Source organism: Mesocricetus auratus, unplaced genomic scaffold (genome assembly GCF_017639785.1).
Source record: "Mesocricetus auratus isolate SY011 unplaced genomic scaffold, BCM_Maur_2.0 Super-Scaffold_4256, whole genome shotgun sequence".
In the NCBI taxonomy this organism is placed as follows: Eukaryota; Metazoa; Chordata; class Mammalia; order Rodentia; family Cricetidae; genus Mesocricetus; species Mesocricetus auratus.
In genome coordinates, this window is record NW_024429182.1 from 51,765,151 (window position 1) to 51,904,275 (window position 139,125).

The 139,125-nt window shown below is 48.9% G+C and overlaps 6 protein-coding genes, 1 long non-coding RNA gene and 1 other non-coding gene across 11 annotated transcripts; 3 read left to right on the forward strand and 5 right to left on the reverse strand.

Moving 5' to 3' along the window:
• The first annotated feature begins 211 nt into the window (after positions 1–211).
• On the forward strand, positions 212–318 carry LOC121135737. The gene has a single exon (XR_005872845.1). It is a non-coding gene; the product is annotated as a U6 spliceosomal RNA (small nuclear RNA).
• Positions 319–2,445: 2,127 nt separating this feature from the next.
• LOC121141376 lies at positions 2,446–5,446 on the forward strand. The gene is made up of 2 exons (XR_005878269.1): positions 2,446–3,711; positions 5,269–5,446. It is a non-coding gene; the product is annotated as an uncharacterized LOC121141376 (long non-coding RNA).
• Ehd1 (EH domain containing 1) lies at positions 5,422–29,167 on the reverse strand. Of its 2 annotated transcripts, XM_040748934.1 has the most exons (6): positions 29,062–29,167; positions 27,609–28,035; positions 23,561–23,658; positions 10,473–10,885; positions 7,929–8,093; positions 5,422–7,517 (listed from the first exon to the last, which is right to left on the reverse strand). In XM_040748934.1, the coding sequence occupies exons 2-6, from the start codon at positions 28,010–28,012 to the stop codon at positions 6,993–6,995; spliced, it is 1,605 nt and encodes a 534-aa protein (XP_040604868.1). In that variant the 5' UTR covers positions 28,013–28,035; positions 29,062–29,167; the 3' UTR covers positions 5,422–6,992. The 2 variants fall into 2 exon arrangements, with proteins under 2 accessions (XP_040604868.1, XP_005064005.1); XM_005063948.4 differs by lacking the exon at positions 29,062–29,167 and having other exon boundaries at positions 27,609–28,163.
• Positions 29,168–37,149: 7,982 nt separating this feature from the next.
• Positions 37,150–63,550, reverse strand: Atg2a (autophagy related 2A). Its single transcript, XM_013114020.3, is given in 42 exon segments — positions 37,150–38,036; positions 41,393–43,279; positions 43,349–43,501; positions 44,734–44,888; positions 45,620–45,741; positions 45,993–46,075; positions 46,193–46,265; positions 46,357–46,489; positions 46,580–46,664; positions 46,747–46,848; positions 46,956–47,159; positions 47,933–48,068; positions 48,291–48,499; positions 48,908–49,122; positions 49,204–49,333; positions 49,468–49,506; positions 49,508–49,639; positions 50,086–50,162; positions 50,390–50,460; positions 51,468–51,560; positions 51,646–51,752; positions 52,007–52,087; positions 52,201–52,394; positions 52,508–52,658; positions 53,017–53,174; positions 53,276–53,391; positions 53,476–53,618; positions 54,089–54,248; positions 54,336–54,432; positions 54,641–54,884; positions 54,981–55,136; positions 55,852–55,944; positions 56,025–56,172; positions 56,258–56,495; positions 57,879–58,019; positions 58,122–58,283; positions 58,374–58,470; positions 59,227–59,461; positions 59,713–59,815; positions 59,967–60,119; positions 60,212–60,374; positions 63,084–63,550. Coding segments are annotated over 41 exon segments (5,760 nt in total). The 5' UTR covers positions 63,255–63,550; the 3' UTR covers positions 37,150–38,036; positions 41,393–43,042.
• Positions 63,551–69,280: 5,730 nt separating this feature from the next.
• On the forward strand, positions 69,281–77,350 carry Ppp2r5b (protein phosphatase 2 regulatory subunit B'beta). Its single transcript, XM_005063953.4, has 14 exons — positions 69,281–69,608; positions 70,015–70,468; positions 71,144–71,340; positions 72,010–72,111; positions 72,266–72,358; positions 72,487–72,617; positions 74,067–74,126; positions 74,225–74,333; positions 74,636–74,689; positions 74,755–74,805; positions 74,916–75,035; positions 75,835–75,962; positions 76,159–76,260; positions 76,564–77,350. The coding sequence occupies exons 2-14, from the start codon at positions 70,270–70,272 to the stop codon at positions 76,709–76,711; spliced, it is 1,494 nt and encodes a 497-aa protein (XP_005064010.1). The 5' UTR covers positions 69,281–69,608; positions 70,015–70,269; the 3' UTR covers positions 76,712–77,350.
• Gpha2 (glycoprotein hormone subunit alpha 2) lies at positions 77,349–79,767 on the reverse strand. 2 transcript variants are annotated; one of them, XM_005063952.4, is made up of 4 exons: positions 78,401–79,767; positions 78,011–78,110; positions 77,720–77,904; positions 77,349–77,645 (listed from the first exon to the last, which is right to left on the reverse strand). In XM_005063952.4, exons 2-4 carry the CDS (start codon positions 78,108–78,110, stop codon positions 77,544–77,546), a joined length of 387 nt encoding a protein of 128 aa, XP_005064009.1. In that variant the 5' UTR covers positions 78,401–79,767; the 3' UTR covers positions 77,349–77,543. The 2 variants fall into 2 exon arrangements, with proteins under 2 accessions (XP_005064009.1, XP_040604889.1); XM_040748955.1 differs by lacking the exon at positions 78,401–79,767 and having other exon boundaries at positions 77,720–78,250.
• Positions 79,768–81,669: 1,902 nt separating this feature from the next.
• Positions 81,670–115,957, reverse strand: Majin (membrane anchored junction protein). The gene is made up of 11 exons (XM_040748947.1): positions 115,766–115,957; positions 102,248–102,365; positions 100,066–100,111; positions 94,096–94,171; positions 93,459–93,584; positions 92,401–92,432; positions 91,852–91,943; positions 89,819–89,882; positions 83,800–83,872; positions 82,796–82,904; positions 81,670–81,989 (listed from the first exon to the last, which is right to left on the reverse strand). Exons 2-11 carry the CDS (start codon positions 102,346–102,348, stop codon positions 81,944–81,946), a joined length of 765 nt encoding a protein of 254 aa, XP_040604881.1. The 5' UTR covers positions 102,349–102,365; positions 115,766–115,957; the 3' UTR covers positions 81,670–81,943.
• A 12,325-nt stretch (positions 115,958–128,282) lies between these two features.
• On the reverse strand, positions 128,283–136,053 carry Batf2 (basic leucine zipper ATF-like transcription factor 2). 2 transcript variants are annotated; one of them, XM_040748966.1, is made up of 3 exons: positions 135,882–136,053; positions 133,373–133,477; positions 128,283–129,540 (listed from the first exon to the last, which is right to left on the reverse strand). In XM_040748966.1, exons 2-3 carry the CDS (start codon positions 133,384–133,386, stop codon positions 128,787–128,789), a joined length of 768 nt encoding a protein of 255 aa, XP_040604900.1. In that variant the 5' UTR covers positions 133,387–133,477; positions 135,882–136,053; the 3' UTR covers positions 128,283–128,786. The 2 variants fall into 2 exon arrangements, with proteins under 2 accessions (XP_040604900.1, XP_040604892.1); XM_040748958.1 differs by having other exon boundaries at positions 128,283–129,476; positions 135,882–136,045.
• Between the last annotated feature and the right edge of the window lie 3,072 nt (positions 136,054–139,125).

Here is a 139,125-nt window from a genome sequence, read left to right on the forward strand (position 1 = left end):
CCAGAAACAGAGGCATGCAGATCTCTGAGTCTGAAGCCAGCCTGGTCTACATTCTAGGACAGCCAGGGTTATATGGAAAGACCAGGTGGTAGAGGCACTCAGGAGGCAGAGGCAGGTGAATCTCTGTGAGTTTGAGGCCAACGGGGTCTACAAATCTAGTATTGAGTTCCAGGACAGCCAGAGATGTTACACCAAGAAACCCAGCAAACAAGTGTTCACTTCGGCAGCACATATACTAAAAATGGAACAATACAGAGGAGATTAGCATGGCCCCTGCAAAAGGATGACATGCAAATTCCTGGAGCATTCCAGATTTTTCAAGATTTTTAATAGTGACAAATAAAAAGAATTATTTGTGGGAAAAAATAAAAACAACAAACAAAACAAACAACAATAAAATACCCTGTCTCCAGCCTGGTCTACAGAGCGAGTTCCAGGACAGCCTCCAAAGCCACAGTGAAACCCTGTCTTGAAAAACCAAAAAAAAAAAAAAAAATACCCTGTCTCAATAAGTAAATAAATAACTGAGCACTCAGACCTCTCAGGAACTCAATTCTTTTAGGTTCTGTATTAATTTTTTGTTTGATGGTTTTGAAACTCAGTTGTATATATCCTGGGTTGGACTTCAGTTCTCCACACTATCTAGCAGAAGTTGACTTTGAACTTATTCTCCTGCCTCCACCTCCTCCTGTGTGCCTGTCTCATGAAGTTTCAGAGAAGCAAACTCATGTCCTTACCATGCTAGGGAAGCCCTCAACCAGCTGAGCTGCACCCTGGGCCCCTGTATTAGTGGGGTTTTTTTGTTTTGTTTTGTTTTTTTGTCTCGTCATTGTTGCAAGCTGCTGCTTCCTTGTTTGTGTAAGTGGTACCTGCTGCTCACTTCACTGTAGCCTCAGAAAGTCCTTACAGGTTCACTCTCCGCAGGACTCTGCTCTGGCTTCAACAGATAGCCCGACTTCTAGCCCTAAAACTCACAAACACTCCTACATGTGGCACCCTCCATCCTACTGTTCTGTTCTCTGATCTCCAGTGGACTTGGCTCCACAGACCAGAGACCTTGCTCACAATGGAGCACTGCACTTGGCTCATGGTTCAGCCCAGCCATGAGAGAATCTGTCAGCTCAGAGCCTCAGCTCCAGCCAGTCTGAGCAGTCTAGCCATTGTCATTCTGTCTCTTCAAAAGGCTTACTCTGTATCATTGCATCCTGGAGGCTCAACCAGGCCTGCAGGAAGGACCTGATACTCCACAGCCTTCCCTGGCCTCCCAAACTTCCTTGGTGTGGAGGTGTTGGCACCAGCTTTCGTGAGAGGCCCTGGCAGTAGATAACACTCTCTTAAGAAGATCCTTGGTGTTTCAAAGTGGTCACAGGTGTCTTATCTCCAGAGACAGGCATATTATTATCCACCCCCTTCACAGATCGACACAGGGAGGCCAGAAGGCAGTGACAAACAGCTCTAGTTTCTTCCTGTAGTCCACACCCTGAGTGCCTGGCTTGCCCATTGCCAGCAGCAGAAGGGTACCATGGGCTATGGGGCATAAAGAACAATGCATAGCCCTACCTAGATGGATTGGGTAAATGCTCCTGTAAAAGGACTTGGATATAGGAAAAGAAGCTGTCAACTCAAGAGTCCCAGGCTTAGGAGAAACAGAAAGTTCCTAGAGGGGGAGATCCAGAAGGGGAAGGTATTTGGAGCAGGAAGCCTAGGTGTTTCTGACACCCTCTGAGTCTGGAAAGAACCCAGATTCAAGATGGGCTGAGAGAAGGGTGCCTGTAATTTTTGTGGCCACATTTCTGGCTTCCTGAGCCCAGACTTGCAGTTTCCCCTTCTAAAATCCAGACTCAGCTCCATGGGGGTGGCTGAGTCTCCTAACCCTAGTTTCAGAAGTAGTGCAAAATCTCTGGTTCTGCATTCCAAGAATGGCTGCCTGCCAGGTTGCATAGGTCTGCTTGCTGTGGCCCGGGTATAACACCTTGGGCAAGTCTTTACCCTCTCTCTGATGACTTTTTATATATAATGGAGAGGGGCACCTGCTTGTATACTAGGGAAAATGAGGTGTCATGGAGCTCCTCGTGGGGCTCTTGTTGGCCTGTCCGACATTTCTATCTAGGAATAGCTATGGTGTGGGGACCTCAATAGCCCAGCCGGCTTGTTTGAAGGTTTCTGTTGGATCAGTGGAGACCCCTCATATATATATATATATTTTTTTTTTTGTTGTTTTTTTTGAGACAGGCTTTGGAGACTGTCCTGAAACTAGCTCTTGTAGACCAGGCTGGCCTTGAACTCACAGAGATCCACCTCTGCCTCCCAAGTGCTGGGATTAAAGGCGTGCGCCACCAACACCCGGCTGACCCCTCATATTTTTTTTGAAAGATTTTTATTTATTTATTAATATGTATACAATGTTCTGTCTGCACGCCAGAAGAGGGCACCAGATCTCATTACAGATGGTTGTGAGCCACCATATGGTTGCTGGGAATTGAACTCAGGACCTCTGGAAGAGCAGCCAGTGCTCTTAACCTCTGAGCCATCTCTCCAGCCCCGACCCCTCATATTTTAACCTGTGTCAACTCCCATACCACTTCCCTGTCGGCCACACTATGGGTATTTCCTGTGGAATGTCCAGTGTTCCAAATGGGTGGACATATGGTGATTTCATCATCCTGACTTTTCTTTCCAAATCCTCCCCTGTGCTGCTCCAGCTCACCACAGGGGCTCCCACGCTCTGCTCAGCTGCAGCTCATGTGGTTTTGCAATTACCCGTCTCTCTGGGTGCACAGGAAGCCAGGCCAGAGCCCCCTTACCTTGCACCCCTGCAGCTCATTGGCGCCACCCTGTCTGAGCTGCTTCAGGGAAGGGTGGGTCCCTCTGTTTTATTCTGCGTGTTGGGTGGGATACCATGTTCCCCACATCCCCTACCCCCCTGAGTAGCCCTACCCAAGGTGCTCAGGGGAGGAAGCTGAGCACAGGTTTTTTTGGAGCCCAAAGAATAGGCTTAGAAAGCAAAAGTCAGGCTCCACTCCAGCAAGTAGCAGAGTTAGAATTTAAACATACAGCTGCTTGGTCAATTCTACTGTTTGAACGCTGACAGTTGACAACTGATTCATTTATTTTTTTATTTGCAGTGTTGGGGGATTAAATCCAGTGTCTCATGAGCGCTGTATATACAGCTTTAAAGCATGCATATGTGCAGATTATTTATGTATAAGTACAAGTATATGCCAGTGTTCTTCCTCATATACCATTCACCTTGTTTTCAGACAGGGTCTCTCATGGGCTTGGCTGGCTGGCTGGCTGACCAGCCACGGAGTCTGCACGTCTCTGCCTCCCCAGTACAGGAATCCCAAGCATGCACGGCCACATTGGCTTTTAGGAGGGTTCTGGGGATTGAACTCACGTTTTCACACTTGCCATTACCCCAGCCTAGCTTGGAAGCTTTGATTTTGAAAGCAGAGAACAGGAATGGTGGTTGGTTGTCCTCCTTTATTATTATTTTAGGTGTGTGGGTGGTTTGCCTGCATGTCTGTGTACCACATTTGAAGCCTGAACTGGAGTTATAGACAGCTGTGAGCCTCCATGTGAGTGTTGGTGATCTGACCTGGGGCCTTTAGAAGAGCAGCCAGCGCTCCAGACTGCCAAACCCTCTCTCCAGCCCTCCATCCCCATCGTCCTCTTACCATCCCACTGGCCTTGGGCATATCCTATGACCAGGTAAGAATGACCCTGCAAGAAACCTCATTACACTAAAGAGCTGGCATGTGCCCCGTGCCTCATTGGTCTCAAGATTTGTGTGGTGCTGTAGGCTGACAGACAAGTCTTGAAGGCCTCTTATCCTAGGGTTTGGGAGCAGGGTAGAATTTGCTTCTGGATAGATTTTGGCTTCTAGGAAACTAGAAGGGAGCAAGGGAGCAAGGGGACAAGGGACAAGGCAGCAAAGTGGTAAGGACCAGCCCTCCAGGCGGACCTCTCTCCTTCAATTCCATATGGCCCAGAGGAGTTCAAGTTGTGGAACCAAAACACTCTACCTGAGTTCAGGGCAGCAGGCAGGCGTTGCCTGCCTTTGCTCTCCTTCAAACTTTTTTTTTTTATTAATTTTTATTTTGAGACAGAGTTTCACTGTGTAACTGGTTATTCTGGAACTCTGTAGACCAGGCTGGACTCGAGCTCACAGAGATCTGCCTGCCTCTGCCTCCCGAGTGCTAGGAGTAAAGGCATGTGCCACCAATGCCTGGCTCCCTCAAACTTCTGTTCAGTGGGCACCATCTGGGTATCCTTTGGGGGAAATCACTTGAGAGGAATGGGGCTGAGTGGACAGAATACCACAAGTCCCACAGCTGGGATGAAGGTGGGTCCTACTGCATTCCAGGGAGCTGCTTGGACCCATTTTCTTTGGTGCTGACAGCTTGAGCAAGGGCAGGGCATTTCTGCAAGCTGACAGATAGTCCCAAGCATCGAAAACCTCAGGTGGAGTGGCCTTGAAAGAGTGGCTTGAGAGTGAGCGGGGCTGGGAATCCAGACACCATCTTTGCTTTAAAAGTTGTTTCCATGAGAACTGCCTCAAGAACAGGGCCAGAGTTGGTAGACTTGAGTTTGGATCCCCTTGGCCACCACTGCTGCACATGTTGCCTTGTTCTGGGTCCTTCCATCCGTGACTAGAGCACAGATGCAAACCTAACACAAGGAAGGACCACACTACCTAGTGTCAAGTCTGTGGCGCCTGGGCTATCCGGCCTGCCTTAGCCACAGCAGGACCCTGGAGGCAGCTCTGGCTCAGAGATAAACACCTGTTTCTCCCAACTTCTGTCCCAACCTTGCCTAGAGCAGTCTCTCCCAGCCCTACTTCCCATCTGTGACCTTCCGGGCATGTCACTCCCAATTTGTCACCCTTTCCTCTCTTGTCATAAACAGGTCCCCTATCTGTGATATCAGCTGGCTGTAACCAACCCCACCCAGAACTGTGGATTTTGTCTGCTTTGTCTGTCTTCAGAGCTGGCTGGGCTGTCTCCAAACCTGCCTTGGGGCAAGTGAGGAGCCAGGTGGCTTAGGAGCCCTGGAACCTTTGTTATAAGATCCCTCCCAAATCCTGAACATATTAACCGCAGAGCCCGGTCCCCAGTCTGCGGCTGAAGTGTTTGAGTGGAGGTGATACGTGGAGATGGCAGAAGTGGGCCCAGCTTAACTCTGCTGTCAGTCTCTGTTGGTGTTTTGATTTTTTGACAATCCCTCATATATCCCAAGCTGATCTTGAACTCTTGGTCCTCCCTCCAGGTGCCAAGTGCTGGGACTATGACTGTGCACATCAAGTTCCGTTTCCAGATAGTCTTGCCACTGCACAGCAGGTGTGAGGTCATGGGCTCCTTGGGGGACCCCTTGCAAAGGCTCCAGGGCCAGGGAAAGACAATGGAGCATGAAAAGCTTTGGCACAATTAAACTTTCTTTAATGCAAGGAACAAAGTCTTCGCTCAGCCACTCTCCCCACAGGTGAGGACCAAGCTAGCTGGACTTTACATAATGGACCTGTGAGGACATCTCCCCTCCCCTCAGCCAACGGCAGGAGTGGAAGGCTGAGGCAGGGAGCTAACAGGCCGGGCTGGAGCTCAGCCCCAGCAAGGCCCAGAGCAGGGCTGGGTGATGGCAGGCAGTTCCCTGAAGCCTACCGGCAGTGTCAGATAAGCGAGCTGTAGCTGCTCCACCACTTCAGCATAAGGCCCACCCTGACAGCCAATCACTGGCCATAGGATGTGTCCAGGTCCCCGAGGCTGCAGTGAGGTGGCTAAAGTGGTCATTTGCTAGCTCTGGCTTCTTATTGCTCAGTCTGGGGATCTCAGGACACCCAGACCTCCTTGGCTCAGCACGGGAGGAGGGGAGGAAGGAAATAAGAGGGTGAGGGAAGGGGTTGGGTTTTCCCTTGTCCTGCTGCTTGGACACTACACCCAGGCCAGAGCCACAGGCTTCCTCTTACCAGCACACCACCCCAGGTCACAGGGCCCACTGCCCACCCCAAGGTAGCCAGGGGCTCCAGGAAGCTGCCATGAAGCTTGACGTTAAGTGAGTACATTTCAGACCCCTCAGAGCAGGAGCTGGGATGACCTCCCCTCAGCCAGAAAGCAACTCAAGCCCAAGGGGTCTGCTCTGAGGTGGAACTGACCCAAGGCTGGAGTATAGGAAAGGGGAGACAAAAATCACAGCTTTAAACAAGTGTTGTGGAAGTTACTGGAAAATTTGGTCAAGTATAAAGTGTCACAGAACAATACCTAGCTTATGTATTTTCCTGGAAGACATTGTCTCTCACCTCTCCAATCTCCATAAAAGTTAACAGTGGCCAGGTCTTCTACCTGTGGCTGCTATGATGGCTGGGATGTCAGAGACAGGGTGTGGAAGCAAAGGAGGGTGTGCACCCCAGACCACAGCAGAGGCATGGGACAGCTTACCCGAGCACTAGGAGAAAGAAAGCCACTGCCCCATGAATAAACCTCAGTCTGAAAACAAACTGAGGGAGCTGGGGGACAGAGGGCGGGAGCTCTCCTGTCTACATAGTCCTGAGGCAGATGCCACAAGGGTGTGCCAGGGTTGTGAGAGGAGTTCCCCAGAGTCCCTGTTGCTGCCTGGCCAGGGCAAGGCACAAGGAAAGGCTGGGGTAGGGAGAGGCTGAGTGTGGGGCTGTCAGACAGAGGAAGAGGCAAGAAAGAAGGCTGCCCCTAACATTATATATTAAAAATATCCATGGTTCTGGTGCACAAAATCCCACTGTTCACATCCAAGCATAACCCATGCCTCCCACTGAACCCCAGACAGCCTTAAAAGAAAGATGGTGGTTTTCCTATTCAAGAGCTGAGGAAACACCGCTCAGTCTTTATGGACCTTGAAAAATGGTGACCCTTTCCCTCCCCCTATCTCTGCCCCTCCAGGCCCAGGCCCACATGGGCAGGCAAGGAGCTGGCGGGTAGAAAGTGCCAGCAGCCCTGGGGGTTGGGGTATGTCAGGCATGGCGGTCACTCATGCCTCCGTTTGGAGGGTGGGATGAGATGCGGAGGAAGGTCAGAGGGTAGCTCATGACCCTCTAATTTGACCTTGATAAGGTGGTTGGCCAGAGCAAACTCCTCATCATCCAGCAGGCCATCCTTGTCCACATCAGCCAGCTTCCAGATCTTCCCCAGCACCGTGTTGGGCAGCTTGGACTTCACCATCTCCTTCTTGGCATTGGCGCCAGTGATCTTGCCATTGACAGGAGACAGTGTATAGAAGATCTCATCATAGGTGGGCTTGTCCTTGCCAACCACCCACTCCACATCATCGATGCCCTCGCCAGCCCCCTCGCCGTAGCCATGCCCAAAGGGCCCATTCATGGTGCCATCAAAAGCACCACCCTTCACAGCCTGTGAGGGCATCAGGGACTCCTCTTGGCGCACCATCACCATCAGCCGGGCTATGTCGTTGGCCAGCATATCATCCACTGTATCTAGCAGCTTGGGCTTCAAAGCCTGGAACTTGCTGAAGTCCTGGGTCTGCAGGAGTTCCTGTGAGTGGAGAGAAAGGAAAGCCTGGTGGGGCAGCCTCCTAGACTCCAGGCACAGTGGACTGAGCCAGGCTACCCAAGTAGGGAGAGCAGAGCTCCCTCTTACCAGCTCAGGCAACTAGGCTAGTGCTGTAGGCCTAGGCTCCTCACTCTGTGATGAGGTCACAGTGGCACCCATCCTCGCCAGGCTGCAGTGAAGATTCACCGACAGCCATACTACACCCCTAAGCTGAGTCACCACATTCCCCTCATTTGAGTCAGTGTCTCGACCTAGGTCAACTCTGATTCGGGTGGGGAACTGATGACTAACCCAGCTGCTTCCTTTTGTGGTTCCCTCCAGAGCCACTGCCCACCACCCTGGGCCTGCCTCAGCCCTACACAGAACACTCAGAATCTGGCCTGGTGACTGTACCTGCATCTTGCGCAGGCTCGGGAAGTCGCCAGGGGAGATCTGGTGCTCCCGCTCGATTTTCTGGTAGATCTCTCCCAGGTTGTTCACCAGCTCTTTCTTCTTGCTCTCTTTCCCAAAGACATTGGGCATCTCCTTCTTGAGGGAACTGATGATGTAGGCATGGACCTGAAGGGACAGGAAGCAGGGGGCATCAGGGACTAGCTTGGCACACTGCCCTCAGGGTCTTCAAGGCCTCTAGTGCCTGAAGTTCATTGCTTGGGTAGAGGGAAGCAGAAAGGTCAAAGTCAAGCTAAAAGTTGAAGCCACTGTCATAAGAACCCAAAGGTCTAAGAGTGGCACACAATTCCGACAAGGGTGTGACAGGTCAATGCCATGGGAATGGAAGCGAGGAAAGGCACTTCAAGCAGAGAAGGGATGATACTCTTGTACAGAATTACAATTCAGTTCTGCCTGCTTTTCTCCCTGTGTTCTCCCTGCATGTAACAGCCACATCCCAGCATGCACCTGTGCAGTGCTCAGGAGTCCCAAGCTGAATCCCACTTGAGCAATAAGCTCAAAACCAGAAAATTCCACAAAAGCTCTCCTCAACTGCCCCCAGCACATCGACTGCTACCTACTCAGTCCAGGGAACAGCCTGGCCCAAAACCATCCAAGAGGAGCAGCCTTTCCCGGATCCTGGAAATGGTGTCTAGCTAGGCCTTCCCAAGAAAGCTGTGGTAGGCAGGTCACCCAAAGCCAGTCACAGCTCTGCCTGCACAAGCCAAGGAGTCACTTTCACTCCAGGAAACACAAGCAGTGGTATTCGACCTGTGTGGAGCAGCACTGGAGACAGTAGGATTTCCAGTTGTGGCCACTGTAGTCTACAGTGTTGTGTACTACCTGGTAGCTCCTTTAGGAGCCTGGGCAGTCACATGAATATTCTCATTAATTCCTTTCTAAGAACTGCTCAGCTCAACTCATAAGGAGGTCCTACATACACAGATATTTGGAGATACTGGAAAAAAAAACAAAAAAACCCACCCCTGTACCCTGTAAAGAGGATGGGAAATGCCATACCCTGCTACTTTGCCAGATGGGGTCCTTGAGTGACAATAGCAGATACTTGGCAGTAATGAAGGATAAAGTATCAGCCTAGGTTGCCCTGGCCAGGGAACTCCCAAATATCACATGACTGGCCCTGAGGCAGAGGTCAGTGCTTGGTACCTAGTATGCAGACACCAGTCTTGGCAGTGCAACAGCAATGGAACAGGGATGGCTGGAAGCCCTTCTCAGGTCCTGAGGTGACTGTCTCAATGGTCACAGGCACTTGGTGCCTACCTTTCTTCTCCATGTGCCCCAGTCAGCTGTAAACACCCTGCCTCTGAGATGTCTCCCTGGAGACTGGGTGGCTCACAGGACAGGTCTCTTGAGTCAAGTCCTTTCAAGGGAGGGACCAGGCAGAAACCCACTTTTGTGTTTTCAGAGTGTCTTGCTATATTGTTCAGGCTATTTTCAAGCCAAATGTTCAAGGTATGCTTCTGCCTCAGCCTCCAGACTAGTCTGACAATGGGAACCCTGCTAACAGGAGCCCTGTTAACAGTGTCTGGACAGAGTCACTACCCCCAACACCCACTCTTGATCAAAGGGTCACCTGAGCCATCACTGAACAGCCCGCCCCACGGGCACCCCACGATACAGAGCCTTGGACACCCTTAAGACCCACAGGTGGCACTGATCTTCATTTCCTAGCTCAGGCCATTCTGGGTTCTTACATAGGCTCAGCTGCCATTAAGGTTCCAGGGCTCAACACCTCAGAAGGCCTCAGAAGGCAGTACTGCACCTGGGCATGGCCCACGTTACCACCGAGGAGAAAGGGTATTTATATGGCCTGTGCAAAAAGCAGCCACCAGGGGTCTGGACTGTAGTATCCAGCACTGTTTGGGCCACAGGTTGGCATCCATCTTTTTTTCTAGCTACTTCTTGTCCCAGCTTACACAGCAGTCCCATGGAGGCCTCCCGGGTCCCTTTATTATATCAGGATGGCTCTCCAGTCCTCCACTCATATAGAACCTTGTACCTAACCAGCAACACCAAATCACCAATGTTTCTCCTTCATATGTGCATTGTTCTCCCACTAAGGCTTGAATGGTGCTGTGTGTCACTCCCTATCCTTGTCACTGTTCAGTGCCAAGCTGAGCAGACTAGTGTGCGCGCTCGTGCACACGTGAGCACACACACACACACACAAAACCAGGCCAGCAGATTCCACTTCCTGGTGGCCTCCTTTGTTCTGTAGTAACTTCCTGTTTGACATTTCTAAGGCGAATGCATGTTCTTTGCATTTTCTGATCTAGGGGGGCATAAGACTCAGAGAGAACAGGCTGAGATGACACGGGCTAAAGACCATAGTCAAGAGCAGGCCGCACAGTGCATACACAAGGCAGTGGTTCCCACACACAGGGAAAGTGAGATATGCTTGTCAAAAACTGAGCCACAAGTGCCAGTCCCAGAGCCCCTGGGCCTATCTGGCAGCAGCCAATCCCCTCACCCAGCCACAGGGTCTACCTTGGCCAGCCTGGCCCGCTTGATCAGGTCATTGAGCTTCCTAAGGGCAGCATTTCTGGGTAGAGACTGGATGTCTTTGAAGAGATCCTGCTCCTCTGCCTCGAAGAGCTTGCGGTTGTCAGGGATGAGCAATGGGTGTGACCAGAAGGAGCCAATGTAGACCCGGACTACCTCGGGGGTGTTGATGATCTTCCCCAGAGACCACATGAGAGCTCCATACACTCTCATCAGCTGCTGGGTCTCGATCTGGTCAGCCTTGTTTAGCACCACACGGATCTTGTCCTCGTGGTTCTTGAGAGCCTTGATAACTTCTGAGAACTCGTCTGAGATGTCCAGCTTGTGGGCGTCAAAGAGCAGGATGATGCGGTCCACGCGCTCAGCAAACCACTCCAGGACAGCCGCAAAGTCATAACCTGAGGGAGGAGAGGACTGAGCATGGCCCCAAGGCTTCCCTAATGCTTCTGAGCACTGATGTGGCCTGGAATTTCTAGGCCGGAGGTTATTTTGTAAATTCCTAAAATGTTCTGATCTGAACAGTACAGCAGCCCAAAGGCAGACTCATTGATCTCTCCTGCCGCAAGGGGTACTTTTTTGTTTTGTTTTGTTTTTCGAGAGACAGGGTTTCTCTGTGTAGCTTTGGAGCCTGTCCTGGAACTCACTTTGTACACTCACATCTGTAACTGCTATCTATCCTGTGTGCAAGCCTCACTTATTATTTTTTAAGATTTATTTATTTATTTAATTTGTTATGTACACAGTGTTCTATCTGTATGTATGCTTGCAGGCCAGAAGAGGGCAGCAGATCTCATTACAGATGGTTGTGAACCACCATGTGGTTGCTGGGAATTGAACTCAGGACCTATAGAAGAACAGACAGTGGTCTTAACCTCTGAGCCATTTCTTCAGCCCCGCTTCACTTATTTTTTACAACAGGGGCTGGCAAGCTCAGGGACTAAATAAAAGTGGCTCACCACTTGCCTGTATGAATAAAGTGTTTTTGAAACAAAGGTATTCATTTACATGTCCATGCCAACTTTTATCTGTAATAGCTGAGTTCAATTGTTGCAACAGAAACTAAAAGGTCTACATAGCTGACCTCTGTTTTCCAACAAGCCCTCAAAAGTACCACAGACCACTTCCTTTTTCTGTGGGTCTTAAATGCTTCTCTAAATCAAGTTGCTGACCTGGGCAGACTCTAGGCCTAAATCGTACTCTACTCTGTTTCCCACTCCAATTAAAGTGATCTGAGGCCTAGTAGTGGTGGCACACACCTTTAATCCCAGCACTCAGGAGGCAGAGGTAGATAAATCTGAGCTCGAGACCAGTCTGGTCTACAGAGCAAGTTCCAGAACAGACAGGGCTACACAAAGAAACTCTGTCTCGAGAAAAAAAAAAAAAAAAAGTGACCTGAGTCATCTATGACAGAGACCTAACTGGAACATCCCCATTAATAACAGTACTATTAGCCAGGCATGGTGGTTACTGCATGCTGGAAACCTTGGAAGGCAAAAGCAGGAAGATCAAGGTTCTTACCCTTAGCTACAGAACAAATTTGAGGTCAGTCTAGGAGACACCCAACTGTTTCGAACAAAACAAAGCAACCAAAAACAGCATGACTTAGGGCCAACAAGATGGTTCAGTGGGTTCACCTGCCACGCAGCCTGCTGCCATAGTCCTGGGACCCAGAGAGGAAGGAAGAACAGCAGCTGTGGAAAGCTGTGTTCTTCACCTCCACAGCTGCACTGTGGCGTGTGTTCATGCACACACAAATAAAGTTTAAATTAAAAAGTGAGTGTGAAAAAGTGCACGAGCCTTTGCGATTTTCTGGGGACTGTACATCCTGACTGTGATGTAGACATAGGTCCTGGAGTCACAGCCTGGGATTCAAAAAGAAAGCTGCATGTTTGACACAGCCCAAGCCTGTCATTTTCCATATAAACTTAGATCAGTGGCTTCTGAACTCCAATAGCATTTTAACTTTCATCCCAATTATGCTTCCTTAAACATTTTTCCACTGCTCCAAGAAGTGAGGAGTCCTCACCTTTTAGGAACAGTAAGGAGAGCTGGGAAGACTGGGAACAGCGTAGACCCTCAAGAACAGCCTGACCTCTCCGTTGAAACTCACCATGACCCTGGGCTCAATCTCTGCACTCACCTAATATGCACAGGTTCCAGGTTACCCCAGATGTAGGTCAGCCCTCTAAGAACCACTAAGTATTCCCCAGAGAGTTGCCAAGACCCCGGAAGATGAGCCAGAGAAACCATTCAGACAGATGACAGTCCAGGACACTGACCCTGGCAGACTCTTGTCCCACAGCCTGCTCCAGCATTCTCTGGGAAAAACCACTCCACCAAGCCCAATCTTGGGAGGGCTGACATGCAATCTCCAGATGTAGAAGCAGGAAGATTGCAAGGGGAAGGATACTGGCACACATCACCAAACCATCCCATTCACAAAGGCCTATTGATACTGCATCATACAGCCAGGGAGGCGGCACAGGACCCTGGCCTGGCCACTGCTCCCCATCCTGTGTGTAAAGCCCCTAGGCTCTGGGATGATGGCATTTTGGAGGTGCTAGGCTAGACAGACTAAGCAGAAATGAAGCTCTGCAAAGTCAAACAACACTGCTGCTACCAGTCTCTTTGGGGTCATTGACTAGACAGCAGCCAAGGCCACAGAGAAGTTGAGTCTCTCTCCCACAATGAGGTATCCAGAAAGAACACAGGCTTTGAAACATGGCAGCATATTTGCATAGCATGAGGAAGGCTCTGGATTCAATCCCAGGCAATGCCAGAAAACAAGTAACAAAAACTAAGCCAGCCCAATAAGATGTCTCAGCAGATAAAGGCACTTGCCACAGTAACCTGGAAGTCTGCGTTTGATCCCTGGGACCCATGTGACAGTGGAAGGAGAGAGGCTTCTCTACAAGGTTGTCTTCTGACCTCCACAAGCCCAGCACACAGGGATTTGGGGCAGAGTGGTCAGCAGGCCGGGGTTTCCTCCCAGGTGGAGGTACACTAAGCTGCAGTCTGGGCAGAGAAGGGACTCTCCTGTGGGTGGCTGGTTAGGTGTCAGAGCTTCAGGTTTCTATGCACAGCTCCAGCAAGTGCAAGGTCACTGAGTGTCAGCAGGCAGCTACTAGCACAGGCGGTCAGTTCCAAAGTACAAGGCCCAAGGCACCCCTGCTCCCTGCAGCTGGCTCTTAGGGCAGGGAGGGGACACCTAAGGAGTGAAATGTCAGCAGAAAGCCGGAAGGGAAGGTCTAGAGCAGCAGAATAGTGGGGAAGCAGAGGCTAGGAGAGGTAGCTATTGTCCAGGGCTCTCTAGATTGCACCCCAGCTAACTCCCAGGGTCTGCCTGGGGCCCTGAAGCCTCCTATGAGTTCTAGGAACACAGCACAGTGCTAAAGAAGCGCTGACTCAGAAACTACGACTCCTGTTCAACAAAGTGAAGCCTCCGCCCTTCCCAGTCACACATCTGGCTAATTCACACAGCTGGGGCAGCAGCAAGGCCAAATTCTAGTTCCTGAGAACAGGGGCACCCTGGGCCAAGCACCACTGGTCCTATTGGCTTTGGCTAGGCAGCCAGAACTACAGCAGGGAAGCCGAGGTCACCTTCCCAAGCCCTACCCAGTATGGCCTCAATCCCTTTCCCTCTGGCTGGGAGAAGGGAACACAGAAATGACAGAAACGGGAGGAGGCTCTTTGCCTGCTCCTTTTCCACAAGCCTGTGTCTTGGTCATCACCTCAAGTTGGTTGTCTTTCTGTTTTGTTTTTCTTCCATTACTGGGAGGGCAAGGTCTCACTATATAGCCCTAGCTGGCCTGGAACTCACTATGAGAGCAGGCTGGCATAAAATTCAGAGATCACCTGCCTCTGCCTCTCAAGTACAGGAATTAAAGGCACAAGCCACCATGTCCATCATCATTTAAGTTCTTTTCCTTTCTTTTTCCCCCCTCCCCCAGGTGAAGGAGATTTTCTATTTATTTATTTTTGGAGTTTTTTTTTTCTTGCTTTGTTTTCTTTTTCCAGGATAGGGTTTCTCTGTGTAGCTCTGGCTGTCCTGGAACTCACTCTGTAAACCAGGTTGGCCTTGAACTCACTGAGATCCACCTGCCTCTGCCTCCAGAGTGCTGGGATTAAAGATGTGTGCCACCACCACCTGGCTATTTTTGGAGTTTTAACACAGGCTATTACTCCATAGCCCAGGCTGGCCTCTTTAAATTTATTTATATTTTATGTGCATTGGTGTTTTGCTTGCATGTGTGTCTGTGTGAGACTGTCAGAACTTGGATTTACAGACAGTTGTGAGCTGCCATGTGGGTGCTGGGAACTGAACCTATGTCCTCTAGAAGAGCAGTCAGTGCCCTTAACCACTGAGCCATCTCTCCAGCCACCCCCCACCCCTTGAACCCAGTGTTCTTAAAGGTGTGAAGTTTAGATCCACACAGTGCCCCAAGCCTCACAGCACACTGTCTAACATTGAGATCAGGGAGGTGACAAGGGTAAGCAAAGCAATAGGCCTCAGACTCTTTAGACACACCATGTAGGGTCACATGTCTGTGCCACACACAAAAAAGCAAGGCCACAGCATAAAGGGAACCGTGTGCACACTAAGAGGAAAAGAAGATGCTACATGGGTACACTGCCCCCCTCCTGACTAGGGAGAGTGGACACCAGTTTCCACCAAAGACACAAAGCATACACACAGTTGGGGAGGATAGGCTAGGCAGAGGAGCAAAGCTGCAGGCAGAGACTTCAGTAGAAACCAAAACCGCCTCAGATAAGGGACAAGCAGCCACGTCAATAAGTGAAATAAACCAGCCTACGAGGGCAAACCCCAACAACCACAGATCCACTTATGTGGAAGCCATGGCAGTCACACTCACAGGGTGGTGGAGCCTGTGCTGGGGCGGAGGGCAGGGGATCAGTGTTCACTGACAAGCTTTTGAGAAAGGAAGAGTTCTAAGATAGACAGGGTGACAACTGCACAACAATGTGAAGGTAACAAACCCCTCAACTGTACCCAAGACTGTATAAAACAGCGTACCTTATATATTAGGTACATTTGCAACAATTAAAACATAAAAGAAATTCAGGTGTGATAAACCCCTCAACTGCACCCAAGACTGTATAAACAGTGCACCTTATATATTAGGTAACAAACCCCTCAACTGTACCCAAGACTGTATAAAACAGCGCACCTTATATATTAGGTACATTTACAACAATTAAAACATAAAAGAAATTCAGGTGTGATAAAACATGCCTATAATTCCAGCACTTGGAAGGTAGAGGTAGGGAACCAGGCATTCAAGGTCATCCTTGGGGAAATAAGGAGTTAGGGCCAACCCAGGCTATATGATATTCTACTTATGTGTTTGCATGCTTGTTTTTTAAGAGAGGGTCTTAATATATAGCCACCCTGGAACTCTACTATGTAGACCAGGCTGGCCTTGAACAGAGATCCTCCTGCCTCTGCCTCTTGAGTGCTGAAATTAAAAGTCTAAGGCACTGCCAGGTAATGGTGGCGCACGCCTTTAATCCCAAGCACTTGGGAGGCAGAGGCAGGTGGATCCCAGTGAGTTCCAGGCCAGCCTGGTCTACAGAGCAAGTTCCAGGACAGCCTCCAAAGCAATACAGGGAAACCCTGTCTCGAGAAAACAACAAAAAAACAAAGACAAGACAGGCACAGTGGTACATATCATACAATCCTAGCACTCAGGAGGCTGAATAGGAACACAACAAGTTTGATACCATCTAGGGGTGTCTCAAAAAGTTAAAACCCAAGCTCAGCAGTAGAGCGCACTGGTTGCTCTTACGGAAGATCCAGGTTCAATCCCCAGCACCCACATAGCAGTTTTTAACCATATGAAACTCTAGTTCCAATAGATCCAACACCTTCTTCTGGCCTTCGAGGGCCCCAGACAGGTATGTTTGCACAAATATACATACACACAACACATACACAAAATAATATGTGTATATACATTTTTTTTGAGACAGCCCTAGCCATGCTAGAACTAGCTCTGTAGACCAGCCTGGCTTTGAACTCAGAGATCAGCTGTCTCTGCCTCCAGAGTGCTGGGATTAAAGGCATGTGCTACCATTACCTGGCTCCAAAATAATAATTTTTAAAAATTAATAACCAGGTGCTAGGGAAGTAGTAGGAATAGAGGAAGAGTAGCACAGCAGAGCTTCAAGTATTATGGCTGCTGAGAAGGTGACAGGAGCCAAAGGCCAGCACAAGAATGGTCCCCAGCAAGCTTCCATAGGTCCACAGTGTGCAGGAAGGCCAAGTCGCCCCAGGTGCTACTGGTGCAGCTACACATTAGTTGACCTTTCTGACAAGAGGGGGTCAGAGGTGGGGACCCAGGCTGTGATGAAGCACCCCACCCTTCAGCAGTACTCTTCCAAACACAGGTAGTTCCAGCAGCCAGGGAAAGTTGCTTCATACATTCCAAAAATTTCTAGAACATAAAACAATAGAGTGTTTTTCTCTCATACACTCTTACTTCCTGTCATTCAAACTGCGTGGGCCTCATTTCTCACCAAAGAACTACATCACAGTTTCCAACTGGCCTGACCCTGGAGACAGGAGCCCAAAGCTGGGACAAGAGGCACAAAGAGGACTCCTCCTCATGCTCAACTTAAGAAAGGTACACTCCAAATAGCACAGAGGTTAAGCAAGGGAGTTCTGTACCTAAGCATTTGCCCCAGGGAAACAAAAGCTCAGGTCCATATTAAGTCCTCTACAAAGATATGTCTGGTAGCTTCAACAGGTGGTGGTGATGCAAGACTTTAATCTCAGCACTCAAGAGGCATAGGTGGATCTCCGTGAGTTCAAGGCCAGCCTGGTCTACAGAGCAAGTTCCAGGACAGCCAGGACTACACAGAGAAACTCTGTCTCGAAAAACCAAAACACTGTCTCAAAACAGGGGTGGCCCACAACTCCTTCTAGAGTGAAAGGACAGTGGTAAAGAGGGGAACCACCCCTCTCCAGAAGGAACAACCCAAGGGCTGGGATGTGGCTCAGCCAGGACAGGACTTTTCGAGGAACATGAGGCTCTAGGATCTGACTCCATCTCTAGAAACAATCGTTTTGTAAAGGCACAAACCCTTGATCCTATACAAATGGATAAATGTCAAGAGTGCCAGGCTCCATTAGGGAGAGAGGGACTGCACAGGGAAGTTTTCCAGTTCAGGGGATGTTCTCTATCCTGGTAGCAGGGGGATATGGCTGTTGCCAAAAAGGGTTGATCCAATACATGCAATATGGCCCTAAATACATCTGACCTGAAAATAAGTGACAGCACAGGGTTGGAAGGGGCAGACAGACTCTAGTTGGACCCACATTTCAACCCTGAGTCCCTTAGACTCAGGAGGCAGCTAGGCCACTGAAGCAGGCCACTTGCCCTCTCTGAATCTCCAGGCCCTTCTCTAACTTGACAGTAAGTTCCCGCCTGAGACTGCGGGGTGCAGTGTGTGGCTGGCAGGAAGCCAGTACCCTTAAATGTTTGCTCCCACTTCAGGCATTTGCACTGGGCCTAAGAAACACAGATCTGATGGATGAGTAGGCAAGGGCAGCTTCTAAGGTGCAAAGAATGCTGCGTACCCCAAATATAAACCCAACATTTGCAGGCACTTGGGCCAGCTGCTCCCTAGCCCACCGCTGACTGGCAGCCTAGGGAACAGGTGCCTAGGCCAGCACAGCCTGGTACGACGCCTCCACATGCAGAGCCGGCGCACCCACATCAGAAAGCGAGGCCAAAACAGCATGTTTGCCTAGAGAGGAGAAGACAGGGAGGGATGGGGGTTGAAGGCTTTGGGCCCAGTCAGGTTGTGGAGTCTCAGAAGCCCAGCCGAAGCAGTATTGCCTAGGGTTCCTCTCTGAGACATTACTCAGAACACAGCAAAGTCTGGGAAACCCTGGGGTTTTCAGTCTCATTATTAACTGGCTGACATTTGCACATTTAACTGTGTGCCAGGCATTAGGTAAGAACCCAGCATACAGAAGTCCCTATCACGGTTACCAACAACCCTAAGAGGCCCATGTGTTTGTTATAGCCACTTGGCTCCTGCAGTACTAACCTAGGAGCTAAACCTTATTATACTGTGTGGTAGGCACTGTGAAACCAAGAGGGGTGCAGCACTGAACCTGTCCCCAGGTTTCTGAGCAACGCCTGAAAATATTCTCTGGTCTACAAAACATCGTGAGACTGTGCTGGAGGGTGTCGGTGGCAAGCATCTCAGGGGATGGCCAAAAGGGCAGAAGAACTAACTACCCAAGGTGTAGTTGTCACTAGGCTCCAGGACGAATGGATGGGAGTCTGGGCCAAAGATCCTATCCAACTTCCAGAAACAGAATAATTGAGGTGGAACCTGGGGACCACGACAGCAGCAGGAAGGCAAGTGAAAACTCAGGAGAAGAGCTAAATAAGCCTTGAGTTCTGCAAGCCTTCCATGGATAGAGTATGAGGTGGTTTCTGGCTAGAGGCAGGGCACAGAGGGAAAACAGAAGACATTATAGCTACTCTAGGGTCTGACCGTGGTGGTCTACGTTTCCAGGAAGCCCAGCCCAGCAACAGCTTCAGCAGGGTCTGACCCTACTCAGAGTCCATGCTGACACAGTTTCTCTGCAGTAGGCACAGAGCTCCTTCCAGGTTTGAGTCTTGTGCAGACACTAGCCTTCTGTGTATCCCCAGACTCATCTCTCAGTGCTCCTAGGAGGGAGCTCCTCATCAGAAAAGCAACAGCTTCCTCCTATGTATAGCTGCAGAGATAAAGGGGAGGAACACACAGACAAGGCAATGCTAGCTAACAAGAAGGCAGACACTAGGTCAGACAGGACACCACTTGGTAACCCAAGCTGAAGCCATACTCCCTTTGCTGATATAGTTTTTCTGGGGTCAAGCAAGGCACCAAAGTTATAGCAAAGCTCACAGTCACATGGGAAGACCCCAGCCCTAGGCACAGTGTGATGACTATGTAGTGGTAATGGACCCTGGAAGCACAGGGCGCCAGCCCCATACATCCTGGATGCCCTTTGAATCCCTTTATCAGTCACACGAGTGGCATTTAGGAATAAATGGTGCTCCCAAAGGCCACCTTACTCTGCTGACAGGAGAGAATGTTATCTTTCAAGCTGTAGCAGATAAGCAACGTCAGGGAAGTTGAGCCTGGGACCCCAAAGGGACACAATTATCAGCGGTCAGCGGTCCCTAGCAGAGCCAAGGGCAGCTTCATCACTTTGGTCTATGCCAGCCCTACTTGTCTTTCTTGATTAAATTTCCGGCACATATGAGGGACCATAAGGAAAAGGGCAAAAAGTTAGGAGGGGATAGCCAATGGGGTGGAGATGGACCCAAAGGGAATAGGCAATGCTCCAGTGTAAGGGACCTCTACAGGGATGTTGTGTTTTCCAAGGAACTACTACTGACTGCAGCAAGGCCTGTCGCTCGAGTCACCTGCTCCTCAGGACCTCTCTTTCTGAGGGGAGACACCTGCTTTCTACGTAAACACACTCCCCAGTTGGCCTCCGCTGTGCACAAGGAAGACTGCTGGGTGGGGTCTTTGAGAGGGGGCCTCCCACATCCATAAACTTGTGACCACCTTGGAGCCCACACTGAGCACCTCTGATGGGCCACATGGCCATCTTACTCATCACCATAAAACGTTCACGCTCAAACCCTAACTGGGTAACACTTAAATGGGGACTGCTAGGACTAAGGAGGGAAAAATGGTTTAGAAAAATTGGTCACCTACACAGGCTACTTGAGTATGTCCTGTCTGGGTATACTAGTATCCTCTTTAGTGCCAACCAAAATGCTGCTGGGGGTGTGGTGTGGCTCAGTGGTAAGAACACTAGTCTAGCATGCTGGAGGCTTTGGGTTCCATCTCCAGCACAGGAAAAAAATAAAAATCACACTCTCAAAGCATCACTTTGGTGGTTTTCCCCAAGACGCAAGCAAGTTTAGATCCTAACAGGAAAGCAACAGGAAAGGACTATCCCAGTGACCCCAGGCTGGGATCCCAGGGCATAAAGTCCAAGATGCTCTGCCTGGAAAACACTGAGAACACAGACAACAGCGTGGATGAACATCACCATGCCTAGTACTGGCGGCCTCTGAGCTCATTTTCAGGAGCTCACATAGGCTACAAGAACCTCACACCCTAGCCATTTCGTCTCTTCCTCCAAGTTTGAAGGCCTCACCTCCTTACCAGTCCCAGCATTCTGGCAAGATAAGCCTTTGAGGGTGAGCTATTGTCACTTATCTGAAGCTATGCTCTCACCACACAGCTAGCCTGCTGGAGTCTGGCTCAGCCAAAAGATAAGTCTGTGGGCCTCAAACAATGGCCAGCATGCCTCAGCCTAGTGCAGGCTGGAACAGGCTCATACTGCAGCTCTTCTCTTATTTAACAGTGGCTTGGATTTTCCAGCTTTACTCTGGCTTTGTTGAAAGAGTTACTTCTGTGTTCCTTTTATGAGTCTACAAGGACAAGAGTACCAAACCCCCAATGCCTTCACTTCAGCCCTGAAAGTCCATGAGCAGTGGCGTTCTAGCAAGAAAAGTGTAATGCATGTCAAACATGGCGGTGCACACCTTTAATCCCAACACTGGGGAGGCGTAGGCAGGCAGTTCTGAGTTCAAGGCTAGCCTGGTCTACAGAGTGAGTTCCAGGAAAAACAAGAGAGTTACACAGTGAGACTCTATCTCAATATGCCCACACACCAAAAAAAAAAAAAAAAAAAAAAGTACTTTACCAACTGAGTCATCTCCCCAACCCCCCTTCTTTTTATTCTGAAACAAGATCTCTAATTTGCCCTGAGCTTACTCTGTAGCCCAGGCAGGCCTTAAGCTGTGATGTTTTTGTCCCATCCCCAAGTAGCTGGGTTCACAGGTTTGTGCCACCTGCTTAGCAGATGTCCTCTTAAAACAGGCTGAATAGTAGTAGCAGTGAGAAGAAGAAAGAAATGTGGCCCCTGCCTTTTTGCAAAGGGTCTCAAAATCTGTTCCCTTGAACTTCCAAAAGAGTCATTCTCATAAGAGTGAGTGAGGCTGAAAGCTTAACCAGTATCAGGCAAGAGGCCCACTTATGGTTTTTTAGTTTTTGTTTTTTTGAGACAGGGTTTCTCTGTATTGTTTTGGAGGCTGTCCTGGAACTCACAGAGATCCACCTGCCTCTGCCTCCCGAGTGCTGGGATTAAAGGTGTGCGCCACCAACGCCCAGCATGGAGACTCACTTGTAATCCTGGCATTTGGGATGCTGAGACAGAGAGAAAAATAGTTGGAGTTTAGCCTGGGCTATATGATGAGACCCTGTCTCAAAAACAAAACAAAACTGCATTGGCAGCTTCTAACCTGATTAGAGACAGCCAGCTCACTGCTCTGTAGTCTGTACACAACCCCCACCCATGCTGACTGGGGCCACTACAGCTTCAACGTCCCCCACCCCAGGGCAAGGGTCAAAGGAAAGAGTGAGTTAATGAAAACAAATTTAACCACTGGTGCTTGTAGAATTTGAGAATAGATATAACCTTCCTGCCTCAGCCTCAAGAATGTTGGGATTAGAGCTACATCAGGCTCTTGTATTTCGCTTTTCAACTTTTTTTTTTTTTGAGACAGGGTTTCTCTGTGGAACTTTGGAGGCTGTCCTGGAACTAGTTCTGTAGACCAGGCTGGCCTCAAACTCAGAAATCCACCTGCCTCTGCCTCCTGAGTGCTGGGATTAAAGGTGTGCACCACCACCACCACCACCACTGGGCCCTTCTGAACTTTTAAACTTTGTGTGTGTGTGTGTGTGTGTGTGTGTGTGTTGTGTGTGTGTGTGTGTGTGTGTGTGTGTGTGTGTATACAGTATGCATACGTAGGTCAGAGGATAACTAGCTGGAAATGGTTCATGCCTTCCATGATATGGGCTCCAGGGATCCTTCCCTCTTTGCCATGCTGGGGATTGAGCCCAGAGCCCTCCCACTGAGGTATGTCTCCAGTGAGGGTATTTAATTTCCTCCTCTGAAGTGGCTAAATCCACTTCGGGCCAGCCCTTAGTCTCCTCCTAGAAGGTTCCAACCCAATGGCTAGTGCCTACCAAAGAGCCAGGGATGAAACAAAGTTGGGCTTGACCTGAAGAAGGACCTCAAAGCAACATGACAGACAGCCTCTGTATTCAGAAATACATCATGGAGAGTTTTCCTTGAGCTCCAGCCCCTCTTTGAGATCTGTGTTTTAAGACAGGGCTTCATGTAACCTAGGCCAGCCTCAAACTTGCTATGTAGCCAAGAATGACCCTTGAATTACTGACCTCCTTGCCTTTATGCTAGAATATAGGCATGTGCCACTACGTTCTGTTCATGCTGTACTGGGGACTAAACCCACAGCTTCTATTCACTGAGCCACATCCCCAGCCTCCCACCCTCTGTTTTTTAACTAATTTGGAAAAGGTGTTACCTTTATGTCTATAGAAATAAAGTTCTATTTCATAAAGCAAACAAAGAAAGCCTAAAATATTTTAAAAAGCATGGAATAAGTTGGCCAGAGTTGACATAACTGGACTGGCCAAGGCACCTGATCCCAACAGGAAACCCCCTGCACTAGCAGACAGCCCCTGGGAGGCTGCTGACCAGCAAGGACTATGCAAATGTAAGCAAATTTCCTCCAATACTCAGGCAGGCTGCACACAAGTTTCTCCTTCTGCCTGGCTAGCTGAACTAACTGGGAACTGACATGACATGGAGAGACACAGTGTTCCCATGCAAAAGGGGCAAGGAGTCCAGGGGTCAACTGATGCTGGCTGGGACACCTGGGCACACGTATCAGTAAACTTCCTGCCACTCTGCTTCACAGCCCAAGGCCCAAGCTTCAAGGAGCTCAAAAGCAGCTGGCTACCCAGCATGAACCAGACTGTGATCTCAGCTGGACTACTCTGGTCACCTGAGCATAGGAGGCAACTGTGGCCCCTCAGGTCATAACTTCATAGATGAGGTAAGAAGTCTGTCACCTGAATACACTTTTTTAAAGCCTGAGGCTGGAAGAAAAAAACCTAGAAGGCAGCATGGGGAGTAGCTCTTCAGCACAGAGCCTGGTTACCTCGGCTGATGCGCTGCTTCTCTCCGGACAGGATCCCAGGAGTGTCAATGATGCTGATGCTATCCAGAACTGGGTTGGGCAGCTGTGCACACATGAACCTGCAGGAACGCAAAGCCAGGGAGACATCAGAGTGGGGCTGACACTGATCCAGGTAGGATGGGAGGGCTTTTTGGCCTCCCCTCCCTCTGGACAAACTAACTGGAAATGCTATCAGAAGGTTCAACTTTAGAACATCAGTACTTCCCTCCTTGTCATTCTCTTCCCCCCAGAGTTCATGAGTTCAGCTTCCCAGTTGCTGACTTGTTAGTGAAAGCTGAATAAGCCCAGGTCGTGCTTCAGTTCTGAAGGGAAACAGAAGTATGACACTGAGCTTTTGCAATTCCATCTTAAAATTTTCACCCAGGTATGGTGATGCATACCTATAATCCTAGCACTTAGAAAGCAGAGGCAGGAGGATCGAGGCTAATTAAATTCCAGGCCAGCATGGTCTACATGGGAAGGCCCTGATTCAGTGGGTAGGGACACTTGCCACCAAGCCTGATAGCCTTGGTTCAATCCTCAGCACCCACACAGTGCAAGGAGAAGGCTGACCCACACTGTCTACTGATCTCTACAGTCTGTGGCATACAATGCGACACAGAATACATAAGTGTAAAGAATAATAACACAGCTGGGCATGGTTGTGCACACCTTAAATCCCAGCACTCAGAAGGCAGAAGCAGGCAGTCTCTGTAAATTCAAGGCCAGCATGGTCTACAAAGCAAGTTACAGGATAGCCAGGACTACACAAAGAAACCCTGACTCAAAGAAACCAAAATAACAACAAAAAGAAAAACCAACTACTTAGCTGAATTCCCACGCACTAAAAAGGATTGGTCTCTTTCTGTGTATGTGTACAAATGTGCACGTGTGTAAATGTGTATGTGTATGCGCACAGGATCCACTTTAGTGTCTACTGCTTGCCTACCCCCAACCTGCCTGTAATGCGACCCTGTACCCAGTGTTTACAGTGGTCCTGGAGCTCTGAACTCAGGCCTTCGCCTTACTCACTGTGCCATCCCTCAGCCTTGGGATGGTCACTTTCTGCTGTTGCTGGAGCCAGCTGCCTGTGAAGGGACTGCAATGGGCCACCAGTACTCAGTGGTGTGGGAGGAGTATAGACACCATTCTTTGAAAATCAAAACCAGCGTCACAAGAGGAAGCCACAACAGAGTGTGGAAGCCCTTGATGAGGGTTGAGCTATGGACCTGTGCTCCATGCTGAGCTAAGAGTTTACCATAGCATCTATCATCTGTCTCAAAGGGTGGGGTTCTTTAGTAGACAAGGAAAGGCTCCTTTAAAAACCTCTCTATTAGCTGGGCGTTGGTGGTGCATGTCTTTAGTCCCGACACTCAAGAGGCAGAGGCAGGCGGATCTCTGTGAGTTTGAGGCCAGCCTGGTCTACAGAGGGAGTGCCAGAACACCCTCCAAAGCTACACAGAGAAATTGTGTCTTGAAAAACAAAACAACAACATCCTCTCTGTTATGAGCAAAGAAAATACAGACCCATTGTCTGCCAGAGACAGGCTCCAAGCTGCCCTTCCAACAGTGGGGAGCACTCAGGCAGATGGAGTGTCTCCTGTGGTCCCACACCCCCAAATGATGTGATGACCTGTGTACCCACTGGCTGGAGGACATTATGAAAGGTACTGTCTCCAAATGCAGCAGATTCTACTGCTATGAGTCACTGCATACCAGTCCTGTGTTTCTTTGTGCTTGGGATAAACTCCTAGACTCAATGGAGAGAGAGTGACAAGAAAAGTTAAATTTTAAAAAAGGTGGTGGCGCATGCCTTTAATCCCAGCACTCGGGAGGGAGAGGCAGGCTGATCTCTGGACTGACAGCCTCCAAAACAACAGAGAAACCCTGTCTCGTAAAACCAAAAAAAAAAAAAAAAAAAAAAAAGGAGCGGAAGTGGAGCTGCCCGGAGAAGTAACACACACAAAAAGAGCATCTGCAGAGCCTAGTAAGCGTGCGGCAAGAAAGGCAGGGGGCAGCACAAATGCTTCCCTTGGCAACCAGGACGGAGAATTCAATTCTGAGGACAAGTGGGTGGGTCCAGTTATGCAAGGAGGAGCATTCACAAACCACTCAGGATTCCTTCATGCCTGCCTCCATCTGTTCCTCTCACTATCTCTGAGGAGCACTCAGGAGAAAAAGGCTAGCAAGTCAAGTTCTTGACTCAATGGGCCCCTTTAAGAGTGCCAGTCAGGGAAAAGCCCCCTTTGTTGTGTCCTCCCCGGCCAGAGGCACCATGGTCTGAACATCCTGACACGGCTCCAGTCTTGGACCACACCAACATTTCAGAGACCTCTGGGATTGGGGTGGTGTCAAGAAGGAAATGTAAGTATAGTTCTCGGATCCCCTGGACCCCGTGTTATCAAAGTGCCTGTCCTTTGCCAAGGACCCCTCAGTTGTCCCCGTGGGGGCAGTTGTAGTGAGTGCGAAAAGACAACGAACAGGCGACCAGCACAGCCTTAGCCCAGCTCAGCAGGGCCTGGGTTCATGAGTTCATGAGCTGGGGGTGGAAGGTGTGTAAGATCCTTCTGGCTCTTCAGCTCTGCATTTCCAAAGGTGGGAAACTGAGCAGGTGCCAAGTTCCTTGTTTCAAAAGATCTGCCGTCACAATGAGGTAAAGACATAGGCCAGCACTGGTTGGAACAGTGAAGGCTCACAGACGGAAGGCTCCTATCACTCCTGAAGCAGAGACGTAACGCATGAATGAACTCCTTGGCCCAGTAGCCAAACTTCTCACCAGACCAATGGAGTCTGAGCCAATGGCCTACCCACAGGTGCAGCAAAGCCCTAGGGAAAGACTCCATCCAGGCTAAGGGGACCAGAGCATTGTACTCAACCAGGCCTGTCAAGCAAACCCCATCATCAAAAACAAAAAAAAGACAGACTGAAATTGCCTAGAAGGGACAAATAGACAACATTAAAGGTCAGTCCCGCGCAGGAGGCAGGCCTGGCAGCGAGCCTGCTCTAGAACAAGCTGGCCCGCCCTGTACTGCTGGACAGTGTCTGTAGAGGAATGTGCTCATATAGGGCGGAGACCTGGAAAGCAGAATTCAGATTCTTTCCTAGGCTGTTCCCCCAGGCTGAATGCAGACTTCGAAAGGCATGTAGAGTCACTCCTTGAAAGAGGGAGCACAGAGGGCAGGCTCTGTGAGTCCTGTCATGCCTTCTGGGGGTGGAGGCTAGGATGCCAGACTACCTTTACACAAGTGATCCTGGGTGTTAAAGCCCCTCAGATAGGCAGGCCACTGTGATCCATTCATAGCATCCTAAGGAGCTGAATCCTGCTTCACCCCTTCAGCTGGTTAAATCGAGACTCAAGTGAAGTACATAAACACCAGTCAGTTCTATAGTAAAATGTAGGAGTCTGTCACTTCAGGGTCTCAGGGTTACCACCCCCTGAAATCTCTTGAGACAACACTGACTCATTAAATCGTCTCATGTAGCCCTGGCTGGCCTGGAATTCACTTCAGTGCTACTTTTGGAAGGGATGTGGAGACTCTGTCATCCCCTGCCCTCAGTGGGGACTGCCTCCCACCAGTCCTTGGGGATAGGAAGCAGGGGAGAGACACACCAGTGAAGGGAACATCTAAGTCTCAGGTTCTCCCATGATACTTAAAAAGCAGACTCCAGCAAAAGAGAGAGATTGATGAGAATGAATTAGGTGCCTCCAGAATGAGGAAGAAGAAAGGGAGGACAGCAGGGGTTCATCTTCCTACGGCGGCCCCTGGCTCTATGAGAAGGTCTGGGATCTGTGGCGGGAAGGGGAAAGAGTTAAATTGATAACCTGGAAGATTCTGGGGTTGACAGAAGCCAGAAGAGTGGACGCTGCCTATTACCTGACACCTGGGTAGTCACTGGGTCGCAACAAGGCCTCTGTCCCTGGGAGTGGTCGCCTGGGGTCTGGCGGGGGCTCTTGGAGACAAAGGCCGGCAGGGGCAAAAGCTGCGGGGGCCCAAGGTGGTCCTCGCGCCTGGAAAGAAGGGGTAGGTACCTGTTGAGGAAGGCGTTGCCGAAGGCGTTGAGCTTGCGGAAGGGGCGCCGCGGGTCGACGACGAGCGCGTTGCCCGGCACCACGCCCTCGGTGGGGCCGTGCATGACCGCGATGAAGGAGTCGGTGGTGGGCTCCGGCCCGATGCGCATCCCCGGGAAGTCCTGCTCGATCAGGTGGCGGATGAAGGTGGTCTTGCCGGTGCTGTACTGGCCGACCAGGAGCACCATGGGCTTGTTGTCGAAGTCAGCGTCCTCCAGCGCGGGCGAGTGGAACTCGTGGAAGCGATAGTGCTCCTCCAGAGGCAGCAGCTTCTGCGCGTACAGCTGCCGCAGCCCCTCGGCCACCGTCTGGAAGAGCTCCGGCTCCTTCTTGCGGCGGGCATCCTTGCTCACCCAGCTGAACATGCTGCCGGAGACTGAGCTGGCTGCTGAGGGACGGAGCGGCGGCTGAGCGGGACGAGGGCTCGCGGCCGAGAAGGGGCCGGCCGGCCGGCGGAGGGCAGCAGGGCAGGGGGCGGGGCGCGGCCCACACTGCGCAGGCGCAGGCTCGCAGACCAGCGCGCAGATCACGAGAGCGCCCTCTGCTGAGAGCCGCGTGAGCCTCGCCGAGCGGCCCCTTTATAGGCCGGAGCCCGGCGTTCCGGCCGCCTCAGGGCCGGCCGGAGAGGGGGCGGGGAAAAGAGTCCTCCAGGCCCTGCCCCATTCGCGTGCCACGTCTTCCCCTGCTTCCCATTGGCTGATTTCAAATCTCGCGAGCCCGTGGCTGCGGTGCCCTGGCAACCGCACCTGTTTTGCTCCGCCCCTCGAGGAGTGGCTCGCGGAAGTCGTGCAGTTGGCGGAGCTAGAGTCTAGCGCCAAGATGTACTTAGCCTCAGCACCCTCCGGCATAGGTGGACTCCTGGACACCCCACACGCCTCGACTGTGCTCCCCAACCATACTGCTCCCACCGATCGGAACCCCAAAAGCATCGGGAGCCCGGGCGCTGGCTCGTCTCCCGCTCCCCACCACACACACACTCCTCACCCCTTAGTCTTTTAGCGGCTCTGGGGAGAGAGAGACAGGACAGCGGGAATAGGGAAAGCTGAGACAGTTGAGGACAACGGGAAGAGAAAAATCGGTAAGGAAGGAGACCGAGTGCGGTGGGACTCCACTCAGGCAGATGGGAGAGGGCCACAGCAAAGGACACAGTGATAGGACACGGCGGGGAGAGGCCAAGGTCTCACCCAAGAGGTTTCACCCTCGGAATGGGGTAAAGAAGTTGAGGCTTTCTAGCTTCTTGAGTTTTGAGGAAGTGAAATCGGAAATTCCCCTTGTGAGGAAGAGGGGAAATGTTGGGCAACAATGAAATGTTGTGGGAACTTAGGGGAAATCAAAAGCCCAAAAACTTCCGCTTTCCTGTCAGGGACACCACCAGTCCCATCTTTTGTTCCGTTCCGAATCCCAACCTTCTTACCAGTGGTGGCTGTTCCACGGGGCTCATGCCCCCGCCATCATCCCTGGTCACACCTGGGCCCCCTTGGCTGTCTCTGCTGGTGAGGATTTTCAGTGGGTGATGTCAGAGATTTGGGGACTGTGATTGTTAGGTAACCAGTATCAGCTCACCTAGGTGGAAGGAAGATCTAAGGGCTGTAGGAGAAGTCTAAAATGAACCTGGGAGTCAGTACTGGTTGACACACCTCTGGTCACAGCTGGAGAGCTGAGGTTGGAGGATTACTTGAACTCAACAATATGAGACCAGCCTGGGCAACAGACATTGTCTCAAAAAAAAAAAAAAAAAGACAAAACATTGACCGATGGGATTAGACTCAGCTTAATGGTAGAACACTTGCCTAGCATGCACAAGCCCACGGGACTATCCCCAGCACCACGACAATCAAAAGCCCTGGGAACTTGAAAGCCTTGGGTCCAACTGCATGGCTTTGAGAGACTTGGAAGCCTGGGGGCTGACAGGGAAGACATCAGGATGGGAGAAAAGAGCACCAGAAGCCCCCGGAAGACAGAGATAGTGTGTTGAGGATCTGAGTTGGATGGGATCCAGAGAACGCAAGGTGGGTAAGTCTGGTTGTCCACTTTGGCGATCATTGCCAGAGGATCAAATTCCAACCGGTGTGCAGGCCCAGGGTCCTGACCTCCGGCTTTGATTGGGAGTTTCTCTTTTTGGGGTAGGGGTGTTAGTGTGCCACGGACAAGTCAGAAGACAGCTTTCACAAGTTCTCACTCTCTCTCCACCATGTGGGTCCTGGGAACCGCACTTAGGCCATCATGCTCTTTGACAAGCGTTTTTCCCCATTGAGCCATCTCGACAACCATCATTTCTTTAGCATTTTTCCATCCATCACTGTAAAACATAGAAGCCATGGACCTTTTTTAGAAAGAAACTCTTGGGCAGGGGCTGTCACCATAGGTTGTGTGCCAACTGGTGACCAGGAGCCTCAGGCAAGCTAAGTCCAGACTTCCTCAGCCAGCCTTAGAAGCTGAATGATTTTGCCTCCTACACAGCCTAGATGAGGGGTCCACCCCGGAGATGTAATTTAGGGCTGGTCCAGAGAAGAGCTGGAGGCTGGGGATCCTAAATGAGGTGGTTGTTTAGACATCTGAATAGCTTCGTGGCGCTCTGTCTTCAGCAATACTTACATGACTGGCCATGGTTTCCATGTCTCCCTAGAGCCCTGTGTACTGAGAAAACCCAGCCCCAGAAAACTGAAAACAAAATGTTCCTGAGTTATTTATAAGTGAAACGAGATGTGTGTGTGTTCACTCGACTTTGTTCAAGGAACTGAGAGGGTAGAAGGGGTCCTCACCCTTCCTCTCTGTTTCCCTGCCTTTTTAGAGGCTTCCCCAGATCCAGACGACCTTCCTATCTTGTAATGTGAAACTTCTACTTTTCCTCCCAGTTTAGGGCACTTTCTGTTTGGTGGGAAGGTGTAGAAAATGAACAAGCAAATTTCGCTTTTGGTTTCTCTGTTGTTTGGCCTTCTGCTGTCTGCCTGGGTCCAGGATAGTTGGGCAAGATTCAAATATTTCCTTTTACCTCACTGCCAGTCACACACACACACACACACACACACACACACACACACACACACACACACATAAACTGAAAGAGCAGGCATTGACCCCAGCAGAAATCTCCCACTTCCTTGCCCTCAGTCTCCTTGGTCCTCTATTGGTTGACCTGGTCTAAGAAAGTGATTGCAATATCCCTAAAGGCAGATTTTTGAAAGGGGGGCTGGAGGGTGATTTTTCTTTTTTTGGGGGGGGTTGAGACAGGGTTTCTCTGTATTGTTTTGAAGGCTGCTCTGTAGACCAGGCTGGTATCGAATTTACAGAGATCCGCCTGCCTCTGCCTCCCGAGTGCTGGGATTAAAGGCATGCGCCACCAATGCCCGGCTTGGAGGGTGATTTTTCAAAACAGAGTTCTCTGTGTAGTCCTGGCTGTCCTAGGACTCACTCTGTAGACCATGCTAGCCTTGAACTCACAGAGATTCACCTGCTTCTGCCTCCCCAGTGCCGGAATTAAAGGCATGTACCACTATGCCTGACTAAACAAATTTTATTTTTAAAAGAATTTGTGTATGTGTGTTTTCTCTGCTTGTATATCTGCACAATACATACATGTCTGGTTCCATTGGAAGCCAGAAGAGAGTATCAGATCCCCTAGGACTGGAATTAAAGGCACTTATGAGCTATCATGTGAGTGCTAGGAATCAAACCCAGGTTCTCTTGGGAGTAGTCAGTAATCAACTTCAGATCCACCCCTCCCTTTTTTTTTGAGACATAGTCTCACTATGTAGTCCTGGCTGGCCTGGCACTCATTATGTAGACCAGGTTAGCCCCCAATTCAGAGATTAACCTATCTCTGCTTCCTGAGTGCTGAGATTGAAGCTGTATACCACCATATCAGGTTTCTTAAAGACAACTTTTGGGTGAAAAAAAGTGGGGAGCTGCCGGGCGTTGGTGGCACACGCCTTTAATCCCAGCACTCGGGAGGCAGAGGCAGGCACTCACTACAAAGTGAGTTCCAGGACAGCCTCCAAAAACAATACAGAGAAACCCTGTCTCGAAAAAACCAAAAAAAAAAAAAAGTGTGGAGCTTTTCTCCATATATAGCAAAAGAACTGGACTGGGAAAAGCCCAAAACACTGGTTTCCCTCTGGCTGAGCAGTGGCTCATTCTTTCCACTGAGGAAGTCTGCACATAAGCACAGACTTTTGCTCCTGCAGCTAACACTAGATTTGGCAGCAGACCAGTTCTATGAAAAAGTAAACAGAGCTGGAGAAATGACTTAGTGGCTAAGAGCACTTGCTATGTCAGCATGAGGACATAAGTTCAGATCCCAGCATCCACATAAAAAGCCTAAGCAGCAGCCCTTCCAAAAAACCAGGGTTCAATTCCCAGCACCCACGTGGAAGCTCACACCTGTATGTAACTCCAGTTCCAGGGACTCTTGACATCCTCATGCAGACATATGTGCAGACAAAACATCAATGAAATAATAAAAATAGCTGGGCAGACATGGCACATGCCTTTAATCTCGGCACTCAGGAGACAGAGACACTACACAGTGAGTTCCAGGACAGCTATGTAGCTACATGGTGAAACCCTGGGGCAGAGGGTGGGAGGTGGGGGCTGTAATGTGATCCCAGTGCTGTGATGGCAAAAACAGATGGATCTCTGGGACTGACTGGCTATGGAGTCTTGCTCAAAGTTCAACCAGAGTTCCTGCCTCAAGGGAATAAGATGGGGAACAGGATACCTGAAAGGAACCCTGGTCTCTCTAGGTGCACAGGAACTCGTGTGTGCCCGTAAACACAAACAAACAAAAAAGCCCAGCTAGTGGCACACACCTTTAATTCCAGTACTCAGGAGGCAGAGGCAGGATCTCTGAGTTCAAGTCTAGCTTGATCTATAGAGTGAGTTCCAGGACAGCCAGAACTGCACAGGGAAACCCAGTCTCAAAACAAAACAAAACGTGGGTCTAATCCCATTCCAGGCTGAGGCAGGTGGATTTCTATGAGTTCAAGTCCAGCCATAGTTTTTTTGTTTGTTTTGTTTTTCGAGACAGGGTTTCTCTGTGGTTTTGGAGGCTGTCCTGGAACTAGCTCTTGTAGACCAGGCTAAGACCAGCCAAAGTTAAAAGTTAAAAAAAAAAAGAGAGAGAGAGAGAGAGAGGGAGAGTGAGTTTGTATCCCGAATTTTCCAGTGCTGGCTGGAATCTTGGTTGCTCTCATATAGCACTCAGGAAAAAGTCTGAGGACCCAGGCTATCAGGTGACTTGCCTGAAGAAACACAGGCTAAAGAGAAGCTAGACCTTTGGAATCTGAACTGCCTACACGCTGACCCATCCCACCTGCAAGTCCAGCAGTCAGAAAATCAGGGGTGGTTTCGGAGCCTCTTGGTAAAGTACAGGTGGGTGGGGATTCTGCCCTGGAGCTCACCTGTCCTCTGCTCCTATGCATCTTATACGTCAGGCATGCCCCTGCACCAGTAACTCACACATGCAGCCAACCTCACAGAGCTTTGCAGAGCTGCGGTCTAGACACCTCTAAACACTTGTACTCAAGCCATAGTTCAGGATGGGGTAGCTTAGTGGAGTGCTGACAAAGCACTAGCCCCTGTACCCAGCACAGTGTAAACCAGGCACAGTGATGCACTCGGAAGTAGGAGGATTATCCTTAGCAACCTAGGAAATTGAAAGCCAGAAATCATTCATTTAGATAGGATCATGAGATCCTAAAAAAGAAAGAAAAACAAATCAACCCCAAAAAACACTTTAGTTAACTATCAGGCTAAAGAAGACACTTGTTACTAGCACCAGATATTAGGCCGATGGCTCCTGAAGCAGGAGTAACAGCTGAGTCACTGCAGGGTGCAGCATGAACTACCCACCCTAAGGGCACTGGCCAGCCTGGCTACCCTCCTGGTATTTCTGCAGGACCCCCAGGAAGTGGTTTATCATTCTGCCTTCTATAATAGAGTGGTGTCAGATAACATAGGAGGATCCCTTTCAGGATATGGGGTTCCTTTTAATAGGGGTGTCGTTGTCCCTGCAGACTGATAAGACTTACATTAGTTAGGGCTTTTGTTTATTTAATAGCCCTAGCTGGCCTGAAACTCATTCTATAATCCAAGCCAGCCTCAAACTCAAAGATCCCCTTGTCTCTGCCTCCCTAGTACAGGGATTAAAGGCATGTACCACCACCCAGCTGTTTTTATATTATGTGTGCATTGGTATTTTGCCTGCATGTATGTCTGTGTGATGGTGGCAGAACCCCTAGAACTGAAGTTATAGACAAGTGTGAGCTGCCATATGGGTATTGGGAATTGAATTTGGGTCCTCTGGAAGTTCTCTATTTTTTTTTCTTTTTGAAAGAAGATCTTGGGAGGTGGTGGTACAGGCCTTGAATCCCAACATTTGGGAGGCAGAGGCAGGCCAGTCTTTGAGTTTGAGGGTCTACAGAGCAAGTTTCAGGACAGTCAGGGCTACATAGTGAGACCCTGTCTCAAAAACAAAACAAACAAAAGAAAAAAGTCTCACTATGTAGCTAAACTGGCTTAGAATTCAGTGACCCTCCTGACATTGTGGAATTACAACTATGTATCACCACATCCAGCTGTTCTTGAAGTCTTTTAACAGTCTTACAAACCCTGTGTGTGTGTGTGTGTGTGTGTGTGTGTGTGTGTGTGTGTGTGTGTGTGTGTGTAACAAAAACAAAAAAACCAATAAGGGCTGGAGAGATGGCTCAGTGGCTAAGAGCACTTGTTATGTGAGAACCAAAGTTAGATTTTAATTACTATGCCTAAGAGATCCATGAAACAAAAATGCCTTTGATCTGCAAGCTCCTTGCCCAAGGACAGATAGTTCTTGAAATGCTGGAGGCTATTGTTTATGGGAGATAACAAGTCACATGTTTTTCACTCCCCTAAATAAGTTTGTTTGACCCATCTGCACCTGTGCTTGATCACATGTGGGCGGGAGGTTCACAGGTTGGAGGTACATCAGGGTGTATTCTTGCCTATTCTTGACAAGGAGCTGGATTGACTCCCAGTGCCCACATGGCAGCTAAAACCCATCAGTAATTCCATTTTCCAGGGTACCAGGAGTACCCTTTCTGGCCTCCTAGGGCCCTGCATATGCATGATACACAGCATACATGCAAGCAAAATACACATACATATACATTAGTAATTTTTAAACAAAAGTAAGCAACTAAAAGGTAAAAAGTGAGCCAGGAATGTTGCTTCATGACTGAATCCTCATCTAGTATGCAGGAGGCCTTAGGTTAAATCCCTAATACAGCAAAATTAATAAGATAATTTGTTCTTGTTAATTTAAAGATGGAGAATGCCTAGAAAGAAATGTAAAGTTTCAAGGAGCTGAGAGGGGCACCCAGTAGCCATCAGACAAGGAAATGGAGCTGCTATGTCATTGCCACAGAGGCAAGGAAACAACTTGGGGGGCTAGAGAGATGGCTCAGCAGTTAAGAGCACTGCCTGCTCTTACAGGGGTCCTGAGTTCAATTCTCAGCAGCCACATAGTGGCTCACAACCACCTGTAATGAGATTTGGTGCCCTCTTCTGGCATAACACAAAATAAATATTTAATAAATCTTTAAAAAGAAGAAGGATGAACTTGGAAGTAGATTGTGAAAGTTCTCATTTCTATATCCAGCACCATTAAAAAAAAAAGTACCAAGCCGGATGTGGTGGTGTATGCCTTTAATCCTAGCACTCGGGAGGCAGAGGCAGGTGGATCTTTGTGAGTTCGAGACCAGCCTGGTCTATAAGAGCTAGTTCCAGGACAGGTTCCAAAGCCACAGAGAAATCCTGCCTCGAACCCCTTCCCCCCCAAAAAGTACCAAGATGTTGAAAAACCAAAAAGCTTATGGTTCCATATTAAAGGATAGCGGAGTGCTGAGGAGAAAGCCCAAACAGGGCCCCAACTGGCCAGGGCCCTCCATGCAGACATCTAGAAGAGGACTGTGAATTGAAGAACAGGGTTGCATCAGTAGGGTGGACCTAAATTTGGCAACTTTGTGGTTGTGTAAGGGTATCCTTTTTTTCTTAGGAGATACATGTTGAAAGATTTCATGGTGAAGGGTCATGACCTGTATGCTGGTCTCCAGGAGTTTAGGAAAAAATGTGTGTGAGAGAGCAAGAGAGGAGAAGCAGATGTAAGTTACCTTAGAGTACCAGCTGTCCGTGGTTCAAATAAAGGGTCTGTGCGTGAGAGAGCAAGAGAGGAGAAGCAGATTTAAGTTACCTTAGAGTACCAGCTGTCCGTGGGTTCAAATAAAGGGTCTGTGCGTGTTGATTGTTCTGTTCTTGCAGCATTTTGGAAGGTTTCACAATTGTTGAAAAGAAAAAGCACAGTGGCCTGCACCCAGGTACCCCTCCCCCTACCATGGAGACCCAATTCTGAATCCCCATTGCTCCTAGCTTAAGGAGGACAGGTACCAAGTCCATTTATAGTAAAATGAAAAAAAATTCCCATTCATATAACAGAATACTGTTCAGCTGTAAAAGAATAAGCCAGACCCTAGCAGCGGTGGTACACGCCTTCAATCCCAGCACTCAGGAGGTAGAGACAGGCGGGTTTCTGTGAGTTCAAAGCCATTCTGGTCTACAAAGGGAGTTTCAGGACAGGCTCCAAAGCTACACAGAAATTGTGTCTCAAAAAACAAACAAACAAACAAAAAAAGAACTAGGGTTCCAGAAACCTCAGGGGAACTCGGCCAGGCCCAGCCCCTCCCTGTGTATAAACAGTGACAACCCATTATGTGGTTATTAAAAGAGGACCCATTTTCTCTTCCTTTTCCTTTTCGAGACAGGGTTTCTCTGTGTAGCTTTGGAGCCTGTCCTGGAACTTGCTCTGTAGACCAGGCTGGCCTTGAACTCACAGAGATTCACCTGTCTCTGCCTCCCCAGTGCTGGAATTAAGGGCATGTGCCACCAACACCCAGCTAACGAGGATCCATTTTCAGACCTGCTCAGTGGAGGATGGAATTGTGGTTGGGTACAGTTCAGAGGCGCCAGGAGGGACCCTAAGGAGATGCTGAGCTTGGCTTAGGAAACAGCAGAAGTACAGAAGCAGATTGCCTTGGAGTACTGAACAGGCTCAGCTGAGTACTAGCGTCCCTGGCGGCCCCTGGTGGTGGTTCCAGGGAGTGAGACTTGCAGAAGAGCAAGCTGCCTCCTCCCGGGCGGCCTAGTGTTTGTTCTCAAGGAGCTTTCTCCCCTTTGTGTACGTTTGTGCTCCTGGCCAATTGCCACCCTTCACTGCAGCAAAAGCTGAACTCAAATTCACCTCTCAGGAATCCTTCCTGGTTACGTTCGCCCAATTCTGACTTCCTTCCATACTGGCCAATTCTTTGCTGTGGGAATGTGAGTTACTTGCACATGCTTCTGGGATGCTTGGTTAGCATGATGGTTCCATGTGTGCCATACTGGAAGACAACTGCTGGCACCTAAGGATCTCCTGTCCCCAGGCACTGCCAACCCCACCTCATAATGTCCCTCCCTAAGAATCTCTACTAACACAAAATGAGCATTTATTTATTAAGCAATTCTGTGTTAGTCTCCGAGGCTACAGGAAACAGTCAGTGACTGTCATTTCCAGGGGTCCACAGGTTGTAAAGGAAATAAATGCTGGTGATGAGGTCGGCAGGATCACTAATAAGCCACCTGCACCAGGGAAGTAGGTGGGGCAAGTGACTCAGGCAAGTTTCAGGGGCTCATGCAGGTGTCCTAGAGGCAATCAGGGTTCTGGGAGAGCGGGAGGAGCCAGCAAGAAAAGATGTTCATAGGTTCAGGGTCTGCTGGGGAAAGACACTGGACCAGAGGGAGCTGGGTGTGCTCTGGGTTGAGAAAGTTCCCCAAAGCATTAGAGGCTTTTATGAGCTTGGTACAGACAGATGGAGGAAACCCAGGCCAGGGGCCACCTGCCATCCCTTCCACCGTAAGCCTGGGATGAAGTAAGGGATGGTCTAGTGCCATCTGTTCAGACAGGGCATCTCCAGTACCTCCCATGCCAGTGGGTGTGGAACCAGCCCTGGAAGATGAGTAAACCGAGGACTTTGTTCTCTGGAGGCCTGGACCAGCCAAGGATTAGATAAGCATTCAGATAAGAGTGGGGGGAGAGACAGACACTGCAGGAGCCAGGGAAGGTCCCAGAGCCCGGCCTTAGCCGTGCTGGATGGGAATCCAGGAAAGCTGAGACAATGGGATCAAAGCCACTCAGGTACAGAAAGGGGTGAGAGATGACGTTGGGACTTGGGTCATCCATTTTGTTGTTGCACAGGTCCTCAGAGAAGGTCTTGCGTGGCTTTGGCCAATTCTCATCTTCCTGGAGGCTGCATCTTCATTTCTGAGACAGGCTCAGGAGTGACCTCACCAGGCAGCTGGACCCTTGGTGAGGTTTGTGAATGCCTGGTACACAGAAAGAGGTCTCTTGCCGACTGCTTCATGTCGTTAAACCATTTGACTTTATTCCTGGGTGTGTGTTTCTAAGTTTTTAAGTTTTATTCTTCTAGCTGGCTAGGTGCTAGTATACACATAATCCTAGCATCCAGGCAAAGGCAAAAGGGTAGCTTCAAGTTCCAAGCTAGCATGGGATATACAAAGAGGCCCTGTCCCCACCCCCAAAGATGGGGTGGGGACAGGAAGATGGCTGTGTTTAAGAGAGCACTTGCTGCCCTTCCAAAGGCAGCATGCTTGTCAAGTGGCTCACAGCCATGTGCAGCACTGGCTCCAAGTGACATTCTCTTCTGGTGGCACTGCTTATATGTGATGTGCAGACATAAAAATCTTTTTAAAAGTACTTTATTAACTTTATGTACATTGGTGTGAGTATGCCAGATGCCCTGGAACTGGAGTTACAGACAGGTGTGAACTGTGGGTGCTGGAATAGAACTTGGGACCTCTGGAAGAGCAGCCAGTGCTCTTAATCACTGAGCCCCACAAATCTTTTTAATATATTGTTTTTTTCTGTGTAGCTCTAGCTATCCTGGAAATTGGTCTGTTGACTCGGCTCAAACTCAGAGATCCGCCTGCCAAGCACTTGAATTAAAGGCATGAATACCACTGCCCAACTTAATATATTCATTTTAAATTATATTATTTATTTTTCTCTGTGTGTAGCATGTATGTAGAAGTCAGAGGACAATATATAAAAGAGTCTGTTCTCTCCTTCCACTATGTGGGTACCAGGGATTGAACTCAGGCCTTCAGACTTGGTAGTAAGTGCCTTTATTTACTTGGTTTCTCTGTGAAGCCCTGGCTGTCCTGGAACTCACTCTGTAGGCCATGCTGACCCCTATTTCAGAGATTCACCCATTTCTACTGGCTCAGGGAGGTGAAATTTGCAAGAGAAAGCAAGCGGAGTGAGCTCTGCCCCTACCTTAGAGCTTCTGGCAGAGCAAAATGGAGTCCGTGATGTTTGGCAGGACTTATTGCTGTGTATCTGGGCTTGGGGCTGAATTCATGGGTGGAGTGGATGGACGCACAGCACAAATTGGTAGTGGGAGTCAGTGAATACAGTGCTTTGGGGGAGCCTGGGGGAGGAATGGGAGGTCTTGGAGGCCCAGGTGACACTTAGAATCAGTCAGTTTAAGAAGAACCCTAGCTGAGAATGTACTGGGGTTGGCAGAGTGCCAGCCTAGCATGTCCAGGGCTCAGGCATCAGCACCATGAATAAGCAGGCCTGTGGTTCATGCTTATAATCTTAGCACTTAGGAGGTAGAGGCAGGAAGATTAGAAGTTCCAGGTCACCCTAAACTACATGAGACCCTGTCTGAACTGTTTTCGCACGAGGGCCTGACCCCACCCCTAGCGCCTCAAGGACAAGGCAGCAAATGCTTGGGCTATGCCTGGATAGGGATCAATAGGTGTGGGCCTGGTGCTGTGCACAATAGCACATGCCTATATACCTATAATTCTGGCACTCTGCAAGCAGAGACAGGTTCAAGGCCAGCCTGGTCTACACAGCCAGTTCCCACCAGCAACCAAAAAAAAGAACCTGGCAAATAAGCTGGGGAGAGAACAGCATGCAGAACACACAGGCATGCCATGGTCAGGCAGGCAGTGTTTCAAAGGTGCAAGCAGATGACTGTGGCCTGGAAGGAGTTGGGGCCTTGACATCTTCCTCCCCACACCCACCCTGCTCCTTCAGGTCCTTGTGGCTGGCATTGAGGCGAACATACCTGTGACCTATGGAATTGGCAGCCAGAGAAGAGGCCAGAGCACTGGCTGTCAATTCATAGGTCAGAGCCCTGTGCACTCCATCTTGGCAGCCTGCTGGCGCCCACCCACCCTTTCCTTCCCAGGCCTGAGGATCGCTGCGTCTCTGCTGGTGTGCTGGGTGGCTGTGGCTCCTCTTCCTCCGTGGGTACCAGCCTCCACCCCAGATAACAGCAGCCCCACTGGAACCAGTGGGCACTTCCACATGGAGTTGCTGTTACAGGGGGTGGCAGCCACTGGGGTCAGAGCTCGGTTGCAGGCATCTCCTCTGGCAGGGTCCTGGGATAAGTCCCACAGCTGCGCACCCATCATCCTAGGTCCTCTTGGCTCCATGCCCACACATTTTTATTGAGGCTTCTTATCATTCATCCAAGGCCCACACCTGGCACCCCATAGGACGACAACCTTCTTCCTGGGCGAAGTCCAGGCTCAACCCCAGAGCCTCCTCATCAGACCGGGAGTGGCTCAGATTTACAACTCTCCTGCAGCCTTTGCTCAGAGACACCCACACCCTTTGCCCCCAAGGCCCCTTGTTTCCTCCTAAACCTGAGGCCCAGTTGCAACTTCTGCCCTCCCTCAGGGCTGCAGCCATGGGGCAGAGGGACAGCAAAGGTCAACTGGACTGTAACCTACAAGGGTGGCCCTATCCAGGGAGCTGGGGACGAGGGAAGGAGCGGGAGGAATGAGAGAGGGAATGCGAGGCTGAGGGGCCAAGAGGAAAAGGTGGGAACAGGGAACAAAGCAGACAGGGGAGGAGGCAGGGAAGGACAGGGACCCAGGCTGACACTCAATGGTGGAGTGCTTGGCTTGAGGCCTTAGTTCAATCATCAGCACAGAAAAACAAGGGGACGGGACGTGGTGCTGAGAGCAGGACTATGTGCAGCCAGGCACTGCAAGAATTCAGTACTTTTGCGGTCTAAGCCTGCAAGGGCCTGGGAGCTGTGTGACCTCAGACAAGTAGCTAAACTTCTCTGAAGTACTACAGGCTCCACCTATGAAACCAGGGCTTGGGAGGCCATCTTGCACACTGGTCTGAACTGGCAGGAAGCTGCCTACCCTTCTACCACCCTCCCTGCTGTGACCCAGAGGTCCAGGAACTCATCTACGTTCTCATCCTCAAAAGGATCCAGTGACCGGGGCTGGCGTCTGTCCTGTTGGGACTCAGTGTTCTGGAAAAGGAAGCTTCTAGAGCACCCCATTGTGGCAGTGGTAGCAAAAAGCCCAGAGAAGCAGAGGATGCTATTGCTGGGCAGCTGGCATGGGCCCTGCCCTGTCCTTTGCAGGAATCCCCACTGGGAGGACATTCCTACAAAGGAAGATGCCAGAGTGGACACTCAACCATCTCCCCAGAGCCCGGCAGCCCATCCCAAGGCCTAGGGGAGTCCAGCTTCCTGCTGCATGGCATAAAGCACCAGCAGACAGATATAGGAGCCATTTGGGAATCCTGTCTCCTCAGGGCTGGGATGCTCCAGCCCCCTCACCCAAAGGTATGAGTAAAACTGAGGCCACAGAGCAGAAATGGGTTTCCCAAAAGTCCCCACGCCCACCTTTCTTTTCTTGTTCAGAAGGCTGATGGCCCTGCAGGAAGGCTTGGAGTTGGAGACATCCATGCACAAGCAGCGGGAGTAGCTGGGAGCTCTTACCTTGCACCTAGCTGGCCTTCAGGGCACAAGGAGGAAGTGGGGCCACCCTGGGCCCAGAGGCTTTTGAGCCGTTGGCCCAGCCCTGGTAGTGTTAATGATTAGCCCACTGCCATCAATACTGATCACAAGTGGGGTCCGAAGGGCAGCAGACCTGGACTGTGCCCCAGCTGGTGGGGCGGGTCCAGGAAGTGCCAGACAGGACCTTCAATTACCCAGTGGCAGACCCTGACCACCCATGGGCTTGATCTCTTGACTAGTCTGTGAGTCCCAGCTAACTACATGCAGGCAAAGTGGGGGAAGGGGGGAGTAAGGGACAGGGACAAGTCTCTGTTCAATATTTAGATCTACAATGTGGACCAAAAGACCACAGCTAATTTCATAGGTCATCAGAGATGCCTAGCAAAGTGAGAGACCTCTGGTTCCTAACTTACCCTCAGCCTCCCCACAGACCCACCCAATTCCTGGCAGTACCACCGAGGGTGGAGTCCGTGGGTGGCTTCCTTGTGAACAAGGTATGTGGGATGGGGGCAATGGGCATCAGAATGCCACAGCATTGTCCCAACATGTCTCCCCTTCAAGACCTAGGCACCCCAACAGCCTCTTTGAAGATGGTGGGAACAGCCTCCATAGGGCCTAGGAATCAGCCTTCTACAGAGGGACAGTCCTGAATGCTGTCTCAGCTGGCAGACTAATAGGTGCAGCCTTAGGCCACAATCCAGGGCTTCACAGGAGTAGCCTGAAACTGCTTTGCTCTAACCCAAGAATAAGGCTGGACCTTGGGATCCTACAGGGATAGAAATCAAGAAATGTAGCTTTGATGTGGGCTCCTGGAGCCATTCCTCCTCTGTGACCACCAGGAGACTCCCCCACCAGCTTCACTCAGCAACTGTCACTCAGAAGTAGTGCCAGGGTAATAGGCCCAAGCTAGGTTGGGCCCAAAGTGGAAGAGGTAGGCTGGTTTGCATCAGAAGGCTGAGGGTGGGGTGGGGTGCCCCCTGGTGGCAACAGGAGAGTACTGCGTGCAGAGGTGGGAACTGGTATATAGGCTGGGGCAGGGCAGGCTGGGGCCTCACAGGTACACAGGACCTGGAAGAGGGGCTGGCGGTGGGCAAGTTTATTCCACTTCATGCAGACACTGACCCACACGCTCAGGGATCTTAAAAATACACTGACCCACATGGCATCTGTCCCCCACCTCCCCATGAAACACGGAGAGACACTTGGCTGAGTGGGGTCCAAGGGTCCAAAAGCCTCCATCCTCATTCTGGAACAAGGCAGCAGTGTGGGCCCAGGTAGCAGGGAGGAGCAGCGTCCTTTCTCCCCAGACGAAAGTGCACAGACAGGGCAGAGGTCCCAACGCCGGAGGCCCCACTCTCACGGCTTATTGGCAACAGGCAGGCTGGGCAGGCATCCCTCATAGAGGCCATCCCTTGACGGGCCTGGTGGCCTCGCTGTGGGTCTCAGCTCTCAGAAAACCGGGGAGCTGGTGGCACCACGGTGGCTGCTGGACATGGTGAGCATGTTGGACAGTGGGTAGATCTCGGGTGCCTGCAGTCAGTCCTGGGTCTCCTCCAAGCGCCACTTGAGAGCATGGTCCTTGTGCGCATCTGGTAGGATCTGGTTTCGCATGCCCCCAAGCACATTGGATGTGGCCTCTGTTGCTAGGATTATTGGTTTTACCACTGTTGGGGGCAGCTGTCGGATCACACCCCCTACAGCACCCGTCAGTCCCTTCTGCTCACGGCCCCTTGATGCCACATCACAGATGGTCTGAGCTGTATCCAGGATGCCCTGTGGAGGTCAGAGGTCAGTGAGAGAGTGGGGGTGAGGAGCTGGGAGTGGGACTAGGGTGGTTCTCACCTCTCGGACAGCATCATAAGCCTTGGCCACGCCCTCCCGGAGGTCGGCAGGTTGTTGGCCTCTGCGCAGTTTCCGTGAAGACCGCTTGTCTTGGAGGGAGCGGGAGATGGGAGACGCCGGGGACAGGATGTCATATACTGTCTCAGCTGTAGCCTGAAGGACACCAGAGTTGGAAGATAACAGATGGCCTTTGCCTGGCAGGCAGCCTGGGAGACCTCCTTCAGGGTAACTGTTCCCTGTCCTATTCACTTCACTCCCTGACCTTCCTTTTCCCTGCAGTGGTTCCGATCACTTACCTCAGAGAACTTCCTTCTTAAATTTTCCTTTTATTATTCATTTATTTTTATTTATGTGTGATACCCTGTGAACACAGTGCCTCTAGAGGCCAAAAGAAGACCCAGGATCCTTTGAAGGAACCAAACTCAGGTCTTCTGCAAGAGTAGCAAGCAGCCTTAACTGCTGAGTCATCCCTCTAGCTCTTCAAACCGCTTTCTTATTTAAGGAGGCATTAACAAACCTTTCTTGGGCTGACAATATGGCCCTGAAGGTTAAATTATTTGCTTTGAGGTGGCCTGAATTCAATCCCCCCAGCTCAGAGACCCATATGATAGAGGGAACCGATTCCTCAAAATTGTTCGAATACAAGTCAGGGCACACAAGAGAATAAGGAAATTAAAGAGAAAAAGAAACCTAGGCTCGATGAGCTAGCTCTGTGGGTGAAGGTACTTGCTGCTGGAGAGAACTTTCCTGCTGGCCTCACACCGATGGCTGAGACCTGCCTGAACTGTCTAGTCCCCCAGCTAGAGGGCGGCCCCTATACAGACAGACCATGTACAAGCGCCACCAAACAAGCCCACTGCCAAACCCGATTCTGCCACCCACCCTCTGGCTCCTGTGTTCTGCCCACTCCGTCTTTCCCATCCAAAAGAACCTGTCCACTGCAGACCCCTGGAACTCTGCCCTTCCCTCTCTGGGCTGAGTTCAAAGGTCTCCTGACACAGTGTTCCCACATGCCTAAAGGCTCACCCAGCCCCACCCCACCCTACCCCAAAGGTCAGTAACTTCCCAGAAGACCAGGGCTTTGGTGTGATGGTGGTATGTGCTGGGGAGGCGGGCAGCTCTGGAGCCCAGTAAAATGCGAAACTGGATGGACCAGGGCCAGTTTCTGCGTCTGCTCCTTGTACAGTCACAAATAGTTGTGAGCATGGAAACATGGTGGGCTCTGGTGGCCCAGAACATACTTTTGGCCCCACCCATGGGAGCCAATTGTCATGTGGGCTCTATCTGTGTCCAGCCCTTTCAAGTTCAGCGTTCAGCAGAACTGTGAGGATGGCATCAGGAGCCTGGGGATGAGAGTGTTCTTTCCTGTCCAGCCCTACACTCACCTGGATGGCCTGGACCAGACGGTTGCTCAGTTCCAGAGCAGCAGAGGCTGTGGACGACCCAAAGGAGGCAGCTCCACGCTGCAGCCCCCGAATGAGGCGCCCATCTTTCCTGTACTGCTCAATGGGTAGCCACAGGAGGTCCCGGAACCCTTGGACTAGAGGACAGGATTATCAGAGAGGCCAAGATTGCCCTGGCCTCTCTTCCCTAGCCCTTTCCTAACCCAGTTTCTTTTTTCCTTTTTTAAAAGACAGAATATTGTTAAGTAGCTGTCCCTAGTCTGGCCTAGCCCTCATTTGGGCTGATCTTAAGCTAACAAGCAATCCTCCTGCCTCAGCCTCCCCAGTGCTTGAATTATACAGGTATATGACATAACTCAAGTTCAGGAGTTCTTAGGTTTGATGGCACAAGTCAGGTGTGGTGTCACATGCTACATGAGACTCTGTCTCAAAAAATAAAATAGGGGCCAGTGTCCTTTAACCCAGCACTTGGAAGGCAGAGGCAAGAGGATCTCTGTGAGTTTGAAAACAGCCTGGTTTACATAGTGAGTTCCAGGACAGCCAGGGCTACATAGTGAGACTGCCTCAAAAACGCAATAAAATAAAACCGAAGGGCCAGCAGGTAGAGGTGCTTGCTACCAGGTCTGCTGACCTGAGTTCAACATCCAGGACTTATAGGGTGGAGGGAGAACGGATTTCTGTAAGTACTCTGTGGTGTGCATACATGCAACTGCCCATATACACACACAAAATAAACGCAATTGTTTTAAAAGTATGGTTTTCCCTTGGAACCCCCTCCCACTTTGGGGGAGTTTTCCTTACTTCCCTTCATCTATATTTGTCTGTAAAAAAGCAAACAAGAACAGAGTTCTCAAAGCCAGACACTCACAGAGCTGCACAACTGAGTGCATGGGACCCACGCCTCCCAGCAGGCCAGGCAGCTGATTCTTGCGGATGTCCTGCAGCCACTCATTGAGGGCATAGCCCAGCACCTTGTCCACACCCAGGAGACTGGAAGGGAGAGGCAACAAGGATGAGATAGAGGCAAGTCACACACTGAGAGCCCAGGGACAAGAACTGTGAGCACCCTACCTGTCCCATTGTCTTACCCAGTCATGTGGGGCAACAACAGCCTATGACAAATGAGACACTAAGGCCTGAGAAGAGTAAAGATTTGGCCAAGGCCATGCAACCCATAAGAAATAGCAGAGTGAAGCCTGTAGACCCCACAAGGGGGGTGGGGGTAAGGGCCAGGGCCTCACCCATGCCGGCAGCAAAGCCGCTTGAGCTTCAACTCGGAGCAGTTGAGCTGGGCCAGGCCGATGAGGAGTCCTGTGAAAGTGCCCTATTGGGAGGGGACACAGGGTGTGTGGTTATGCTTGGGATACACACTGTGAATCTTGGTCCCAACCCTGGACTCACAGAGAGTGGCTCACACAGCCTGTCTGATGGTATCACTCACCACCTGGTCTACGGTGACATGCTTGCCATGGTAATCCAGGCAGATGGGCACCTCAGATGTGAAGCGGAACTCTCTGAGAGTGGAAGACAGGAGAGAACCCGTGGTCACCGACCTGGTCACTGACTTAGTTGGCAGACAGCCTGGCCCAGACCCCTCTTCCCTACCTGAAGTAGATGGGCTGTGGGTCAGAGGAGCTGTGGCCACTGCCTGGAGTCTCACGGGGACGACTTGCTGTCTCTGTGCCCTCAGACTTCCCTTCCTGGGGGCTGCTGGGCCGGCTGTGGGTTTCTCGGTGAGCTGGAGGAAGAGAGGTCACAGACCTAGGATGGAACTGGGATGGCTGGGGTGGCCAGTATCTACATTCCCCTCCCTGGCCTGGCCTCTCACCCTCAGCAGAAGCATCTCCTAGGACCATGGGGTTGATGCCAGCTGCTAGGCTGGTAAAAAAGTCCTTGAGGAAGAAGAGGGCATCCTGCAGGAAGAGTTCTGGGTCAGATCCAGGGCTGGAGATGGGGAGGAGCCACGCTGGGTTCTGCCCTTGCCCACCTACTCACCTGGTCCACATTGAGCCTTAGAGGCATCATGGAGACCCGAAGACAGCACTCTGGCCCTCCCAAGCTGCTGGTAGGAGCAACATGCAGCGCTTTGATGGTAAGCTGATGGCAGAGGATAAACTGGGTATCTGCTGGACTCTGTCCTCCAGACACACACAGGCTCAGGAAGGTCTATGGGAACGAGGCTGCCCACACCCAGGCACATTTACCATATTAGAGTGTGAGCGCCTTGGCAGTCGCTCGCTCGTGTGCAAATGAAGGAATTTGTTGATCTTGGAGGTGGCCAGCCGGTCTCGGATCTCTAGCTCTTGAACAATGAGCACCTGGCGGGACAGTGGCCGCTCTTCCAGCTCCTGGCCAGGGCCCCCACCTGTGGCTGACTCTTCTGGGTATACTTCATGTTGGAAGCTCACCTGTGGTGGATGGGGACTGAGTCCGGCCCTGGGGCCCAAGAGGGAAGGGGTCTGGCTGAGCCCTTTTCCTTCCCAGAAACCCTTCCTAATCTTGTCCCACCTCAGGCCCATACTTGGCTGCTAATGCAGCTGAATTACTGCCACCAACCTAGCCACACTAAACTTGACCTGCCCCAATCCATCCAACCTTCCCACAGCCTTTGCTCCACTTGAAGTGGAACACCCACCTTGTCAGACACTCCTGAGGCCCATTCTGAACCTCACTGGTCTCTAAATGTTTTCCTTCTGCCCAGCATGGTCCCTTGTCTCTAAGCCATGTTCCTCACGCAGGGTGCACGCTCTGCTTCCTGTCCTACGGGACCTTGACTCCCCTCCACACTGTCCTTGCTCTTGCTCACTGTGCAGCTGACTGACTCCACGCTCCAGGCCCAGACCTGTCTCATCTTTGAACCTCTGTTATAAAGCCTTTTTTTCTTTCTGGATGCTTCTGGCTCCTACCAGGTCTTCTAGATACAGCCAGGATGCTGTATCCTGAGCCCTCCTAGCTACCAACAGCTTTATACTCTGTCATCTATCACAATGCTTGCTCAGCAAAAAAAGGTTGCTCTAAGAAAACTGGACCCCCTAACACCCTTACGGGCTCTTCCTCATATAACCCGTGGCTCCTGATATCCAATCCTTCTGGAATCCATTATCACATGCCACTATCTGACAGGGTCTCGCTCCCCAGAGCCTCACTTCTGGGTTCACCCCCCACTCAGCCTTGCACTCACTTTGCTGAGCTGGATCTCCATGAGGGCCTGGTGCTGCCGTCCGATGCCACCTTGGGTACGCCAGGAGTTCTGAGGTCGGTTGGGACCAGAGGAACGGGAAGGGGAGACTCTGGGGCCTGTGAAGCCAACTCTTGCTCTGGGAAAAGATATATGAGGACAAGCTAACTCTGAGGAAATATCTGCTCTCCTCAACCTCAGCAGTTCTTTAAGCCTGGGGGAGGAAATCCTCAGCGTCAGGCCAGGGCAAGGAAAAACTCAAGGTCAGATGCATGAGGCTCGAGGCTGCCAGCTGCTGGAGGTCACAGTGAGGCTATGCCCAGATCATAATCCCACCAACTGCTACCCACACGGCTCTAACCTGTGAGTGGGGTGAAGGCCAAAGTCTCTACCCCCATAGAGGTGCCAGATGAAGGAGACCTCCCGTAGTACCACACGGCTGCTGGGCACTGGGAAGTGGGCGGGCGCTCGCAGCAGGTCAGTGCTTCCCAGTGGCTGGGAGAAGTGTCCGTCCCGCACAATGATGGGGCCTGGGTGCAGCTGTGTCACAATGGGCTCCCCATCTCGGGGCTGCCAGGAAATAGTCAACCAAACATGTTGTGACAAGGAGGTGGTCACCACCAGCACCTGCCTCTTTGTCTCCCTTTCCTCTCCCTCTATTTTTAACAATAACAACAACAAAAAATGACCTCCTGAATTCCCAGTCCAGTGCCTGTGTCTGGGTGGTCTGCCCAGAAGAAGCTTTGCTTCTGTTGGCCCTGTTACCTGGAGCTCAGTGAGCTTGGCCATCCCACTAGTCCTTGCAGGCACATGGTGCTCCCTTCTGCTAACTGCCCTTCTTCTTCTATCCCGTCTGTAGAGGATATTTTGTCTCCTCCTCTGGACTTCCATCTGTTCCTTCAAGCCCGGAACCAGGCTGCTTCCCCTACCTAAGAGTTCTAGAAGGGCTGGGCAACCATAACCCCCATCCCAACACACCGCGATGCCTAGGCCAGGGGCGTCAAGGATGCAGAACTCATCACTGTCCAGGGCGTCTCCGTCCCCTTCCTCTTCTTTCTCATATTCCTTTGCCTTAGAACAGGACTCCAAGGTATGAGAAGTGCCCCCAGGAGGAGGCAAAGGGGCCTGGGCCGCACTCCGTTCACCGGGGAAGAGATAGACAGAGACAGGAGAGGCCTGAGGAAGGGGGCCTCCTATGGGAGAGAAGAGGCCATTATGAGGACATGAGACTGAGGGTGCCTGAGGTCTGCTGTCCCCAGGGCACCCTGACCAACCTGATGACTGGGCCAGCTCCCGCAGGCTACGCCGTTCAGTATCCAGAAGGGCATCAGTCAGGTCTCGCTGGTTGATGAGGGCTGTCTCCACTGGAGGGCATGAGGGTAGGGAGGCAGGGCTCTCCGAGAGCTGGGCCAGAAAAGACAAAGGGCAGGAGTGAGCACCAGGAGGGGTAGCACCAGGGCTCCTCCAATCCAGGCCTTGTGTCTGTATAAAGAGAGGGGCCTGGCCGAGCTCTGGTAGCCTGTATGGCCAGGCCTCACCTGTACCTTCTGGCCAGCGATCTCCGTGGGGCTGGGGGGGCCGGGGTGGGGGGTGCAGGTCACCAGAGCTGGTTACGTACTGGAGCAGGTTGACCAGTAGGGCACAGGAGTCGGCACAGCTGTGCACGTGTACCACATTGTTGGAACAGCGCAGCTCGAACAGTGGCTGGCTCTGTGGGTGGTGGACCAGGCATTGGTACAGGAGCTATCACAGGCCAGGCTCCCTATCCCACACCACAGGCTTCTCAGCTCTTCTCCCACACAGACGGAGAGCAAGGGGGAATCTTCTCTTGTCAGCAGAGGCAGTACCTCATTGCCCAAATATGTAGACATCCCAGACAACTGATAAAGGTACCCAGCCACCCACCCCTGCCCCTGACTTCAGCCTAGTGATACAGGAACTGTTATCTCACCATGAAGATGAGAAAAACTGGGACCTACAGTGGATGTCTCCCTGGGTCCCACCTCTGTCCTGCCTGTAGGTGTCCTCTGGTGCCCTCGGTGAGTTGGAAGGACACTCACAGGGACCTGGCCCTTCCCTGAAGGAACACTGTCAAGGCAAGGGCACAATCTATGACCCTCCTGAGGCCTCCTGGACCCCTGGTGCCAGTCACTTACCAGTCTTCCCTCGGTGCTGCCCTTCCAGGTTTTGATCACAAGCTCTAGGAGGTCGATGTCCAGGACACAGACGTAATCTGAGCAGAGGGCAGAAGGTTCTCATGGTCTCCATCCGCCCTGCCCCTGCACTGCCCACCACCAGGGGAAGAATCCAGTGTATCTAGTACAGCTGAGTGCGTGTGTGCATGTACACGCACACATGTGTGGCTAAGAAAGGCGGGGAGCTGTGACACCTGGTTGCTCTCAGTGGATGGGGGCTTGTCCCCTCAGTATTGGAGAGCCCAACTCAGGCTGCCCTGCCTACCTCGCCGAAGATCCAGGGCCTCCACCTCACACTTGTCGGACAGGTACAAAGCAGAGTCATCAAGGATGAACCTGGTGGGGAACAGGGCTGAGAAGGGCCCGGGAGCCACTGCAGGTGGCAGCTCAGCGGCAGCTGGGCAGAGGGGCAGGAGGGGTCCTGGAGATGATGGGCAAAGAGGTTCAAGTGCCTAAGAACCTACAGTGATGAAACCCTGACAGCCTCAGCATTGTCCCTTGATGGTCACAGAGGGCCTGGGAAGACCCTGCAGGTACTTACTCTAATGGGACTTAAGATACTCGAAAACATTTCTAAATCTGCATTAGACTTGGTTCTCAGTGTGTGGAGGGTGCCTCCCTCCTACCCCCCATCATCTGTTCATCCGTCTATCCATCTACTACTAGGGACTGAACACATGGCCTGACCCACATGGGGTCATGGTCTAACCTGAGCTACATACATCTCTTTCTCACTAAGTTGTACAGGCAAGATTCTCCAGCTTCAAAAGGAGCTGGAATCACACACTTACTCCATTAGTATCAGCTTTAAATTTTCTTTTCTTTTTCTTTGTGACAATGGCTTGTGTATGAACCCATTCCTTCCTCTTTGCTAGCTCCTGCTGGGATCACAGGCTTGTGCTACTATGCCCATCCAGCATACTTTTTAAGATATGTAGGCTGGCAACGTAGCTTATTTGGTAGAGCTTTTGGTAGAACACGCATGAAGACCTGGGTTAAATTGCCATCCCCACTAAAATAAAACTTTTTAAAGCTTCCTGTCTGGTGCCTGTGTGGGGCTGCACCTCATGCTGGCTGCATTTGCTCCTGCACTACGTTCTAGCTAGCTTTCCATTCTTCTGTGCGCTTTCAGAACTCCCAGAGTCAAATCCAGGACACGGAGGTTCAAGTCTGAACTTGGGTAGACGTGGAAACAACTCACACTCCTGAGGACATGTGAGAATACAGGGTCCCATCAGTCCAAATACAGATGGCCCCAAGAAGCTCTGAGTAGACAGGCAGCTGGAAGCTAGCCACAGCCCAGCTCGGAGTGGGATGACCCAGGTCTGGGGCAGCCTGCATACCTGAGTAGGAAGGTAGAGGTGTCCATGACAATGTTGCTGGAGAGGGTGAAGGTCTCAGCAGTGATGAGGACTCGCACCGGGAGGTAGAGGGGCCTGAGGGGCAGATTTGGGCTGGAGCAGATTCCTTACATCTGAGCTGGCCCCTGACCCTGTATCCCTAGCCCCCCAATCTGGGTACCTGTAGTCCACAGCACAGGAGAATAGGTGTGTGTGTAGAACAGTGATGACCGTTGGGGGCAGATAGCCCAGCACAGGGTCATCCAGGACATCCAAGAAGTCCAGTAGCTACACAGGCCAGGGTGAGAGATGGGGGAGGACAACAGTGAGGACAAAATGACCTCTTCCTCTAACACTGGCCTCACCCTGCCCATTGTCCATCAGGTGTCCACCACACCCCTTGTCAGGAGCTCTGACCAAGGTCAGCTCCAGTTCAGTCTGTACTTTTCACACTGGCCTTCTCAGCCCGTGTTTGACCTGCTTGCCCAAATCACAAGTCCAGAGCCGCAGGGCCATGTGATTTCCTAGGCACTTTTGCTCACCTGGGAGTGCCAGCTTTGCTCAGGTGGGGCCATGTAGTGGCGCAGGGTGGCTTTGTGTAGCCTTATTGTCACCAAAAACTCCTGGGGAAGGAGGTGCAGTCAGTCAAGAGGGAGGTGGGGGTCCAGCACTAGCGTACACCAAGGAGGCAGTTGCCCAAGTCAAGTGTGCAGGGGAGCAGCAGAAGAATCCATACCTTGACATTCTTGTGGGGGTCCAGGTGGATTCGGACAGCTGCAGACAGCATGGGGGAGCCCTGGCCCTTGCGGCCTAAGGTTCCCCGCTCAGTCACCCCTTCCTCTGATGGGTAGATGGTTAGAGCCAGCTGGGCCGGGGGAGCAAAGCTGGGTAGTTCCAGGTGAGTGGGCAGCAGGTAGTCCTCAACGGCCGCTGAGGAGGAATCCTGTGAGCCCTGTTGAGGCTGCTGACCACCCCACTCACAGCCCACAGCCCTCCTGAAACTTCCCTAGCCCTGCCCCATATGTACTGCAGTAGCCCCACACCTTTATGGTAGAGTGTGGCCTTTTCAGCTTCCAGGCAGAAGTAGCCAAGCCCGGGTTTGCCACAGTACTGGGCGACACTGAAGATGGTTCCCTGCTCCACATCTAGTACCAGTTCCCCGTGAGTGACATCCAGCCGCTTCCCTGACTCATCCTGCAGAAGAGCAAACACATGCTTAGCTTCACTGCTGCACCCAACAGCTAATACCCAGAGACAGGGCCTCCTGGGGTCTACTTCAAGAGTCCACTTCCAGTCTGCGCCATGTGCAGCTAGCTGAAGGAGAAGGACGTGCCCCACCCTGCTGGCATTGGGACCCCCATTCTTACATGGAGGAAAGGCTGGGCAGTGGCTGACATCTGTGAGGGTTGATGGGTGGTACGGGTGGGTACGCAGACTGTGGCAATGGGTGCCACTGGCCCGCTAAGCTTTCTGCTGTCTCGGTTCCTAACTTGAAGTTGGCAGGCTTGTCTGGCTCTATAAGAACTCTAGATCTAGAGTGGGGCTGCCTCACCTTAGCCTCACAGAGCGCAGTGACCCGACCCTTCAGCACTGTCACAAGTGTGGAGAAGGTGCTCTGGGCCTGACGATGGGAAGGCTCGGGGGCAGGAGTATGGGGGGCACCTGATGCCATCGAGAAGAACTGGGTATCTTCTTCATCCGAGTCTGAGTCTGAATGAAGAGGTTGGCCAGGTGGGAAGGAGATATGGAGGGCTGGCCCAGCCCTGCCCGTACCTGGACTCCTCCCCGTCTATCCAGCATTCCTCTCGTACCCAGCTTGAAGGCCGACTTGCACATCCTGAACCCTAATGAGCCAGGCAGCCGAGCGGCAGTGGTGGACTTGGGAAGCAGATCTGCAGGCTCCCACATGAGCAAGTCATTGTTGATCCTGACGTGGGAGCAGCAGCAGAGGTAAGAGAGGACAGGGCCCTCAGCCTAGCCCAGCCCAGCCCGGCCCGGCCCATGTCTCCACCTGTTGTAGATGCTTTCGTAGACCTCCTTGCTTGGCAGGAAGATGTGGGCACTGGGCATGATCACATCCAGGGTACAGCGGGACATCGCCAACGTTCGGCTCTGGAATGTCCTCATCTCCTCGGGATCTCCAGGGATCACCATCTAGGCAGGTGAGGAAAGTCAGCCAGGAGACCTGCCCCAGGGCTGACTCTGGCTTCAGAATTGGAGACTCTAGCATCCATCCATGCCCCCATCCCCTGGTGCCCTCTCTCCCAAGGTGGAGGACGTTCACTGGGACACAGTGGCCAAGCATTCCCTCATGAATGTGAATCTTGGCAGTCCTCACTCACAATAGCCTTCAAGACAATTCCAGAGGAAACACACAAGCCACCAAGGAGCAGGGCCTGTCCAGGTGGTCCTGCCTGGCTCTCCACCGCCTCACACTAGTACTGTCCCCACCAACTTCAGAAGAGGATGCTGAGGCCCAAGCGCACCACTGGTGTTAGACCCGGGCAAGGGTGGATGCTTCAGAGTCCCTTGTTAGCCAACAGGAGATGCTGCTCAGTAGTGGGCCCCGGCTATGTACGGCCCAGTCCCGGTGGCATCCCCTGTGGAGAAGTCGGGAGCCTCACCTCCTCAGTCTCATACATGGTCCGCTTGGAGGAGAAAGGTGAGGGCTCAGGCTGCCGCAGTTCGCAGGGACTCTCAGTGGACAGTTCTAGGTCCTGACCTTTCTCAGAGGCTGTCTCCCACTGTGTGCCGCTGGACTGGGGGTTCAGGGTCACCACTACCCTGCCAGGACACAGGCCTGTTAGTGGCCTGCCACTAAAACCAGCAGACCCCCTCCTCTCCAGCTGCCCCTTCCAGAACTCCTCTTACTGAGGTAGAAAGTACTTGGTCCCAGTGCTCCTGGGATCCAGAGCTTTAGAGACTCGCAGGCAGGGGACAGGTGGCTTCTCTCCATCTTCGTAGAACCCTGGAGGGGACGGAGAGGACAGGGTCTCACTGCTGCCTCTTTTCTTCCTCCCCATTGCTGGGTCAGGTCAGTGTCCCTGGCATAAATGGGTCTCTCTGCCTGTGCTGGGGTCTGCTCCAACTGTAACCCAGACCCTTCTGTAGTAACCTCAAACCCACCTCCCCAAGAGGCTCAGACCTCTGCCCCAGCTGTTCCTGGCCACTCTTACCTTGCAGATCTGAGCAGGTAAGTTCTAGGCGGGTGGGAGCTGGGGGGCCAGGTCCACTGTTGAGCTCTGAATGGAACTGGGGCTCACTCAGTTCCAATCGCAGCTGCTCAGCCCTCACAGCCTGGCCGGCCCAGGGATCCCGCTCAGGCCGTAAATCTGGGATGGGGAAGCGTAGCCTCAGGGTAGCCCGGGGTGCTGAGAGCCGAAACACTGTCTGCTGCTCGGTGGCCTGTGGGGGCTCTGTCTGTGGAAGGGCTGGGGGTCAGAGCTGTCACAGGGGACTGAATGGAGCTTAAGTGCCAGCTTCCCACCCCAGCCCAGAACCAGCAGGGCAGCTCACTAGCAGGCCAGCAGGTGGCTCAGAGGGTGTGGTGGTTTGACGAAGCAAGGCAGCAAGTCGGTCCAGGGACCCCAGCTCCACGTCAGCTTGGAAGTCAGCTAGGTTCAGGGACAGTTCTGAATGGCAATGGCAGGCAACTGATCGCCGGGACCGGCTCTAGTTGGGGGTAAGGTGATTAGGACAGCTGTGGTTAAGTGAGGTCAGGGTAGGAAGGGGCTCCCACAAACTGAAACAAAGTTCCGAGGCTTCTCAAGGGTGGGAGAGGAATTGGGATAAGAGCCACAGCAGTGAGCCGGGTGTAGGTGGCACACGCCTTTAATCCCAGCACTCAGGAGGCAGAGGCAGGTGGATCTCTGCGAGTTCGAGGCCAGCCTGGTCTACCGAGTGAGTTCCAGGACAGCCTCCAAAACAATACAGAGAAACCCTGTCTCGAAAAACCAAAACCAAAAAAAAGAGAGCCACAGCAGTGGACAGAAGGGGCTTTAAACACCTGCAAACAAACAAACAAACAAACCATGGAACACTTTATAACTTTGCATGTGATCTTTGTATGGGGCACCCCAGCTCCTTTTTAATGTTGAGACAGGACCTCATTAAGTTGACTGGACTGGCCTTGAATTGTAGCTCAGGCAGGTCTCCAACTTGTCACCTTCTGCCTTAGCTTTCCAAATGCTGGGAAGACAAGTCTGTGCCATTACACCCAGATCATGCTAGCTTATACAAAAGCTACCAGCACTCTTTGTCAACCTTGAGGTTCAACATAGGCAGGGAAGGGGAAATCAGGCCAGAGTAATAGCAAGGTCAGAACGAGAACAGATCTACAAGAGCCCCTGAAGAGAGAGGTAGTGTGGCTGGGGCAGGGAGTGCTTACCTTGAGCACCCGGCGCAGGGTCTGTGTGTGGCGCAGGTGGGCACAGGGTCGAGCTGAGGTTTGGGAGCCCGAGTGACTGGGGAAGCTCAGGATCTACGAGGGGACACACAGGGCAAACAAGGTCAGGCTGGCCTAATGCCCGTCTGACCCCCAGGCCCTTCGTCTGCCCTCACCTCTGTGTACTCTGGCTCTGAGGTGGCCCTGGGCCACAGGCACTCCAGCACCTCCAGCTGCCCGAAGTGCACTTCTGTGCTGCCTGTCCTCCGACTGTGCCCACCAGTCCGCAGCTCCCAGGACAGCTGCACAGCTGTGCCTGTTAGTCTGTGGGCAAGAATTCAAGCTTCAGGGGTGAGTTGTGGGCCCTGGGTGTTCCCTGAAGGTCCCTGACTCAGACTGTGGCGTGTACCGGACATGGCTACAAGGGCAGGCCCTTTGGAAGCGTGGCCGGAGGTGGTGGAAGTCTCTCGAGCCGAAGGGCCCATCTTTGGCAGCATCAAACTCGGCAAAAAAGTGGGTGGCGAGGTCAGGTGGTCCTGAAGATGGGGCAGCTGTCTGAAGCAAGGTCAGGGTCACACCTCCCAAGGTCATCTTCAGCAGTGAGTCAGGGCGCATGGTGTCTGGAAGAGGAGCTGGGGCCGTCTTGCCTGGGGAAATAGAGGCTCCAATAGGGACTGCCCCTGAGTATCTTAAATGGAGTCACAGGTTGCCACTGAGCAGAGGGTTGGGGAAATCCTGGCTAGGCTGGGCATCATGGCACACACCTGTAATCCCAGCACTCAGAAGGCAAAGTCAGGCAATCAGGCAGATCTCTGTGATTTCAAGTTCAGCCTGGTCTATATAGGGAATTCCAGGCCAACCAGGGCTATATAAGTGAGACCTTGTCTAGAATGAGGAGGAGGAGGAGGAACAGGAAGAAGGGGAGGAGGAAGATGAGGAGGAGGAGGAGGAGGAGGAGGAAGAAAAACTGGCTAAACTAGACTATAGGAGGCCAAATCTGTTGTATCACGTGTGTCTGGAAGGGCTGACACCTGATTTGTCTTGTATGCCAGGCCCTCTTACCAGGCTCAATCTAATCCTCTGAAGGTGCTAGAAGGAGCAGTTGATGTGAAGACCTATAGCAGTCTTTGACCTACACACTCAACTACCAGCTAAAACACACAGCCTGATCTTCACTATGCCCTTGTGTAGAAAGGGGAACTGAGTCCAAAGAGCTGGAGTTCCTGGCCAAAGCACTCACTAAGAAACAGACTACGGGCTAGAGAGATGGCTCAGCAGTTAAGAACACTGGCTGCTGGGGCTGGAAAGATGGCTCAGAGGTTAGGTCCTGAGTTCAATTCCCAGCAACCACATGGTGGCTCACAACCATCTGTAATGAGACCTGGTGCCCTCTTCTGGCCAGCAGACATAGAACTCTGTATACATAATAAATAAATTTATAAAAAAAAAAAAAAGAACATTGGCTGCTTTTCCAGAGGTCGTGAGTTCAATTCCCAGCAACCACATGGTAGCTCACAGTCATCTATAATAAGATCTGATGTCCTCTTCTGGCATGCAGGCATACATGCAGACAGAGCATTCACATACAAAATACAAACTAAGTAAATTTAAAAGAAAAGAAGATGACCAGGTGTTGGTGGCGCATGCCTTTAATCCCAGTACTCAGGAGGCAGAGGCAGGGGGATCTCTGTGAGTTCGAGACTAGCCTGGTCTACAAGAGCTAGTTCCAGGACAGCCTCCAAAGCCACAGAGAAACCCTGTCTCAGGAAAAAAAAATTAAAGAAAGAGAGAGAGAGAGAGAGAGAGAAAGGAAGGAAGGAAGGAAGGAAGGAAGGAAGGAAGGAAGGAAGGAAGAAACTTAAGATTGTGCATATTATGTCACTTGTTTCCACTAAGTTAGGAGCCTGGGGAGCCGCACTGATGGGTGAATCTATAGGCATCATTGAGACCTCTTGCATAAATCTGACACCCCACCATCCTGAGGCTCCTCCTGCCCCATCTTGACCATGGAACCTAATGGGTCGACTTACCACCTGAATGTGTTGGGGTAGAGGGCCGGTGGAAGGCCATGTTACTGTGAGCAGAGGAGCCCAGGTCTACGCTGTACATGGAGAGCTCAGAGACAGCCGAGGTCACACTGCTTGTGAGGCCAGCCATGGAGAAGAAGAGGTCTGGGGGTAAGGTGAGGGGCAGTCAGGAATAGATAGCCTGGGCCCCCTGGCTCTTACACTGACACAAACTGCCCCTTCAATCTGCAAGAGCCTGGCACCCACCAGTGCTGTCCACAGTGAGGGGATTGGAGATGGGGTGTAGGCTGAGGGACTCAGCCACGGCACCCGCCTGCAGCTGCTGGCTCAGATCCTGCTCAATGAGCCACAGGTCTTCAGCGCCCAGTGGACGGCTCTTGCTTAGCTTGTCAGCCAGGCCTCCTGTGTCTGTAGGAAAGATATTTCAATATAGCCTACAAGGTTATCCTTAGCCCAGCCCACTGCCCCCCCATGCCACCCAGTGCCCAGCAGCCTCACCTGCAAAGTGGATGGCACTGAGTAGTTCTTGAAGCTGCTGGAGCTGGCGTGGGGTCAAGAGCAGGTGCAGGGAGCCCAGCTGTCCTGATACCTCCAACTGGGGACCAAATGGACAGCTGTGGAGCCCTTACATGCCACCTAGCCCAAGAACAGCAACCTACCTACCCATACCCCGGGGAGGTGGGATACCAGCTGCAATTCCAAACTTGCTATCAAGCAGCTGCATCGATTAGGCCAACCTGATCTTTCAGAGTCTCTGTTTTTTCAGTTGCCAAGAAGACAGCAACACTTTCCCCCATCCTCACAACAAGAACTGAAATTAAGTTGGGTGGTGGTGGCACACACCTTTGATCCCAGTACTCAGGAGGCAAAGGCAGACAGATCTCTGTGAGTTCGAGATCAGCCTGGTCTACAAGAGCTAGTTCCAGGACAGTCTCCAAAGTTAGAGAAACCCTGTCTCGAAAACCCCCCCTCCAAAAAAAAGAGGGGCTGGAGAGATGGTTCAGTAGTTAAGATCACTGGCTGCTCTTCCAGAGGACCTGGGTTCAAATCCCAGCACCCACATGGTAGCCCAGAACCGTCCATAATGAGATCTGATGCTTTTGTCTGTCTGGCCTGCAGGCATGCATGCAGACAGAACACTGTATATATCATAAATAAAAAAATAAATCTTAAAAAAAAAAGAAAAACAAAACAGAAAACCTGGAATTATTCTGTAGTTGAGGCTGGGTTAGCCTTGTGTCAGGTTCTCAAATGTTGGGATTACAGGTATGAACCACGCACTATACCTGGCTCCTCCTCCTGGCCTGGGAATGGATCTAGGATGGGTCAAACTCTTAGGCCTAGGACTCACCTTGGGGCCCGGGAAGGCATCGTTCTGCTTCAGCTTCACCATTAGCTCCATGTACCCTGTGCAGCTGCCAATCTGCAAAGGGGGTTTAGGCGGGTCCACCTGGGAGGGCAGCTCCTCAAAGTGCAGGCGAACCCCTGTCAGCTGCAGGAGCTTGTGCAGAAAGGCTGGCGGCTGGTGCACGTCCACAGGCGGTGCCTGGCTTGGGTCCCGAACGGCTTCATCACAGTACTCCAGTCTGGGGAGTGAAGGGTCTGCCTCGCCTAGATACCCCAGGCCAGAAGCCCCTCTTAAAAATGTTCTGGGGACATGCTGCTTCAGAGCGACTCACTTTAGGCTGTACCTCCTGGCCCTAGGTACCAGTGCAGGCTCCCAGCAGCACCCATTCCCCAGTCTCACCAAGCCTGCCCTAACCTGCCACTTCTTCGGAGCCTGGCTAGGAAAGAGGGTAGAGGCATTTATCCTCCCCCATTTCCCTGTATTCCTTACCTCTGCACCCGGATCTCCACAGCCACACCGTGTTCCACATCACCCACTGAATGCTCCACCCTCACAACAGTGTTCAGAAAGGTCACCTTGATCCTCCGAAGCACTGTGGGAGTGTTTAGAGTTAGGTGGCGAAGCGGGAAGCAAGACATGTCCCTGCCACTCTGGGAAGCAAGGTGGCCCTTGCTACTGTCTAGGACCCTGAGCTACAGACTGTGGAGGGCCCAGGAACAGACTAGCAGCAGGGGCCTGCTCACCAGTCTCAATGGTTTGTGCAAACATTTCCAGCCCCTCCAGGGGCTGAGGTGGTTCTGAGGGTTCAGGCGGCCCTTCACGCAGGCACTCTTGGGCCAGCTGCAGGCTCGTGGTCATGCACGAGGACCAGCTCTGGGAATCAGCAGCCCCTGGTCCTGAGGGAAGGAACAGGGCTCAGGGTAGAAAGGCCCAGGCCGGTCCCAGGCCATTCCCAGACTTTCCACCCTTGGGGTTGCCCTGCCCTCACCTGGTCCCTGGCGGGGCTGCAAGATCAGCTGGAGGCCTGACACACATACAGTACAGTGGTCAGTGAGGAGCGCCGCCCAGGGGACAGCCACCTCGATGGAACTCACGAAGCCTTCCACCAGTTCCAGTGGTGACTCCATCGACCTCAGGACTTCGTTCACAGACTGGGCAAAAGGCAAGGAAAGTCAGCTCACTGAAACTCCAGATATGGTTACCTGCCACAGTCTTGTAAGCCATTGTCTTGAAGAACACCTTGGCATGATCACCCTTGGCATGACCTGTTATCATCTCACCATCAAACTGCTCAACCCTTTGGGCCAGCTAAAAAGTTTCCTTCTGTTAGGTACAAAATTCCATTTACTGCTGGGCATGGTGGCCGGCATGCCCTTTTCTGTTTGTTTTTCTTTTTTGGTTTTTTCCAGACAGGATTTCTCTGTGGCTTTGGAGGCTGTCCTGGAACTTGCTCTGTAGACCAGGCTGGCCTCGAACTCAGAGAGCCACCTGCCTCTGCCTCCTAAGTGCTGGGATTAAAGGCATGCACCACCAACGACCAGCTTTTGTTTGTTTTTTGAAACAGGGTTTTTTTTTTTCAAGTGAGAAGTTTTATTACAAAGGGAAAGTGAGGGCGGAAAAGTCCTGTCTGCCCCCGGGGAACCACGTGGGAAAGAGAAAGGGAGGGGAAGAGCATAAGAAGAGAGCAGGAAAGAGCGAAAGAGGGTTTTTCTGCAGGTTTGGAGACTATCCTGGGACTCTCTGAAGACCGGGTTGGCCTTGAACTCACAGTGATCCGACTACCTCTTCCTCCCAAGCGCTGGGATTAAAGGCATGCACCACCAACGACCAGTGGCCAGTATGCCTTTAATCACAGCACTCAGGAGACAGAGGTAGGTGAATCTTCTCAAGATCTAGGCCAGCCTGGTCTACAGTTGGTTGAGTGCTTGCCTTAAGTACTGGGTCCCATCTCTAGCATAGTGAAGCTGAGTATGGCAAGATCACCTGTAATTCTAGCACTAGGGAAGCAGACGCTGGAAGATAAGGAGTTAAAGGCTATTCATTTTGAGCTAGAAGTCAGCCTGGGCTACATGAAACTCTGCATACTTTCTATGAAGCAACCAGAGGCTGCAGGGCTAGGTAATAAATGCCTTTACCTCTCAGGCTGTCTGGGCTGTAGCCAGGTTGAGTTGCAGAAGAGAACAAGCACCAGAAGGGGAGAACAGAGCCTGTGTCTAACCCAGCAGGGCACACCAAGGAAGGGGCAGTTGAAGTATGAAGCAGCCAGGCAGAGGGAATAGGGTGGTGGCTTATTCCAGGCACAAGAACAAGGAGGGACCTAGTCAAGGGGGCAGCAAGCAAAGAGTTCCAGGGTGTAATATCCGGAGGAGGGTTCACTGCAGTCCACATAGGCCCTGAGTCCTAGACCCATGGGGGAGCTGTACATGTCTTTGAGACATAGGATAGAAATGTCTGTGTTGTGGTTGCATCCCTGCCAGCCTGAGAGCTCCTAAGGGCATGAGTCACTGGCCTTCTCCCTATTACCCCAGGTGCTCTGGGTGGTACCTCAGTAAACATCCCCTGGGCCTATGAATAAATAAACACAACCAGAGCCAGGAGGCAAGAGATTGACTCAAAATTTCTCATCCATGGATGGGGAAACTGAGGCCTAGACTAAGTCACTGCAGGTACAATGAAAACTGAGACTGGGACCCAGGCCTTGCTTGCCCTGTGCATGTGGTCTCCTTGAAGGCCTTCTAGGTAGGGGCTGTAAGGCGGATAGCTGAGAGGGGGTTGGGGCCTGTGATGCCAGGAGAGGCCAGAAAGCAGCCAGTGCCATGACTCCCCAGAAAAGGAGCATGAAAGAGAAGTGGGATCTCTTTCAGGGCAGCCTAAGAGGCTGAAGGAAGAGGTCAGTGGCCTCCTATTTGTCCCCAAGGCACAGTCCACCTCTAGCACTTTCTGAGTGGCGGTGCAAACCCAGAGGTCAGCTAAAAAAGAGAAAGCCTGCCACATGCCCACTCCACAGTTCTGGAGCTGGAGGGATGACCCCATACCAGCCCCAAGCTGTAGCCTCTAATTGATGGCTCCTTGGCTACTCCGTCATCTGAGCTGTGAGTCAGTGCCCTCATCTGCCACCCCAGCCTCCAGCCCCTGAATACACTCTTAGGCCTCAGACCTTCTAAGCACCATCTTCCAGAATCTCATCCCACCCTCCACGCCCATCCCCAGCCTGCCCGGACACCTCCCTGGAGGGCTGCCCTGCAGGTGCAGATGCCGGGAATCAAATCCCTCCCCAAGCCAAGCTAGGTCCCTCCCACTCTCCCAAAAGCAGGAAGTAGAGAGCAACAGCAGTCACACGAGGTGCAGATCAACACAGCAGGCAGTGACGCTGTTGTTGACATCCACATCCGGGGGAGATCGCCACCCTTTATGCCCAGGATCATAGGGGTCAGGAGGTCAGGATACGTTTTCTACAGGTGCCCCCGGCAGTGCTCTTAACGCCCCCCAAAGCCTCTCCTGACTAACTACCTCAGTTCCAACTCTGTCACAATCTTTAGGACACCCCCACTCAGTTTTTCTCGGCTCCTCTCCTTAACTCTCGGGAATCCCCTTCCCCAATCTCCTAAATCCATATGATAATCGTGGCATTATCTTGGCAAGTGACACCCACTTCCCAACCTGTTTCTCCCTTGAAGAGCAAAAAAAAAAAAAAAGGACTCTTAATTTCTGGTTAAAGAAGGGCCAACCAGGGGGCCTGGCGGAGGCGGTCGGGACCCACTGGCCTCTCCAAACAGTGCCTGTCCTCCAGGCCAAACCCTCCGCGAGGACCCATCCGGTGGCCGTGCTCCCCTCCGCATCATCCCGGCTCTCCTCCTCACCCAGGTCTCCAGGTGAATATCCCGCAGGGCAACGCTGCCCTTGTACAGATCCAGGCTGAGCTGGTCTAGGCTGAGGTGCTCCTGGAAGAAGTGACCCAAGTAGTGCTGTAGCAAGTAGCGGCAGACACGCTCTTTCACACAGTTCGACCATGGCCACAGCCATCGTGACATCTCGGGGACCGCCGGGCCCGGGCCGCTTCCTCTAGCCGCCAGCCGGCGACCTCTGTCCGGCTGCGTTGTTCACTAGAGCCCCTGGTTCGCCCCGCCGCTTCTCTCAGCGCCAGGCCGCGCCCCCGGACGCCCAACCACGCCCCCACGCTCAGAGTCATTGGTCATTGCAATGGGCGAGGCCCGATGATTGGCCGCAGGAGACGGAGCTTTGAGGAGCGAAAAAAGGACTGGGCTCCCTGCGAGATAAAGTGCTCCCAATCATAGTTTACGCTTGCGCATAAATTCTGTGTGGGAGGACCTTTAACCTCCTTGCTACAAACTGCAGGAAGGCTGTAACCGAAAGGCGACTATCAGGCCGGGAGGAGTACGCATGTGCGGATTTGTCCAACTTTAGGTGACTGGAAAGAATTTAAAGGGACAGTGACCCACATAACTTTGTAGACCGCTGATTAGAGGAGTAAAGTCAGTGTGAAATTCTGCAGCGTGAATTTTGGCAACAAATACACACTTGCAGTTTATAAAACTTCCTTAACCGTTTATCTCATTCAGTCTTATTAACAGCTCCATATAGAGGGACTTTTTTGTTTGTTTATTGAGACAGGGTTTATGTAGTACTGGCTGTCCTGGAACTGACTCCGGAAAGCTGCAGGAGGCGTGTGCCACCACGCGCGACCCCCCACCCCCACCCCATCCCAAGAAATTACTTTTCCCAAAGCCTGACATTTAGACAAGAGCCAGCATTTCCTCAGGGACTTATCTCTGGCAAAAGGGACATATGGCTCCTCCATTAATAATATGCTCCTGGTGCCTATTAGCATATCAAGGTCTCTGCTGGCCTCCAGGTTCCCTCAGTCCCTACTCACAAGCTCGGGTTACATTACAGAATCACCCTGACTGGCATACCCTGTCCCCTAAACCTCTCCAGCCCAGGGGCTTCGCTCCTCCTCTCCCCATCTGATTCCTAAATAAGTCTTCCTCCCCTCCCCTCCCCTCCTCTCCCTTCTCCTCCCCTCCCCTCTCCTTCTCTCCCCTCCCCTTCCCCTTCTCTCCTCTCACGGCCAGGTTCAGTCTACTTCATTCTCTCCCTGCTCTGGACTCCCAGAAGATACCTCTGGCTGCTCTCTTCCTCACATCTACAATAAAACCCTTCTCCTCAACCATACCTTGGAGTGGTCATGTCTTCATTTTCATTCAGTTTACTGTTTTTCACATTTTAAGGGCTAGAAAATAGAATTATGAAGGTTGCTCAGTAAATCACCAGGAAGGTGTGTTGTGTCCCCCCTCACTGATGAATGCACAGCAGAGGATTAAAGACCCTCCCCTCTGCAGTCCTTGGGGCCCTCTCTGAAATAATAGCTTTTCATAGCTCTAATCCTAAAATCAACAATTCAACTTCCCCAAAGCAAGGATCTGTTGTTTCCTACAGCCTGGAGGCTATGACTTGGAAGCTTTTGTTTCCCTATTCTTATTTTGAGTCTAGGTCTCACTGTGTGTTACTGGCTGGTGTGGAACTCACCATGTAGACGAAGCTGATCTCAAATGTGTGATGATCCTCCTGCCTCTTGGACTGTTCTGTTCTGTTCTTTCTTTTCTTTTCTTTTTTTTTTTTTTTTTTTTTTGGTTTTTCGAGACAGGGTTTCTCTATATAGTTTTGGAGGCTGTCCTTGAACTTGTTCTGTAGACGAGACTGGCCTTGAACTCACAGAGATCCACCTGCCTCTGCCTCCCGAGTGCTGGGATTAAAGGCGTGCACCACCAACGCCCATGTTCTGTTCCTAAACGGCTGGGGAGAAATGGAAGAACGAATAACAGCTCATGATGTGGAAAAAAAGTCTCTCAAAATTCACTTCAGTTCTCATACACTATTAGTTGAGCACAGGCTAGCTCACTAGCTAAATGGAGTCTAGGCTGCTCTCCTGATATAGTGGCAGAGCTTGGGAATTAAGATTGGGTCAGGGGCCACCTCCCTTCTATGGAGATGGCCCCTGAACCTTTTCCATAGTGAGAGACATAAAGATGACCATTCGTAATTGAGATTCTGTTCTAGCTTTGAGAGTTTTGTGGGGATCACAGACCCTGGCCAGAAACCCACCCCTCCATCAGCCTGGGAGCCGGCAGCTGCGAGATAATGTTTACTGAAAACAATTCAGTGCCATAAAGCTCTTGATAGGACTCTGATAAGGGCTCGCTCACTGAAACACCATGACTTTGATCCCCCCTATGGCTAGATGCTTCTTCCTGCTCCCTGCTGTTTCTCCCCGATTCTGGAGAATTAACGACCAGCCAGGAGGGTGAGAAGTCTGTGAGAGCTGTGAGAGGTGTGTGAGAGCTCCGTTGGAGAATTGTGTGTGTATGGATGGCAGAAGTCTTTAAAAAGGGAAGCGTTTTTTCTTGGGGAGTTCTCCTAAGTTGACTTGGGAAGCATAAAGTTTTCTTAAAGCAACCGACCGGTCTCTGTGTCATCTATCCCGACCACCTGGCTACATTCTCGGATGCAGGCTGCTCAGCAGGTGCGACAAGTTTGGCTCTCAGAATAGTGCTAAAAACCAGCTTGAAGGAGTCTCACAAAAGGCTTGTGGGAGATGAGAGGAGGGCTGCAGAAGTCTCTCAGTTGGTGCAGGGCTTGCCTAGCAGGCATGCAGCCCTCCCTGGGTCCACATGCTGCCTTATGACTCAATACTCCCAGAGTTTGGGAGATGAGGGCAGGAGGATCAGATGTTCAAGGCCATCCTCCACTAGACTACCTCCAGGCTAGTCTGGGCTGTGGGAGATACTTTCTCTTTTTTTTTTTTTTTTTTGTTTGTTTTTTGAGACAGGGTTTCTTTGTATTGTTTTGGAGGCTGTCCTGGAACTCTCTCTGTAGACCAGGCTGGCCTCGAACTCAACAGTGATCCGCCTGCCTCTGCCTCCCAAGTGCTGGGATTAAAGGCATGTGCCACCAACGCCCGGCTGGGAGACACTTTCTTAAAAACCAACAAACAAACCAGGCATGGTGGTGCACTAGGGAGGCAGAGGCAGGTGGATCTCTGAATTGGATGGCAACCTGGAACTACGGAGTGAGTTCCAGGGCAGCCAGGGCTACACAGAGAAGCCCTGTCTCAGAAAAAAACAAACTTCCTAGAAGCAAGCATGAACAAAACTCATGGCCTGTGACAGAAACCTGGCTTCCTCTCAGTTCTTGGTAGCCTTGGCAAATTATTAATCTCTGAGCTTTAAGACCAGGTCTCACAGCTAGGGCTGGTCTCAAATGTGTGCTCAAAGCTAGCCTTGAACTCCTAATCTCCTCTGCTGGTATTTCAGACATGCTCCTTCAGGCTCAATGTGAGATTCTGTTTTATTTTACTTATCTATTATTTGCTTGTTTGGTTTTTCTTTTGTGTTGGGGATTGAACCCAGGTCCTTGTACACACTAAACAAACACTCCCACTGAACTATATCCCCTGATTAGCCTTTCTTTTTCTGAGACAGGGTCTCTCTGTGTAACAGCCATGGCTGTCCTGGAACTCACTCTGTAAACCGGGGTGGCCTCGAATTTATAGAGATCCGCCTGCCTCTGCCTCTCAAATACTGGGATTAAAGGCATGCGCCACCAAAGCCCCGCACCTTTCTTTCTTATGTTAACACCTCCACCTTTATGCTAGAATGGCACCAGGGCACCTCACTATGTGGAAGGGGCTTCAAAGAGCCTCCAAGAGAATTGGGAAACTCTGTGAAGGCCCCATTCAAAGAGACAGATCAATGGGGAGTAGCCATTTTGAAAATATTTGTAGACTGAATCAAGGGATCTGTCTTTTCTTGACAGGCCTGAGCAGGTGTAATAGTAACAGGTGGACAAAATGTGGGCTAGGAATGTAGTTCAATCGGTAGAGCACTTGCTTGGTTAGCATGGAGCCCTGGGTTTGACCCCCATCATTACATAATGTGGGCATGGTGATGCCAGATTTGTTATCTCAGCCCTGGGAGGCAGAGGCAGAAGGGTCAGAAGTTCAAGACAACCCTTTGAAACATAACAAGGCTAAGGCAAGTCTGGGCTATCTGAGACCATTTCTTTAAAAAAAAATTAACTGCTAATAGTAGAACAGGTGAAGTAGTTCACACCTGAAATCCTAGCAATTGGGAAAGAAAGAGGATGGCTGTAACTTAAAAGCCAGCCTGGGCTACAGAGGAAAAACCCAAACTGGTTGTCCTGTGCCTTTGATCCTAGTACTCAGGAGGGAGAAGCAAGTGGGGGCTCTGTTGATCCCAGGCTGGCCGGGCTTACATATTGAGTCCAGGAAAGCCAGAGCTACAATTTGGGCATGTGCAGGGCATGATGGCACATACCTTTAATCCCAGGACTCAGGAGGCAGACAGATCTCTGTGAGTTCGAGGCCAGCTTTGTCTGCATAATGAGTTCCAGTCTACACAGTGAGACCTTGTCGCAAAATTGTAAAGAACAGCCAAAATGTAAAAATATCACCCACCAGCACTCAGGAGGCAGAGGCAGGCGGATCTCTGTGAGTTCGAGGCCAGCCTGGTCTACAAGAGCTAGTTCCAGGACAGCCTCCAAAGCCACAGAGAAACCCTGTCTTGGAAAAGCAACCAAACAAACAACAACAAAACCCAAAGAATCCCCCAAACCCCCTCTTCCACTAGTTTAAGTACTGCCTTGTTCAGGGCCCTGCATTCCATGGTCAGTTTCTCAGTCATCTTAGCCTGAAGAGCACACTTGTGGAGGGTACTGATGCCAACTGATGCCTGGTCCTGCTTTGGAAGACAGACTGCCACCATGGACAAGTGTCCTCCTGTCTGGGACCTGGGTCCTTATTGGGAGCAAGGGGAGGGACGCCCTATTGTGACCCTCAGAGGCGGGCCGGGTAGCAGTTGAGTGCAAAGGAAGTACTGGCTGGCTCTCCATCGAAGCGGTCCCAGATTGTAGCCCAACTGAACTGTGATGGTTGACCCAGGCCTCTGCTTTCCGTTGCTCTATAGATGGGCACCTCTTGTGTACACAGGCTTCTTCTGCAGCACGAAGTGATCATTAGGGCCCGAAGCTGGGTGGGGCCGAAAAGCAACCCAGTTCCCCTGACCTCATTGTCCAGCCTCATTGCTCTCCCCTGCTGCTCAGCATGGACCAGTTAGTCACCCGGACAAACTCCGGGGTGAAGACCTCACAGTCATTGTGGGGCACAGAGTGTTGGAGTCCAGGTCCTATGAAGGGGGCCCAGTTTTGAAGGCTGAGAACTTTTGCCCCAAATGCCAAACTCCTGGAATACAATTGAACCTTCGCTACCTAGCAACGGGGTTTTTTATCAAGAAGGCTCCACTCTCCAGGACTGGGAGCCAGAGAAGGTGGGAGGTCCGGTTGCCTTAGGGTGGAAGCAACTCCAGGGTAGCACCTTCTGCCCTTATGCTTTGCCATCCCGGGGCTGGCCCTTTAAACTATAGACTATGATGTCACCATAGCCAGCAAGTGACAGGAGAGGCACTGCAGGCCCCAAGGATGGACTACATTTCCCAGGACCCTCTAGTGAACCACACCCCTTCCCAGCAGGCGCTAAAGTAAAGCCGACTATTAACTACTCTAATGCCGGATTCAAGGGGTTTTGGAAGTATCCGACTTCGTTCCATGCCGAGTATGGAGCTTCTTTGGGGTTGTCTTGAGGCACAGATAACCCAGACCAAATTGTGAGCCTGGCACATCATGCTAGGCCTCTGTCCTGCCACAGTTCTGGTATTAGCAGGTTCCAGCCACGAAGTCCTCTTGTTTCCCTACAGTGTCCCTTGCAGAATCCGGGACTCCAGTTCTGATCTGGCTCTAGTCTGTCCAGTGCACCTGCTTGCAGGTTTTAAAAGCCTCAGCTTTGTCCCGGGAGTGAGGTGTCTGTCTCTGTAAGGTCTGGTCTCGCCCTTTAAGCAGGGTGAGGACTACATTTCCCAGCGGCCCCAAGGCTTCCCTGACGCAGCCCCCCCACACACACACAGAGGAGGGGAGGTGCGGGCCGGGAGGGGGGAGGTGCGGGCCGGGAGGGGGGAGGTGACTTGATGTCATCCTGAGCAGCTGGGCGGCGGGTGCCGGTGCGCAGCGAGCCGGGGCTCCCGCTGCGCTGCGTCGCGCGGGTCTGAGTCCCGAGTTAGCTGCCGAGGATCGCGTGCTGCTGGGGTCCAGCCCAGAGCCCGCCGAGCGCCCGGCCCCTTCTGGGGCTGAGCTGGGGGCATGCTCCAGCACCCCCAGAGCCCGGGAGCGAACCCAGGAGCGCCGCCGCCCAGCCCCAGCGCCCCGAGCGGCGAAATCGCCGCTAAGGACCCTTGAACCGCCGCCCCCTCCTCCGACTCAGCCTCTAGGGGTCGGCGACCAGTCTGGGTTTCCGAGAAGTGAGTGTGTACCCTACTGCCCCATGAGGTTTGGGGACCAGGAGGAGCGGGATGCAGGGAATGATCCTAGGGTCTGAAAGGGGGTGCATGAGAACAGGACCCTTATTTCTGTATGAGTGCACCGGGACGGGAGGCATTAGTGGAGCGGGAGCGTCCCACCGCTGTAAGGAGCTGGAGATGCTAAACAGAGTCCCTGTCCTGAGTAGAAGCCGTAGGCCGTATTTGGGGAGGGGCTACTTTAGAGCTTGGGTCTGGAAGAAGGGAGGGATATGATTGTATCCTTGTTTGGGGGTCTAGCAAGGGGATAAGGGAAAGAGAGAGTAGCTGTAGCACATGGGCTGTCTCTGGAAAAAAACCCCACCTGCTCTGTGTCTCTCCTGCTGACCTTTGTAACCTGACTTCTTAGAAGAGCCAGCGTGGGAACCCTGACTGGACTCTTCTGGACCCCCAGGAAAGACCTGAGCCATTGCCTTTCTACCTTGCCTGCCCCCCCAGGACTGGGCAGTTGCCAGAGGCCCTGGGGGGGTCAGGACTGTGGTTGTGTACCCCCCAACACGCTGGCCAGCATGGGTCCCAGCTAGCGTGTGTGGCCTCACTGAGCTTCCTCCAGACCTAGAAGGAGCCCCCCGGGCTCTGAAAGGTTGACTGCTGCCCACTGGCCATGGAGACGAAGCTGCCCCCTGCAAGCACCCCCACAAGCCCCTCCTCCCCAGGGCTGTCTCCAGTGCCACCACCAGACAAGGTGGACGGCTTCTCCCGCCGGTCCCTCCGCAGGGCTCGGCCCCGACGCTCACACAGCTCTTCTCAGTTCCGCTATCAGAGCAACCAGCAAGAGCTCACTCCACTGCCCCTGCTCAAAGGTGAGCTGTTGCCACCTGCCAAGGTGCCTGAGTCTACAAGGTAGCAAGGTAGAGGAGGACGGAGGAGAAACAGCTGTCAGGTAGAGTCTGGATACTCTTCTAGGCTAGGAACTGCATTGGAACTGACCCCCAGCCTCCAGCCCTCTGCTGACGCATGGCCTGACTGGCCTGTCATCTCAGAGGTGGGGCATCTGGAAGTGGTGCCAGGGGCAGGCAAGGGCCAAGGGTGGGGCACACAGCCTACATTTCAGGAGGCTCCTATCAGCCCAGCCAGCTGCCTAGCTCTTGGATAGGTCCTTGGCATGATTCCCCGTGATCACTACATCCCCCCAACCTCACTCCTGCCCCGCTTTCTACTTCTGGCTCATAAATCCATGTGCCACCTAGGAGTGAGGCAGTGACTGTTTGTGGGAATGACTGTATGTCCAGAGTTTGTGGTCTTGCTTTAAAATAACAAGGTCTCTGGTCCTGGGTTAGAAAAGAGAACCATCTTCCTACCCCCAACCTCCCAGGAGTGAAGGATGGGGCTAGAATTGTTGACTAGCTATACAAGATCACCCTGGATGGGAGCAGTTAAAGCTGCCTGGAAAGTCAGCCTGAGAGATGAGGAGACTGCCCCTGTCCTGAGCCCTGGCAGCTGTGGCTCAGTCTCAGTCTCCTGGTCCCTCCCCTCAGATGTGCCAGCTTCTGAGTTGCATGAGTTGCTGAGCCGGAAACTGGCCCAATGTGGGGTGATGTTTGACTTCTTGGACTGTGTGGCTGACCTCAAGGGGAAGGAGGTGAAGCGTGCGGCCCTCAATGAACTGGTGGAATGTGTAGGGAGCACCCGGGGTGTCCTCATCGAGCCTGTCTACCCAGATATCATCCGCATGGTAAGCAGCGCCCAGCCTCAGGGGACAAGAATCCTACTAGTCTACTCTAGGCCCCCTGTGGGAAGAATTAATGTATACTCTTCAGCTTGGCCGCAGGGTCATGGCTCCATCTTCACTGAGCCCCACACTGCTGCCCAGCACCCACTCAGGGTCTCCTCTCCCTGTCATCCTTGCACCTGTGTGAGCTGGGCCTAGAGGGCCTGTCCTTCCAGCTGCGGGGTCTTCCATGGCCTGACTCAGGCATGGGCTATTCTATGAAACCCTCTCTCAAGTCTCTCTTGAGACTCTTCAGCCCCGAATGCGGGGACTCCACTCCTTCAACGTTGCCATTGCCGCTGCGCCACTGCCACCTAGGGAGGCATCAAGACACTCTTGGGTCCCCAGCCCCTGGCTTTGAGCTTTCATGAACCTGCTGTTTAGGTGGAGATTGCCCAGAGTGGGTTGCTTGCTGGGGAGTCGGTCAGGCCAGGAGAACTGGGTGAGGAAAGGGCTGGTGTACTTGGAAAGTGCTTGGCCTGGTGTTGCATGCCTGTGATCCTAGTACTTAAGCAGCGGAGGCAGGATGATCACAAGGTCATTGCCTGCCTGGGATGTGGAGAACTTTGAGAGTTCCCTAAACTTGTACCTCCGAGGTCTCATCCTTAAAAGAACCCTGCCTTGCCCCACTAGATATCAGTAAATATCTTTCGGACCCTGCCACCAAGTGAGAACCCTGAATTTGACCCTGAAGAGGATGAACCCAACCTTGAGCCTTCGTGGCCACATCTACAGGTGTGAAGGGTTGGGGGCTGGGGGTCTGCACGTCAGAGGAGAGCAGAGGGCTGTGGGAGAGTTTGTGTAGACTCTAGCTGTTGTTGAGAGCTGCAGGGTAAGTGAAGTGAGTGGGGCTCTAACTAACTCACCTTTTGATTGTCTCCCACCCCAGCTGGTATATGAGTTTTTCCTGCGTTTCTTGGAGAGTCCAGACTTCCAGCCCTCTGTGGCCAAGAGATATGTGGATCAAAAATTTGTCCTGATGGTGATTTGGGGAGCCCAGGCTGGGTGGTACCACGAGGCAGGCACAGGCTATCCTGGGAATATGGGGATAGGATGAGAGGAAACGGGGTTGACAGCTGGCCTTATTTGCCCTAACCTCGGGTCCTACAGCTCCTGGAGCTATTTGACAGCGAGGACCCTCGGGAACGTGAGTACCTCAAGACCATCTTGCATCGGGTGTACGGCAAGTTCCTGGGTCTTCGTGCCTATATCCGCAAACAGTGCAACCACATCTTCCTCCGGTGCGTGGCTGCTGCCTGCTCAGCAGAGACCTGGGAGGGAGGCAGGGAAGCAGGAGGAACCTGCTGGGACTATCAGGCTGTGTGGGCTGTATGTTTAACACGTTCTGTCTCTGCAATGTAGTATTGATCGTACAAAGCCTGTGAAGTCAAGAATGAGTTTTATTTCCATTTTACAGATGAGCAAATAGATCTTCTATTTTTTTTTTTTTTTGAGACAGGGTATCCCTGTGTAGCTTTGGAGGCTGTCCTGGAACTAGCTCTTGTAGACCAGGCTGGTCTAGAACTTTTTTTAAAAAGATTTATTTATTTTATGCCTGTATGCCTGCACCAGATCTCATTACAGATGGTTGTGAGCCACCATGTGGTTGCTGGGAATTGAACTCAGGACCTCTGGAAGAAAAGTCAGTGCTCTTAACCTCTGAGTCATCTCTCCAGCCCCAGATCTTCTGATTCTTTTTTTTTTTTTTTTCCGAGACAGGGTTTCTCTGTAGCTTTGGAGGCTGTCCTGGAACTAGCTCTTGTAGACCAGGCTGGTCTCAAACTCACAGAGATCTGCCTGCCTTTGCCTCCTGAGTGCTGGGATTAAAGGCGTGTGCCACCACAGCCCGGCTGATCTTCTGATTCTTATCAGGCTTTCTACAAACATATGCTGAGCACCAACCATATCCACTGGGCATTGGGGTCTTGTAGTTGAGACTCTGGTTGTATATTTGACTTTGGCTCAAATATGTGAACTTGGGCAAGTCCTTGAATTTCTTGGCTTGTTTCATTCTTTGAAGTGGGCTCAGTGCCTATGCTAATGTGGGTTCATTCTCCAGATGAAGCCAGAGGGGGCCTCCAAAGCACCTGGCATAGCTCCTGGGCTGAGGTGGGGCCTCTGAAACATTAGCCATTGTTTCTAGTGATAAAATAGAGAAGACACAACCCATGTTCTCTAGGAGCTCAGAGTCCATTCATTAGCTTCCCCACTTATTAACTTTGAGGCAAGTAGCCTTTAGCTAGAGTTTCAGCTGCACCTCTGTAATGGCTTTCATATGCACCGTCTCCCAGAGGGATTTGGGGGATTATAGTGCAGGGTAGAGGTGTTTGTAGTTGCTTTGGTTGACTGCATGAAGGCTGAAGGTCCTAGGCTGGGTGCCTGCTGGCTGGCGGGGCATCAGGTAAGGAGTGCTGGCGACTGGAAGAAATGAGCTGGGGCTGTCTCATGGAAGAGAGGCTGGGAGCTGGGACTGGCAGCGGCAGAGGTGGCTGGGCTGGGAAAGGCATTTTACCTGTGGGTGGACTCAGTGGGACCTGGTTTGGGGCACCAGGAAGGGAACACTCCTGTGGGTTGGGGAAAATTGGACAGCTGTGCAGGGTGAGTCAGGGTGGCTGGCAGGAAGGCTGATGGAGAGAAAGCTGGACCTTTCCCAATGCTCCCACCGTCCATATTCTTCTCTCCTCCTGCAGGTTCATCTATGAGCTGGAGCACTTCAATGGTGTTGCCGAGCTGCTGGAGATCTTAGGAAGGTAATTCTCCTTAGCTTTGGCTGGAGCTGGGGTTTCTGGTAGGAGGGACTGGGGGCCTGATTGGCTGAGCCCTGCTCCTCTCTTCTGTCCACTCAAAGCATCATCAATGGCTTTGCGCTTCCCCTGAAGACTGAGCACAAGCAGTTCCTGGTTCGAGTCCTGATCCCCTTGCACTCTGTCAAGTCATTATCTGTTTTTCACGCCCAGGTGAGCCCCAGCCTGGCCCTTACAGCAGCAGGGGCTGCTGACACTCAGGGCTGCCTGTGGGGCCAGGAAGTCAGATTGACACTTGTTGTATTCTGTTTTAACCTGAGTCTCTCCTCTACCTGAGAGCTGACCTTAGGCACTAACTGTGCTACTCGGTGCCTTTAAGTCCAAAGCAGCCACAAGTGCTCAGTGAACAGTGGGTAGGCAGTAATAGCAGATGCCTGGCACGCTGTCCTGGTAGCTAGTTCTTGGCTCCTGGCCCTTCCTGACTTTGGCCCCTTTTTTCCACCCTGGCCTTGCAGCTGGCATACTGTGTGGTGCAGTTCCTGGAGAAGGATGCCACTTTGACAGAGCATGTGAGTACCTTGGAGGGAAGGTGGGCCCCTCACTTTTCGGGTCTGACTCCTCCTCCACCCTACAGGTTATCCGGGGGCTCCTCAAATACTGGCCTAAAACCTGCACCCAGAAGGAGGTATGGAGGGCTCTCATAACCCTGAGAGTGGGTGGGAGGGCTCAGCTTCCAGAAGGCAACGAGGTGCGTGCTTTAGGGGAATGTGAGCTGCTGCTCTGCCCTCTCCCCAGGTGATGTTCCTGGGTGAGATGGAAGAGATTCTTGATGTCATTGAGCCTTCCCAGTTTGTGAAGATTCAGGAGCCCCTCTTCAAGCAGGTGGCTCGCTGTGTCTCCAGCCCCCATTTCCAGGTATGTGACAAAGGCAGGTGGGGTCAGGACAGAGGCACAGCCTGGCAAACTTTCAAAATTGGCCTAACATAGTCCCCTCTTCCCTCAGCTTCTCTTCCAGCCCTAGATCTGGTAGCAGGGAGGTGCTGGCCTGGGGGTCATGAGACCTAGGTTCAAACCTCAGACCTGTATCCCACTAGCTGAGAGGACTTGGAGGAATCACTTCCCTGAGTCTAAGTGGGTTTCCTTGACTATAAAATGGGCCAATAATAGTCTCTTCATGTGTAGTGACAGTAAACATATCAGGGAAACTGACACACAGTGGGCTATAGAATTGTTAGCCCCTTCATCTTCACTGGTCCCACTTTCTGGCCAGAAGGCTTGGCTTCCATACTAGTCTACACTCACTCCACTCTTAGGAGCTATACCTGGTGGATGTTGGTTCTTCCTCATGATGGCTCTGGTATTTCACTTTTAAAACACCTTGAAGTACAGGAACTCATTTCATTCTGACAACAGCTGGTGGAGATGGGTATTCTTAGCCCCATTCACACGCAGACAGCCGAGGCTGAGGAGCTGGATGCCTCGCCAAGGCTGTGCACGTGCAGTGGGCTCTGGAGGAGTCAGGACTGCCTGTATTGCCTGTGAAGTCAGTGTTCTTTCTCTCGCCTCAATTTGTTTCCTCCAATGGGTCACATTAGCAAGCCCTCAGGATGGGGTGTGGAGGTCGGAGGATGTAGGTTTTGGGGTAAGGATGAAAAATAGACCTTGTATACTCGAAAGCCACAGCCAGACCCTCTCTGCTGCTTCACCTGCTCAGGTTGCAGAGCGGGCTCTGTATTTCTGGAATAATGAGTACATCCTGAGCCTCATTGAGGACAACTGCCACACTGTGCTGCCTGCGGTATTTGGGACCCTCTACCAAGTGTCCAAGGAGCACTGGAACCAGTGAGTGCCCAAGCTTTGTGCAACCCTTGGAGACAGGCACCACAGTTAGTCCAGCCCCTAGGGCCATGCCTAGCTGAATAGAGAGCAAATGCCAGAATACCAAAGGGTGGTAAAAGGGCAAGGAAATGGCAGGGATCAGGGATGAGCAGAGTGGTATCTTATTAATCCCCTTATCACCTCTCCTTGACTATGCCAGAACCATTGTATCGCTGATCTACAATGTGCTCAAGACTTTCATGGAGATGAATGGAAAGCTGTTCGATGAGCTTACAGCTTCCTACAAGCTGGAGAAGCAGCAGTGAGTACTGGGGAGGGGCAGAGAAGTAGGAAGGAGTCAGACCCTCAGGCTGCAGGAGTATGAAGAGGACCCATCCTGGTGTGGTCAGCTTCACCTTGTTTCCAGCAGGGGGCTGCCCACTGACTACTCTGGTTCTCTTGTACCAATGCTTCAGTCAAGGCAGCTCACAGCCTTTTTCCTTTCCACACCTCCCCTCTAAGCCAAGGCATCCCATGGAGTCCTAGTCACTTTACAGTGGGTGGTGGTGAGGGAGGTTAGCTTGTCGGTAACTGAGAGAGGAGCTGCCTCACCCTCTCTCCCCAGGGAGCAGCAGAAGGCCCAGGAACGTCAGGAGCTATGGCGAGGTTTGGAAGAGCTGCAGCTGCGCCGGCTACAGGGGACCCAAGGGGCCAAGGAAGCTCCCCTCCCTCGGTCTACACCCCAGGTGGCTGCCAGCGGGGGTCAGAGCTAGACAAATCTAGAAGGGGAGAAGCTAAACCCAGAGCTATCAGCCCCTCCATCCCTTCTGCCCAGGGGCCCAGTGAGGCCCACGACTCCCCGTGGCCTTGCCAGAGTGGCTCTAGGCCCAGAGTGGGTCTAGGACTCCCTGCCAGTCCCATGGGAACAGCTTCCATGGGGGACACAAGAACACAAGATGGTAGTCTTGGCAGCAGAACTCTCAGGCCTTTGTGGCAAGATTCTGGCAAGACTAGACCAGGGCAATTATGCGACTGGGAAGCTGCCATCAGGGATCCTCCCCTGCCCTAATACAGCTGGACTCCCATCCCTGCTCCTGGCCTGGGGCATGGGCCCTCGGCACCTGACCTGGCCTGCCTCAGCCTGGCCAGGATCTTCCTCATCCCCACCATGGGGCACAGTCTATTTATTGTACCCAGCTCACCCTCAACAAGACACTGTCCAGGGACATACTCCTCTCCTCTCCCATGCCCTGTACTTCCTTGTCCCCTTTTTATTTATTGGGCAGGGGGAGGGGTGAGGGCACAGGCAAGAAGAGATTCACATTGTCCTGGGGTGAGGGGGGGGTTACAGTAATCATGGTCTGCCTCCTTCCCCTGGCTAGGGGGCAGACTTAATAAAGAGCGAAACTCAAGCATTGCTTGCTTTATTGAGGACAGGAGTGAAGGACAGTGTAGCAAAGAGACCACTTAGAAGGCCAGGCAAAAGGAGACGAAACCCCATCTTCACTGACTCTAAAGAGGGTCAGAGCTGAAGTAGCCCCCTCATTTGAGAGATCCCATAGCATATCAGTGACAGGATCCGGGCCTGAGCCATTCAGGCAGGGACTAGTAGCGGGAGAGACGGCACATGTCACACTGGCAAGCTCTGGCAGTGAAGATCTCAAGCTCCCCCCGCTGGTTCCCCACGCAGTTCAGCCATACCTTCACCTGTTGGAGGAAGAACCCAAGTTTGTTCCTATTCCTTCCCACCCTGGTGCCCCCATCAGGCCCAGGCCCCTCACCTTTTTTAGACTGCTAATGGTACAGCACTGAGAGACAGATGTGATGTTGTGCCGATAGCCACTGGCCACCAGCACAGAGTACCGGGAAGGGAAGGCACTAGACTCACAATGTCCTACACAGGCCTGTGCTACATGGGAGCCCTGGCAGGTGCCATGGCGGTCGCTTCGCACTGTCACATTGAAGGCTGGAAGGAGAAAGGAAACAGCCTGTGAAGACTCCTGGCTGAGGTTATCTGTGCTTTCAAGTCTGCAACTTTCCCCCAATCCACTCTTCCCAACAGAGGTACTCACGGTGCAAGTGGCAGCCCGGGATGGCTGCCTCCCAGCAATGTCCTTCAATGACTGCCAGAACCAGCAGGCAGAGGAGCAGGACACGTGCTGCCATGGGCATCTGAAAAGGAGTGGGTGGAAGGGGGAGGTCTGCCGTCTAGTGAGCTGTGGGGGGGGCTGTCTATCCCATCTTTGGCAGGAATGTGCCACTCTGCCTGGGCTACTCTGAAAGGGGAGCCATTTCTGTATAGGACTTGTCATCCTTCTGTGCAGATTTTCCCTGGAATGTCCCACACCATCCAGAGTACAAAGTTCTTCCCCCCTCCATGTGCCGCTTTGGCCTATAAGGCCCTGATCCACAACCCTCCTGCCCTCCCTAGCTCCACCTGGTCCCCTGCTTCAGCAGCTCACCAGTCCAGCAGAAACAGATGGCTGTAGACTCCCAGTGCCTCCTGCTGGGTCTCCAAACTGGTGCTGGCTCTCCAGGCTTTTATTTGAGGGTGTTTTAGAGCCACACCTTCTTAGATATCAGCTTTCAGGCCCCTCCTAGCCTGAAGCCTCAGCATAGTCCCACCTGGGGATCATAGACTGAGGTTTCTTCAGAATACAGTCTGCTGACATTTCTCTTTCCCAGAAGGCTGTCTAGGGTAGAGTATTAGAGGGAAGGAAGCAAGCTCAGGAGTGGCCTAGAGACATGTGCGTAGCTGGGTTCTCTTCCCACCCTGTGAGCTTGGGCAGGACTCTTCTTTGAACAGCTATTCTGTCTAAAAATGCCTACTTTCAGTCCTGTTGCCTATTTGCCTTTAAGTGATTACCAAGTAATGGGTTAAAAAACACCCCCCCATTTCTTTTTTCTTTTCTTAAAGCACAATTTCATGCATTCCTAGAAGCAACCTTGAACTTCTGATCCTTCTGCCTCTACCTCCCAAGTCCTGGAATAAAAGGCATAAGCCCCATATCCACTTTATGTTGTTCTGGGGTCAAATCTAGGGCCTGTGCATGCTAGGGAGGCACTGTACCGATGGAGTTGCACCCCCCAGCCCAAGAACAAGATTCTTTTAATGGGTGCCCCTCCAGTGGGGGCACTAAGCTGTGCCTGGTGACAGACTAGGGTTAGGTCCATGTCAGTTTCCCAGTGCCCCGTAAATGCTTTCACCTCATGTGGCCAGCTGCAGAGTGGATTCTGAGCTACAGTCTCCTTACTCCATGAAACAACAGGGACAAGGCTCCATATAACCAGAACTGGACCCAATCTCTGTGGCGTCCAGCCATGGTTATAGAGGACAGGTTACCTACTAGATATCATTCAAATATCCTGCTATCTATCCATGGTGCTAAATGACATCTGAGACAAGACTGAGTTGTTGAGGGCTGGGGATTTAGTTCAGTGTCAGAACACTTGCCTAGCAGCTTGGGGTTCTGGGTTCCATCCATTTTTAGCACCCTAAAAAAACTAACAAACCAGATGGTGGTGGCACACTAGGGAGGCAGAGGCAGGTGGACCTCTGAGTTCAAGGCCAGCCTGCTCTATGGAGTGAGTTCCAGGAAATGCAGAGCTGCAGCGAAAAACTGTCTTGGAGGAAAAACAAAACAGAAACCCAAAACAAAACCCAATAACAAGGACTTAGTCAACTTTACCTGGAAGTTGGAGAAGGGCCCAGATCAGAAGGCTGTAGTGTTTGTAGGCAGCCCCTCTCAGACCACTACCACACTGACCTGGCTCAGAAGAGTAGGGCAATCTACAGTCTGCCAGAGCTCAAGGGATCCTCAGTGCTTCCATATCCTGTCACTTTTCAGATGAGAGGAAAGGGCCACAGAGGCCCCTTGGTAAGCTGGTCCCAGTCAATATGGGCACTCAGCCTCCCTTCAGGCTTTGAAGCTGTGCCCTTCAGCAGCAGCTGTCAAATTACGCTTGGGATTGTAGGACAAAGGTAGGAAACAGAATTTGGGAGGAACTGGTGATGTTCATGTTGCTCACCCTCCCATGCCTGTGCCTTGCTTGCTTTTTGGTGTCATCCTGCTAAGGTCCCAGGTCCTTGATTGCCAGGCCCTCCCAGAACATTGTACTTCTCCCTTTCCCTGTCAAAGGCAGAGGCAGCCAAGCAAAGGGACTTGGAGGGACCTGGGCATTTTAGCCCTAGGTTTCTCATTAGGAACCCTCTGGCATGTGATAGACTGTGTAAAGACCTGGAGTGGCAAGAGCTCATTACCTACAAGTAGTCTATTCTAATATTGGACCTCACTAAAAGTTAAAATGCTCATTCATTTGTTCAGAGCTAAAATGAGTTTTCCTAAATTTCCATCCATTATTCTTTTGGTTCTCTGAGGCCACATAAGTCCATGATGCTTCTCTAAATGGCCCTTTGGTTGAAGAAAGGGCTTAGGTACCTTGGCTTTCTCCATGGGTCCTAACTTGTACTGGCTTCCAGTTACCCTGATGAACTATTTTGTGTTCCTGTCAAGGTGGGAACATTTTACATTTGAGGCATTATCCCTTGGGACCAAACCAAATAAAGAAGAGTTTCTTTGGAGCAGTGAGGCTCAGGACAATGAACCTTATGTGACACTATTCCCATGTGGTTCACTAAGCAACACCTGGGACCCGGGAGGTCTGTGAATGCTTCTCTGTTCTCTCTCATGCTCTGTTTCACCAAGTTCAATCAATAAGCCATCATGAACAATTATTGGCATTAGAATCCTAAATACTAGTGACAAAAGACTTAAACCTTCGGGCATTGGCTGGGCATTGGTGGCGCACGCCTTTAATCCCAGCACTCGGGAGGCAGAGGCAGGAGGATCTCTGTGAGTTCGAGGCCAGTCTGGTCTACAAGAGTTAGTTCCAGAACAGCCTCCAAAAGCCTTGGAGAAACCCTGCCTCGAAAATAAAAACAAAACAAAACAAAACAAACAAACAAAAAAAACCTTCGGTCATTGAAATTTGTACCTTTGTGTTTTATTTTTTAATTTTTATTAAAATTACATTTTATTTTGTGTGAATATGCAAGCCATGGTACATATAAGGAGGATGAGCTTAGGTTATTAGGTTTGGCTGCAGGTGCTTTACCCACCTTGCTGGTCCTTAATGTTGTCTTGTTTTTCTAATTATGTGTGTATGGATGGGGGAGTGCAAGTGCCTGTAGAGGCCAGAAAAGGGCGTCAGACCCTGATGGAACTGGAGTTAGGTCATTGTGAATTTCTTGATGTGAGTACTGAGAACCAAACTCAGGTCCTCTACAATAGCAGTATGTACTTTTGTTTTTGTTTTTTCAAGAGAGGGTTTCTCTGTGTAGCCCTGTCTGTCTGGAACTCACTCTGTAGATCAGGCTGGCCTCAAACTCACTGAGATCTGCCTGCCTTTGCCTCCTGAGTGCTAGGATTAAAGGCATGCGCCACCAACCACCAGTATGCACTCTTAACCACCATATCTCCATCCCCATCCTTAATGTGTGTGTGTTTAAAGATTTATTTATTTGTTATGTATACAACATGTTTGTCTGCACTTCAGAATAGGGAATCAGATCTCTTTATAGATGGTTGTGAGCCACCATGTGGTTGCTGGGAATTAAATTCAGGTCCTATGGAAAAGCAGTCAATGCTTTTGTATCTAAGCCATCTCTCCAGTCCTATCCTTAATGCTTTAAATAGGAAAAAAAAACAAAGGCAAACAGGATAAACTCATATGAGGATTCAGTCTGGTGTCCTCATCCCCATAACCCAGGAATTACAAAAAAATAATGGTGTGTGGTGGTGCAGACTGGGAGCCCAAGACAGAATGATGGAGCATTTGAAGCTAGCTTAGGCTATTTAGCAATAATGCTTGTCTCAAAAACAAAACAAAAAAGGAAGAAAACAAGCAAAGGATGTTTGGTATAGCTCAGGAGGAGTCACTGCAAGAGAAAGTCCTCTTCTGACCCACCGACCGATGAAGCCACCGTGCTGCAGTGCCTGGCAGGCTCACTGACTGCTCTTCCTGAAGAAATACCGAAACGGGAAGAGAGTGCTGCAGGAATGAGAGCAGAGAGTGTGAGACTGATGGTTGCTTCCATTCTCCCTGGTTCCCATTAGTGCTGCATTATCTGGGGCATTTTGTTCTGCAGAACCACTGAGTGGAAATGCAAGACCAAAACAGCATCTGAGAAGGTACCCAAATTAGATTATACCTGGAAGGGGGAAATAAAGGAAAAAGAATTGCAGTAGGATGGCTAAGCTCTAGATAGACAAAGATTTGCTCAGTGTTCTCTGCAAAAAGGGTTCTGAACACACACCTAGATTCAGAAGTGAGAGTGGAAGCATTCTGGACTCAAATCTTCTAGACGACCCAAGAAAGACAGATGTTTCTATTCAAGCAACATTTGTGAAACAGGCTTGTGTGGGGATCTCAGGTGGAAAGAACTATACATAAATGAGCAGAGAGCAGAGCAGCCCAAACTCAAAATAAGCCTGGGTTACAAAGTGAGATCCTGTTTCAAAAGGAAGGAACCTGGTGTGATGGTGCACATCTTTAATCTCAGCACTCTGGAGGCAGAGGCAGAAGGATCTCTGTGAGTTCGAGGACAGCCTGGTCTACACAGTGAGTTGGGGGCTAGTCAGGGTTACATAGTAAGACCTTGTGTCAAAAAAAAATAGTACACAGGTCTTTTGAATTAGGGGCCTTGTTCTCAATTTCATTCCCACCATCTCCCTTTGATGCACTGAGAAATCTCAGTAATGAATCGACTTCTATAGTCTCTCCCTCCCCAAGACTCAATGAAGCAACTGGACCTAGAGATTGCTTTTCAGCTTGAAGGCAAAAACACTCTGCCTTACCTTAGAAACCCAAAGAAGCCACTGGCTCCTGGTTCTTTGGGTGGTGGTGAGTTGCTATGTTGCAGTGGAAGGACAACCAGCCCTGGCAGACTATGCCCCAACTTAAAATCTGTAAGGAAAACATTCAGGCAGGGGAAAGAGATTGGCCCACAGGCTCCTTGAATCTGAAAGGAGATCATAGGACAGCCTCACACACCAAGAATTATTTAGAGCCAGGTGAAATATTTGCTCTGACCTTTCCAATTTCAAATCAGCTCAGTAAAATCCTATTCTGTCCTTGGTATATTTTCAAAGTCAGGCTTGAGATATTTACACAGCTCAAGTCTCAAGCCATCCACCAGAGCTGACATGTTTCTACAAGGAACCACATCTTGTTCATTAATTCACATGGTCACACTCTGCATCTGCATAACTGCACCTCACTCCAAGTCCTTGTGCTGGGTAAAGATCAGAAAGCAGAAAGGGCATGTCTCACTGGGCATTCATAGGCCTGGCAGAGCACCTGTTTATACCTTCAGTTTGTTTTCTGAGACAAGGTTTTATGCAGCCCAGGTCAGCCCCTACTTTGTTATAGTGAGTCACTCAGGTTCTAGGATTGCAGGTGTGCACCTTGCCTGGGTTTGAGGTCCTAGGGATTGTCCTCAGGGTTTTGTGCAAGTGAGGTTAGTGCTTTACCAGCTGAGCTCCAACTCCAGTCTCTGCACCTTCCATCTTCATGCTGATGCTCCAGGGGAAGAGGAGGAAGTACTTCCCAGAAATAGTTCTTCAACCCCACAGAAGAGGGAACCACATTCCTTCCAACATCCTTTACTCCCTTCGGGCCCTCCCACTGTTAGGAAATGTTTTGGAACTGCTGCACTATTGAGTTCACTGTCTGAAGCAAGGAGAGGCTGGGCATGGTGGCTTATGCCTATAATCTCAGCATACGGTAGGCTCAAGAGTTAGAGGCCAGCGGGTCTCAAAGAATAAAATCTCCCACCAAACAAGAATCTCCCAAAACTTACCCTGTTCCTGGCCATCAGTGGCATCAGAAACTGGGGTATCCTGGTATTCTTGCTGGGCTTCTCCTTCCCTGTTCTGTTAAAAAAAAGGGGGGGCAAGGATAAAATCTTAACTTTATCCTACAGGGCCTGTAATCTGGGTACTGCTGACTTCTGATGGTTCAGGCAAGCCCTATAGGTCCTTCTGTAGGCTGTTCTTGTTCATTCCAGCTTACTAACACATTACCTCTAAAGCCATATGCTGCAGAAGCGCAGAACAAATATCCTGGGCAGCCTTTAATTCTAGCACTTGGGAGGCAGAGGCAGGTGGAGTTTTGTGAGTTTGAGGCCAGCCTGATCCACAGCTAGTTCCAGAACAGCTATGGAGGTTACACAGAGAAAACCTGTCTTCAAAAGAAAAAAGAACCAAATATCACTTTGGAGACATGTACAGTCCATTGGCCAAGACTATACCATAAACCAGTATGGCGAGGCTGCCCCATGAGTAGTGCTATAGTTGCAAAAAGTGGCAGTTGTCAAGGAAGACTTCACAGGGGAAGTGGCATTTGGATGGAGTTTTGATGAATTTTGTCATAATTTGGGTGAGGAGCTGGTCGGGGAGAGTAGGGCTTTCTGGGCAGAGACATAATGAAAAGGGCACAGTACCATTACTGAGTAAATACAATCAGCATAGTTAGAGACAGGCATGGTGGAAACATGACAGCTGAACAGTCAGTATAATACAATGCAATCTTATTATCTCTCCGTGTGTCACTGCTTGGTAGAAATTCCCTTGTATGTCAAAGAGGACATCCTACAACCTGGTTCCAGGTCCATATTTTCGTAAACACTCTAATGGTCAGAAACACAGGCATGCATTTTCTTTGGAATATCTGCCAGCTGGTCTGTCCTCACCTAGCATAGCCTGAGTACCTGACTGAATAGCAGCACGTATGCTATTCAGGCTGTGCTTCTAGGAAAGAATTTTTACAGGGTGGCTGGGGAGGCAGAGTTGTAATAAGTCCTGAGGAAGTCAGCACTGGCCCCTATTCTAAGCATAACTTTCAAGTGAGAATGGTAGATCTTTCTGAGATGAGTTTACACATGAGCCCTTCAAGTCCAGGTCTGCAGTGGGCAGGTCCAGGCTCATATTCCTATACAGGTGAGAGTGAGCTACAGGGAGGAAGAAAACCATTCTTACCCCCTACACAGAGAGGAAGGATTTAGAAGGCTAGTTCTAGTTTCATGAAAGGGTGATTCCTATAAATTTAAGGAAACTATGATTTTGGACTTAAATCTATTTCAGAAATGACCAAAGAGAACAGTACCCATGAGGGCTGGGCATAAAGGATCAGAGGGCAACAGCCATCCCAGAAGCAAGGAGACTCCTTTTACAAAAAGGTAACTTCCCTTGAAGGGAATGTACAGGCAAGAGCTGGAAGGGAGGAAAGACACAGCTGTGCCTGTAGTGCCACTGGGGACATCCAGTGGTGTCACACCTTGAATGTCACTGACTGGTAAGGGCCTGTTCTGCTTAGAAATGAGCAGAAGCGGGGAACACACTGTGAGCAGTCTGGTCCACATCAGGGCCATTTATGTTCTCTCCTGTCCTTAATCTTTTCAGTGTCTGGGTCTCTAGGTCTGGGATCTGAAAGAACAAAAAGAAAGGGTCTTGCCTTCCTTATTCTTCCCGAAACATTTCTCATGAGACAACTATTGTATTCTTCTAAGTGTTCCGTGCAAAAAGCTTTTCAATGTGTTCAGACATGCACAATCCTCCCCGTGCTGTATGTGATTCTATACTCAAACTTCCCACAAAGAGGTGGGGGGAATGCCAAGCACTGAACCATAGGAGCAAATTAAATTTTTCCAGCTCAAGAGGCTTGCACTGAGAGTCACTGTGATTACCTTAATTTAAGAGAAATCCTCTCCCTGGGAACAGAGTCTGTGATGGAGGCTGTCTTTGGGCATTGAGTCAAAATCAATAAACATGCTCCTTTTGCTCAGCTTTTCTCTAAGCCCAGAATCAGGTTGAAAAGGTAATTATGTTGAGTAAGAAGCTGTGGGTACTGTTCTTGCGGGAGATGATGTGTCAAACTAAGAATAGGAAGGTACGGAGTGCGAGGAAAATGCTCCTTTATAGCAATTATCTTGCTTGTGTAGAGCACTCTGTTCTCCAGAGCTTCATGTACCCTCTTGTACGTTCTCATTTCTCTTCTCTCCTCTTCAAAGGCTGGGAGCACAGGAGACAGCTTCCTAACCCAAACCTCAGTGTGCTGTGGGACTATGAGACAAGACTGGGGTCCCATCTTCTAACCCTGTTCTCATAGGCAGAAGTTCAGGTCCCAAGGGCACTCTCAAGTAACTGATAAACTCCTAGAACAAGCAGCCAGGTTTTACATGTGTATTGGGTGTCTTGGCACACAACATGCCAATAGGTGACAAAATGGTAGACTGGAAAAATGAAATTGCTTTGTTACTTTACTCAAACATATATTTTAGGTAATTCCTGTGATCTTGGTGGACTCAAGGCCTATCACTGTCTAGCCCAGGCTGATCTGTCCAATAACATTTCTCAGCACTGTACCCTAAGTTCTGGGTGCACTGTCCTGAGGCACCAAGACATCACACTCTTTCCTCTTGACCTTGGCTTTTCAAGGGCCTCAGCTTCCCCAGGGAACTTTCTCCTCACGACCTCTTTGTATTCATTAGGTACCCAGTAATCCCTGCACACAGTGCAGCTATCTGAGACTGTCTGGTTTGACATTCCCAGAGGCTTTAGGAGCATGCTAGACCAAGTACTTGGCATATCATAGACACAGGACAGCATATGATAGTTCTTTGCTTCTTAATTGATCATGCTGTGGGCCTGGGAAGGTGAAGGATGTGACTATTAGAGGGAAAAAATGTGCAACTTTATTTGTTTTTTTTTGTTTTGTTTTGTTTTGCTTTTTGGTTTTACGAGACAGGGTTTCTCTGTATTGTTTTGGAGGCTGTCGGTCCAGCCCGGCCTGGAACTCACAGAGATCTGCCTGCCTCTGCCTCCCGAGTGCTGGGATTAAAGGTGTGCGCCACCACCGCCCGGCCAAAAATGTGCAACTTTAAAGACAACTATTGAAAAGGAACCTTAAAATGGAGAAGTAGTCACTATATGAACATCTAAATGAAGAAACAGACCTGTAAATCAATAAAATAGTGGTGGCACATGCCTTTAATCCCAGCACCAGGGAGGCAGAGGAAAGTGGATCTCTGTGAATTCGAAGACAGGGTTTCTCTGTGTTGCTTTGGAGGTTGTCCTGGAACTTGCTTTGTAGACCAGGCTGGCCTCGAATTCACAGAGATCTGCCAGCCTCTGCCTCCCGAGTGCTGGGATTAAAGGCATGAGCCACCTATTTATTTATTATACAGTGTTGGGTTTGCATGTATCCCTGTAGGCCAGAAAAGGACACCAGATCTCACTATAGATGGTTATGAGACATTGTGTGGTTGTTGGGAACTGAACTCAGGACCTCTGGAAGAGCAGCCAGTGCTGTTAACCTCTGAGCCATCTCTCCAGCCCTAAAAATTATTTTAGTTGGTTGGTCTCTGTGAGTTCTAGCCAGCCTGGTCTACAGAGTGAGTTCCATGAGAAAAAAATCACTGGGACAGTCTGTCACTGTTCTAGAGGCTTTTCTCCCCCCCCTTTTTTTTCTGTTTTTAGAGACAGGGTTTCTCTGTGTAGACCAGGCTGTCCTGGAACTCACAGATCGGCCTACCTCTGCTTCCTGAGTGCTGCACCTCTTTGCTTGTTTTTTTTAATTGTTTTTATATTTGAATGGATTTATTTTATTTTAAGTTACATTTATGTGTATGGATACGTACATGTGAGTGCAATACCCACAGAAGACAGAGGCCTCTGTGAATAGGAAAGATCCCACTGGAGCTAGAGTTACAGCAGCTGTGAGATGCCTGACCTAAATGCTGGGAATCGAACTCGGAACCTCTAATGAGCAGTAAATGATCTTAACCACTGGCCCATCTCTCTAGCCCTTTTAATTACTTTATTTGTGGTGGGGTAGGAACAGAGTCTACATAGCTCTGGCTGGCCTTGAACTCATAGTGAGTTGCCCACCTCTGCCTCACCAGTGCTAGAATTAAAGGCATTAGCAATCTTGGCCTGGCTTAACTACATTTATGATTTTTTTATGTAGATGCATGAGTGTGAGATGCATGAGGGGGTGCTTGTGTCATGGAATGCACAAAAGTCAGAGCACCTTGTGTGAGTCAGTTCTTCCTTCTACCATGTGGATCCTTGGGATAGAAGTCTAGTCATCAGACTTGGCAGCAGGTGCCTTTGCAAAATGAGCCATCTCACTGACTGTTTTTTAAATTATGTGCATGTGTGTGTACATGTGCAAATTTGCCCATAGAGACCAGAAGAGGGTGTTGGATCTCCTGGAGCTGGAGACACAGGCTGTTGTGAGTTGTAACATGGACACTGGGAACTGAACTCAGCTCTTCTGCAAAAGTAGCAAATAGTCCTAAGGCTGAGCTATCTCTCAACCTCTTTGTTTATTATTTCTTTAAATACCAGGTCTGGCCTGGGGTTCTTTATGTAGACCAGAAGGACTGTGAACTCAAGAGAATTCAGAACTCCTAAGTGCTGAGAATAAAGGCATGTGCCACCATGTCAAACTTCCTCCATTTTACAAAACAACTTAAAATGTATCCTTTCACAACTCCATACATGTAAAATGGTGTATTTAGAGCATCTTTCTCCCCACTCCACTCTTACTCTCGTCCCCTCACTGCAGCTCTTCTTCCCAGCACATCACCCTCTTGCCGCCATGTCTTTCTTTCCTTTGAACCCACAGCCTGATTAGGGTTGCTTGCATGTGTAAGGGGTAGGGTTATTTGCTGGATCACAAGCAGCTTATCAGTGGTTATACTCCTGTATAAAACGATTCTCCTTTCCCCCAGAAGAACTGCCAGCACCTCCACTAGGGTTTAACGTCATATTCCCTTCCCCAGTCCAGGTACAGGCTTTACTCATATAGCCACTGCTGCTGTGAGTTTATGGTTGTACTGCCCAGTCCTGCCAGAAGACATCACTGCACAGCACCCTCACACCTTCCAGCTCCTACGTTATGTCTTCCCTGTCTTGTTTTTCCAACACAATGCCTCACTCCACAGACCTGTCTGACCTGAAACTTATAGTTAGTCAGGCTGGCCACCTCACTGCCTTGGCCCAAGCACTGGAGTTACAGGCATGTGCTACTACTACTCCTTAACAACTTCTACTGCGGCCGGGCGTTGGTGGCGCACGCCTTTAATCCCAGCACTCGGGAGGCAGAGGCAGGTGGATCTCTGTGAGTTCGAGACCAGCCTGGACTACCAAGTGAGTTCCAGGACAGCCTCCAAAGACACAGAGAAACCCTGTCTCGAAAAACCAAAAAAAACAAAAAAACAAAAAAAAAAAACAACAACAACTTCTACTGCTGATACATTCCCACTTTATCTGTTAAAACTAGACACACCCAGACTCAGACTCCAGTGTGGACTAAGGCAAAAGTTTTCTGCAGTGAAGATTCTATATTAGATTTCACACCCATTTAATACAGACCTACTTTAAATTATAGAACACAGCAGTTTTTTTTTTTTTTTTTTGGTTTTTCGAGACAGGGTATCTCTGTGGCTTTGGAGGCTGTCCTGGAACTTGCTCTGTAGACCAGGCTGGTCTCGAACTCACAGAGATCCGCCTGCCTCTGCCTCCCGAGTGCTGGGATTAAAGGTGTGTGCCACCAACGCTCGGCTTGAACACAGCAGTTTGTTGAGAAGACTCAACGTAAAAAGATCCATGGGTATGTGCATTATATAACAACATTAGGGATAGACTGTGACAAGCACAGAACAGTTGGATGTCACTTTACAGAGAGCGAAACTCAAGAATAAGTTCAGTCAATTCAATCTGTAGCAAGAACCAAGCTGAGTGTGTAACAGGAACCCCAGCCTCTAACTAAGAAGGAGCCATCAAGAGCCTCAAAGCCTCCATCTTGATGCTTACCCTCTTGGTTTCCTCCAGGGGCTTCATATTCCTGATCAGTTCACTAGAAGTCTCTCTCTTGGCCCTGAAGTCGGGAAGGAAAGCCCAGGAAATGTCATTGGCTATGGCAACATTATCACATTCAAACATATGTAGCCCAAATGAATATTTCAGCAAGTTGGCTATTTTTATACTACTCCTGGCTGGCAGGAAAAATTGTGTGGCAAAAATTTCTTTGGTTGCTTTAATTCACAATAGAATTCCAATTGGAGACATTTAAGGGCATGTTTGAGAAACATAAAATGTGATTGACAGAGGTACCAGACTTGAAATGTTCAGTTGTGTATCAAAACCCAGGGAGATTGGGGGCTTCATCTCTGTGGGAAAATCAGGTAAATAAAGTAAAACCGACTCTTACACCTCAAATATGCTCCCATTCCACATGGCTTGTCAGTGACACACCCACCCATGAATTACAGGGTCAGCCCTTTTGCAGTCTATCTTCACTGCTTATATCTCTAGGAGTCCTCATGTCCTAGGAGACCCTGGCATAAAAGCACCTCAGGCTGGGGAGCAAACCACATCTTGGATTATTCCAGGTGGCCTCTCTGGGATGCCAAGAATGACTAAATTGTCTTATTGACTAATTCTTCCTTTGACAGACAATCAGAAGGATGTAAGTTGCCTTTACAATAGCAACTTCATTCAACATGTTGGGATATGCTCAGCATTCCCTCTAACAATTCATGCACACTACATTTTCTTTTAAGGCAAGATTTCACTAGTATCTGTGGCTGACCTCTTGCAATGAGTGATTCTACTGTCTTTGCCTCCTGAAGGCTGAGTTTTACAAGTGTGTACCACCACATAAACAATTTCTTACACACATTTACATTTGCCCAATTGCTCATGGCATAAAACAGAATTCTACACCATTTGTTCTCATTCTTTCAAAGTTTTTTTGTATGTGCATGTTTGTTTCAAAGTTTTTTGTATGTGCATGTTTATGTATGTATGGAGGGTTTGGATGCGCACACACACGTACACCTGTGTGAAGGGCAAAAAATACTCTCCAGTGCTGTTTCCCAAGTACTATTCACTTTTTCTGTTTGAGACAGGGTGTCTTACTGGCCTGGAGCTTACCAAGTAGGCTAGGCTGACCAGCCAGTGAGCCCCATAGGTCCACCTGCCTCATCTCTCCAGCACTGCAGTTATACATCTGTGCCACCATGCCTAGCAGCCCCCAAGGATTCTGTGGATTACATTCAGGTCATCATGCTTGCAGGGCAAACACTTCACCCACCACAATATCTCTTTAGCCTCCTTCTGATTTTGGATAATATTCTGAGACTTCCTAAGTATTTTGCATATCTACAACATAATAACATATGCATTAATTGACTATATTGAGTTCAGATCTCTACATCTGTGCTTACTCTTAGATTTCGTCTATATCTTCTTATATTTTTTGTTTGTTTGTTTTTTGAGACAGTGTTTCTCTGTGTAACAGTCTGGCTGTTCTGGAACTAACTATGTAGACCAGGCTGACCTTGAACTCACAGAGATCCACCTGCCTCTGCCTCTTGAATGCTGGGATTAAAGGGGTGCGCCACCACCACCCAGCCTTCTTTTTTGATGCCAGGGCCTCACACTTATTAGGTGAGCACTCTACCAAGCTACCCTCCAGTTCAGTCTCCATCTTGATGAATAGAACAGTCTTACTTTGTTGAAAGACTGTTCAAGTTAAATAAAATATATCAACTTATTTCTTTTTTTTTTCCTCTGAGACAGGGTTTCTCTTGTGGCTTTGGAGGCTGTCCTGGAACTAGCTCTTGTTGACCAGGCTGGCCTAGAACTCACAGAGATTTGCCTGCCTCTGCCTCCAGAGTGCTGGGATTAAAGGCGTGCGTCACCAACACCAGCTCAACTTATTTCCTTTACTCAGTTTATTCCTGGGGTGGACGAGGTACTGAAGAACCCTCCAAATCAAGCAATTGCACAAGGGCAAAATCAACAAATAGCAACAGGTGGCAAAGCCTCTGTACACCACTGACCTGTGTGGCCCTGGCCTGCTAGGGGAGCTGGGCTCCTCCACAAGTTTTCGTTTCCTCATTGTGGCTTCTTCTGCTTTCTTCTCAGCTAGGACCTGTAGGGAGGAGAATGACTCCTAGGAATCCATCTTTTCTAGAGTGGCTCACAGTTTAGGGGGGCCTAGCACAGAGGACTGTCTACCAAAGGCAACTTGTAATACTTAAGAAGGACATTCTGCCAGAGATATCACCTCTGGAATCTAGACAAAGGAAGACATATAGTCTCATATTTACAAATGTGATGAGTCCTGATCAGAAACTGAGGGGCAAGGCAGAAGAGACAAGAGTAGCACTTTGAGGCAAGAACAGCAATTTTCATTTTATATAGAAAAATCAAACTTGTTGGTCATGGTGGTGCAAAACTTAAATCCCAGCACTCAGGAGGCAGAGGCAGGTGGATCTCTGAGTCTACAGAGTGAGTTTCAGGACAGCCAGAACTGTTACACAGAGAAATTCTGTCTCGAAACACCATAAAAAAATCATAAAAGAAAGAAAGAGAAAGAACAAACTTACCAGCTCAAGAGGAATAGCATATGTTGGTTTTCCTACAATGGGAAATTTGAACATCATAATGGATCAAGACTGTTTTACCTAGGTTTCTGAAATTTATTTCTGGGAACTGAGACAAAACTTCTGCCTGAGCCCAATCCTCTTCTGCCTGGTACCACTTTCCCTACATAGTGTCTGAGCTTCTGTCCTACCCTGCTCCAGAATAACTGTTGCCTCTAAACTGAAGTGGAGTTGATTCATCCATACTTAACAGCGTGCTCTTCAAAAGATGTATTTTACTGTATGACAAACTGGACATCTTCTGCTGTTCTCCATCTAATTCCCTTGAGGCAGTATCTTTTACTGAATCAGAAACTCAACATTTCAGCTAGGTTGGCCAGCCAGTCTCTGCCAACCCTGTCATGGAAGGGTTGACAGGTACACATGGCCATGGACAATAGGGATTCAAACTCAGGCCCTTGTGCTTGCATAACAAACATTATTACTCACTGAACCATCTCTCCAGCCTTCTTTCATACTTTTCAAATCAAGCTAGCAGGTATTTATTTGTCTTTTATTAAAAATAACCATATCCCTTGGAGATTAATAAACTAGGAGATAGTGTTAAGATATCAGAGAAGGCTCAGCATGACTTTTAATCCCTGTACTTGGGAGACAGAAGCAAGTAGACCACTGTGAGTTTGAGGCCAGCCTAGTCTATATAGTGATCTCCTGGACAGTCAGGGCTACACAGTGAAACCCTGTCTCACAAACAAAAACAAAGTGTTTGCATAGGTATTTTTCACTGAACAATTACTCTCTAGCCAGACTATGTATTCTCACCCACCAATACTTACACATACAACCCCTGAAATCTGTGTCTCTTCACTATTCCACAAAGGAGACACAGGGAGATTAAATAATTTATCATAATGCCCAAGCCACAGGGTATTGAGCCAAGGTCGGAGAAAATGCTCTGTCCTTCATAGTCAGAACCCAGTTGGACAGACAGCTACATGGTACTCAGTTCATGCTCCTGTCTATTTCCTCTTTTACCACCCCATTCTCATCATTCTACTTACCTGAAGGCAGATTACCAGTAAACCATTTCATTTCTACATACAGAGTAAAAACAAATGGGTATGGGGTCAAGATGATTTCTCCATGTTTAAACTTCAGGTGGGAAACTCTTTCCCACTTGCTTTTATCTGAGGATGGTGCTAAGGAAATGAGGAAGGAGACCAGCATGTATTCCTGGTAACTATTTGAAGGCTGAGATTCCAGCTTTCCTTTCTCTGACCTACCCTTCAAACTGTCTTTGGTCTCACTGCTTCCATTGGAATCTATGGTGTGACTTGTAGCTCATTAGCAGCTAGGAAAAGCCAGATGTGATGTTGCATGCCTACAATCATAACACTCAGGAGCCCAAGGCAGGATTAGTGTGAATTCCATGCTACCTCTGACAACATACTGAATACCAGGCCAGTCATGGCTACCTAGTGAGCACAGCCACGGCTGACCAACTCAAAAGCCCAAATGTTTTACGCAGAGTTACACTTATAACCTAGCACTTGGGAGGTGGAAGTAGGACCAGGTGCTTAAAGTCATTCTCAGATACATAGTGGTTTCAAAGTCAGTCTGGACCCATGAGAGAGGACCTATCTTAAACACCAAACCCCACTTTTCTGGGGAAAAATAAGACCAGGAAAAAAAGGATACAGGGAAATACAATGAAGTGTTCTGTAACAAAGGGCTGCAGGTTGTCCATGTTTGCCAAAACTGCACGGATAGAATCCTGAAAAAGACATTTAAAGTTATTTTAATGCTGTTGAAGCTCAGCTAATCTTGCCATTTACATAGTTCACCTTTTTCCAAACAAGCACCTATGTTTTGCTTGTTGTTGCTTGTTTTTTTGAAGCAGGGTCTCATTGTGTAGCCCTGGCTGGCCTGCAACTCACTATGTAGACAAGGCTGGCCTCGAACTCATAGACATTAGCCACTATACCCAGATTTATATTAGTTTTTTAATTAAAAAATGTTAAGATGTTGATAGTGGTCTCAAAACAAAGAAACAAACAAAAATTGTTGGGTCTAGAGAAATAACTTAGTGGTTAAGAGCACTGGCTTTTCTTCCACAGGACCCAGGTTCAGTTCCCAGACCCTATGTGGTAGCTCACAACCATCTGTAACTCCAGTTCCAGGGGCTCCACTACCTCTTCTGACCTTCATGGGCACTAAGTACTTACAGTGCACAGACATGCATGCAGGCAAAACCCCCACAGATATAAAATAAAATAACAAAATGTGTGTTCGTACATGTGTGCACGCCCCTACTTGTGGAGGTGGAGTGCACACATGCTACAGAGGACAGCCTTTGGGAGCTGTTCTCTCACTCCACCATGTCAGTCCCAGAACTAAAATTCAAGTTGTCAGGCTTGGCAGCAAGCACCTTTACCTGCTGAATCATCGCAGTGGCCCTCGCATACCTATGTTCTTTTTTTTTTTTTTTTTTTTTTGGTTTTTCGAGACAGGGTTTCTCTGTGGCTTTGGAGGCTGTCCTGGAACTCACTCTGTAGACCAGGCTGGTCTCGAACTCACAGAGATCCGCCTGCCTCTGCCTCCCGAGTGCTGGGATTAAAGGTGTGGGCCACCAACGCCCGGCTGCATAACTATGTTCTAATGAAACTAAACTATTTGCTGTTTCCTGGTCATAGTTTCTGCTTCACCATTTCAAGTATTTTGCTGAAATGCATTTTTTCATCAGCACCTGTCCAAATCCTACCTCTTCTACCCAGAAGGTACAGTTCAGAAAACAGCCCTGTGGAGAGCTGTCCCTGCAGTGGTAATGATTTGTTATCTCAAACTTTGCAACAGTTAGTGCAAGGCCTTGCACTGTATCCCACATATATGGTCCATTTTCCTTACAAGAGAAAGTAAGGAAAATGCTGGAAGTACTCAATCCTCCTGCTTTACTGGAGAATCTCTTTAGATCACAGTGGATGCAGCAGAACATAACAGGTCCTTAACAACAGATAAGAGTAAACAATGACTATAGTTAGTAATTGATATAGTTGTTTTGTTTTTGTTCAAGTCAAAGTCTTGCTTCAAACTTTAAAAAAGTTTACTTTTATTTCATGTTTATTTGTGTTTTACTGTATGTATGTCTATGTGGGAGTGTCAGAAGTCCTGGAACTGGAGTTACAGCCAGGTATGAGCTGCCATGTGGTTGCCTGGAACTGAACCTAGGTCCCCTGGAAGAGCAGCCAGTGCTCTTAACTGCTAAGCCATCTCTCAAGACTTTGCTTTAAAGTCTTAATTGATTAATTCCTCATTAATCTATGCTCCTTAGTTGAAATATTTTGGCATTATAAAATGATTTCTTAGACCACAGGCTGGCTCAGTAGAGAAAAGTAGGTTTGAGGACCTGAGTTTAATCCCTGATACCCACGTGGTAGGAGAAAACCAACTCCTGCAAGTTGTCCTTTGACCTCCACATATGCATTATGGTGCCTACACACACATATACAACATAGATGTTTCTTAAAACACTTACTAAGGCCAGGCGGTGATGACACATACCTTTAATCCTAGTACAGAGGTAGGCAGATCTCTGAGTTTGAGGCTAGCCTGGTCTATAGAGCAAGTTCCAGGATAGACAGGGCTAACAGAGAAACTCTGTCTTGAAAAGAACAACAACAACAACAAAATTTCTATGACCATTTTTTAGGCAGAAGAGTGATAGAGTGATATTGTGACTGAACATAGATCCCTGTGGGTCATGTATTCTTCCCACTGAACTATATCCCTAGCCTAAGACTGCACCCCCATAGGTTTCTTTGTGTACCCCTGGCTATTCTGGAACTCACTCTGTAGACCATGCTGATGTGCAATATATTGTTTACGATTAAAGTCACTGGATATCAAAATAGAAAAGCAGTCATACTAGTTAGCTACAGAAGCTAGACAGTGGTGGTACACACCTTTAATCCCAGGACTCAGGATTAATAGGTAGATGGATCTCTGTTAGTTCAAGGCCACATTGACTACACAAAATTGATCCAGTCTTAAAAGAAACAGCTCACACAAAGGTGATCTCAGTACCTGGGATCACATGCCTTTAATTCCAGCACTACAGAGGTGGAGACAAGAGTGATACAGCTGGGTGGAGAAAGGAATATAAGGAGGAGGAGATAAGATATGAGAGCTTTTTGTCTCTGAGGATTTGTGGAGACAGGATTGCCATTTCAGCTGGGTAGAGGTAAGATCTTCTGGCTTGGATGCTTTGCTTCTCTGATCTCCAGTGGCTTTAATAAATCACAAATAATATATCACAACAGGTTGACCTCAAACTCACAGAGATCCACCTGTTTCTACTTCCAGAGTGCTAGGATTAAAGGTGTATGCTACCACCCAGCAACCATTCTTTTTCTAATTTTACTTTGGGTGGGGGTAAGGTTTCTTTGTGTAACCCTGGCTGTCCTGTAACTTGCTCTGGAGACCAGGCTGGCCTCAAACTCAGAGATCTGCTTGCCTCTGCCTCTCGAGTGCTAGGATTAGGATTAAAATGTGTGCCACCACCACCAGGCATAATTTTACTTTTGTAAGCATTATTTTCCTCAAATTTGGCCCTCAAGAAACAAACTGTCATTTATTGTTGAATCTGCTATGCTAGTGTGGTGTATGGCTTATAATAGTAGCTAATATATATTATGGCAAAATTCTTTGGCATACACATGTGTTCCGTGGGTATGTGCATGTGTCCACATGCACCTGTGTACACGATGACACCGAGTATCTTCCATCTCCACCTTAGTTTTTTTGTTGTTGTTGTTGTTGTTGTTTTTGAGACAGGGTTTCTCTGTATTGTTTTGGAGGCTGTCGGTCCAGCCCGGCCTTGAACTCATAGAGATCCACCTGCCTCTGTCTCCTGAGTGCTGGGATTAAAAGCGTGCGCCACCACCACCCGGCCTCCACCTTAGTTTTAGACACAAGGTTATTCACTGCAGCTGGAGCACACTGATTTGGTGAGCTTAGCCAGCCTATAAGCTCTAGGGATCCAACATCTCTGCCTCCCTGGCACTCGGGCCACAGAGCACTGACCTCAGCTTTTTTGAATACTGAGGATCTGAACTCAGGTTCTCATACTTTAGTGGTAGGCACTTTTCCATTCTCTAGAGCTGACATTTTGAATCATTAGGCTACCCGAATTCTCAGTTAATATTTTCTAAAGCAGTAAGAGAGAATGATAATATTTGTCTCTGAAACTAATAAGGAGTGAAAGAGAACATGTAGGGCTGGAGAGATGGCTCAGTGGAATGTTCTTCTGGAGGACCCTGCTTTGGTTTCCAGCACTCACATGGCTGCTTACAACCTGTAACTCTGCAAGCACTGGGCTCATGGGTGTTACACATACATGCACGCAGGGAAAACATACACACATACACACATATAAATAAATAAATAACTTTGTAAAAGTGAAAGAAAACATATAAAAATATTTTGCTGCTATATATGGTGGCACATGATCACAGTATTTGGGAAGCTAAGGCAAGAGAAGGATTATGAGTGAGATTGTGTCTTTAAAATAAAAAAAATACTTTGCATCCTCTATCAATGGAACTATGTCCTAGAGCCTCAAGTAACTTCATTTGCACTAATTCCTATGGAGTGTGACAAAAGGCTATGTTCACTATAAAACTGTTGGGTAATATAATTGAAATGTTCTGTTGCATGTAACTATTATTCTATAACAGAATTCAAATGCAATTCCCCCAAATACAAATAAATCCTATTTAACTATTAAAAAATATTTTGCATCTGCCAGGCTGTAGTGATGTACACCTTTAATCCAAGCACTTGGTAGACTGAAGCAGGCAGATCTCTGTGAGTATGAGACCAGCCTGATCTACACAGCCAGTTCCAGGACAGCTAGGACTGCTACACAGAAAAACCCTGTTTTGAAAACAACAACAACAACAACAACAAAACTTTGCTGCTGGGCATGGTGGTACATGCCTTTGGCCTTAGCACTTGGAAAGCTGAAGCAGAACTGCCATTAGTTCCAGGTTATGTCTGGACTTCATGGCAAGTATTAATCTAGCAAGGGCTACTACCAAATAAGATCTTGTCTCAAAAACCAAGAAAAGGGGCTGGAGAGATGGTTCAGCAGTTCAGAGCACTGACTGCTCCTCTAGAGGGACAGGGTTCAATTCCCAGCACCCATATGGTGGCTCACAACCATCTGTAACTCTAGTCCCAAGAGATCTAATGCCCTCTTTTGGCCCCTTCAGACACCTGACACACATATGATGCCAGCAAAGTACCCACATACATAAAATAAAATAGATAGATAAAAATAAAAAGAGGAGGGCCTAGGCAGACTCTGGAGATTCCCCTTGGAGGACCTCACCCTCCTTGGGGAACGGAGTGGGGATTGGGTAGGGGGCTGGGGGCCTGATGGGGGGAGTGGGGGAAGAGGGAGGGAGAGGGAGCTGGGATTGACATGTGAAGCAAATTTGTTTCTAATTTAAATAAAAAATATCTCTTCTAAATTGAAAAAAAAGAGTTGGGGGATTCAACTTAGGTGGTAGAGTCATTACTAAGTATGTATGAAGTTCTAGGTTCAATCCCTAGCACTGTACAAACCAGGTATGGTGATGTACACCTATAATCCTAGGCAGGAGGATCAGGAGTTCAAGGATATCCTTGGATATATAGGCTAGCCTGGGATATATGCGACCTTGTTGCCAAAAAAGAAAAAAAAAAAAAAGGAAAGAAACACATGCACTCATCCACAAATGCATGCAAGGACAAACAGTAGAGGCTCATGCTTGTAGTCTCAGTACTTGGGAGGCAGAAGCAGAAGGATCTCTGAAAGTTCAAAGCTAGCTTGATCTATACAAGTTCTAGGCCAGGGAGTAATAAAATAGTGAGACCCTGTGTTCAAAAATAAATCCAAACCAAAACAAACAAAAAAGCAGCTTTTGAACTTTAATATGAACATAAATGTATGTAAATGTTTTCTAGCCTAGATGTGTGGCAGGCATTGGACACATCTACTGAAATCTATACCATAATCTTGGAAACAAGTTAATCTCATTTGACAGGTGAAGGGACAGACTGGGATATAGGACCAGGTGCCCAGAACTACAACTGCTGGCCCAAGGCTTCCAACAGTTTACAAAGCTGTAACCCTGCTCAGTCTTCTTTCTGGAAATCTCTAACAAGCAGAGCCAGAGCCGTATAGAAGTGGAATGAACTTGGAACAAAGCAATGGCAAATGTTTCCAATTAAAATGAAGACACAGCCGCTTGTCAGTGTATTTATTGCCCAGTTTCCTGGACGTCAAACACCAGGCAGTGGTTGAGATTGTGAGATTGTGGCACTCCCAGAGCCCTGGAAGGCATCAGTTCTCCGGAAGCTCCTCTGTGCCAACTGCCACAACAGAGCTGCCCTGTCTGGGAACCCTTGTGGAAACAAACAACAGCCAACCTCAAAGGCGCTTATACTTTAGTGAGGATTGAGAAAGGATATGGGCTTTAACATTTCCTGGAAAAAGTAGTTTCTTTGCATGGAGATACCAATTTACCAGGTAGAGTTTGTGACTCAGTTTGAGGGAAATAATAGAAGTTTGGGTGTGGATTCATCCTTGGGTTAGGGGGTAAATAGTTTCTTCTGATTTTTTCCTACCTCCAGCTCCTGGATGATGACTTCCTTGTCCTCTATTTCTTCTCCTCTAGAAGGTAAGCAGATAGGTACCATAAGACAGCAAGCCCTGTCCAGTATCTGCCCTGTGGCACTAAAGAAACCAGATACATTACAGCCTGGCTGACCCAGTGCTCACCTTACACAGTGTGGTTTTGAGCATTGATTGCCTCCCCCTGAGCTTCTCTGCTAAACTTCCAAGACTTTATATTCCTGATGTAATGGTTAATAATTTTTAGAATATATTTTTAAAAATCTACTATATTAGGCTTTGTATATCTAGTGCAAATACTCTACCTCTGAGCCACGTTAAGCCCACTATTTAAATTTATTGGAACTGCCAAGCATGGTGGCACATGCCTGTAATCCTAGTACCTGAGAGGTGGAAGCAGATGGATCAGAATTCAAGACTAGACCCAGCTACACAGTAAATACAGCTGGCCTGGACTGCAAAAACCCTGTCTCAAAAAATTATTTTAACTGATAAATAGAAACATAAATTTTCATGAGACTTCAGGAGATATTTCTTTCTTTTTCCCTAAGACAGGGTCCCAATGTATGCATAGCTCTGGTTATCCACAAACTCACTCTGTGTACCAGGCTGGCCTCAAACGCAGAGATTAGCTTGATTTCTGTCTCCCAAGTGCTGGGATTAAAAAAAAAATGCATTTAAATTTTTATTCTATGTGCATTGGTATGAAGGTGTCAGATCCCCTGAAACTGGAGTTATAGACAGTTGTGAGCTGCCATGTGGGTATTGAGAATTGAACCCAAATTAAACCTGAGTTCTCTGGAAGAACAGCTAGTGCTCTTAACTGCTGAGCCATCGCTCTAGCCCCCAAATGCTGGGATTTAAGTATAACACCATATTGTATCTTAAATTTTTCCCCCGAAACAGGGTTTCTCTGTGTAGCTTTGGAGCCTGTCCTGGAACTTGCTCTATAGACCAGGCTGGCCTCAAACTCACAAAGATTTTTTAAAAAAATTTAAGCTACATTTTCCCCTATTTTTTATCTTCTGTGTATGGGTGTTTTGTCTGCTTGCATATCTGTACATCACATGTGTGAAAGTGCCCACATACGGAAAGAGGCAGTAGATCTCCCTAGGTTAGAGTTACATTTGATTGTGGGTGACAGTAATTGAACCCTGGCCCTGTGTAAGAGCAGCCAATGCTCTTAACCACTGAGCCATCCATATAGTTTCCCATTACTGATTCTTTTATGTGTGATGGCTATTCTGGGTTGTCATCTTGACTACATCTGGAATTAGTCAAAACCCAAGTGTGAGGAATTTTTCTTAATTATCATTTGAAGTGAGAAGACCCACTTTTAACCCACATTTTTGAGGGAAGATACACTTTAATCTGGGCCACACCTTCTGCTGGCAGCCTCTATAAAGAACATGGAAGAAGGAAGTTTGCTATCTTTGCCTGCTTGTTCTCATTCTTGCTCTCAAGTCCATTCTTACACTGGCATTAGAACCTACTCCTTCAAGATTCAGGTATACACTAAAGACTAGCTGAGACATCCAGACTCATGGGCTGAACAACTACTGAATTCTTGGACCTTCTATTGGTAGACATTTTGGACTAGTTGGACTACAGCCTGTAAGCCATTCTAATAAATCCCCTTCATTCCTGTGTGTGTGTGTGTGTGTGTGTGTGTGTTGTATACAGTTTCATTCCCTAAGTTCTGTTCCTCTAGAGAACACTGATACAGTACACAGCAAAACAAGAAGCACTGAGGAAAAGTACTTGTGTGACACTTTACCTTGCAAACTGAATGAGCTGCTCTTTTCAGGCAATAATAGTTTACTTCAATAATTAGCTAATAAACAAATTGTTATTCAGCTCTGTGAGTGTAACAGACATTTTCTCAAAAAAATGAATAAAGCAAACATGTGAAATCAAGGAAAAGAACTGGCATTATTTGTTATCAATAATAAATTTTAGGCTTTTGAGAGAGAATTTTGAAAAAATTATCTTTTTATTCCCCCAAAGACAGAGTTTTTCTGCATAACAGCCCTAGCTGTCCTGGAACTCACTCTGTAGACCAGGTTGGTCTCATCACTCACGGAGATCTGCCTGTCTCTGCCTCCCCTGGGCTGAGTAAGGCAAAGAAATGATGACCTGTGCTAACATGAGCTATTATTCTGCTTTTCAAATTACCTGATACTGTCGCCATATCTGATTTTGAACTTATAAACATTGGGTCCTGCATGAAGGAACCTTGTCTCTGGAAATGGGTAGGTGAATGGTTTTAAACTCATTGTTTCTTGATGGTAGCCTAAAGAAAAGTAGAAATATTAATCAGTAAAAAGCTAAAGATAGCTCTTTAAATATAGGAAAGGAAGCTTGTTGATCTGCAGTATCTCTTGAAGGATAAATGTTCAACACAGTACCAGTGCCCATGAACAAGGCTCACTTGGCACTGCTATTTTTTTTTTTACCCAGATCCTTCTCTTACAGTGAAGATACAAGGTGTGTTGGACCCACATCTAGACAAAGGCAAAAAGACAACATTCAAGTTTGAGTTTTATGACTGTGCTGGTTATGCGTATTTTTGGTTTGTTTGCTTTGTTAACTTGACATAACCTAGAACCATCTGGAAGAGGGACCCTCAATTGAGGAAATGCTTCCATTAGATGGGCCTGTGGGCAAGTCTGTGGGGCATTGTCTTGGTTAGTGACTGATGTGAGAAGACCCAGCCCACTGTGGGAAATGCCACGTCTCCACAGGTGGTCCTGGGTTGTATGGGAAGAATAGACTGAGCAAGCCAGGGGGAACAATTCAGTAGACCAGCCCTGCATGGTCTCTGCTTCAATTCCTGCTTGGTTTTCCCAGATGATGGACTGTAACTTTTTTTTTTTTTTTTTTTTTGGTTTTTACGAGACAGGGTTTCTCTGTATTGTTTTGGAGGCTGTTGGTCCAGCCTGGCCTCGAACTCACAGAGATCCGCCTGCCTCTGCCTCCTGAGTGCTGGGATTAAAGGCCAAATAGACCCCTTTTTCTCCAACTTGCTTTTGGTCATGGAGACTTATTGTACTAAAAGAAAGCAAACCAAGACAGCTCATATTTGGCATGAGCTCAGGGATAAAATCAAGGACCCTATGATTCTCTAAATTACCAGGACTTTTCTATGCCTCCCTTCACTTTATTTATTTATTTAGGTTTTTTGAGACAGGGTTTCTCGTGGCTTTGGAGGCTGTCCTGGAACTAGCTCTTGTAGACCAGGATGGCCTCCAACTCACAGAGATCCGCCTGCCTCTGCCTCCCAAGTGCTAGGATTAAAGGCATGTGCCACCAATGCCCAGCTGCCTCCCTTCACTTTAAAGTAGAGATAATCAATACTGCAGTTTCTTGGCCTTTGCATGCAGAACTTTAAATAGTAAGTAGGTTCATAGTTTCCAAGGATCAAAGTTTCCAATATAGAACAACTGGACATTGATTTTAGAAGAAGGAAAAGAGAATCTTGGTTTGAATCTCAGCTGTAATGTCTCTACTTGGTTTCTGAATGTCAGTCTGTCCTCTCTTCTCTCCATCTTTCCTTTGGCCTTGAACTCAGAGATCTGCTTGTCTCTGCCTCCCCAGTGCTGGGATTAAAGGTGTATACCATTACCACCCTACAAGTTCTTACTTTGTAACCCAGGCTGGCCTGGAACAATGTAGCCTAGGCTGCCTTCAAACTCATGTCAATCCTCCAGCCTCAAACTGGAGCCTTAGTTTTCTTATTATACAGTAACAACAGTTGGTTTTGCTTTTTGAACACAATGTCCTATATAGTTCAGGCTGGCCTTGAACACCCTATGTACCTGAGGATGGCTTTGAACTGATCCTCAATCCTGTAATTCCCAAGGGCTGGGAAAAAGGGTTCTTGTTGTTTTGTTTTGAAGATGGGTCTCGGTATGTTACCTGGTCTGGCCCTATCTTAGGGTTTCTATTGCTGTGATAAAAAGCAAGTTGGGGAGGAAAGGGTTTATTAGGCTTACACTTCAGCATTGCTGTTCATCACTGATGAAAGTCAGGACAGGAGCTCAAACAGGGCAGGATCCTGGAGGCAAGAGCTGATGCAGAGACCATGAAGGAGAACTGCTTAGTGCCTTGCTTCCCATGGCTTGCTCAGCCCACCTTCTTATAGAACCCAGGACCGGCAGTCCAGGGATGTCACCACCCACCATGGGCTGGGGCCTCCTCATTGGTCACTAAATGAGAAATGCCTTACAGTCAGGCGTTGGTGGTGCACACCTTTAATCCTAGGACTCAGGGGGGCAGAGGCAGGCTAATCTCTGTGAGTTAGAGGTCAGCCTGGTCTATAGAGCAAGTTCCAGGACAGCCTCCAAAACAACACAGAGAAACCCTGTCTCAAAAAACAAAACAAAACAAAACAAACAAACAACAACAACAACAACAAAAAGAAATGCCTCACATCTGGATCTCAAGGAGGCATTTCCTCAGCTGGGGCTCCTTCCTCTCTGATGACTCTATTGTGTGTCAAACTGACACACGAAACCAGCCAGTATAGGCCCAGAGCTACTGAGCTCAAGTGATCTTCCTGCATCAGCATTCTGAAAAGTTGGGGCTACAGGGTGTGTCATACTGACCAGATAGCAACTACTTTTGCTACACCCTATTCTAAGTGCTTAATATGTATTATCTCCCTTGTCACAAGCCTAGGCAACATGTAGCATAAACTTGACAAACTATAGGAAACTGAAGTACTACTGAAGGAGTATATGTCCATCAACCACTCCATCATTAGCCTCACTTCTAGTTACAAAGAGGAAGAAACCGCCGGGTGGTGGTGGCGCATGCCTTTAATCCCAGCACTCGGGAGGCAGAGGCAGGAGGATCTCTGTGAGTTCGAGGCTGGGCTGGACCGACAGCCTCGAAAACAATACAGAGAAACCCTGTCACGTAAAAACCAAAAAAAAAAAAAAAAAAAAAAGAGGAAGAAACCAAGATAATGGGAAAAAATAATTTTGTAAGTAGTAAAATATCATGTAGACATTCATATAAAGATTTTTTCTTATTTTCTTCTTTGGTTATTTAAAACGGTTTCTATATGCATCCCAGCAAAACCTTGAGCTCATTAATGTAGCTAATGTGGCCCAGACTTTCCTCTCATTCACAGCAATCTTCCTGCCTCAGTATCCCAGAGTGCTAGGATTTCAGGTATGTGCCATCACATTCTGTACTATTTTCATTATTTTTTCCTCTATATTATCTTACACCATTTCTATTCAGCAGCAGAAAATCTTGTATGGCAGGATCACAAAAGCTATATGCCAAAGAAATGGATTTCCTGAATTTCTAAAGTTCACGTCTGAGCTGTCAGTAAGGAGACACCCCAGTGTCTTTCTTACCCCAGCTGTTTGGGAATACAATGAAGAGGTGGTTGGAACAGGGACTATTTAGACTAGGATTTCAGTGAAAAATGAAGAGCAGGGGAAATGCTATGCATATTCCTTGCCCAAGGCACGGCAGGAATTCAAGGTATATCTGATCAGTTTTGGTTACAGATGATTTTTCTAAGTAGGCAGGGAGCCCACCTGAAGAGGTTTAGGTTGCTGCCACAGAAACTCAGTTATTCAGAGAGTTGTAGATTCAGTAACCTCCTCATAACCTAACACCTGGGGGGCACCTGAGCAAAAAAAGGACATTACTATCCAAAGAGGAAACTCCATGTGCTGTACCACAGCTAGCTGGCTGGCTGAGAAAAGAAAAACAACTATCTTCTATTGGATACCTGTTCCTATTAGCTTCTGATACAAGCACTATACACTAATTACCTCCTTTGAAGATAAACATTAGACAGCGTCATCCAAGACAACCACAGGGCAGCAGTGACTCAAGCATTTCACAGGGTTATTTTTCAACTTTGACTACTGTAGTCATGGTGACACTGGGTACCAGTAACTATTATTAAGTTGATGGGACCTTATAGATAAAGGTCAGACTCTGAACCACTTGTAGGTGACTACAGTTATGAAGGAAGGAAACAAAGGAAGGTTACAGGGTGTATGGCATTGCACAAAAGACACAGATGAGATCAAGAGATCACAGTTTGACTTGTTTTTTTTTTCTTTCCCCAAGCAGGGTCTCAGTATGTAGCCCAAGCTGGCCTGGGATTCAAAACCCTCCTGCCTTGGCTTCCCAAGTGCTAGAACTAAAGCGACATCTACTTCACAGAAACCATTAGGCCCTGGAAAGTAACTCAGCCTCTTCATTTCTTAGTTTCTACAGCAGACACAGTGATGATTCTACCTACTCCTGGAATTGCAGGATTAAATGAACTACTGTGATAAACAGCCACCTCATAAATACCCCAAAATTATATAAGCATCAGCTATTAATGATGGATTTTTCTGTGCATGTGTGTATCATACACACAAGTGTGTGGGGTTGGTACTCCTGTATGTACAATGTGTAAACCAGAACAGGACACAGGGAGTTTTCCTCTATCATCTCTGCCTTTCTGCCTCCAGACCAGGTTTCTCACTGAAGCAGAAATTTCTTGTTTTGGTGAGGCTGGCTAATCAGTGAGCTCCTGGCATCCTCCTGTCCCCATTCCCTGTCCCCACTCCCATGCCCTCAATGCTGGGGTTATGGGCAAGCACAGCTTGCCTGGCCTTTTAATGGGCGCTGAGGATTCAAATCCACTCTCACGATTTCAGAGCAAACACTATTATCTACTGTCTCCTCCCCCATTATTGAAGAGGGTTTCTCTTAATGCTTTACAAGAAAATCAAATTTAAGAGAGCAATCTGGGACGGTTGTGGTGGTGTACACCATTATTCCCAGCACTCCGAAGGCAGAGACAGGCAGATCTCTGTGAGTTTGAAGCCAGCCAGGTCTACAGAGTGAGTTTCAGCAAAGTCAGGGCTACACAGAGTAGTCTTGAAAAACCAAAAACAGGAAGAAAAAAATAATTGCTTAGCTTTAACACAGACACGAGCTTCCCAAATATTAGATTTAAATGACATGTAAGAAAGATTTTTCAAAGTTTAAGTAACTTGTTTCACATAAAGAAACATCTGGGTCAGTACATAGGGATGCATAGTCACTACAAACTACACATATCTAGAGGAAAAATTCTCTAAAACATTGGAGAATGGAGTGTCTACATTTATTCAACATACATTTACACAGCAAACCTAACCTGCACTGAGATCACAAATGAGTGTGGACAACAATGTAGGGGAATCCTATTAATGTTATAAACCCAGATTTCAGGATTGAGGTCAAGGGCATATGCATTTTCTCCTTCAATTTTCAAAGTCCTTGGTAGTCTCAGGAGATCTTCCCATTACCACTGAAGCAGTTTCAGAATCTCTGAAAGCCTGTATTTTCAACTAGAGCAGTGGTTCTCAACTGTGGGTCACAACCCTTTTGGGAGTAGAACAACCTGTTCACAGGGATCATATAACAGATTCCCGCATATCAGATATTTACATTGCAATTCATAACAGTAACAAAATTACAGCTGTGCAGTAGCAACAAAAATGACTTTTTGGTTGGGGGTCACCACAACATAAGGAACCATATTAAAGAGTTGCAGTATTAGGAAGGTTGAGAGCCATGGAACTAGAGATTCACAGACAAGACACTTACAGTTCAAAGTACGTAATTTCAGAGGGCATTGGAGGGAAGCAACTTCACCAAAGAAGGAAATGGCTTTCATGGTCACATAGTCCTGTATGGAAGCAAGCTTAGGCCTGACTGCTAAGAGTATGGTTTCTTTGGTTCATGAAATTTTCACTACAGCCTATCTTCATGTAGTCATTTCATTAAACTATATCCCCAGGCACTCTCTACTCAGGTAACTCTAGGCAAACTCATTCTGGGTTCAAATACATCAAGCCAAAATATAAACTTTTCTGATAAGTGGTTATTAAATTTATAATTTGGGGTATAAGGAGTTAAACTACATTTCTCTTCAAGATACACTCCCCCCACCCAAGACAGGATTTCTCTGTGTAACAGCTCTGGATGTCCTGGTACTCACTTTGTAGAGCAGGTTGGCCTTCAACTCACAGAGATTCACCTGTCTCTACCTCCTGAGTGCTGGGATAAAAGGTGTGGGACACCCCTGCCTGGCATCAAGATGCATTTTCAAGTGCTGGGCATGGTGAGTGGTACATATCTTTATCTCCATAGAGGCAAGATATCTATGAGTTTGACACCAGCCTGGTCTACATAGTGAATTTCAGGATAGCCAAGGCTACAGAGACCTTGTCTCAACAAAACAAAAACCCACTTTCAAAGGAAACTGTTTCTTCCATTTGTAGGCTAATCATGCTGACTAATGAGAGGACACACACATAAATGCTCACTGTAGTCTTTAGCACTGAATAGTCAGCAAAGAAGTCTTTTTAATCCCAGTACTCGGGGCAAAAGCATTCGGATTTCTGATTTCTAGGCTAGCCTCGTCTACAAATAGAGTTCCAGGACAGCTGTTAGTATTTAGGCATCTGTACTGGCCTGCCCTTGGGGTCCTGACAGGATACGTTCTTAGCTGCAGCCACTAAAGCACTGCCTGTGCACATTTGCTTAGTTCTCTTTTAAAAGGTGGGCTTTGCTCACTTGTTTCTTTTCTCTCCCCCCCCCCCCCCACTTTTGTCTTGAGGGTTTGATCTCTGCCCCTTTGCTCTCCTCTTCAAATAAACCTATGTGAGCCTGCATGACTTTTCTTCATGGTGTTTTTTAAAGGCTCTCCTGGCAGTTCCTCTTCCCTGTCAGTAGTTTGAGGCATGCTGGGACTCTGGAACCCAGTCCACATTATGGCAACCCAGGTCTCCAGATTGCTGGGTCCTTCCATCCAACACTGGCATGATTGGTGAGCCCCTCCCCCCTTTCCTCACCCCTGGCCATTTCCTACAAGTGAGAACTCTCCACTGTGGTTCCCGACACTCTATACCCTGATATTTTATGGGACCTTTGCAACATTCTGCCAGCAATCTGATAGATGGAAGGTCTCACCCTTTTACTCTTTCACTCTTCCTCTTTCACCAATTCTGTTGCTTGCTGCATGATTGCTTAGTGGCAGGACCCAAGGAAAGGGAATCACTTCATGCTGGGACTCTGCCCACCTGCTCCACCCTCAACAGATCTACTCTCTTCCATCTGCAACAAATTTGCTTTCTCATTCACTGGCAGCTTTGCTTTCCACTTGATACAGGCAAATGAGTCTCTGGCAGGGCTACCTGCCTCTGACCATTCCCCTGGATGTGAAGCTTCCTTTCTTGAGCACAGTCCTGTCCTCGCCTTCTGGCTTTTCTCGAAGTCCTGGTACCAGGCAACTGTATCTTGGGCTCAGAGTCCTAGACCCTGCTCGGTGCTTGATGAATCATTGAACAACCTGGGCCTTCTCAAAAATCAACTCTCTCTGAATCCCTGGGACGCTAGAAATTGCAGACCCTTTGGTCTTCTCTGTCTCACTCATGGGATCTGTGTCATCATCTATACCTCTTTGCTCCCATTGGTATGTTTTTTGGAGACCCAATGACCACTCCTAATCAGCTATTGCTATAGGACTACAACTGTCAGCCACAGAGCTGGAGGTGCAAGACTACCAAACATGTCCAGGAGCTGAGAACCAATAGTACCCCAGAGAGCCTGGGCAGTGAAGTGAATCAGCCAGTCACTCCAGGATGTGGTCAGCACCCCAGCTTTCTCACCCCAAGATGAATGACAGTCCCCAAGTCAGCATGAAGCAGTCTAGAGAATGCAGCATCCTCATCTCCGCTTTACCTGCTATCCCTTTCTAACGCCTCACCTTTTTATAATAAACAATGGGGGGAATGTTAGTATTCAGGCATCTGTACTGGCCTGCCCTTGGGGTCCCGACAGGATATGTCCTCAGCTGTAGCCACTAAGAGCACTGCCTGTGCACATTTGATTCATTTCCTTTTAAAAAGGTGGGCCCTGCCCACCTCCCTCCCTCTCCCTCTCCCCCTCTCTCTCTCTCTCTGTCCCCTCCCTCCCTCCTTCTTCCTCTCTCCCTCTTTTTCCCCTCCCTCCTTCCCTCCCTCCCTCCCTTCTCTCTCTTTCTCTTCCATCACTTTTGTGCCCAGAGACCTGTCTCTGCCCTCCCTTCCCTCTTCAAATAAACCTCCTATATGAGCTTTGTTGCATGGTGCTTTTAAATAAATTACAACAGCAGCTAGGGCTACACAGAGAAATCCTTTCTCAAAAAACAAACAAAAAACAAAGTGTTAAATTGTGGGGTGACAGTGCACACCTTTAATCCCAACTCTCCAGAGGCAGGTGGTAGATCCCTGAGTTCCAGGTCAGCCTGGTCTACATTGTAAAATTCTGCCTCAAGAAAAAAATGTCTTAAGATATGGGACAGGAAGAGACTGATGATCTAGTCTGGATTCTTGGAAACTTCCACACTTATTGAGATCATTTTGTTCTTTCACCTGTTTCTTCCTACTCTTTCTGCTAAACAACCTTTAAAATTGGCCTCTGTGTGATAGGAGTTTTGCCTTTAGAACTGTGCAAGATTTGGTTTTGTTTAGCAGGAAACAGTAAACTTAATAGTTGCAAAGATACTCTGAAAATGAAATTAAAAGGTTTTGGTGGACAACTCAATAAGCCAGGAGTCAAAGTTAAACTCTTAAATTCCTCAATTGCACCTGAGTGCATCTTTCACATCCCGTTCAGCCATACTGAAAGCTAATAGAAACTACCTCTGCTCATTAGGTCCAGGACTGTATTCCTCTTCTGGAAAACAATGTTTTTCTCATTTCTCTGCCCTGCCCAAAGTCACATCCAAAAGAAATGGAATAAATGGCTAATTGTGGTGCCTATTAGCACCAAAGAGCATCCTGGCATCCTGGCTCCTCTCAGCTCTTCTCACTCTGACCCTTTTTCCAGTTTCTCATTCCACTATTACCCTGCCTTTCATCCATGTCCTCTCGGTCCTCTTGCCCACCCCAGACACCCCGGCTTGCTCTATCCACCCTCCTCTCATAGCCTGGTTCAGTTTGCTGGTCATGTCTAGTCTACTACTTTCTCTCCTTGCTCTGAACTCTTCCAGATGCCTCTGGCTTTGCTCTCCTCATATCTACAATAAAAACTTTCCCTCAGCCATACTTTGGAGCAGTCATGACTTCATTTTGCACATCTACCTTCCTTCCAATGGACTTGGCCTTTCCTAACTGAGCCAAGTTGCTGTTGTGACTCTCCAATGTACATATGGATGGATCATTTGTCTCTTCTGGCTTTTGCCACCCACCATTTTGTGGCCTGTGACATGATGACCAACCTGTCTATTTGATGGGGAAGTTCTGTGTATATGTCAATAAAGCACTGTTGGCCAATAGGGAAGCAAGATAAGTTGGACTAGGAGTCCAGGAGGACTCTGGGTAGGAGAAACACAGGGAGTCATCATGTAGCCCGCCAGAGAAGTAAGATGTCCGGAACTTTTCTCCGGTAAGAGAAATACTTAGATTAACAATTATGGGATAAATACTTAAGTCAGAGCTAGCCAGTAAGAAACAAGCAAGGCCAACAGCTTCATAATTAATACAGTGTCTTGTGTGTTATTTGGGGACTACAACGCAGAAGACCCCAGGCGACTGGTGGGGAAAAACCAAAGCAGCAGAAAAGAAAAAGAAAAAGGCTTCTCTCTACATCTATTAATATTCATGCCGTACTGAACTCACTGCAACACTCTCAAGATTCTACCTGTCCCAGGAACCTAAAGTCATTTGGATATAAAACTACAGATAATAGGGATGTTTTATTTTTGGACATACCAACTGAGCCATTGCTTAACTCAGTAAACTAGAAGATTACAAAAGAAAGTGAGGCAAAGTCCATATGGCTAAAGAACACCCTCAGCTAGAAAAAGAAAGTATTTTCTACAATGTTCAACTATAAGCCCTTGTGGCTCTGAGCTATATAACTCAAGAGCCTTAGAGGCAGAAGAAAGGAACAAGGAAGTATGAAAGAATGCTCCCAAAATATACATCTTTGTTCTTGGCATGAAACAATGGTAGACTCTGAGGAAATTAATTTAATAGGAAAACTGAAGCTGGGTGTGGTATCTCCTGCCTGTAATCCTAGCACTGAGGAAGCTGAGGTAGGAGGATTGTTGCAAATTCAAAGTCAGCCTGGACCACACAGCAAAACTTAAAGAGAAAAGAAATTGGGGAAAAAGGTTTTTATATAAGGAAAGAAAATTTAACTCAGGAAATATGAAATATTTCACTAGCTTTAATACAATTTTTGGCAAGATATTTGTGATATAATTGTACTCATAAGTTTATGAAGATAGACTTGAAAAAGCATGGCGGTATAGGCCTATAATCTCAGTTACTCTGAAGGCTGACACAGGCCAAGTTCAAGACCTAATGGGGATATAGTCTAAGTTCAAGGCCAATTTAGGCAATTTAGGGAGGCAGTCTCAATTTTTAAGTACATGAAAACAAAGGCTCAGTTGTAGAGTACTTGCTCAGTATGCATGAAGTTCCAGGCTCTATCCCTAATACTACACACACAAAAATGACAGGTCTGCCAGGAGGTCATCTGATCTGGACAAAGTTAGACATCAAAGTTAAGACTAGACAAGGAGCCTTGTATAGTGGCACACACTTTTAATCTCAGATTTTTTTTTGTTTGCGAGTGTACATTTGCCACAGCAAACTCAGGGAGATAGAGGTTAATTCTGCCGAGTAGAACCCCTAGATGACACTCAGCTGTCAGGATTGGCAGCAGGTACCTTTACTTCCTGAACCATCTCACAGGCCCTGCTTTAGGAATTTTGATATCTGGATGCTGAGATGAAGGACTGTAAACACAAGAACAGAAGCTTAGGGTCAGTTAGAAAGCTGCTGTTGATTTGGGCCTGGAGCTTCTGTAGTGAATAACTGGACCTGAGATACATTTTACATTCATGGAAGGGTTGATATGGGAATCAAGGATGGCTTTTGGAAATTGATAAGTAATAGTGCCTACTCTTTACTGAGGACGCTGGAGAAAGTTCTGGGAGGTAGAACTCACAGCTCTGTTTCTGTGAAGTCTGGCAAGACTTAAACTTTACCTGGTTATGCTATACAAGGATGGAACCAGGATGGAAATGTAAAAGGGAGTCATCTGTGTTTCAGTGGCACTTGAAGCTGTTAGAAGGAATGAGACCATCTAGGGAGGAAGTGCAGAGAAGGGACAAAGGCCTTCCTCATCTCATGAGGATGGTTATGGATCATAGAACCTACCCTAAACCAGAAGGTAAGCATTCATGGGCATCATAAAAACCTCTGGCCTCTATGCAAACACATGCCCGTACATCTGCACTCATCTGTGAACACCCTCATATGTATATACATATACATATATGTATATGTATATAGCACACACACAAACTAGATGGTTGGTTGTGTTTTGCTTTGTTGTTTTGACACAGGTTCTCATAGCCCTGGCTGGCCTTTAACTGTACTTAAGGACAATCTTGAACTCCTGATTCTCTTGCCTCTACCTTTTAAGTTCTGGGATTACCAAAGTCCAGTTTACTGGTTGTAATGGGGGGGGGGAACCTATGTGGTAATTTGAATAAGAATGGTCCCTATGGGCTCAAATATTTAAATGCTTGATCTGCAGCTGGCAAGCTGTTTGACAAGGATAAGAATTAGGGTGTGTGACCTTATTGGAGTAGGTGTGGCCTTGTAGTAAGTGTGTTGTTGTGGGTGGGTTTTGAGATTTCAAAAGCTCACACCAGGCCCAGTGTGTCTCTCTTGGCCTGTTGCCTGTAGATCAGGATGTAGATCTCAGCTACTTCTCCAACATCTTGTCTACCCGCCACTCTGATAATGGACTAATCCTCTAAAACTATAAGCAGCCCCCAATTAAATGCTTTCCTTTATAAGAGTTGCCTTGGTCATGGTGTCTCTTCACAGTGATTGACAGTAACTAAGACAACCTGGAACAGGAGATGATTAAAAGGATCAGATAAGGAGACATTTGTGGTTCCAGATGAAAGTAGAGCTGAAGCTGGGCGGTGGTGGCGCACGCCTTCAATCCCAGTACTGGGGAGGCAGAGGCAGGCGGATCTCTGAGTTTGAGACCAGCCTGGTCTACAGAGTGAGCTCCAGGACATCCAGGAACACACAGAGAAATACTATCTCAAAAAACAAGAAAAGAAAGTAGAGCTGAAATGCAGAGTGACTTGAAAGATGCCCATTCACAATTTGGTGACTTGACAAGGTGAAGGAAAGGGAACCCTCGAGGATGATTCCCAAAGCCATGTATCATGGTTCACACCTATAGTCCTAACACACAGGAGGATGACGAAGAACTGCTGTAAGTTTGATGGCTGGTTGCTTGAGCTCAAGAGTCAGAGCCTTTCTTAGAAAAGGAAAGAGAGCTGAGGAGAAGGTTCAGGGTTAAAGTCAGGAGACAGAGGCAGGCAGATCTCTGTGAGTTCAAGACTAGCCTGGTCTACAAGAGCTAGTTCCAGGACAGTCTCCAAAGCCACAAGCCCTGTCTTGAAAAAACAATAATAAATAAATAAATAAATAGAAATTAAAATTTAAAAAAGTGAACAAAGAGTGATCCCCAGTTACTTTGACACCTAACTGAAGATATACACATGCATTTCCTGGGGAAAACAGGGAGTCTTAAAAAGTAAGTTTTTTTTTTGGTTTTTCGAGACAGGGTTTCTCTGTATTGTTTTGGAGCCTGTCCTGGAACTCGATCTGTAGACCAGGCTGGCCTTGAACTCACAGAGATCTGCCTGCCTCTGCCTCCCGAGTGCTGGGATTAAAGGTGTGCGCCACCAACGCCCTGACAAAAAGAAAAAAAAAAGACCAAAACAACCATACATTGTGACAGGAAACATTTCAAAGGAGGAAGTCCTTTTTTTGCTTTTCATGACAACTGATAACCTGGATTAGGGAGTGGTTATAAACTAGAACGAGCTCTCTGATCTTGGGCTTACGTTCGAACCAGAGACATGATTAAACGCAGAGAAGGTCGGGACCGTCGGGAAATGGGGGACCTGCTACGGTGCCTCCCTCCAGAAAATAGTGAAGAAAATTGAAACCAACCAGCAAGCCAAGTACACTTGCTCCTTGTGTGGCAAGACCAAGATGAAGAGATGAGTCGTTGGTGTCTGGCACCATGATTCCTGCATGAAAACAGTGCTGGTGGGGCCTGGACCAACAGCACCTCTTCTGCCGTTACAGAGTAGTCGACCATCGGAAGGCAGTAGAAATGCTACCGCCTGAGACCAGCAAGGCCTCTAACAAATGGGTTAATTTACATAAAAATAAACTAGAACGAACACTGTGATTATCTGGAAATTTCTATGCAGAGACTCAGACATAGGCAACATGACACCCTGGGGTTGAAGAACAGTCCTCAGGAGCCCAGAAGACAAAGGTTCTCGTCGTCCCTGAGGGGGTCAGGGCTGAGACTTGGAGGAGGGCCAGTGCTCATGGCCGCCATTTCCGCTCACTGCCACGCCAGCTCTCCACACCCTTCCACCCTCCGATCCAGGCCCGGCCTCCACTTCAGGCCGCATGAAGCACGGTCTATACAACTGGAATGCGGAACAGTCTCCACGCCAGGCCTGAGAAGGGATCACTGCAGAGGCTGAGCAGTGGGGCCGGGCCAGGAACCTCCCTCAAAGACGGAGAAAGCACTCAAAGCCAATCTCATGTGAACACCGGACTACGGGGCGGTTACCTCAGCCTCGAAAGCGCCCCCGGCGTGGCCACAATTTGTCACTCGCACACTGACTAGGGGCCCTCGAGCACCTTGGAAAAGTGGTCACGCTTGAGTTCCCGCTCAGAAACCTTTTCTCAAAGAGAGGGAGCCAATTCCGAAGACTGCAGGCCACGAAGCGACGCTCTATTCTATCGCTGTACTCGGCCTCGAGACCGATCTTCTGCGCAAGCGCAGCCCCCAGACTTCCCGCCAGATCTCCTGCGCATGCGCAGGTTTGACACGTGGTGCGGGGGTGGGGTGGGGTGGGAGGGGGTCCACAAAACTAAAACCTACACAAGCACCCACAACCTCTGTGCTTGGAGCGCAGTCTCATGACCTATCCGAGCATATGTATTCTGCGAGTGTGCTGTGGAGCTCTCTTTTTTTGTTCTTGTTTTTTTTAATTTTTCCATTTCTCTCTGTCTCCCTCCCTCCGCCCCTGTGTGTGTGTGTGTGTGTGTGTGCGTGCGTGCGTGCGTGCGTACGCGTGTGTGTAATAGGCGGTTTACAGGAGGCATTTCTCTTCTTTCCACCATGTGGGTTCTGGTAATTGAACTCAAGCCATAAGGCTTTTTTTTCCTGCAAGTGCCATTACTAACTGAGCCAGGTCGCAGTCTGCCTTGCTGAGTTCTTACAGGGCTACACTTAAGTCCTTAATGGGCCGGATGCCCAGGCACATTTTACTCTGAGATTTATTCATGAATTACTTTTTTTACCCGTCTGCTCCATGCTGGGCACGGTCCAGTCAGGTACGAGTCACCTTATGGCGTGTGCCAGGCATCATGCAGAGCACTGTAGTATACTCTCTCCTTTAATCCATTTCCTAAGGCGGGTCTTCCATGTTCCAGTTTTAAAGCAGCCTGGAAATGGAGGGACTTGTGGAGGCAGGGTGCCGGATGAGCCACGGTCTGAGTGCCATCCCACTTCCTGTTGTTCAGGTTTGTGTTGTGACTCATTGGCATCCGTGTGTACACAGCGTGTGCTGCCCTGGTGATGATGGGCCTGTCTCTGTGGGAGATGACTCATGGCCTCGTGTTGTCCAGGCTCTACATCCTTGGCGTAACCTGCCCTTCTCTCTGCAGGGACTGGCACTGCCCCTTTACTCCACCTGCCTCGTCTTCATGTTCAGAGCAATTAAGCACCTACTGGGAGCAGAAACTGAACCTCAGGGGTGGACTTGTTTCATCTAAAGGGGACGTCATGGGCTGGGATGTGGCTCACGGGTAGAGTGCACATGAGGCGAGTGCTGGAGCTGCCCTGTAATCCTGGCACTCAACAGTAAAGGATCCCAAGGTCAAGGTCATCCCCCAGCACACAGGAATTTGAGGACAGTCTGGAACACATGAGACCCTGCCACACACGCACACACCAGAAGGCAGCTGGATAGTGGTGGCACACGCCTTTAATCCCAGCAATTGAAAAAGGCAAGGGTAGGCAGATCTCTGGGAGTCCAAGGCCAGCCTGGTCTACAGAGCTAGTTCCAGGACCACCAGAGCTACACAGAGAAACCCTGTCTGGAAAAACAAAAACCAGAAGGCTGGTCATTATGGTGGTGTACCTCTAATCCCAGAGAGTGAAGCAGATGCAGGTAGATCTGAATTCAAGACCAGCCTGCTATTCCATCTTCTTTAAACCTAACCCTAGCCTGATCTTTTGCTCACAGGGATTCCCAGAACAAATCCTGTCCTTGGAAAGGGGTGGACTTGTACGGAGGGGGGTGAAATACCCTGAAGACTTGGAATCCTCTTGGGAGGATCAAGATAGGGTATATCTCCTTAAAGAACCCCTGAAACCTATGTAGCTCTTGGATCTCTAGAGCTGGGGGAGGAGCCACTTAACCAATAGCTTCACTTCCTACTGCACCTAAGGCCCCTCCCCAGTCCCTCCCCAACTCCCTTTGGGCTTCCCAGGGCCAATTCCTTGCCAGGCAACAGCCTTCAGTTCAGAAAAGTCAGCAGACCAGACTAGAACCTGGCAGGGCCACTGGGAGCAAAGCTAGTTGGCTCATAAAGGCAGCCCTGGGTATGGAGCAGGGGGTCTTGTCAGTTCACAATCACTCCCTGTCTATGCAAAATTTCTGGGTCACGGTAAGTGGGTAAAACCTGCTGTCCACCCAGGTGTGAGATGCATGACTTAGAGAAGGGATGGGGTGGCAGGAGACTGGTTGAAGTGGCCTCCAGACACTCTGGGGGCTCTCTCCAATAGCCTTGCGTGTAGCTGAGTAATGAATCTGGTTCCCGCAGGTGGTGGCTGCATAGGACAGAGGGCACAAATCCCAGGCAGAGTGTGAAATTCCTAAAAAGATGAGCAGCTGGTCAGGAAATCCACACCCCCACACACCTGGAGAAAGCTCTTTAGAGGGGTACTCCTCGCAAAGGCTCAGCTGTGCCCATGGCACATAGGGACCAGGAGTGAGATTTAGGGGTCTGGCTATGACTGAAGTAATTTGGGGGGCTTCTGCCACGTTCTTCCATGACAGATAGGCACGAGCCTAAGGCTGACAGGAAGAATAGTCTTTGAGGGTGGGGACAGTCATTGGATCTGTGAGATCCAGGGCAAGCCTCCCTAGGGAGACTTCAGCATTCACTGGTTTAAAAAGAGAGCTGCTGCAGACCCTTTTGCAAGGGAATGAAAACCTGCACACAGACTACACAGACACAGTCTTTGTTTTTTGTTTTTTTGAGACAGGGTTTCTCTATGGCTTTGGGGGCTGTCCTGGAACTCTCTCTGTAGACCAGGCTGGTCTCGAACCCACAGAGATTTGCCTGCCTCTGCCTCCCAAGTGCTGGGATTAAAGGGGTGTGCCACCATGCCCGCCTCCACAGACACAGTCTTGAGGAATCCTCTCCTAGAGGCACAGACAAGCCCTCATTTAAAGGAAGATCTGAACCTTTCCCGATGTGAGTTAGCTCTGTGAGGCCTGAAGCCAGCCAGCCAGCCAGCCAGCCAGCCAACCAGCCTTCCTTCCTTCCTTCCTTCCTTCCTTCCTTCCTTCCTTCCTTCCTTCCTTCCTTCCTTCCTTCCTTCCTTCCTTCCTTCCTTCTCCTCAAGGGTCCCTTAAAGGCAGCCTTGGCTCTGTCCATGGTTCTGACAGTTAATGACTCCAACTTGGCAGGAAGATGCTCAGTGTTTCTCTCCCCAACCCTGTAACTCTTCTGTTTTTCCTCCCCTTGCTTCCTCCTTGAGTGCCTTTTGTTCATGGTTCACATGCTAGGCAAGCACTCTGCCACTGAGTTTGTTTTGAGACAAGAGCTTGTTCTGTAGCCCAGGCTGCTTGCCTCCACTTCCCATACACTGTTACTGGCTAGAGTCATTGCAATCATCTCCTTCCTTTTCTCCTTCTTCTCCTTCTCCTTCTTCCTCTTCTGTTTTTGTTTTGTTGTTGTTGTTGTGGTGGTGTGTATATTTATGCAAGTGTGTTTGGTTGACTTTTTTTGAAACAGAATCTTACAGAGCCTTCTCTGGTCTCAAACTCCTTACCCCGCCTCACCTCCTGTATCACAACAGGCACACTACTACTCCCGGATTTGGTGGGGGGGAATAAACAGGTTGTCACTGTAAAGAGCAGGAAGCAGCCTTCCTACCTCTGCCTCCCAACTGCCATGAGCCACCAAGTCTGACTTTATTATTTCTTTTTTTTTTTTTTTTTTTTTTTTTTTTGGTTTCCCTGAGACAGGGATTCTCTGTATTGTTTTTGGAGGCTGTCCTGGAACTCGCTCTTGTAGACCAGGCTGGCCTTGAACTCACAGAGACCCACCTGCCTCTGCTTCCCGAGTATGGGATTAAAGGCGTGCACCACCACCGCCCGGCCTTTATTCTTTCTTAAGAATTAGCATTTAGCCTGGCAGTGGTGGCACAGGCCTTTAATCCCATACTCGGGAAGCAGAGGCAGGTGGATCTCTGTGAGTTCAAGGCCAGCCTGCTCTACAGAGCAAGTTCCAAAACAGCCAGGACTACACAAAGAAACCTTGTCATAAAAACCAAAATAAGAAAAGAAAAAAAAAAGCAGAGCGTGATGGAGCCATTGAGGACCCTCCTGAGACACCAGAGGCTGTTAGCTGTGACCACTTACTCAGATTTTGGCTGCCAATTCCTCCTGAACCTGAAACAGAGCATGAAAGTTTTCTTCTCTTTGTATCTGAAGCAGGATAGGAAGACGAGGAAAACAGGTGTGTGTGTGTGTGTGTGTGTGTGTGTGTGTGTGTGTGTGTGTGTGTGTGTGTGTGTAGGAAAGGAGCCTGAGTGAAGCTTCTTACAAAGACTTTAGCACAATTAGCATTTCTGTAAGAGCTTCAGAGATAGGGATGCTATTCCTTTATATATAGATATGTAGATATTTCACATCAAAATAGCAAAGAGCCATGACCTTGGCTGGGGCTTTGTTTCTTTTTTCAGATATGCTCTGGGGATCCCAAGCAAGACTATCAACTTGGTTTACAGTAATGATAACCTTCCACTTTGGTCCCTTAAAATTTTATGGGGTTTTTTGTTTTGTTTTTCATTTGTGTGGGCGGCTGCCTGCATGTCTGTCTATACATGGCTGGTACCCCTGAAGGTCAGAGAAAGGTGTCAGATCCCCTGGAACTGAAGTTACAGATGGTTGTGAACTACCACATGGGTGCTAGGAATCGAATCTGGGTCCTCTGGAACCACTTCTCCAACTGTTTTGTTCCCTTTGTAAACAGTTTCGATTGCAATCCTGCCAGAAACCCTGGGAGCCACTCTGTGATCACATTTAGATCCCATAACAACTCTTTGAAGATAAAAGCTTCAAATATAACCAAAATCCTATATGAGGTTCTTAAGAAGACAGTAAAGAGAAACACTTTTTTTTTTTTTTTTTTTTTTTTTTTGGTTTTTCGAGACAGGGTTTCTCTGTATTGTTTTGGAGTCTGTCCTGGAACTCACTCGGTAGACCAGGCTGGTCTCGAACTCACAGTAATCTGCCTGTCTCTGCCTCCCGAGTGCTGGGATTAAAGGCGTGCGCCACCAATGCCCAGCTAAGAGAAACACTTCTTTGAGAAGCTTGTACCCATTCTCTGGGGGTGTGTCTTTCTTTCTGAGTGCCTCTCTTTTCTCTTAATCCTCACCCTTAAAGTCTATATTAAAATGTCTTTAATAGCCCTCAGCTGGGCCCCACACTGGCCAGTCCTGAGGTTCTTTTCCACTGAGGAGCTAAGGATCTAGTTTTACTTCTGCTGAGGTCTCCAAGAATTAAGGGGCCCTTTAGGCTGTTAAGTGGAAACCTGGAGCTGTGTCACATGCTGACATTTATAATGTTTATCCATACTGTCCCAGACAGCTGTATACCTTATTCATCCCCATCACTGTATAGCATTGCCCATGTAAAATATCCTAGTTTATCTATTTTTAGTTGATAGGTTTTAGGTACTTGAGTTGTTTCCAGTTTTCTTTCATTATGAATATTACTGATATAAGCATTGTTATTTTCTTTTAGAGACAAATTGGCCTCAAACTCCCTTTACTTTCTATGTAGATGAACCTGGCTTTGAACTCCTGACCCTTCTACCTCCACCTTCTGAGTGCAAGGATCAAAGGCACTCATCACCAAACCTAACTCCACTCTTGGTTTTTTTTTTTTTAAGAGGGGGATTTGAACATATGTTTCCATCTTATACATATCTATTTTACATATACAATTACATGGGTATGTTATATACATACAAACAGAATGGGTTGTAAGCAGATACTTTTTCATCTCATTCCTATTTTACAGATTTAAAACAAAACAAGAACAAACAAAAACACCCAAATCTTGAATGAGTTGAACCAGAAGGATGAAGACCTAAGTTTGGACCCCCAGAAGCCTGTAAAAAGCTGAGAGCAGTGGTATATGCCTATAGCCCAGTACTAGTGGGTGGAGAGTGGGAAACTAGTGAACCCCTGAAGCTCATTGGTTAGCTAGTTCAGTGAGAGACCTGTCTCAAAATAAAGGTGGAGACTGATTAAGCAGGTACATGTGCACATACACTTAAGCCAGGAAATAGTCAAGCCAAGATGTAACACATTCCTGTTTGGCATGAGGACCTGAGCTCTCCAGTGATAATGGTGTATCACCTCTCATAGCAAGGGCTGTTGACAAGTATCCATGAGGCCAGGGATGTAGCTAGAAGGTGCAATGCCAATGCCCTGGGTTCCATCTCAGTGTACACACACACACACACACACACACACACACACACACACACACACACACACACTAGTATTTATAGAATGTCATATTTGTGGCTGGAATTGCTGGAGACAAGAAGATGGGAAAATGAGGTGTCGCATAGGAAAGAAAGTCATAGGTGCTATTGACAAGCCTTAGAAACACTAGCCTTCCTGGGTTCTGAAATTACAGCCCTGAGGCACCATGCCTTCATTAATCACCTTAAATTGCACATCCTCTACCTGGACACTCCCGACCCTTCTTTTCTTACCCTTCCACCTCTGACGTCATCTCACTAAGAAGCAAGATTCATATAGATAGGCATTTGCTGGTTTTTTGTTCTTATTTCTAGTGACTTGAACAGCATTCGGCATGCAGTAGCAGTTGATATATAACTGTTTTGGTGTTTTGTTTTGGAGAGAGAAAGACAGACAGACAGGCAGGGAGAGAGAGGAAGAAAGAAAGAAAGAAAGAAAGAAAGAAAGAAAGAAAGAAAGAAAGAAGGAAGGAAGGAAAAAGAGAGAAAGAAAGACATGTTTAAGCTGTGCTTGCTGGTGCCTGTGTGCCACAGATCACACGTGGAGGCAGAGAACAGCTTTCAAGCAGTCAGTTCTCTCTCCACCTCAGAATCTGGGGACTGAACTCAGGTCCTCATGTTTGCACAGAAAGTGCTTTCACCCACACATTCATCTTGCCCCCACTTTTGTTCTTGAGACATTTCACATATAACTGGCCTTAAACTTATGTAGTATAGACCAGGCTGACCTTGAACTGAACTTGTGGTGTAGTGACCAGTCCCCCATTTCAGCAGCCATGACAGGCTAATATGTGCTTGCATGACCTTGCCACTCCTGTCCCGGTCACTAGGATCAGATGCCCTCCTCGAGCAAGGAACCAATCAGAAGATAGATGGCGGGGCTGTGCTTTATGGTTCTGGGTGTGCTTTATGGACAAGTGTACAACAGTGATGTACAGAACATAGCAACTGCCCTGGGAGGGCCTGTGGGCCATAACAACCAGTTGACCAATCAACACAGGGCAGGTCGTCCAAGCCTGGAAGTGCACCAATCCTGAGACTGTTTCATACCCCTAGACACTCCCCTTATGCTACCCTTTAAAATCTCTGCCTCACAGGTTCTTTTCTCCAGCCATCTGCCATGGAGGTGGGATGAGGGGCCCGAACTAATGGGTTAGCTCGTTACACAACTACAATAAAAGACCCTTTGCTTTTGCACCGAAATGGGTTTCTTGGTGATTTTGGGGTTCAGAATTTGGGCCTCTGTCTCTCAAGTTCTGGAATTCTAGGCATCTCAAGTAGTTTTTTAAAATTAATTTATTTTATATTACGTGTGGGAGAAAGGACAAGAGAGAAGTTTTGACTGTGCGGTGACACGTGTGGGGATCAGAGTACAGTTCCTGGGTGTTGGTTTTCTCTTGTCGCTTTTTGGGATCTGGGAACCCAACTCAAATTATTATTAAGTCTGGTCATTACTGCCTTTTCTTACTGAGTTAATTCAATGGCCTTCAATAAATCGTTCAAAGGTGAAAGTGGGACAGGAGGGTATGGCACACACCCATAGTCTCAGCAGCCCGGAGGAGCAGAAGACCAAGGCCAGCCTCCGCTACATAATGAATTTGAGGCCAGCTTAAACTACAAGACCCTCTCTCAAATGTGTGTGTGTGTGTGTGTGTGTTGGGCCTACAAATGTCCAGTGTAAGCTCCTGAGCCTGACTTGAGTTTAGGGCTCGGATGTGAGGCCCAGTGTAACCTCCTGAGCCTGGCTAGATTTTGGTGACCTGTCTCTGGCCTGTAACCTCCACGTGGGAGTGACTCAGCAAGGCCTGATGTAAGACTGTCCCCTGCCTAGCTACCTGCCTGCTTGGTGGAATATTATTGGCCATTACTCCTCATGTAACCTTACCCCATTCTAAGATTCCCATCCCCTACTTCAGCCCTATATAAGTTCATGCTTGTTGAATAAATCGAGATCGACAAGTCTCCTGACTCAGTGTGTATTTTCTTCCCAGTAACTAATGGGGGGAGGGTCTGAGTTATGGATACTCTCGCTCAGCCAGGGGAAGAGACCAGCTGGACTGCCCCCCCCTCACGCACCAGCCTGAGGATCAGTGTGTGTGTGTGTGTGTGTGTGTGTGTGTGTGTGTGTGTGTGTGTGTGTTAAACCACCTTCACAAAACAAAACAGCTTAAAATGTTCCAGGGACTGCTCACTCATCCCAATACAACGTCTTCTTGTGGACTACATGATTTCATGGCCCATGCTCCAGCCTCATCCTAGTCTGTCCCTCATTATTGATGGGACTCTGGTCACATCAGTCTTCCTTCTTGTCTCCAAACACAATTAGCTTGTTCCAACCCAGAATCTTTGCTCATTCCCTGCCCTCTGTCTGGGTCATTCCTAACCCAAGTTTCTGTATGACTGACTCCATATTAATGTCCAGGGCTTGGCCATGAATGACACTTTCCTAGAGACTCTGTCCCTTTAATTCTGATTTTTTTTTCCTTTTCTTTCTTTTTTTTTTTTTTTTTGAGACAGAGTCTCACTATGTAGCCCAGGCTATCCTGGAACTCACTCTGTATACCAGGCTGCCCTCCAACTCACAGAAATCCTCCTGTCTCTGCCTCCTCAGTGCTGGGATTAAAGGTTTTCACTACCACTGCTCAGCCATTCTTAACTTTGTAATTCCACTCTCTGAATTTTATGTGTATTGGTACTGGAGACTGAACCAAGGGGCTCAGTGTTAAACAGTGTCTCTGCCACTGAGCCCCAGCCCCAGCTCATTTCACATTGTATGTATATTTATGTGTGTGGATATGTGGGTGTATACAAGTGTGAATACAAGTGTATGCTCATGTTTGTGGAAGTCAGAGGACAATCTTGGGTGTCACTCCTTAAATACCATGCATCTCCTCCTCCCCTTCCTCCTTTTTCTCCTCCTCCTTCTTTTTCCAAGTCTCTGTCTGGTCTGAAAGTCACCAAATAGGCTAGGCTCACTGACAGCAATCCCAGGGATCCGGCAGTCCCTGTGCCTCAGGACTGAGATTACAAGCATGTTCTATAACACACCAATTTTTTGTTTGTTTAAGCTGATATCTGTAGATTGAACTCAGGCACTCATGCTTGCAAAGCAAACATTTTACCAACTAATCTGTTCCCAGACCAATATTTACTTAATTTTTTGCAATGCTAGGGATGAATCAAAGCTTCATGTATGCTAGGCAAACACTGTCATTAAGCCACATCTCCATCCCTTTATTATTTTTAAAATGTTTATTGAAATTATGTGTGTATATGTGTGTATGCCCGTGGGTATACATATACAAGGGAAGGTGACCAGAGTTTAGAAGAGGATCTCAGATCCCCTCAAACTGGAATTAACAGGTGTTTATGAGCTGTCCGACATGGGTGCTGGGAACCAAACTTAGGTCCATCATAAGAACAGTATGAGCCCTTAACTGCTGAGCCATCTTTCCAGCCCCTTCTTGTATTTTTTTTTCAAGGCAGGTTTCTCTGTGGCTTTGGAGGCTGTCCTGGAACTAGCGCTTGTAGACCAAGCTGGTCTTGAACTCATAGAGAACCGCCTGCCTCTGCCTCCTGAGTGCTGTGATTAAAGGCTTGCGCCACCACTGCCCGGCTCCCTTCTTGTATTTTTGAGACAAAGTCTTGCTATATATCCCTGACTGGCCTAGAATTTCCCATGAAGACCAATCTGGTTTCAAACTCAGAGATCCACCTAATTCTGACTCTCCCAAGTACTGGGACTAAAGATGTGGGCCAGAATTCTCTGCCCTATAAATGTTTTGTTTGTTTGTTTTTTCTTTAAAAAAGTCAAGCATGGGAGCCAGGCAGTGGTAGTACACACCTTTAATTCCAGTGCTCAGGAGGCAGAGGCAGGTAGATCTCTGTGTGTTTGAGGCCAGCCTGGTATACAGAGCTAGTTCCAGGACAGCCAGGACCACACAGAGAAACTCTGTCTTGAAAAACCAAAATCCCAAACAAAAGCAACAACAAAAAAATTGTAATCCCAGCACTTGGAAGGCAGAAACAGAAAGATTACCTTGAATTCAAAGCCTGTGTGAGCTACAGTATGAGAATGTGTCTTTAAAAAAAAAAAGAAGGCTGGGCATTGGTGGCACACACTTTTAATCCCAGCACTCGGGAGGCAGAGGCAGGTGGATCTCTGTGAGTTCGAGGCCAGCCTGGTCTACAGAGCGAGTTCCAGGACAGCCTCCAAAACAATACAGAGAAACCCTGTCTCGAAAAAAACAAAAAATAAAAAAATAAGGGAAGTAGAAGAGGGCAGGAGGAGAAAGAAAGAAAGAAAGAAAGAAAGAAAGAAAGAAAGAAAGAAAGAAAGAAAGAAAGAAAGAAGGAAGGAAGGAAGGAAGGAAAGAAAGAAAAGAAAGAAGGAAGGAAAGAAAGATCTGTTCAGTGCTTAAGCTACTAAGTTTTGGAGCATTTCTCACATACCAACAGATCACTAGCAAGGCCCATGCAGACTTGAGGATGTACTGAGCCTCCTGGAAAGCTTTGTTAGCTGATAGCTGTGTTTACACATTTAGAGCTGCACACAGAGTGCCTGATGCTCTCAGAACCTTAGCATTCCTCCCACTGCTTTGGGTCTGTTTATGTTTTTAAGCAAACATAGGAACAAACTACAATGGCAATTATAGTGCTAGATTCTAGTTTTTCTGCTTAAGATGTTGAAAACATCATCTCCTCTCAATCTCCAAAGCACTCTGTTTTTGTGTGTGGGTCGGTGTGCAGGGATGATGTGTGGGGCGGGAGTGCACCACAGCACACCTGTAGAGTCCAAGGACTCCTTTGTGGAGTCAGTTCCCCAGCGCTAAGTGGCAAGTAGTGCCGTTGGCATCCTGCTGGCCCTCCAAAATATTCTTTCTTCTTAGAAGTTCTTTGGTAGTTAACAAGTGAGCAGTACTCTAAGCGTAGACCTTTCCTATTAAGCAGAAGATTGAGGGCTGCCCTCTGGGTTCGTTTCTAGCAGCATGTGCCTACCCTTCTGCTCAGGGTTTGCAATCAGAGTGTAGGGAGTAGTCACGGTGGTTCATGTCTGCAACCTTAGCATTTGGGATGCTGAAGCACAAAGACTGATGCAAGTTCGAGGCTAGCCCAGACTGTGTGTGGTGAGTTCCTGGGCAAGTCTGGGCCACCCAGTGAGAATCCTGGGTGATGACTGATATGCCTGAGCAAGCCCATCTCAACTCTACTTTGCTGTCTTGTTTTTTATTTCATTTCAAAGTGTGTGTGTGTGTGTGTGTGTGTGTAAGGCAGAAGACAACCTTGGGTGTTGGTCCTCACCTTCCACCTTATTTGAGGCGGACTCCCTTGCTCTCTACTGCAGGGAGTGCCCACGGGTTCTCCAGTCTTCATCAGCCGGCAGCTGGAGTAACAGGATTGCATGCTCCTGGGCTTGGCTTTACTAGGGTTCTGGAGATTTGAATTTGGGTACTTGGACTTGTACAAGCACTTTAAGCACTGAGCCATCTCCCCACCACCCACCTCATCTCCAGGCCAGCTCCTTCCCACTGCTATTGGAGGTCAGTTGAATTAGGTACTCGATGAGGAATGCCTCTCTTGAGATTCCAGATCTCTCTTTTTTCCTTTAAAGAAATATTATTGGGAGGTGAGGCACATGTATCATGGCTGCTGGAAGTGTTTGGAGGACAACTTTGTGGGATCAGTTCTCCTTCCCACCATTGGGCTCCAGGGCTCCAACTCAGACTGCCAGGCTTACATGGCAGGCGGTTTATACATTGAGCCATCCGTCAGGTCTACCCTTTCTCTTTGTGAAGACCTTGTGGTTTCAACACTTACAGTATATCGGTGCAGAGTCTCTGGTTAACACCAGTTGTTCTTGCAAAGGCTACAGGTTCAGTTCTGAGCATCCACATGATGGATCCCAGCCATTTGTAACTCTAGTCCCAAAGGATCTGATGGCCTCTTCTGACCTCCACAGGCACCAAGTATGCATATGATACACATACGTGCATTTGGGAAAAATGCTCATACTCACATTTTTGTTATGTTTCTTGAGACAGGATGACAGGGTCTCTCTGCACAGTCCTGGCTGTCCTGGAACTGACTATGCAGACCAGGCTGGCCTGGAATCCACAGACTTCCACCTGCCTCTGTCTTCCCAGTCCTAGGATTAAAGGAGTGTACTACGACATCCAGTACACACACACACAGTTTATATATATATATATATATATATATATATGTTTGTATAATATATATAATCAACAGAGATAACCAGTTCTCAACAACTTGGAAAAACAAAGAGGTCTGGGAAACACTTTATTTATCATCACATGTGCTGAGATGTGTGTTCTGATCCAGGAATGAGTCCACTTCTGACACACCATCTCACTCAGTTCCAGATGTGAAAGCATGGTGAAGAGCTCAAGGCACTTTGGGTGCTGTTTGAACGACAGCCCTTTCAGAGCTAATAACCCTGCAGAACTCCCATCCACTCTCCTAGCTGTCATGGCCGCAGTCCCAAGAGTCATGAAGGAACCACTTTAGGGGAGCCTGAGGATAATGGGACCTGATGCCATGCAGGGCTGGGAGAGCCACCAAGAAAAACACAGGCAATATTACAGCCAGGTTCAAGGTCTTGCATCACCCTCCCCCCATCATCCTTTTCTGTAGCTTCTGGTGAGGGAGAGGATGGCTTTGCTTGGTCCACAGCGGCAGGCACTCAGTAACTGGAGCAGAAATGGAGGAGCTACCTGGGTGCTGAGGCTGCTTCAAGAACATAGAGAAGGCAGCTCAACTCTAGATATAGCCTAGAAGTGGACTTTTGCAGAAGAGAGCAGCGGGAAGGCCGTGAGGAGGTGTGGACTAGGGTCCACAGACAGCTTCTGCCAATCTGCTGAGGAGGCCGCCAGTGCAGGCAAGCACTCTATGTTCTGTGGACACTCTGGTCCCAGAGCAGCAGGAGGGTTGGAGGAGGATGCCAGCCTCCTGCTGGTGGGATGCTCCAGTCTGAGGGGCTGTGGAGGGACCAGCTGGTCTGGGGGGCTGGGCATGAGGTCATCAAACTTAGAGAAAGACCCTGGAAGGCTGGAACCAGGGGGTGATGCGGACAGTACAGGGCTGGGGGATAACTGGGCTAGAGGGGCCCTCACCATGAAAGGGTCAAAGGACAGTGAGGGCAATGGGGAAGGGAGGACGCCAAGAGACTCGTGTAAGCATGGACCTGGAGAGAGCTGATGGGCTGGGGGAGAGGAGCCAGGAGTCTGGAGAAGGTCCAGCTGTTCCTGAGAGCCAGGGTATCCATGGGACGCAGATTGTCCTGAGAGTTGCTCTTCCTGGACTGGGCATTCAGAGGGCAGCAGAGCAGGGCAGGAGCCACAGTCCACTCGGCACAGGCGTTCATGCAGATGCAGCGTCCGGCCCCACCGTGCAAGTTCATTCTGCAAGACCTGGATCTCCTTCCGAAGGGCATGATTGTGTTTCTCCAAGGACTCGTGTTGCTGGTGGAGAAGCAGGTGGCAGGGAGGGATGTCAGCATCAGGACCCTGTGCAGGGTACTCACTGCTATAGGGTATGAATATCCAGATAGAACCTCTTGGGTGCTCATTCATCATGTATCTCTCTGGCAGGCTCATTATGCTCCCCTACCCCACATCTCCAGAGCTGGAACTTTCCTCTCTGCCTACTATGGATCATGTGATAAGAACCCAGGATCTCTATCTGGTCTCTATCTGCCCCTCACCTCCTGGCACTTCATTGGTCATTGGTCCAATCAGTGACTGCGTCTTGTTTGATGGATTTGGACTGTACCTTTGTTTGGTTAGGGAAGGGACACTGTAAACAAATGAGGGATGACAGGAAGACATTGGGTATCTTCTATTGGTCTGTACCTTACATTCCCTTAAGTCTGGATCTCTCACTAAACCCAGAGATGGACATTTTGGTCATCAGGCTCCTGGGATGTGCTGTTTCTGCCTCTAATGCTGCAGTGACAGGCCAAACCCAGCACTTCTTTTTGTTTGTTTGTTTGTTTGTTTTTCAAGACAGGGTTTCTCTGTATTGTTTTGGAGGCTGTCCTGGAACTCACTCTGTAGACCAGGCTGGCCTCGAACTCACAGAGATCTGCCTGCCTCTGCCTCCCAAGTGCTGGGATTAAAGGCATGCGCCACCACCACCCAGCTCAAGGTTCTTAATTCCTGTCCTTCCCCTAGAATCTGCTTCTTTCATGCTGTCTGCTCTGCCTGGACATTTTGAACCCTGCCCCCTTGATAGTCTTAATATGACTTGACCTCTCAATGGCATTGTTTCCTGGTTTCACTGAGTCTGCTAAAGACAAGGTCTTAGCCTCCAGATCCCAAAAGGCACCAACAAGACACTATAGGGGTTCAGGGCACTGCTGCAATGGTTGGCAGGAACCCGAGTCAGCATTTTCTAAGCACAGTAGGTTCAGGACAATCATCAACATGCAATTTAGTTTAGTTTAGTTTTTGAGAGTTTCTTATAGCCATGGCTGGCTCCCAAACCTCACAATTACAGGCACAAGCCGCCATGTCAGTCTTCTTGGATAGAGCTCTCTCTGGGCATGTGCAACATGTAAGCATTGTGCTTCTATTTTTTTTTTTAACATCTTGGGGAAGGGGCATATGCTATGACCCATGTGTGGAGGTCAGAGGGAAACTACTGGAGCTAAGTGTTGTCCTCCCACCACCCAAACTCTGGGGATCAGAAGTTTCCACACTGAGACATCTTGCCTCACCCAGTCCAGACTTACACTTCTGAATGGCATTTATGGTGATAGACAGTAAGGGTGAAGATGCAGAGAGAATGTTATTTCCACACCTTGTAAGTCTGAATAACTCAAACAACATTCTCAGTCCCCTTTGTGGGACACTTTAAAAGGAGAATTTTTCAAGGGCATTCTGCATGAAGTGGGGTGTAGGCCATGGACTTGGTTCTGAAAGGCCTCAGAGCACCAGCAGCCCCATTTGCACAATGGCTTCTGCAAATGAAAAGGGCATCTCTTTTTTCTTTATAGAAATTTAAAATGTATTTTATTTATGTATGTATTATTTATTTATTTATTTATTTTGGTTTTACAAGACAGGGTTTCTTTGTATTGTTTTGGAGGCTATCGGTCCAGCCTGGCCTCGAACTCACAGAGATCCACCTGCCTCTGCCTCCCGAGTGCTGGGATTAAAGGCATGCGCCACCACCTCCCAGCTATGTATGTATTTATTGAGTTGTGTATATGTGGGCACATCCACACCACAGTGCAAGTGTGGGGTCAGAGGACAACTTTCAGGTGTCAAGTTTTCTCCTACTGTGTGGGTCCTGAGATTGCACTCAGGTCCTCAGGGTGTGCTAACCTTCTGAGCCCTTTCTACAGCCCCAGAATGGATATTTCTACCTGGAGATATAGCTCATTTGGTAGAGTGCTCACCTAGCATAAAAGAAGTCCTGAGATTAATCACTCTCATCCCATAAACTGGGCATGGTGGCACACACCTGTAATTCTAGCATGGGAGAGGCAGAGGCAAGTCAGTGGTTAAGATAGTGAACTGGTCTTCCAGAAGATCCAAGTTCAGCTCCCAGTACCCATGTCAGGGGGCTCATAACTACCTGTAACTCCAATTCCAGGGGGATCTGACATCTCTGGCTCCTGTGGGCAAGGCACCTATAAGCCCATAGACACACACACACACACACACATACACACACACACACACACACACATATATATATTAAGCCAAGTGTGGTAGTTCATGTCTTTAATACCAGTACACAGGAAGCAGAGGTATGCAGGTCTCTGTGAGTTCCAGGCTAGCCTGGTCTACATAGTGAATTTCAGGACAGCCAGGGCTACGCAGAGAAACCCTGTCTCTAAATACATAAATTAAAATGACATGAAATAAAAAGTAAGCCATTCTAGTGAGGTTGTTCAGCAGGTCAGGCACTTTGCCACACAAGCCTGATGACCTAAGTTTGATCCCTGGGACCCGTACAAACACGGAAAGAGAAAACTGACTTCATAAAGTTGTCCTGTAGCCTCCACATGCATACATATGCACCCCATACTTACATTAACAATCAATGAAAATCTAATAGATAAAGCAGAGGCTGGAGATGTAGCTTGGTGATAGAGAGCACTTGCCCAGCACCATGACCTTGGTCTGGAGTTGTGGTTCCCAGCACCCAGATCACCAGATGGATGCTGAACTGTGTGTGGTTTAAGCCAATCTGTGGTGCTTGGTATGGTTACCTGAGTGAGTGAATGTGTCCTCCCCCACTTTTTGCTTCCAGAGCTTTTTGTCCTGATACTGCCATTTGCTTTACAGTAAACTGTGGAGCCCCCCCTTTTTTTCTGCCAGGTCCCGTTATAGGTGATTGCAAACAGAACGGAATGGGACAGTTTCCTGCCTTCATGGCACCTGGTGTCTCAGGAGAGGAGCAATGTGGAGGATACAGAGAAGGCTACTATGAAGGATGACTAATCTACTCACAGGCTAATGGATTCAAGACAACAGTGTGGATGAAGTATGGAATGAAGGCCACTGGGAAGCATAGACTGGTCCACTCCCGGGTCAATGGGCTATGTTTCCGGTATACTCTTTCCTCAACATGTCACGCCCTTACCCTCCCATGACTCCACATGAGATCCTTACTAGGTGCTGGACAGATGCTGGATCATGCTCTGAACTTCCCAGGCCCCAGAACCATGAGCTAAATGAAACTATCCTGGGTCTAGAGAGATGGCTCAGTGGTTAAGAGCACTGGCTGCTCTTCCAGAGGCTCAGGCTCCATTCCCAGCACCTATATGGGGGCTCACAACCATCTGTAGCTCCAGTCCCAGGGGATCTGCTACCCTCTTCTGTCCTCCAGAACATGGCACACGTGTTGTGCACAGACATATATGCAGGCAAAATACACATGCCCATACATATAAAATAAAACAAACTTTTAGCTGGGTAGTGGTGACACACACCTTTAATCCCAACACTTGGGAGCCAGAGGCAGGCAGATCTCCGTGAGTTTGAGGCCAGGCTGGTCTGCAGAGCAAGTTTCAGGGCTACACAGAGAAACCCTATCTCAAACAAAACAAAAACAACAACCACAAACAAACAAGATAAACTTTTAAAAGGAGAGAGAGCCGGGCGTTGGTGGCGCATGCCTTTAATCCCAGCACTCGGGAGGCAGAGGCAGGCGGATCTCTGTAAGTTCGAGACCAGCCTGGACTACCAAGCGAGTTCCAGGACAGCCTCCAAAGCCACAGAGAAACCCTGTCTCAAAAAAAAAAAAACAAAAAAAAAAAAAGAAAAGAAAAGAAAAAGAAAAAGGAGAGAGAGTTCTTTTCTCTATAAGTCACTCAGTCTTTTGAACCAAAAGAGGGCATCCCTACCTGGTGCAGAGCATCTGCCTTCTCAGTGTGCTTCTGCCGGCTGCGCTGGGCAGCCAGCCGGTTCTTCTGCTTTTTCTTCAGCTGCTTCTGACACTCCTCAGGGGCCTATGAGATAGGAGGCAGAGGGCTCTGGGGTCCTGGCAGTGGTTTGCCCCCTTTGTCATGATCAGTCATTTGGAAAGCTGTCTTTCTCAAGTCTGGTCCTAAGAACTCCTGTTCTCCCAAAATGTTTCCTCCCTTGGTGGCACAGTTCCCCGAAGACACTGCAATCCTTACTGTAAAACCAACCCTATTCAGTGTCCAACTCACGGCTTACATAGCAGAACATAGCAACTTTAAACACACACTCTCAAAAGCCAGCATTGACTTTTTTGAGTACAATAATCTCAATGGTAAAACAGAAGCACATGGTGCTTCCCCAACTGTCCACGGAGAGTGGAGAGAAGCTGGGAGTAGATACACCAGAGAGAGATGCTATTTCTATAATCCAAGAGTTGATCTTCCGAGCCCAGAGCTCCACAAAGATGGGGCCAGGGCCTGGTACAGTTCCATGTGCTCATGCCCACCTCATTCCCAAAGTGCTGGTATTCAGTTACTCAAAGAACATTTATTTTTTAGTGTGTGTGTGTGTGTGTGTGTGTGTGTGTGTGTGTGTGTGTGTGTGTGTGTGGTCTGCAGATATACATGTGTACAGAGCCCAGAAAGACAAAATAGTCCAGGCTGACCTGGAACTCACTATGTAGCAGAGGCTGGTCTTGAGCTTCTAACCTCCTGACAAAGTGCTAGGATTACAGGCATGTGCTACCACTTATAGAATATGCCTGCTTTCTTTTATATGTATGTATGTATGTATATATGTATATATGTGTGTGTGTATATATATACACAAAATAGACACATTATAGTATGCTCAGAAGCAATCAACCTTATTTTAATTTTTAAAATCATGTGTATAATTGTGTGTGGTGACATGTATGTGCATGTGGGAGGCCAGAAGAGGGTGTTAAATCCCTTGGAGCTGGAGTTACAGTTGGTTTGGTTGTGAGCTGTCCCATGCAGATTCTGGCAACCTAACTCAGGTCCTCTCTAAGAGTGGTAAGTGCTCCCTAACCGATGAGCACGCTCCAGCACCCATCTTATTTTTTGAGGCAGAGTCTCACTGGCCTGGGGCACACCACTAAGGCTAGGCTGCCTGGTCATCACGCAGAGATCTGCCTGTGTCTCCTTCCCCAGCCTTGACAGCCCACCAGACTTTTCAGTGGATGCTAGGGATCAGACTTACAAGGGAAGTGCTTCATTGACTGAGCCATCTCCACATCCTTTCAGCAGACATCTAAGTACCTACTATGTGCCAGGCACTAAGCTAGGAGGACACAGAAGTGGGAGGAAAACAAACAAACAACCAGGCAAAATGGCCACACATGGTGGAGCCTGCCTGTAATCCCAGCAGAAGGGTCAGGTTAAGGCCAGGCTTGGCTGCATAGTGAGGCCAGAATGGGATACATGAGATCTTTTCTCAAGCAAGCAATAAAGAAAGTAGGAATGTTGGCCGGGCGGTAGTGGTGCACGCCTTTAATCCCAGCACTCGGGAGGCCGAGGCAGGTGGATCTCTGTGAGTTCGAGACCAGCCTGGACTACCAAGGGAGTTCCAGGACAGCCTCCAAAGCCACAGAGAAACCCTGTCTCGGAAAAAAAAAAAAAAGAAAGAAAGTAGGAATGTAGCTTAGTGGGGAGTATTTGCCTAGCTTAGAAGGGGCTGGGGAGATGGCCCAGTAGTTAACAGCACTGACCGCTCTTCCAGAGGACCATGGTTCAATTCCCAGTACCCACATGGCAGCTAACAACTTTCTGTAACTCCAAGATCTGACAGAGACATACATCAAGCAAAATGCCAGTGCACATAAAATAAAAATAATGTTCACACTGAAAAGGACTGGCTGCCTAATACCAATGAATGGAGAGTTTGTCTGACAGGAAGTGGGACTTTTAGCTAATAGCTCTGAACCTTCCAACCCTAAGTACCATGAAAATTAAACGGAACCTGCAGCCAAATGCCCAGAGCTGGACCCTGCCTCTGTCACCCTACCCCAGGCAAAATCCCAGTCACCCTGACTGAGGACTCTGCATGTTCCTTGGTTTGTGGCTTCCCAGTGGCTGTATCTTCCTCGGGGCAAATTCAACCCCAGAGGATGGAGGCTGAGGAAAGAGTCAGTGAGAAAAGAAGAAAGCTGCATTTTGAGGGACTGAGGAGAGAAGAGAAGGGTCTGGAAATGCAGCAGCAAGGTGAGAGCAGCTGGAACGGAACGAGCAGTTCTGCAGGATCCATGTTCAAAGCTGGTGTGCAGTGTGAGACCTGGGAGGAACTGAACCCAGAGACGGCAGTGTGGAGCCCTGTCCCAGGTCACACAGACACGGTGTGGAGTTGGGACCGGAGCTCCTCACTACATCTTCCCTGGGACCCTTGGCCGATTTCTCTCCACGTGCGTCCTTCCTCGTCCCCTGTACTCACTGTCCCAGTCAGCAGCGCACCACTCCCACAGAGTTGCATGGCTTAGGCAGGGGGAGCAGAGGTTCAGTCCGGTCCTGCGTGTTCCCTCAGCAGCTTTGCCCTCCCAGTGCCCTCTGGAAGCTCAAGGAAGTGGTGGCTCTTTAAATCCCCAGTGACCACTCCGCCCCCAGCACACCCAGTTTCAGTTTCTCCTAAAGCCTTCGGCTGCCCAGAATCCTTGGCTCTTGCTTGCTCACGTGGCTGGAACTTCCTAACATGAGCTGCCTTCCGGAGGCCCCCTTCTCTGGAAGACTGGTGGAGGGTAGACAGGAGGAACAACAAGACAGTATCCCCGGGGCGAGCCGGCAGGCAGCCAGGGACAGGAACCTGGAGAAGGGGGAGCGTGTTGGCGGTGGGGGTGTGCATGAAGGAGCCCCTGTAATCGCTTGGGGAGCCCAGGTCCACAGTCCACACTGGAGCTGTGCAGCTTTGAGAAGGTGACTCATCTTCTCTGAACTTTAGTTTCTTCATCTATAAAGGATGTGGTAGGATGGGACAAATTCCCAGACCTGAGGTTGGGTGTGGTTGGTGTGGTGCTTGCACTACAGAAGCAGGGGCAGGAGGTTCACCCATGAGTTTGCAGGTAACCTGTGCTACATAGTAAAAGCTCCCAGACTTGACAGAAGAACTGAGACAAACTCTCCAAACTCTCTGAGACCAATATGGCAGGCATGACTACAAAAATAGTCAGGGCTGTCATGGTGGTACACACCTTTAATTTCCAGGGCTTGGAAGTGGAGCCAGGAGGGTGTCTCTGAGTTAGAGGCTCCAAGTCACAGTGCTAAACGATTAAACCCTGTCTGAATAATGATGATTATGGCAGTTATGTCGTGGGCCTTTAATCCCAGCACTTAGGAGGCAGAAGCAGGCAGATCTCTGAGTTTGAGGCCAGCCTGGTCTACAGAGTGAGTTCCAAGACAGGCAGGATACACAGAGAAACTGTCTCAGAAAAAAAAATGATGATGAAGAAATTTTAAATTTAATTTTATGTGTATGAATGTTTTGTCTGTGTTCAATATGTGTGCCCAGTGAGCTCAGAGGTCAAAAGAGAGCATTGGCTCTCCTGGATCTAGAGCCATCTTTAGCCCCCAAAAGAAAAAAATTTATAAGAATCCTTATGTCCAAGTTTTGTTTTTTTTTTTAGGTGCTAGTGGTAGCTGCCTATAATCCCAGCATTTGGGAAATGGAGACAAGAGGATCAGAAGTTCAAGCCCATTTATAGCTACACAAAGAGTTGGAGGCTAGCCTGGGCAATAAGAGGCAGTGTCTCTTAATAAATGAGTAAAAAAAAAAAAAAAGAGCACTGTAATTGATTAGCAATGTCTTCCATGCCATGGTTGATTAGTGATTTCTATAATGACCAGAGCTATAGTACACAACAATCCTTTGCCATCTCTAGAACTGATCCTGAAGCCAGCCTGGGCTTTATAGTTGGAAGACTTGACTGAGCCCTCGTCTCTGTCCATCAGTTTTCTGACCCGGTGCTTCAGTGTGTCCATCCCTTTTCTGGAGACGGTAAAATCAGTCCTGGTTTAGAGCTGTTTGGAGATAAAGAACGGGATGAGGAAAAAGCCCTTCCCCTATCATAAAGTACTGCCAGGCTAGGTGTGTCCCCTCCTCTGAAACTGGTAATGAATCTGGGCTCTAGGCTCATTGAAGTATGTTCATCAGTCTGTGTAGGTGACATTAGACACGACAGCTGAACACTGCCACCTTGCTTCTGAGAGCTTTGGGGGCAGAGGCTGAAATGGGGTAGCCCCCGACAGTGAGGCTGTCCATTTCTTGGGATTATTTTTGTTTCTCAGATATTAGACTAGGGCCGCTGGCTTGAGGCATGCACCTGAGGGACTCATTAAACCAGACTGTGAACTCCACTGGGGAACAATTGGGAGGTGGCTTGAGTATGATGTCACCCCAGAAAACACCTTTCTGGGAGGCTAGGGCCTAGTGTCCCTACTTCAGCCTGTAGCTCTAACTAGAGCTAGATTCCCTGACCTCCCAGACCAGTGGCTTCCAGTAGAGGGTAGACAGTGTGCAGGACTGTGTCCTCCCAGGAGACCACACCCAGGGAGGAAGATGAGGTGCTTAAGACTTGATTGATCTCCAGAAGGAGTGATCGGTGGGGAGGGGTACGAGGTAATATTTAACTTTTTTTTTCTTTTTTTGGTTTTTCTTTCTTTCTTTCTTTTTTTTTTTTTTTTTTTGGTTTTTCGAGACAGGGTTTCTCTGTGGCTTTGGAGGCTGTCCCGGAACTCACTCTGTAGACCAGGCTGGCCTCGAACTCACAGAGATCCGCCTGCCTCTGCCTCCCGAGTGCTGGGATTAAAGGCGTGCGCCACCAACGCCCGGCTTTTTTTTGGTTTTTCGAAACAGGGTTTCTCTGTGGCTTTGGAGGCTGGTCTCGAACTCACAGAGATCTACCTGCTTCTGCATCCCAAGTGCAGGGATTAAAGGCAAGCGCCACCAACGCACAGCCTTCTTTTTTTTCCTTTTTTAGTTTTTCCAGACAGGGTTTCTCTGTGTAGCTTTCGAGCCTGTCCTGGAATTCGATCTGTAGATCAGACTGACCTCAAATTTACAGAGATCTGCCTGCCTCTGCCTCCCTAGTGCTGGGATTAAAGGCCTGTGGCACCAACGCCCAGCTAGTAATATTTAACCTTAATTATTCCTTCAAGGTTTCCCTAAGAGGTAGATAAACTCCCAGGCCAGTGGAGTCACACTCTGACCCCTCACTCAGAATTCACCTCATATTAACACAATACTTAAAGCCTAGGTGGCTTAAACAATGTTTATTTCCCATGCCTTTGGAGGCTTTTAGAAAAAGCCCAAAGATGCCAACAGACACAGCTCCTACAGATGGCTGCCAGGGTCTCATTTTGTAGCCCAGTCTAACTTTAATTTACAGAGAAACTATTGTTAGCCTCCAGGGCTCTGGGATTACAGGTATATGGCACCAAGTTCTGTAGTCTTATGGTGGTGCTTTTTTTAAGGGTATGTTCTCACTAGGTAGCTCTGGCTGGTTTGGAACTCTATGTAGACCAACTTGGCTTCAAACTGTCTCTGTCTAGTGCCTAGTAAGCCCCATACCTGGTAACAACTGCTTTTTCTCCTCCTCCTCCTCCTTTTGAGGATCTTATATGTAGTCCAGGCAAGCCTCCTAGGATTGGAATAGCAGCAATTCTTCTGTCTTAGTCTCCTAGTAGTG

Excerpts from the sequence above, each read along its gene's own strand:
- Ehd1 (XM_040748934.1), bottom strand. The coding sequence starts at position 28,012 with ATGTTCAGCTGGGTGAGCAAGGATGCCCGCCGCAAGAAGGAGCCGGAG. Across the intron at positions 10,886-23,560 it reads GAAGCAGCGCATCAGCCGAG|GTTATGACTTTGCGGCTGTC; the intron begins GTAACCAGGCTC and ends CTCCTCCCTCAG. Across the intron at positions 7,518-7,928 it reads CGAGCCTGCGCAAGATGCAG|GAACTCCTGCAGACCCAGGA; the intron begins GTACAGTCACCA and ends CTCCACTCACAG.
- Ppp2r5b (XM_005063953.4), top strand. The coding sequence starts at position 70,270 with ATGGAGACGAAGCTGCCCCCTGCAAGCACCCCCACAAGCCCCTCCTCC. Across the intron at positions 71,341-72,009 it reads ACCCAGATATCATCCGCATG|ATATCAGTAAATATCTTTCG; the intron begins GTAAGCAGCGCC and ends TTGCCCCACTAG. Across the intron at positions 75,036-75,834 it reads TCTCCAGCCCCCATTTCCAG|GTTGCAGAGCGGGCTCTGTA; the intron begins GTATGTGACAAA and ends TCACCTGCTCAG.
- Gpha2 (XM_040748955.1), bottom strand. The coding sequence starts at position 78,250 with ATGACAAGTCCTATACAGAAATGGCTCCCCTTTCAGAGTAGCCCAGGC. Across the intron at positions 77,646-77,719 it reads CCATTAGCAGTCTAAAAAAG|GTGAAGGTATGGCTGAACTG; the intron begins GTGAGGGGCCTG and ends TTCCTCCAACAG.
- Majin (XM_040748947.1), bottom strand. The coding sequence starts at position 102,348 with ATGAGTTTAAAACCATTCACCTACCCATTTCCAGAGACAAGGTTCCTT. Across the intron at positions 100,112-102,247 it reads AGATATGGCGACAGTATCAG|AGGAGAAGAAATAGAGGACA; the intron begins GTAATTTGAAAA and ends CTTACCTTCTAG. Across the intron at positions 94,172-100,065 it reads TCATCATCCAGGAGCTGGAG|GATTCTATCCGTGCAGTTTT; the intron begins GTAGGAAAAAAT and ends TGTCTTTTTCAG.
- Batf2 (XM_040748958.1), bottom strand. The coding sequence starts at position 135,920 with ATGCAACTCTGTGGGAGTGGTGCGCTGCTGACTGGGACA. Across the intron at positions 133,478-135,881 it reads GTGCGCTGCTGACTGGGACA|GCCCCTGAGGAGTGTCAGAA; the intron begins GTGAGTACAGGG and ends CCTATCTCATAG. Across the intron at positions 129,477-133,372 it reads AGGCAGATGCTCTGCACCAG|CAACACGAGTCCTTGGAGAA; the intron begins GTAGGGATGCCC and ends CTTCTCCACCAG.